The sequence below is a fragment of the Marmota monax genome, unplaced genomic scaffold (genome assembly GCF_021218885.2).
Source record: "Marmota monax isolate L192 unplaced genomic scaffold, Marmota_monax_Labrador192_F-V1.1 WCK01_AAM20220418_F8-fsc00125, whole genome shotgun sequence".
Lineage (NCBI taxonomy): Eukaryota > Metazoa > Chordata > Mammalia > Rodentia > Sciuridae > Marmota > Marmota monax.
In genome coordinates, this window is record NW_026695235.1 from 11,460,748 (window position 1) to 11,563,647 (window position 102,900).

Sequence of the window (102,900 nt, forward strand, 5' to 3'; positions counted from 1 at the left end):
AAATCCTAAGAATAAGAAATACATTTGGTTTAAAAGTTCAGTGTTTTGCATTTGGCTGAATTATGCAGACATCATAAACAACATATTAGGTTTAGCATGCGGCCCTTCTGTGTACTCCAGGAAGCCCTTGGTACAAAGCACCTTCGCCCTCAGTTAGGTCTTTCCGCCTGCACCAAGACCTGGGGTCAGTATGCCACCTTATACTATGACATACACATCCACAGAGCAGGCACCCCGGCACCGTGCTGAGAGGGACATGCTGGCCTGAAGGCCAACTGCCCACTAGAGTCTAAGCTAATGTTTCTGCCTCCTCCACAGAGTGGCTCCAACTGCTCCTCCCGCCAGGCCTCTTCCAGCTCTGAGGGACAAGCTCGGCCTGGCTGTCCCCTGGTGAGTGCTTGGTGTACAGTGATCAGAATCTGTCCTCTGGCCATCATTACCACTCTCTGTCTTGTTCTTTGAATGGACCCAAGAATTCTGCCATGTACAAACCAACAGTGGCTTTAATATAAGTTAGAGATTCTTCCAGCATGTTTGGAGAGGACCATTTTAAGGGTAGTAATGGCTTTAATTGCCACTTTCAGAAAATGCTCATAGAAAAATCATTGTAATGGAAGAGGAACTTTACAATAGGTTGCTGGTGTTAACTCCGTTTTCTTCTGTTGTCTAGCAGTCCGTCCAGAGATAAGCTGTGATCCTCTTCCTAGATTCTGCTGCCTCGTCTGTTAGTGGAGGCTGCCCTGTCAGTAGAGCTGGAGGAGGGCTCAGCTCGATTGTGCCCTGAAGCCAAGATAGGAGTGGCCCGCAGGAGGACCTGGGTACGGGCACTGTGCTGGGAGGCCAGAGAGGCGACTTAGGCTTAGGTCGAGCAGGTTCAGAGAAAGGGCTAGGGCAGAAGCCAGGTGCCATGGGTTCCCTGGGGAGTGACTGGAGCTAGTGGGAAATGATAGGGGAGGTCACCTCTGTTACCCAGGGCAAGGAGGACCTTCTTTAAGACCCCAGATGCACATGTGCCAGGACAAGCCTTGGTAGTTGGGGCCAAATCAGATCTAAGGATTGTTCTGTGCACTGAAGGACTCCATGGGTTGACAGGTGAGAATCAAAAAAGGCATCTTTCTCTTCCTTCCTTTTTTTTGTGCTTATTTTTTTTATTTGTTCTTTTTGGATCTCTTTCTTCCTTTTTTAATATGTAAATCTGGCAATTAGTTATGGGAGGATTCCCCCAAATCAGTAAGCAGAAGATTAGAAATGGGTAGTAAAACAGCGGGCTGTTACTAGACGGCACTGAAGGGAAAGCGGATGGCAGCGTGCAGAGTGCCGTCCCCACCAGCGCCCTGGACGCCCAGATGGGAACCGCAGCACACCACGGCCTCTGTCAGGCAGCTTCTGGCCCAGCGCACGGGTGGAGCTTCGCCAGGTGAGAACTGCAGCATGGGACAGCCAGAGGGGCTGCGTGCCGTGGTCCTAACCCTTGGCCGCCGTCATGCAGAGATCTGAGAGAGGCGCAGATGCGGCAGCCAGGCACCGTGCCCCATAGAGTGTAAGCAAAGTCGGTGCTGCTGCAGATGACCTTTGGCTTCTGGGTTGGGGCACCTGGGTGACAGGGCAGCTATTCTTGGGTCTAGTTCTGTTGGCGGCTCTATTCCTTGGTCGTGGGTCGACTTTTCTTTGTCACGTGCCTCATGCCTCTTGAGGGCTAGATATTTTTTTGTAGGATGGTGCAGAGACCAAGGTAAATGGTCCTCACGCCCAGCAGTGGTCACGCCCCTCTGGGCAGGCGCGAGTGGGCCTGTTTGCCGGTTGGTTGCTGGCTGTAGGTCTGGGTGTTGTTTTCCTCACTTGCAGCACCAGGTCCTCCAGTCCTCCAGCTGTGGCCACAACTGGCCTATGCTCAGTCTGGGGCCCCAGGGGATTTTTCCATGTTGCTGCCCTGCTCCAGAAGGGCATACACGTGCCACCATGTGGCATCTCTGTTCTTGGCCCCACCCCAGCAGAAGGGTGACACAGTTCTGGGTTCTCTTTGGCCTCAGTCATAGACAGGCTTCGTCTCCGTGGGGCGAAGCTCATGCCCACTCCTGCCTTTGCTCCCACAGCTTGCCTGACATCTGGGCAACACTAGAGCTGGGAAGTACCTGGGGCAGGACGGCCTGTGGGTCTGACGGGTGCTGTTCCTCCGGGGCGATGCACCCTGAGTGGGGTTCCTGGGCCCCCGCGAGCTCCCCGCCTCACCCACAGCCACCAGCACTCACTGTTGAGCACTTCTTGGTGTCTGCTGCCCTTCCTCCCTTGTTCTGCCCTGCGGCAGCTGAGTCCCCTCTCTCCTAGGAGGAGCTCGTTCTCTCTGGGATTTAGTCCATCAGTGGTCTTGCAGCTGTGACTGGCCATGTCTGTCCTTGCTAAGGGGAGGTGGTGTTCTGGTGACCTTGTGCGTTACGGTGGAAGCGGAGCTGCAACAGTGGTAATTAGGTTTGAGCAGAGCAAAAAGCCGCAGGGGCAGACAGCACCCTCCTGTGGAGCTGCCAAGGCTGGGCCAGCACAGGCTTCCTCCAGGATGCACAGAGCTGTGCAGGCTGGGGTCCCTGCAGGATGACTCTATAGTGGGGTGCAGCCTTGGCCTGGACCCCAGGGCGCACCTGGCTCTGTGCCTCATATCCAGGAACTGAGCCTCAGGAATGTGGAGGGCACAGGTGGGTTCAGAGGCCATTTTCCTCAGGAGGAGGGCAGTGCTCCCTGTCTCTGCCTGACGCCCAAGGCTGTGTGGTGAGTGCCTGCTGAGGTGGCATTCCCAGCGGTGGCCACAAACACAGCTCCAGCCCACACGCCCTTCAGGTGAGGCCCTGCTCTTGACCAGGGCCGTGGGCAGGACCAAGGAGCGTGTGCCCCTGTGGGACCGAGGGCTGAGGGATGCCCAAGCTCGGGCCCCAGCTGTCCAGCTGGCTTCCTTCTTGCTGGAAGGGAGCCCAGGCCAGGTAAGAGGCCGGGCCCCCCTGCCAGGCACACAGGAGTGAGCTTGCCGACCCTGGGTCTGCAGCTGGCGGGAGTCAGGGTGGGGGTGGGGGTAAGCCGTTCAGAGATGGATGTGCCCTTCAGTTCTGGAAGAAAAAGCCTGATTACTGCTGAATCACAGAGGCCAGGTGGAGTCCTGAGAGGACTAACTCTCAAAAGACCCCAGCAGACTGGTGCTCTCATCAACGACCTTGGGAGCCAATTACAGACCAGAGTTCCCAAGGCCCCAGGTCTCCAGGGGCCTGATTTCAAGAAGGGCCCGTTTGTGGTGGTGGCCTGTGTGCCCTGCCGGGCTGCGCTGACGCGTCTTCAAGGTCGAGGTGTCCGAGCAGGCTGTCACCACCTACTTCACTAGACCTGCGCTTGGCGGGCCTCTCATTTCTTTTTTAAACAAACAGCACAGATGCGGACCTTAGCTTGGCTCGTGCCATAACTGCTCATTCTGAACGTAGAGGAGTCGGTCTGGAGAAAGCAAACACAGTGCTCGACGGTGGCCCTGCAAAGCCCTGCCTTGTTTGACGTCACCCTTCCCTGGCTCCTGTCAACCCCAGGACCATTCCCAGGCTCAGAGGAGAGGCAGGGCCTCCCTGACATCTGAACTGGATAGTCCCCAGCTAGGGAGTGAGGCCTGGGTAATGGGGTGGGGTCCCACAGGACTGTGGGATCCTGCGCGATCCACAGCCCTCAGACCAAGGCAGGCAGGCAGGCAGTGCCCGGTGCCCCGCAGGCTGTCCTTGGTGTCTGTGGGCCTCTTGAGTTTCTGGTCCTGCAGCATTGGCCCTCTGGATTCCAGCTGGCCTCCCGTCCTCCCCAGCGTGGAGGTGGGCAGTGTGTTGCTCCCTTTCCTGCTACAGCTGCACGCCGTCCCTCTTTTATGCCTTCAGGTCAGGAACTACGGGTTCAGTAGAGCAGTGCTCCATCCTACCCACTAAGGCGGAAGACGCTGACCTGAGCCCAGTGCGGTGGCACACGCCTCAACGCCAGCTGCCGAAGCAGGAGGACCGCAGCTTAAGGCCAGCCTTGGCAACTTAGCCTCATCTTGTCTTGAAATAAAATGGTGGGCTGGGGACGCAGCTCCGGGGTAAAGTATCCTTGGGTTCCATCTCTAGTACTGCAACAAAACAAAGAAAAACTGACATGTGTTTCTCTTTACATATTGCAGGGATTTTTACTTAATTCTAAAATTAAAAAATTAAAGAACTTAAAATAATCTTGAGGAAATAGCCAGCACCCAGCCCTCCACCCACTGTCCACCCTCCTGCAGTATTGGTCTCTGTAGGAGCTGGCCAGGTCCTGGGATGCCAGATGGGCTTGTGCACTGCAGGGCCCTGTTTGGCTACCTCCCAGGGAGCCTGGGGGTCCAGCAGTTCAGATAGAGCCTCCAGTTTTGATCCCATTTGAGACCAAACCTCCACCAGAGCTGGCTGTGTGCAGCCCCACCCTGCCTCCCGTAAGCCCTTCCAGAGCCAGGTACAGGCCTGACTCCTCCACTCCCAGCCCCCCACTGTCCTGGTCCCTGCTCTTGGGCACTGTCACAGAGTTGCTGCCAGTGTGCCTTTCTTCTCGGGATTTCAAGACTTGGTGACCCCATTCTGAAGGACCCTTGAAGCTCAGGAGATGGGTGTCCCTTCCCTCTTGATCAAGAGCCTGCCAACTGGTCCAGACCCCACTGGGCTGGAGTCTCGTTGGGAGGTATCCAGACTGGGTCCCAAGCTAGCAGCGTGCTCCTGCAGGGGCGCACCTAACTGAATGAGCACCTGCCCCTGGAAGGGATCGTCACCAGCCACAAGGATACTTACAGTGGATAAAGTGAAATTTAACTAGAGATTGGTCCTGAGGCTTCCTTCCCATGAACAATTGTTACGTTTTCTAAACCATCTAGTTATTACTTAACAGGGATACAGGAAGAGAGTGGTTTATTCAGGCCCAGATTTAAGTAAAGTCTCTGTTAACATTGGTTTTATGTTGTATTCAATAGGCATCAGGAGGCTTGTAGCAGAAAATCCATAGAATGATTTAATCTCCCACAAATTGAGAATTTAAGTAAGTGACAGAAGTTTTATACTTTTGAATATACACCTGTGTAGCTTTTCTGCTTGGTTGCAAACAACAGCAAGGTGATTTCTGACTTGAAACATTGGACTTATTCCCTCATAGTTCATCAGCCCCAGTCTTTTCATGCAAAATAGCAAAGGGGGTGCTTCTAAAAAGTGGTATCAGTAAGAAATTTTCATTTCATTTTATTCATTCATTCATTGAGCCCAGGTTCTCAAGCATGAGAGTTAAATGCTCTACCACTGAGCTCCAGGCCCAGCCCTATATATCTGGAATATCACCATTGTGGGGTGCCGCGCTGAAAGACCCCGCCTTCCAGCCGTAAGCACAAGGCTCTGACCAGTTACTACATTTCGTAGTGACTTGGGGCATTGTCCCCACTCGGACGACAGCAAGGCATGTCTTCAGGTGTAGGCATCACTGCGGGGCGGGGGGGGGGGGGGGTTGCTGAGCTACACTTCTCTGTTCCTTTGTAACCCTACTTCTTTTCTCATTTGAATGACTTCTTCCCAGTAAAAGGGTTCAGCACGTGCACCTCTCTCTTTCCACAGACCCCTAAGGTCAGAGCAGCCGTTGTCACAGGACCCAAAGAAAAAGGTATTTCTCTGTCTCTGTGCCATTATTTTGTGCCAGCCCAGTTCACCTAGAGTGCCCTGAGTGTTTAGTCGTGGGACGCGACATACCGTGTTGCCCAGATTGGTCTCAAACTCTGGGGTACAAGTGATCTTCTTGCCTCAGTCTCCTGAGTAGCTAGACCTACCACCCAGCTCTAATTTTCATTTTCTTTTTCAGGGTGGTGCCAAAGGTCAATTATAGAGTTTTACAACCAGGTGGTGCAACGTAAGTAGTTGCAGAGGTTTGGGGAGGACACATGCAGTGACCACCCTCTCCAATCGGGAATCAGCTGCTGTGAGTGGGTGGACAGGTTGTGGACTGCGCGATTCGATTCCTCCATGCCCATCAGAGTCCACACCTGGATGGGCACATGGATCGCCCTGTGGGAACTTTCTCGGTTTCCCTTCACTTCAGTGTTCCCAGCTGACCAGGGCAAGCAGACCCTGCAGGCGGAGATCCTCCTCCCTGGGATCTGATGTTCCTGCTCCGCTCTGTACTCTTCACTTGACCCCTGGGACTCCTTCCACCTGCCCTCCTGCCGTACCCCGGCCTAGGGCCTTTGCACAGCTGTGCCTTCAGCCTGGAACACGGCTACCACTGGGCAGCTCCTGCTTCTGTCTGGTCTCTGCCCCAAGGTCGTTGTCTTGGTGAGCTCACCCTCACCTGCCTGAGGAAAAGGGCTGCTCCACCCCCAGCACACATCCCCCTTTTATCTTATCTTGGGGATCTAACCCAGGGGTGTTTGTTCTTTTTAACCACTGAGCTACATCTGCAGTCCTTCGTTACTTTGTTTTGTTTTTTGAGACAGGGTCTTACTAAGTTGCTGAGGCTGGCCTCAAACTTGCCGTCCTGCCGCCTCAGCTTCCCAAGTGGCTGGGATTACTGGCATGTGCCACTGCAGCCGGCAGCACTCAGCCATCTTCTAAGTGCACTGTTCAGCATTAAGTCATTCACACTGTTGTGTGGCTGTCACCTCCAGCCAGCTCCCCAGCTAAAGCTCTGTCCCTAAGCCCTGGCCCTCCAGCCCCTCCCCAGCCGAAGATGTGTCCCTAAGCCCTGGGCCTCCGGCCCCTCCCCAGCCCTGGCTCCCACCTTCTGCTTCTCGTCTCCATGCCTTGGCTCCTCCAGGGACCTGGCAGCCTCTGTCTGGCTCATTTCACTCTGTGACCCTCGAGGTCCTCCATGTCAGGATCCCCTTCCTCCCCAGGGCTGAGTGACCCCGCTGTGGTCCTGCCCAGCATCTTTTTCCTGATGCCCCTTTGCCTTGCCTGCCAGCAGGCCACTCCACTTCCTGTTTTGCTCCACCCGCCTTTGTGGGTCTGTTCATCAGAGTACCAGGCCTGTCCCCAACGTGGCCTCAATGACTCGAGTGAGGGAGGAGTGCTTTAGGCCCTTTGTATGGCCAGACTTCCTTCCCCAAGGTTGTGCCCACGTTCCTTTGCCAGGCTGAGGACAGCACTGGGGGATGCCTCCCAGGGCATGCATGGTGCTGGGGGGTCTCCTTCCTCCTCCTGGTCCTCATGCATGTGGTGGACAAGCAGCAGCTCGCTTTGGACTCGCGTGTCCTTGAGGACAGGTGTCAGGCAGCCTCCCAAGCAGTGAAGCTTTGCAAAGGCGCCTCAAGCCGCGGCGGCAGTCGGCAGCCTGGGAGAGCTGTGGAGCAGGAGTCTTTCCAGCGTTTCCCCAGCTGCTGGTTCCCCCTCCAGCAGACATGGCTCCTAGAAGACTGAGAACCTTCTGGAATCCCGGCTGCATTGGACTGTGACAGAGAATGGGGGAAGGGACTCAAAATGGTTGTCCAGACTATGTGGAGGAAGCGTGTCCACACTCCATCTGTGGCCCACTTTGCAATAATGGACCCTTGGGGAGGCCCTGGGGCAGACTGGATGGTCAGGGGACACCTAACCTGTGGTGGGGTCACCAGGAGGGGTGAAAGCCAGCTCTGCCATCAGCAGTGGACACAATAGTGCCACCTCTACGTGTGGTCCCTTCCTACAGAGACGTTGTCCATGTCGTCTTGGTGGCCAGGGTCTTTGGGGAGAGGGGAATGAGTGCCACCCAGACTGAGGTCGGGGTGACTCTCCCCCCAGGACGTGAACCAAGAGGTGAGGCACTCCCAACCTAGGGACAGTCCTCCCTACCGGGACCAGGGCCTACCCACCACCCCAGCTCAGAGGGAGGGCAACATCTGCCTGCTGTGTGGTCACCCCAGGCTGGACCTGAGGAGACCCCTGGCCTTCCCTGGGGATATTAGTCCTCAGCCACCTCCCTCGCTTGGGGTTGCATCAGGAAGGACGTCCGGGGCTGGTGGGCAGGCTGCCAGCAGAGCTTGGAACCAGCTCCTGAGTTAGGCTGGCTCCCAGCTTCTTGCAGCCGAGGGCATGTCCTGAGTTCAGGTGGAAGTGCTGGCGGCACCTGTGTCAAGTCTGGAAGTGGGTCCGGGAAGCGCAGGAAGCCAGACCTGAGCTCTGCTGGCCCCGCAGGTCCCTGACCCAGAGCTGCCCCTGGGGCCACCTGCAGGAGGGCAGCCGTGGCAAGCTGCACCAAGCCGGGGGCTCTCCTTCAGACTCATGGCAGAGACCCCGGGGGGCTGGCATCTGGGTCAGCCAGTGGGATCCTGAGTGACACCTGTGACTTCAGGAAGTGTCCACAGAGAAGGGGGCTCCTGTCCTTGATCCCGTCCTGTGTGGTGGAGGCCCTGCAGCTGGTCTCAACGCCCCCACCCCCCCATCACTGGTAGGATCGCTGTTGGAGGGAGAGATGGCCAGGTAGAGAGGTGTCAGGTTTCTGCTGTGGTGGAGCTGCCTGTCGGCCTTGTCCTGCAGGCCTCTGGACTGTGACCAGAGAAATGCACTTCTCTAACAAAGGAAGTCCTTGCCCTCGGGGCCTTCTGTCACTTGCAGAGGAACCAAACAGTGTCCAGGCCACGATGCTCTTGCACACTGAAGGCTCTGAGAGGTCCTGCAAATAGGAGCCAAGGATGTTTCACCCAACTGGCAGAAGGAGTCGGCTAGACGGCCCACTGCACCGCTCTTTACTGCCTAGGGGTCCCTTTGTTCAGAGGAGCAGTGTTGGGGGCAACAGCTTCACACAGAAGGAAATTGCTGCTCTTACCAATTATCACATCTCAAAGCACAATTTCTAAAGAACTTAGTTCATAATGGTTGGTTGGAGATTTTCTGGCTTCCTAAACATATTAAATTGTCAGAAATAGATACTGTGAAATCTCACACCCAGTAGCTTTTTAGACAATCTACCTCAAATAGGAATGCTCCCTGCAGAGGTAAACTCTAGTCCAGTCGCAGGATGACTGTCCATGTGGTGCGTGGAGCCTGAGATGCTCGAACCCATGAGGAGGGGCAAGCAGGCAGAAACAGACGGCATGGCGCTGCCAACTGAGGAACTGTCACAGGGCGCTCCTGCTGTCCCTGTGGACGTGGGAACTGGGGCAGCTTGCCTAAGAACCCCCGACTGTGGCCAAGGCAGGATTCAAATCCAGAGCAGACCGGGTCAGGAGTTGCAGCTTCTCTGGGCTATGCCCCAATGCTGGGGGTGGCACTGCTGAAGGAACTCAGATGCTGGGGTGGGCCTGGGGGTTGCTACTGGCTGAATTGTGCCCCTCAATTTGTACGTTGGATTACTAGCCCCGAGGACCTCAGAATGTGACTGACTCGGAGACAGGGTCTTGGGTGACTTGTGTTAACAGGCCGTCGAGAGTGGGTCCTGACAGTGAGCATCCTCACCCAGAGGAGTAACTGGTACATGGTGGGAGCAGAGGGAGGTCCCCAGGTAAGACCAAAGCCAAGGTGGAGGAATGCCGGAGGCGGCCGGCAAGCCACCTGCAGCCGGGACAGGGTCTCCTGGCAGCCACAGGAGCCTGCCCTGCTCACACCCGATGGTGGACTTCTTGGGATTCCTGTTGGCCGAGCCCCTCGGTTTGTGTGCGCTGCTGCTGCAGCAGCCCTAGCCAACTCGCGTGCAGAGACCCCGCAGCCTGCTGGGGCAAGTGGAGAGCCTCCCCAGCCAGGGTCCTGTCTCACACAGGCAAAGACCTTTCCAAGGTAACCACAGGAATGGGACATGAGGCCTGTGGGGCCATTATCTGCAACCCCCACTGTTCTAATTGAATGCCCCACACTCAGTCGAAGTGTCAAATAGCACCAACGAAACTGCACTTCTCAGGGGTCTTATACCCTTCTCCCCTCTCAGCAGGCCCTGGTTTGGGGTGAGGCCTGCTTTTTTCTGAGATCTGAAGAGCCTCTAGCCTTCAGGAGGCCAGGAACTGGGCAGGGACCTCTGAAACCCCCACAGCAGGTGGACACCAGGACCAGTGGGGCCTGCCCTGCCTGCAGGCCTCTGTTGAGACTGAGGGACAGCAGGGGCATGGCTGGTGCCAGGGAGTGGGAACCAAGTCATCAGGAAATGGCAGCGCTTCCTGGGTCTTGCTCTCGTGAAACAGATGAGACAGGAGGTGGGAGAGAAGCCCAGGAACACAGTAGAGGCACGTGGTGATCCCAGGACCTGCACCATGGTCTGCCTAGCCAGGGGGCCTGTGGAGAGCCCCACTGTGCGCTGCCACAGGCTGTGTCCTCAGAGGTGGCGCTGTATGAATGAGGGCTTCCCAGGTCTGCAGCCTGCATGGGCAGAGGGGCAGCCCGTCCCCAAGATGCTCCAGGGCCCCAGGAAGGCTTGTCCTCCCAGCCTTCGTGTGCAAAACCTGAGGTGGAGCCCAGGCTCGGAGGGCATGGAGAGTGACTCTGGGCTGCCCGGTGACTACACCATCACGGGGACAGTGATCTCCGAGGTGCCGAGGCTGGACCACAAAACTGTTAAGGATGTCAGATACCAGCATGACAGCCAGGCTGCTGGAGGTGCAGGACTGTGCGCTCCCAGATCAGAGTGCTGCCACCACAGGGTCCTGTCCAGCCCCTGTCCCGTTTCCTCCATTTGGCCAGTGGCTCACGGGAACCTAATATCAATCCCTGAGCTTTCAAAAAAGTGTCACCAAGTCATTTCTACCCCATTCTCCATAGACTGTTTTACTGGGTTTGTGTAAACTACTACTTTCTTAGCTGTCAATGGGCCTTTACTTGCTTACATGCTGAGAACTGAACCCAGTGCCTCGTACATGCTGGGCCAGCGCTCCATCACTGATGCAAACTATTTTTAAAGATGGTCACAACACCACCCTCTGCCCCCAACTCTTCCTCCCAAAGGCAGCTCAGTCCTTCCAGCTGGATCTTGGGGAGTCTGCCCATATCTCCAAACACTTGCTTATGGTGCTTGTTTGAGGCACAGATGCGAAGGGGGCACACCCTTCCATGGAAGTGCAGATTCGTCTCCCCCACATGTAGGAATCCACTTCTACTCTGACCGCTCCAGTGTAGTAGCTTAAGCCAATCCTACAAGCTTGGGAAGCGGAGGCAGGAGGATCGTGAGTTCAAAGCCAGCCTCGCCAACTTAGCAAGGCCCTTAGCAAGTCTAAATAAAATATAAAAAAGGATGTGGCTCAGCGGTTAAGTGCCCCTGGGTTTAATCCCCAGTACCAAAAAAAATATAATAATGTCCTGAGATAAATGGACCATCTTCAGAAGAATGATAACTCCCTCATTCTCTCATCTACAGAAGTAGATGGATCAGGGAGCTAAAGCCATAAAACTCTTGGTGAAAATTCACACCTGTTTTTTCTAAGAGTGACATCTTAGATGTCACAGTGTAACACCAAAAGTAAGAGCAACAGGAAGAAACACCTTGGCTTTGCCAAAATTAAAAATCGTGCCTCAAAGAACTTCAGGAACTGTTTCAGTATTCAGAGTGTGTAAAGAATCTACAACTCAACAAAAAAGAAAACCGAGGTGCTAGAGCGCTTGCCTAATGGGTAAGGGCTTCCCAGAGCTGCCGGCTGACCAGCAAATACTGGACAGACGTCCAACGCCAGCAGTCATCAAATGCAGACCCAAACCAGTGAGGGGCTGGGGACGGATAGCATGGCTGCGACTCAACTCGGCAGTGACAAGTGAAGACTACTGGCGCGGACCCTGCGCCCTGGGGGACCAGGAGCAGGGCGGCTCCTCCAGGTTAAGGCAAGGCTGCCCCACGACCCCACAGCTCTTCTCCTGGGCATGCACCCCAGAAAAGTGTGGGTGATGCTGGGACACGCGCACCTGTGTCACAGGCGGAAACAAGCGTCCACGCCGTGTGGAGACCCATGCACACTGCCGGGGACTCGAGACACACCAGGAAGACAGGAGGCCAGACTGCAGTTCCACTTTTATGAATCGTCCAGACCAGGGGGATCTGCTTAGCATCTGGAAAAGCAGAGGGAGGGTGGGAGCAAGGCGCGGACTCGCAGGATCATTTCCCGTCCTCCTCGTGAGCTGCCACGAAGTTCAGCAGGTCAATGGCCGTGACAACCCCAAACACCATCTGCCGCTCGCTGGACTCGCCATTGCTGTGGTCTGGGGAAGAAGACAGGGCCCCTGGTCAGGAGGCACCTGGCACAAAGCGGATCTGAGGCAGCACGCCACCCCAGGGCTGCTGCAGGCCGGCCAGCAAGGAGGCTGTGCTAGCCCTCCCCAGCCTCCTGTGCGTGGGCAGCACTGGGCAACCCAAACAGCCCAGGGCCACATTGTCTCCCTCCAACCGGAGCATGTGGGCAGAGCCAGACTGCAGGCTGACCTAATCCAGGCCCCCAGAAGGGACGGTCTGGGGGGCAGCACTGTCTCACCACCTCAGGACAAGCCTTGGTCCTCTCTACGCCAAGGCACCCTAGCAGGAGGCTCAGGCCATTGGTGCCCCGAGCGACACCTGCTCAGCCTCTGCCTGATTCTGTCAGCAGACGCAGTCCTTTCTCTGGGGCTCAGTCTTCAAATCAGTGCCAGCCCAGCCCCACACCACATAGCCAGCAGGCAGAGGGTGCTCCCGGTGGTTGGTGCTCATCGTCGGCTTGGCTGGGTCCTCCGGAATCTCGAGGTCTGCCCAGATAGTACTGGGATGTGTCTGTGAGTGTTTTGGATGAGCTCAGCATCTGAGTTAAGAACCCTGGAGGGCAGATGCCCTAGCCGGTGTGGTGGGCCTTGTCCAGTAAGTGGAGGGTCTGGACCAGCAAGGCCCCATCTCCCAGAGGAAGGGGTTTCCTGATTTTGGACTTAATTGACACATCACCTCTCCTGGGCTCCAGGCTGCTCTGGGGATCGAAACCTCCAAAACCACAGGCCAGTTCCTCACGACTCCTCTCTTTCTACAGATACATACCCTGTCAGCCCTGTTCTCTGGAGTCCCCTCATTCATTGGCAAGAGTCACCTCCAGGCACACAGAGGGCAGGCAGGGCAGAAGGGACGACTACCCAGACCCTGCTTCCTGCCTGAGCAGAGACCCTCGGGACTAGAGAGGCCCACAGTGGGCAGGGACCTTGGTGCCCCAGTAGGAGCCTCAGAAAAATAGAATCCAGAACAGAACCTGTGACCTGTGCTGCCTTTGCCCTATGGACCCCCTAAAACCTGTCTCCACGGAGGACCAGTGGTCAGTATTTGAGGTCTGCAGATCATGCAGTCTGTCACAGCCATTCAACTCTTCCAATGTCACATGATGGAGCCCAGAATGGGGACAAGCAGGACAAGTTCCAACAAAGCCTTCTCTGTGGGGCTGGGGTGCGCTCAGTGCGGAACACTGGCTCCCATGCCCAAGGCCCTGGGTTCCATCCCCAGCACCATAGGAAAAAATAAAAACACTTTGTGGACTCTGACGTTGGCACCCACTGTTTTCTGAGGTATTCAGATGTAAGTAAACGTGGGATCAGAGGAGAACCCCCACCCATGCTCAGGGTGGGACCCTGGATGCCTGCCTGTTGCCTCAGGAGGCTCTGGTTCTGAGTGGAGGGCTATTTTTTTGAGGGGTGGGATGGACGTACATACCTGCAGGCCCCCCCACCACTCCTGACCAGGCCTGGTCCCGTGCTGCAGAGCCAAGGACGGGAGAGGGTTAGATTGTGGTCGCCCCAGGCCCTCACTGACCAGCCTTGGCTGGGCCCCAGGGCCCTCTGCTTCCTAGGCACTTAAATCCTGGGCTCTTAGAAGGCGAGGAGGACCCTGCTGGCCTTCCGATGCCCAGGAAGCAGCTGTGTGAGCAGGGACCACAGTGCCCCAGAGCTGGCTGGAAGCAGACACCAAGGTACGGCCACAAACAGTCCCTCAGGGCCAGCGCCCAAGGGCAGGAGGCTGTCAAGTCAATGTGGCCTCTCCTGGGGACGCAGGACATTACCAGCAGCCAAGATTGCAACTGTTCCAGGTTTTCCTGGGATTGTCCCTTACAGTCCCAGAGACAGGCTAGGTGTGGTGGCAGACCCCTGTAATCCTCACTACTCACAAGGTAAACTTGAGCTGGGGATGTGGCTCAGTGGTAGGGTCCTAGCATGAGGCCCTGGGTTCAATGGCCAGTACAGCAAAAAAACAAGCATCCCTGTGACTGCCTGCCACCTAGGGCCAAGGGCCCACTGAGCCTGAGCCCCTGCACTGCAGCAGAGGAGCCCCTGCCCAGGTAACAGCGGGGTTTGCCAAGCACCGCCTACCCTGCACATCCCTGGAGACAAGGCTGGGATCACGGGCTCCCATGGCCGAGAGCCTGGGGTGGGGAATACACAAGTCAGTACCACCCACTCCCCGTCACCCGTGAAGGACGGGGTGTCTTCTGCACACAGCAGGACTGTGCACGTGGAGGCCCAGGCCAATCGGCACCCCACCCTGAGGACAGAGCGCTGTGTGGACCCACTTACACTGGATCTGCTCATGGACCACCAGGGCAAAGTGGTCAATCTCCAGGACGTGCGAGAGGGTGCCCAGCGTGTCCGTCAGGCGGATCTGGAAGGGAACCGTGGAGCACTCACTGGAGACAGAAGGCTGCTGCCTGCAGCATAGCCACCCACAGTCCCTCCACGGAAAGGATGTGGGGTGGGGGGAGGGCTGGCAGGGCACTGCCACGCCAGTCAGAGGGTGGCGCAGCACTCAAGAAACACACTCAGATGAGCTGCCAATCAGGGTAAGGGGGCCAGCAGATGCTGTTGGGAGGGGGTCAGCATGGCAGCCAGCTTTGTGAGCCCAGATCAGGGGTTGCGGGGCTGAGGAGGGAGGGATTGGTTATGGGATTCCTAGGGCCATACACACTGGGGTCTGTGACACTGTGATGACTCCCACTGGAGGCAAGCTCACACCTTGGAGGCATCTGTGGGACACAGGTGCCGGGCCAGGAAGCCCCCTGTCCTCAGAAGGGCCCACCCTACAGCCCTCACACCCTTCCCAGGGCCTGGTGGGGAATTCTCATCTTTTCCCAGTCCCACAACACACTGGGCGCAGCCACCTGACCCCACCTCCAGTGGGAAAATGGGCAGCAGCCCAAACAGAGATGCAAGCCAGCCCGGGCGGAGGGCTAGCAGCAGAAGTGGCCCCCCTGCAGGCTGGAGAGCGCTCCCACGCCTGGCACAGACGAGAACATGCACAGGAGGCCAAAGAGCAATGGACACACTCCCCATGAGGAAGGAGTCGGAGGTCAGCGCGTGGCTTCCATGAACAGCCACAGGCAGGTCCGTCTTGCTGGTGGGGAGGCGAGTGGGGCAGGAAGAAGCGCTGGGGCTGATGGACGTGGGTGGGTGAGGGTTTCCCGGGGGCATTTTACATCAAATCATGGAACTACATGCTCAGCACCCACTGTGTGCAACCACACCTCACTTAGGAACAGAAGAGGTGTGAAGGAAGGAAACTTCCAGAACTAGTCGGCAATGGGGAAGGCTGATCAGGAGGTCAAAGCCAGCCTCCGCAACTTAGTGAGGCCGTGAACAACTCAGTGAGACTTTGTCTCCAAGTAAAATACCCCAGAGGGGCTGTGAATGTGGCTCGGTGGTTGAGTGCCCCGGGGCTCAGTCCACAGTGTTAAAAGAACAAGACAGACCAAGGCTGGGACAAACACCCGCCCTCTGCAGAGGGGCCCGTGGTCAGGGAGGCCCAGGAGGCCATGTGAACAGCAGGAGAGCCAGGCTGGGAGGCCTCACCATGTGAGGGGACAGGGAGGGGCAGGGATTTCGGTTTTAACTCCAGGTGGGCTGGCTTTGTGGGGGTTAGAGGCCCAAGGGCCCTGTGAGGACCACAAAGGAGGCCGTGACAGGTGACGGGAAGGGGGAGGGCCGATCTGGCAGTGTCCGTGGGTATGCGAGACGCGGGAGAGGAGAGGTCAGGTCTGCAGCCTGCTCTGGGCGGAGCCCCTCAGCTCAGCAGCCTGCACAGCCAACACTCCCTGTTCCAGCTCATAGGGTCTGTGTGGAGAGCCAGGCTCTGCCCGGGGCCAGCAGAAGCAACGCCAGGCGCTGCCCTGGCAGCCACGACCTGGCCAGCACAGGGCCTGCTCTGGCCTGTCCCTGAAGAGCTGGGTTCTTACGAGGGGACCAGGTACACTAGGTGTTCTCCCACGGAAGCAGACACAACAAAGATGAAGGGTTGAGAGAAAGACCACCTGCGGAGGCCCTTGGGACTGCATTGGTGGTCCCCAGGCTGCTGCTGACCCCAGGCCCCACCACACAGCACCTGAGGGGAAGCGACCCTGGCCAGAGCTGCCCTTCTTGGCTCTGCACTTGAACCCTGGGCTTTGATGGGGTACAGGTGGCACCTGAGTGGGGTTACACCAGGGACCTGGTCCCCTTCCTCAGGAAGCACTTGTGCCCTGCTCTGAGGACAAACCAAGGCTGGAATAAATACCCGCCCTCTGCAGGTGCCCTGGAGAGAGGCAGAGGGTCCTGTGGGCAGGGGCTGCTCTACTCAGGGCGTACCAACCGGTTTGAACTGCTTGTAGAGGACTTTGCAGACTTGGTCTGACGGCTGCACCTTCCCAGCAAGCAGGGACGACAGCATGTTGCCAAGAGTCACCATCCCCAGGATGGCCCTGCAGGGGATAGAGAATGGGTGGGGGAAGGCAGGGGTCAGACTTGCCCACAGCTACACTGGGGGTCTCCGGCCTCCACCTGGCAGGAACACAGAGATCCCCCAGGACATGGTGAACTCAAGTCCTGGACTATTTCTGTTCTCACAGCTGTGGAGACTCCCAGGACTTTAAATGCTAGACGTGGGACAGCTGGTCACCTGGGCATGGCTGCCATGGACCTCTCCTGTGAGACACACCCCAAGGTACCTGCCACCTGCCACCTGCCTCCTGGGCAGAGGCCCAGGGCAAAAGTGTGTACGTGAGCAATGAGGCAGGAGCTCGGAGGCCCCGGCCGGAAGAACCCCCCATCGCACCTGCTGCCGCTCCAGGGGCTGACCAGCGGGTAGCCAAGGTTCTGAACACTATGCACAGTGACCACACCCTAGCAGCATGGGCCTCGGCTACCTCGTCTGGTGACACCACACATAGGGGCCAGGGGCTGCTTGTAGGGCCCAGAGGACGGAGCTCTGCACTGGGGTGGGGGTGGGGGGAAGCGGGGACTGACCCCGACTCCTCAACCACAGGCGCCTGGTCGAAGCCCTTCTCGCGGAGGATGGTGATGGTGTGCTCACAGGTGACGGTGGGCAGCACAGTCAGCGGGGCCGACAGGCTCAGCTCCTGAACTCGCAGGTGCCACCACCTAGGGAAAGGGAAGGCCGGGGACCGGTGCTTCACAGCAGGCCTCACCGCAGGGGCTACGGGGACCATGCACCCTGCCCAGGCGCTGTGTCCCTGCTCAGGCGTCCTTACCACGGCCTCTTCACCAAGAGGTCCTCCTCCTTCAAAAAGCCCTTCTGCAGCATCCACTTGTCACTCAGGAACTTGGACCTGCAGGGATTGTGGTGTCACCAAGGCCAAGGCCCCCACCACAGCCTCTGCACACGCCAGGTGCACACCCTGTGCACTCAGGGACGTGGTTCCTGGACCTTACTAGTCCAGGGGACAGTGAGAGCCTGGCAGAAGGTCCAGGGTTCAGGAGGACCTGGGCCAGGAACTGCAGGAGGAAGGGGCATCTGGTCAGCCAGGGCACCATGCTTGGGCTGATGGGCTCAGAGCCTTGGGTGAGGCTGTTTTCTGGGGCCTCTGTGCTCACAGCCCCTCAGGGGCCCCTAGGTAGCCCCCTCCTTGGCCTCCAGGTCTGCCCCAACAGAGGAAGTCCACCCTGCTCAAAGGACAGCAGAGGAAGCCACACAGCTGCTGCCACCTCCTAAGAGGCAGCCAAGTACCACCACACACGCACACTGACCCCTCACACTTCCTGCCCCACGCACACACCGTTACCACTCTCACAGACCAGGCTGCTCGCCAGCTCACACGTAGGCACAGCAGCCCACCCAAGTGCTCAGGGAGACGCGCTGCCGGGGCAGGCAGGAGCCCTGCTTAGGGCAACCTGGCAGTGGGCACCCAGGTATGAATCATCCCATGTCTGGGAACCCACCTGGGAGTGCCCACCCACTATGCCTGCCCAGCAAGGGCAGCAGGGTCATGCAGAGGCTCAGGCCAGGAGGAAGCCCTGTGTATAAGGGAGGGAATGGGGGATGGATGGCCTGTCCCAGCCTTGCTGCTCCACTGATCACAAGGCCTGCTGCAGGGCAGCTTCCCCCTGCTTCAGCGGGACCTGGGGTGAGGCACTACCCCATCGAAAGGAGCTGGAAGCCGAATGGCCACTCAGGGGGGCCAGGTCTGTCCTGCAAGTCGAAGGCCATGGCAAGCCACAGCAAGTTCTAAGGAACCCCGCCAGGACTGGTCCTGCCCAGGCTCTCTCAGGTTCAGGTCAGCAGGCGCCTGGATGGCAGGGGCAGCAGGCTCTCCCTTAAGGACACTGGTGCCACACACTGGCCCATGGAGCTGAGGCCTTGAGCCATGATAGGGGCAGAGACGGGGCCCCAGAGCTCCTGGGGCCCCGCCACCTCCAGATTCCTGCTGTCGGTTCCCTGGTGAGGCAGCGCAGGGCGGGGACAGCAGCCAGGCGGTGTCGAGGACAGGGGCAGGGCTGGAGGACAAGGGAGCAGGGCTCACATGTAGTTCCGCACGGAGTCGGGCAGGATGACCACACAGCGCTGACCCTCCTGCAGATCCTGGGCCGCCTTCACAGCCACAGCCATGGCGCTGCCGGAGCTGCCACCTGCCAAGGACCACGCAGCTGGCCATCTACACGCCTGGGTACATGCACACCCACACGCATGCCCAGGTACCCTCAGAGGCCCTGTGGGACGCTGGCACCGTGTGTGTGCTCCCTGCCCGTGAGTGCCTGTAGCACACCTGACCTACTCTGGGCAGAGCTGTGGGCAGAGGAGCAGGGCCTGCAAGGACCCACACATGCTTGACATTCCCGCTGAGGGCGAGTAAGAAGGCCCAGGAGGAGGTGAGACTTTCTGATCGGCCAGGGCAAGGCTGGTGACAGGGGATGCCCAAGGTGGGCTCTGGGTCCCACGCAAGCACCCCTGGTCCCGTTTGAGTGCCAGGGATAGCCTGCCGTCTCAGCGGCTGCTCACGGTCACCCCACGAGGAGGTGGGTGACACCAGGTCCTACCAACTGTGCCAGACCCTAGGAGCCTGAATCCAGGGGCTGCAGCTGCACCTCCAGCTGGGGCACATCTGGACTTGGCTCTAAGTGGCCACAAGAGCGTGGCCTGCAGGGAGACCCTCTTCTCCAGGGAGGCAGAGGGCCTGCTGCCTGCTCCCAGGGCCCAAGGCCAGGGAGCAAGTCGCCTTTCCCGCAGCGCTTGGCAGGTTCTTGTCATCAGCAGGGGCTTGGTCCCAGTCGTCAAGGTGGGACTGGGTGGCAGGGACTGGCTGCACGGAGGGCAGTTCCCACACATGGTGCTTCAAGTGGTAAACCCTGAGGTTTCACCAAACTGGCCCTGCTGTCCTGCATGGTATGGTCCCCAGTGCTGCTCTGTCCACCCTGAGCAGGCGGCCGAGGGCTCAGGTGAGGCTGGTGAGCCTAGTCCTGGACGGGCCTCTGGGCCACAGAGAAGGGAGCCACAAAGGTGGAGGGAGACCCAGCCCAGCCTCTCCAGGGCCCTGGGGGCACCCTGTCCTGGCTCTGGACCCCGCTGACGAGGAGCCCAACCATAGACAGGGCTGGTCTTGACTGAGTACCCCGAGAGCTCTGCCAAGAGCCCTGCCCCGCCCACCCTCACCTGCGCAGGTGAGCATGAGCTACAGCAAGAGCAAGCAACTGCTGCAGAGGAAGGCCAGGGCAGATGGCCCCCAAGCAGTGCACCGCTGCGGGCACACTGCCCCAGAGAGCCTAGGAGCTGGCAGAGGGCATGGCCCCCACTGCGCCTGCCCCACCACCCCAGGGGCGCCGCCGCTCACCACACAGCAGTCCTTCCTGTGCAATCAGCATGCGCGCAAAGGCGAAGGACTCCTCGTCGTTGCTCTTGAACCACTTGTCCACCACCTGTGGCCAGACGCCATGGAAGTCAGCTGGAGCAGGGACCACCTAAGACTTCTCTGGGTGGCTGTGGCCCCCAAAGAACCCAGCACCCCCGCCTGCAAACCTGGCGCTCTCTGCCCTTCCTGTTCCAACACGCTTCTCAACTACAGCCTCCGCCAGGACCGGGGGCTGCTGCAGGGCCTGGCATCTTACTTGGCCTGTGCCCTCACCACCCAGCCGCAGTGAGCCGTGGAGGCAGTGCCAGAGCGTGAACTTGGATCTGGTAGTGCCCCTTCCCAGGAGTTAACCCTGAGGACACCTGCTTTCATTTATTTTTTTGAGTCGAGGTCTTACTAAGTTGCTGAGGCTGGCCTAGAACCTGCGACCCTCCTGCCCCAGCCTGCCGTCACTGACCCCGATACCAGAAGCCCTCAAACTCCCTATGCTGGTGCTTATTCTTCCGTCCCACTCAGTGGAAAGCCAGTGCCCAGGCACCAGGCTGCAGCTGCCTGGCCGGGCAGTGCTCTGGCCCAACCTACCGCCCTGTCCAGCACCGTGGGGATGAAGTCGTAGCCAATCCCTTCCACCTCGTAGAAGGTCTGGTCTGTCTGGTTCAGCTCTTCGGGCTCCGCAAGGATGGACCCTTCCGGGTCCACCCCGATGATCTGCAGAGTGGGTGGTTTTAGTGTTCAAGCTGGGGACCAAACCTCATCTGGACTTACTGGAGGAGCCACCCCCACTGCTAACACGTGACTCTTAATGACCCATCCACAGGGCACACATGCTGTCTGGGGCTCAGAGGCAGGAAGAATGTCCAGAACCAGGCCCAGAGTAGGAGCTGTGACAACCCATCTGAAGCAGTGTCCTGAGTAGGACCCTCAGAGGTGACCTCCCACGGTTCCTCTGGAAAGGACCCCCCAGTACTGGGGCAGCCAGAGCCTTAAGGGACACAGGGAAGCTCTGGACATTGACCTCTTCCAGGTTGGTGGGCAATACCATCCAGAAAGAGTAGCCAGCCAGGTATTGCTGCAAGCCATCCTCAGACCAGCCCTGAACCCCAAATCCAGGGCCTGTCTCAACTCCACCCCCAGGCTGACCCTCATCTCCACTTAGCACAGCAGACCCTGGGTCATGGCAGGAGGAGACCCCACCCCTGAAGCACACTTGACAAACATCCCCCGGGGTGCAGATGGCAGTGCTCTGCGGCCCACGCCCAGGAACAGCTCGGGGCCCGGTGAGAAAGGCCAGTGGACCAGGCCACAGGCCCAGCAGTGCCAACCCGCCCCTGGCGCTACTCACTCTGCACCCAGGACACTTCTCCTTCAGCTTCCTGGCGATGCCTGTGATCGTGCCCCCCGTGCCCACAGTAGCCACCAGCATGTCCAGCTTCCCTGGTGGAGGGAGAAGGTCTCAGGCCAGTGTGGCCAGCCCCCACTCCTCGCCAATACCCAGAGCACGCAGCCCAGTGATCAAGTGCCCCAAGGAAAGTCCAGCCTCAAGTGCAAACGGAGCTCACGGCCTTCACGGGTCTGAGCAAGAAGACAGGGATGATGGCTTTTGCCCTGGCTCTGCTCAGAGACCCTCGGCCCTCAAAGCCCCCCATGGATGAGTCTGGAGCTGATGCCCACTGGGTGCAGGTGGCAGGACCGTGTCCCTTGTTGGTGATGGGAATAGTCCACTGAATTTTAAAAGGAAACGGGCAGACTGCTCAGGCTGGGCGCTGGCACGCCTGGGCCACCCCAGACCCTCCGGGCGAGTCTGAGCACAGGCAGGCCCAGGCGCCGGCCGCAACCCCCCGCCAGCCAGGCCTCTGTTGCCAAGTGAGAGGAGGCTGGCTCATAAAATGGGGCAAGCAAAGGCTTGGGCCAGCCTGTCACCTGGGCCAGTGCCAACGGGCGGCCGAGGCTCCCGCCTCCCAGCTCTTTCCCACAGGGATCTGCTGGCACAGCATCTCCCTGACCCCCAGGACTTGGCACTCGTGAGTGGACACGGTTCCAGGAGCCACATGCCTGTACGGACAATAAGCTAATTGTGGCCCTCAGCACCCAGCCTGGAGGTGGGGGAACAAGGCTGAGTTCACTGCCCGCTGCAGCTCGTCCCGCTGCCCTGGAGGCCATTTTAGAGAGGAACATTTCAGAGGGGTTCTGCAGGGTGAACAGGAGTTGGCCAGGAAGAGGACACGTGATCTGTACACTCCAGGCAACCAGGGACAAAGGAAACCGAGACCCACGGGGAGCACACACCATCACACTGCTGCAGGATCTCCTCCGCGGTGGCATCATAGTGGGCCAGGGGGTTGCTGGCATTGCGGTACTGTGCAGAGAGAGCCGAGGGCCAGGAGCGTGAAGGCCTCCGCCACACCAGCCACAGCCGGCTGGCCCCCAGCTCAGTGGAGGGCCAGGGAGGAGCCCAAGGCCCGGGACAGAGGGGCCGGTGGCGCAGGCAACCGCCGGCCCCCCAGAACACACAGCTCCTGTTCAGCCAGACACACGTCCAAGAGGAGTCGAGTCTGCCACCCGCAGAGCGCTCCGGGGCCTCGCTGAGCCACAGCTGGCAGCATGCAGGGCCGCAGGCCTGTGGCTCCATGGGCAGGAGCACGGCAGGCCCAGCGCCCACCACACTGCCCGAAGCCCGCAGAGCCCCGGGGATCTCTCGGATGGGCGCAGGACCAACCCCGGACGCCCGGGCTGCAGCACCTCACCTGGTCCAGGATGTGGGAATTGGGGATCTCGTTCTTCAGCCGCCACGCCACACCCACATGGGACTCGGGGGAGTCGAACCTGGCGTTGGTGGGCGTCCTCACGATCTCCGCCCCCAGGGCCCGCAGGACATCCACCTGCAGGTGGAGAGCCACACCTCGTCCTCCCGTCAGGCCTGAGCCGGGGCCCGCCGCGCCCCGCACCCAGCACCCAGCACCCACCTTCTCCATGCTCATCTTCTCAGGCATCACGATGATGCAGCGATAGCCCTTCACGGCCGCAGCCAGCGCCAGCCCGATCCCTGAGGGCAGCACGGAGGGTGTGAGGGGCCCGGGGGCTGGCCCTGCCCGTCCCTGTCAGGACACCAGGGACAAGCTCCAAGTCCAGCTGCCCTGCCAGGAAGGCCCTGGGCAGAGTACTGAGGACGTCCAAAACCCACCTCGGCACCTGCCACCCCCACGTGGGGCCAAGGGAACGCAGAGGCAGAACCACAGGCACCTCTGCTCACGAGGAAGAGCCCGGGGTCAGGATGGGATAGCAGCTGCAACAGCCAGTGCAGAGCCCAGCTGTGTTCACCCAAGAGATGCTGAGTGGGAAGGGTGGCCAGCACCGGCCACCCTCCTGCTGCTCCCTGCACCAACCTGTGTTCCCAGATGTCGGCTCAATGATCGTGTCCCCGGGTTTCAGGGTCCCATCGCGCTCGGCGTCCTCAATCATGCGCAGGCTGATGCGGTCCTTCACACTCCCGCCCGCGTTGAAGAACTCACACTTGGCCACTGGGAGCCAGAGATGGTTCAGGAGGGAGAAGACCCCGACCCCGATGGACTCCTGCTTACCCTCCGGTTACCAGACGCACCCCAGCGTGGCCCCAGGTTTGGGCTTATCCACTCTGGAAGTCGCCCCTCCACGCCCCTGCACCTGGGTGCTGGCGGATCAGGGCTTTCCCACTGCAGGCCACGCACACACCCCTACAGGGCACAGGGCGACTCTGCGAGAGTGAGGAAAAGACACCCAGGAGCCCCCACCAGGTGGACAGGCCACAATGTGTCCCTCTGAGGCAGGCAGTCCCACTGCAGCATGTAGGACTGCAGCAGGGCTGGCTGTGAGTCCCACACCTGAGGCCAGCTGAACTGGCAGGCCCTGCTGACCATCACCTTGATTGTCCTCCAGCCACGGCTGGGGTCACTCCCCTGCCCGAAGCCCCTCCCAACTGCGCTCTGAGGCCAGGGGCCTAGCCTGGGCTCTTCTTCCTTTAGGGAAGGCCTCTCTCCCCAGCTCTCAAAGTATTTAGTTTTCCAAGGGGGTGGGTATTAGTCTGCACCAATACGGTTTGAAGGAACCTGGACTGACCTGCAACACCCACAGCCACCCGCCTGACTCATCCGTGTTTCTGAAAACCACAACCAAACACTTCACCCCAGAACCAGGTGGAGGCGCTGTGGTTTGGGGTGGGGGTGGGGTGACGTGTGGCCGAGAGAGGCCTGCATCCCAGAGAGTCACTGGAGGATGCCTCTCACAGCTGGGGACGGCCCTGCTTGGGAATCCAGCTGCCGGGCCAGGCTGGCCCACCTTGGAGGCCACTACCAAGTGCAGACGTGGTCTGAGCAGCTTGGCTGGTGCCCTAGCCACCTCTGTACCGCCTGACAAAGGGACACAGCCCTGGTCTCCTGAAGGGGGCTGTTCTGGAGCAGTCTAGGTGCCTGGCAGTGCTCAGGGAGCAGGTCCGCATCTCTGGGGAACCCCACCCCTAGGGGGCGGGCAGGAGGCAGGCCCCCAGGCCCTCCACTCCCAGTGCCTCCAGCTGTCTCAGGACACCCCGTGGCAGGGACATCTCCTCTCCATGCAGCAGGGACCTTGGAGTCACAAGCTAGACACCTGGTCCCCAGCCTGTCCCCAGGCTCCTGGCCCTTCCGGCTGCCCTACTACTGGTTCCGAACCCAGACCCCGCTCCCTGGGGCTCAGGTGTGCAGGCCTCTCCCCCGGGAGGGTGCCCCTGCCCCTTCTGCTCTGGGAGCAGCTCCTTTACCCAGCAAAGGCTGAGGTAAGGTCCAGTGTTCGCTGCGGCTGCTGACCCTCCCAGGCCCCTTCTGCCTCGTCAGGGATTGGCTGAGCTCGGTCCCCACTACCGACACGGAAAATGAAAACCCCAAACACTGAGGCCTGGGAGAAAGAAATAGGAAGAGCCATACCACCTACCACCCAAGGTAAGTCCTTCCCACATGCCAGCCACAGGGGGAGACAGTGTCCCCTCCAACCCACAAGTGACACTCTCTAGGAAACCCTGATCTCTTCCAAGGCGACTGCTCCCAGGCACTGGCCACCGGCCCCCTGCTCGCGGCCCCACTTTCCGAGTGCACAAAGCGACGTGTTTAGCGGCTCATTTTCCACCAGGGAAGTGGGCCCATTCCCGTGGGGTCCCATTCCTGAATAAAGGCTGAAATGACCTGTGACGTGTGTCTGGCCGTCTCTCTGTTCTAACACTCACGAGCCAGCTGGACACAGAGATGGACCCCTCCTGTCCACTGATGGCCACACCCCTACCTAGGACTTGCCCACTTCCCCTGAAGTGGCCCCAGGGAAGCCCTGGGCACAATCTGCTCCGCTCTGCCTTGGGGTCTTCACCTCGCTCCTCACTCAAGGTCAGCTCCCCGCTGCCAGCAGCTCCGGGTGGCCCCCCTGCTCACCCTGACGAACCCCTATAGCACTTCCTTCTCGAACTTTACGGATATGACCTCCACCCGAGCCATCAGCAGGCTGCCTGCCCCACAGCCTGCGGCCCAGGGCTTCATCTGGGGTCCATCCCAGGGTCGGGGAGCGCGGGGCGGCACTCACAGAGCTCGCATTTGAGGCCAGCGCTCTTCCCGATCTTGTTGATCCTGACCATCGGGGTGTTCCCAATTTTCCTCAGAATATCTGGCAAGATTTTTGGAGAATTTGTCCTAAAACAAAGAGAGAGTCCACCATTACTCAGACGAACAAGACCAGACACCGACGGTACGGACAGTCCAGCTGCCCTCTTACAAAACGAACCAAGGACCTCGGGGCTGGCTGTGGGGAAGGGTCTGGACGGCCCACCAAGCCACAGGCGGGGAAAAATGACATCGCGACACACACACACACACACACACACACACGCCCTCCTAACACCTGCCAAGCCCAAACACGGTAATGCCCGTGGATTAGCCAAGGGCACTAGAATGTACCACATTTGTGTCCTGATCTGAACATGTCCTTTGGTCACCTAAGACCTTTATTATTTTTGCAACTTCTTGTGAGTTTTAAAATAATTTTCCAGTAAAAAAAAGTTAACAGCCAGGTGTGGTGGCACATGACTATAATCCCAGTGACCTGGGAGGCTGAGGCAGGAGGATGGCAAGTTTGAAGCCAGCCTCAGCAATTTAGAGAAACCCTGTCCCTCAAAATCAAAAGGGCTGAGGTGTAGTTCAGAGGAAGAGCACCTGCCCAGCGGGCACCAGGCTCTGGTTCCCACCCCATATCACAGGAGGGAAAATAGGTTAGAAACAACCTTGACTTTGAAACAACAAATCGGAGTCCCTGTTTCTAGGACACCTCTGCTGGGAATTCCAATCCCCCATCCCAGGGTCTGACTGCTAGGGTAGCTCTACTCCTCAGACCTCTGGCCAGCAAGGAGGACCGCAGGACCACAAGAAATGCCAGGCTTCTACCTGCTCTGGGCCCAGGACAATGCCAACAGTTCTACCTGACAAGATGGTGACAGGGACAGGGAGGCTGTGAGGCCAGCGGCTGTCCAGCAGCTCTGTGTGCACAAAGTGTGGCCCAGGCAGGTTCCCAAATGACCTTCCTGTGGCTCCCTCCACCCCAGGGAGGGGTGTGTCCCACCACCAGCCAAAACCTCCTGAGAAGACTCCGCAGAGGGCCTGAGGGGGCCAGCTCCCGTCAGCGTAAGAGGGCAAGGAGCGCAGCACCCCAGTGGTCGGGCACAGCTGCCTGCCCTGCAGGCCGGAACCCAGGACGGGGAGTGGGCAGCACCTGCGGGGCGGGGGAGGGGGTGTTGGGCTGGGCAGGATCAGGCTCGGCCCCCAGGGCAGGTGACAAGTTTGCTCACTCAGCAGGCCACAGTCTGCAGGTGACGGGGCTGAGAGGTCCTGATTCACCTTATCTGAAGGGCTTGTACTTTCAGCCAGGAGGCTGCGGGGCATCCCAGACCTTAGCTTAGACCCCAACCTGTCACAGGGCCACCTGTCTGCCCTCCCCTGAGGCTCCCACAGGCCCTCTTCATAAGCCCACACCATCTTGGAAACCTCTGCAACTGGCCCCAGGCACCTGACCCCACCTGCCTGCTCTGTCTCTGGCCCCATGGGTCTCCCTGCCATTACCCCAGGGACTGTGTCTCCCTCTAGCGGACCCGGGTCCAGTGGGGGCCTCTACCACAACTCCCTCCTGACTGTGGGGACTGGGGACAGGGCTATTTCGGGACAAGACTTCCCTGAGGCCAGTGTGCTCAAGCAGCAGCCAGGGACCTGCTCTCCCCCCCCCCAGGCCCTGCAGCCACACCCAGCCTCCCCCACCTGGCCCCGCTGCTCTGGGCTGTGTGGGCAGCAAGGACTCATCCCTCTGGCCAGCTGCCTGAGTGGCCTCCTGGGCTCCCAGCACGAGGCTCCTGCAGAACCTGCAGGTGAGTGAATTTCGCTCTTCCTGTGGCCGCTGAGACCCCCGCACACTCCTGCTGACTGTTCAATCTGTGACCACTGGTGCGGCACGCAGCAGGGGAGGACAGGCACTTTGGAAGCCCGCTCTCCATCGGGAGGACTGTGCACTAAGGTCACCTGCAGCCTCAAACAGCAAGCTTGGCGTGTCCTTGCCGGGACAGGGATCGCTGGTCTAGGCTGTCCTACCGCAGAGCATCGAGAACACCGCACCAGCGCAGGGCTGGAGAGCCCCCCACCAGGCCGGGCTCAGACGAGGCCGTCCTCCCAGCGGCTGCGGAGGCGAGGACCGAGAGGTCAAAGCCAGCCTCAGCAACTTAGCAAGGCGCTAAGCAACTCAGGGAGACCCTGTCTCTAAATAAAACACGAAATAGGGCTGGGTGTGGCTCAGCGGCCGAGTGCCCCTGGTTCAATCAACAGTACCAAAAAAAAAAAGGCCTCCACTGACCCTGGAACTCCATAAAAGGGGCCCACGACAGGAGCCTGGCAAGAGGCACAGACACCTGGCGGGGACACCTCTCCCAGCTACTCCCAGCACCGACCTGGGCAGGCTGACCTAGGTGTGCTGACACATTTGTCCAGCTCAGTGTGCCCAGCTCAGCTGGGCAGCGGCCTGCCCGAACTCAGTGCTCCCCCCCCCCCAGCCCAGCCCTTTGTCACCCACCGTGATCACGAAGGGCACCCCCACCCCAGGTCCTCCTGGATGTAGCTTCCAGGTAATAAGCGGCTCCAGCCAGGGTAAGGGAGCACCCATCTGGTTGTCAGACACTCACAGAGCCTCCAGGTGAGACGCGTGGTGGTGCGGGGAGTCCGTGCTGGGCCTGCCCAGCTGCCAGGTGCACCTGCTGGGGATGTCAGGCCGGGTCCACAGATGTTCCTTGGCCTCCTTGTCCCCTGGAGGCCCCCTCTCTGGGCTCCCTTTCCCCAGGTGGTGGGGGCACCCTGCAGACCCCTCTTTCACCTGGGGTGTCTCCGAAGGCATGCTGGGATCTGCAAGGGAAGGGAGAGACGTCAGTTCAGGTTCCAGTGCTGGGGCATTCCGGCAAATCGGGCGCCTCAGGGCCTTGGAGCCCACTCACATCAGTGCACCAAGAAGAGCGTAAAGCAAGCCTCCAGCTGCCACAGATGACACTCTGGCTCCTCAGAAAGTTAGACAGAACTACCATAGGACCAGCAATTCGATTCCCAGGCACCAATCCAGAAAATGGGAATAGGTGTTTGCACACCCGTGTGCACAGCAATGTTGTTTACAGGAGCTCCCAGGTGGGAGGAAGCTGCAAGAGTCCACCAACAGATGAACGGATAAAACACAATGGGGCCCATCCAGCAATGGAGTAGTATTCAGCCACAAAGAGGAAGGAATTCTGACCCCTGCTACGACATGGTGGACCCTGAAGATATCATGCGGAGTAAAAAGAAGCCAGATGAAGAGAAGACAGACACAGCTGATTCCACCGCGAGGTCCCCCCACAAAGGCAACCCAGAGGGCGGAAGAGGCCAGCAGAGCCATGGGAGGGAGGACTCATCACATGGTGAAGGAGGGGACACGTAGAAACGATCAGACAATAACCAGCCAGCCCTCGGGAAACCAACTGCAGAGTAAGAGCGCTCAGAGGACGGGGACGGGGAGTGGCTGGGGACAGAGCCTGTGCCTGGCACACTCCAGGCTGGCTCCACCTCCAGCACCAGAGAAAGGGGCAAATCAGGCAAAGCCGGGCGTGGGGGCACTTCCGGTCAGCACTGAAGAACACCCTGTGACAGCGACCTGCGGGACAGGTACGGGGCGTCACCGCCCACTGCAGATGACAGGCCACGGGAGGACGCAGGGCAGTGGGGGTCCGGGGAAGACGGAGGTGTGATGTGCGCCCCACCCGCCATTTACAGAAGGGTCAGCTCCCCAGGGCCCCTGCCCCTCCTGCGGAGGTGACTCTGGGTTCCCAGGGCCAGGTGGGCACTCGGGGGCACCCGAGCGGCCCAGGGGACCCCACAGCCCCTGCCGGTGCTCTGCCTTGCCCCTGGGGACACTTCAGCCAACCACAACAAGCACCTTCAAGTAAATGAACCCAAACAAGAAAACGGGGAGGAGCCGGCACCCCGGTGAAGCCCTGCCGCTGCTGGCCACCTCCCGCCTCGGCATCCCCAGAGGGACCAGCCTGGACACGCCTCTCCGCGGCCTCCTCCTCGACTGTCCCCAGGCCACAGCCAAGGCCAGCTCATGACTGCTCAAGTGACCACACTGAAGCTCTGAGCCCCTTCTCCTGGGACAGAGGCAGGGTGGGGGACCCTCAGCCCCGGGGGGGGTCACTGCCCGAGAAAGTAACTGGCCCCTTTTGTAACAGAGGCACCATGTTAATTTAAGATGTTGATAACTGGGAAACCGGGTGAGGGGAGGTAAGTGGGAACCTGTTCTGCTCAATTTTCCTCTCAATCTAAAGCTGTTTAAAAAAACTAAAAAGTCAGCCGTGGCGCCTGCCTATAACCAGCGGCTCAGGAGGTGAGCAGGAGGAGGGCAAGGTCAACCGCTCAGCAATGGCCAGGCGCTAAGCAGCTCAGTGAGACTCTGTTTCTAAATAAAATACAAAATAGGACTGGGGGTGGGGCTCAGTGGCCCAGTGCAACTGAGTTCAACCCCTGGTACCCCCCAATTGTATTATGGGTGCAAAACGTCCTTTAAGGAGCATGTGGCAGGGGCTGAGGCTCAGATGTCTCCCCCAGAACCCAGCCTGGCTCCTCCCCTGCTCCCCAGGCCATTTTGCCCTCAAGTCAGAACGGGGGAGGCCTCCTCACTCACTGTAATTGGAGGCTCCCCCCTTGCCCGCTGCCCTTCCTCCAGCGCCGCACAGGCTGCGGCTGAGTCTCTCAGGAAAGCTGTGCCTGGGTTCAGAGGTTGGGCTCTCCCTTCCACCCGGGCCACCCGCGCTGTGCCACATTCTTCCCAACATTGCAGAAAGACCCCACTCCGAACAGCATCGTCCCTTCAGGGGCCATCTGTGCCTACAGGCAGGTGATTCTCTCTCCTGGCCCAAGATCCCTGCTCTACACTGGTGTCCCCCACAGAGGCCAACAGCTGGCCTGGGGACCCCGGCTGTGGGACTAGCCACATGGCCCTGCAGACCAGGGCCCTGCCGAGGCACCATCCTGTGGGCAGAGTCCCCACAGAACCCAAAGCCACAGAAGTTGGCTCTGAGGAGCAGGTGGGACGCCCAGCTCCCACCTGCTTGGGTGTCACCTCCACGTGGCCAGATGCAGAAGCATCCTGGGGAGGAGGGCCATCCAGTTCCAGCCCCTGTGGACACCCTGCTGCAGCCCTGCTGGCACACACCAGCCAGTCCAGAGGGGCCCAGTTTGGGCCAAATGAGGGGACCACAGCAAAGCCCTCTTAATGTGGGAATTGTCAAGTGGGACCATGAGCCCTCAGGCCATGTGGCTTCCAGAAGGGGCCCTCAGGGGACAAGTTGTGGGAGTACTATACCCAGAAAATCCGAGGGACGTCCCGCTGCTTTCCCTTGGCATTGGGGGACTCAGCAATCCGCCTCGCCTGGGGTGAGGCCAAGGACAAGGCCCCACGCCCTCTAACAGGGTCTACTTCACGCTCTGACTTGGCCCTTGCTGCTCAGCCACTGCAACTGGTTTTTAAATGCACAGGTTTCTTTCTCTTCCTCTCCTCCTCCTCCCAAATCTCCAGGGAAAGAGGGTCACCTTTGTTCCCCACCCTAGGCAGAGTTATCTGAGCACACGCCCTCTGTGGGGAGGGCACCAGAAGACCTCAGAAAGGACAATCCCAAATTAACAGGTGAGTTACAGCCCCGGATGGAGAGCGCCCGGAAGGTAGCCTGAGTCACCTCTTTAACAGCCCCTGCTCCTGCTGAGGGGCAGAATCACAGCCTCTGGGACAGGATCCCCTGTGTTTCTCCTTTGCTAGAAAAGCAATAAAACTTCTTTTTCCTTTTTCTCAAACCTGTGTCCTTGTTATCGGATTGGCATCAGGGACAAGGACTAGCTTTTGGTAACAAATGTGGTACCCCAGTGGCCCCTCTCCAGCTTTCTGGAGCAGGCCTGGCTCTCCAGGAAGCCACTCCCATGCCCAGGATGCCAGGTGGCGGGCACACGGTTGACAGCCAGTTGCAGGCGAGTTAGGAGACAGGAGAGTTGCCTGGGGTTGAACCAGAGGAGCTGTTCCCATGAGTAAAAGGAGGGATTAAGGGACATCCTAGCAGTCCTAAAGCTCCTTTTGCTTTGGGGACTCCTGCCTTCTCCCCCTGAGTGGTACAGGTGGCTCCATCATGGTCCAGTTTGAGAAAGAGGAAACTGAACTCAGGAAAGTCGAGACAGCCTTGGCATCTAGTAGGTCCCCGGGTGCACACAGTGAGACCCTTGATTCACATCTAGTCCCTCTTTCTGGGGACATCTGTGGGGCCATCGGTGTAGGAGTCCTGGTTAAGCAGGACTCTAGAACCTAGGGATCTAGAACCTTCTGATCTGTTCTAGGTTCTCATCGGTTTGTTGGCCTTGTCTTGGGAATTCCCTCCGGTTGCTGGTCTGTTTGCCTCTGTTACTGCCCTTTTAGACATGGCCAGAATTGCATCGATCCTGTAGGGAGCCTCTTGGGGAAGACCTTGGCAGGTCAATATGAAGGTGCCCGTCCGTCAGCCGTGGTTTGGGGGCTCCTCTCTGGTTGTCTGTCTCTGTTTCTTTCTGTTCCATCGTCAAGTGAGCTGAAGAAAGGGTCAGCTCCAGTAGAAGCCTAAGGTTTTACTATAACGTCCGGCTTTTGGTTAGCTTTTGGGATCATTGTACCCTCTTGCATTGGGGTTGGTCTCTCAGAGGTAAAGTGAGTGGAAGAAGTGTGTGCGTGGGTATGCTGTCCGCAGGCGCAGGTCTGCTGTCCACAGGGGCAGGTCTGCTGTCCGCAGGCTCTCGCCTGCCCGTCTGCAGGCTCCCGCCTGCCAGCCCTGGTCTCAGTGGTCCTCTCTGTCCTGTTACTGGCCCTTTAATACACGGCTGCTGCCTCCATCTTTCTGGTAGTCTCTTGAGCACAGAGACCTTGGCTGCATGGGCCACCTTTAGGGATGAGCCTCTCTAAGAGAAAAAGGGTCCCTGTAACACAATCGGCCTGTCAAGGGTCTTTCTGGATTACTGAGGTTGGTCTTTCCGAGTAAAGTAGGAGAGAGACTCTGCACAGCCTTGATGGGGTGCAGGAGGGGTGGAGCCCGCAGGAAGGGAGCCCAAGTGCCACAAGGCACTGCTCTGTGTGCAAGGACAGCAGGACACCAGAAGAATGGGTTAAAGGGATCTCAGTCTTTCAAACCCAGTGCTGCACCCCCAGCACCACCGCTCAGCCTGGCCCCAGCAGCCAGCCAGAGGTCATCTCAGTGCGGTCAAGGTCACCAGCCCTAAACTGGGAAAAAACAAAAACAGAACAGAAAACAGCAGCCAGGGCTGTGGAGAGGGGGACAGAACCTGCCCTGGGGGTGGGGGCTACTGGCCGCAAGGGATGTGGCAGGAGGTTCCAGCTCTGTTAGCTTAGGACCTGGGGACAGAAGCTGGGTGTGGTGGGGCTCGCCTCTAATCCAGTGGCTCAGGAGGCTGAGGCAGGAGGATCTGAGTTCAAAGCCAGCCTCAGCAACAGTGAGGTGATAAGAAACTCAGTTGAGACCCTGTCTCTGAATGAAATGTAGAATAGGGCTGGGGATGGGGCTTGGTGGTTGAGTGCCCCTGAGTCCAATCCCTGGAACCCAACTCCCACCCCCAAAAACAGATCTGATAGGAGACCCTATTTGTTCATCACTGGGGCAAAGCAATTCTTGCTATGACAGTATCCCACCAAACTGAATGCCCGGGGAGACGGGCAGAATGAATAACTGCACCCAGAAAAGAAAAATAGAGAAACTAAGGCAGACCAATTTTGTTGGCAGCCTCTTCAAAGGGACCTTCAAGAAGCCTAAAGAAAAAGGGTGGAATGGCCTATCAATATGCTTAGTGTAAGGCCCCAAAGAAGCCTCGGGTACAACTGACAGCGGAGCTCACTTAGAGATGATGGCATGTGACAATAGGGAGACAGGTCAGACTCCAATACATGCTGTGCTCCAACCCTTTGACTGCAACCTGGGAGAAAAAAGATTAAGGCACAGTAGCAGACTGTCCAACCCTCTCCTGAGATGAAATATGTGGTGTGTAAATCAAATGCACAGATAAAACGCAAAAGGATTGTTTCAGAATGAGTTGAAGAAAGAATCCAAAACTAGAAAATATTTTTTTTTTAAAGTCATAGGCATGGAAATATATTTCAGTACAGAAAATTAGAAGATAAAAGGAATGTTTCTGGATGAGAAAATATTTTGTCTGGTAAAGTAATATTCTTGTGCTAAAGTCCAAGATGAAAGAGAACAAACTAAGGATACAAAGAAGTTGTGAATGTTTAGCAAGTTGTAGAAGGTAGATCTCAAAAAGTCTGTGTTTGTGATTACGTGGATATAATTAGTATTCATTCAAAATTATCTGAACTTTAAAGCACTGGTGTGGAGCAAAGCCTGAAACATTAATCTGCTTTTACCTATCAATATGATTTTCTTATATCCATTAGGTTTTAAGTCTTAAAGGAATTAGGGTTTGTACCTTTTAAAGTCTTTTTGGGTAGGGTAGTGGGAATTGAATCCGGGGAGCAATACTCCCAGCCCTTTTTAATATTTTATTTAGAGACAAGGTCTCGCTGAGTTTCTTAGGGCCTTGTTAAGTTCCTGAGGCTGGCTTTGAACTAAAAATCCTCCTGCCTCAGGCTCCCAAACTGCTGGGATTATAGGTGTGTGCCACAGCACCCAGCTTAAAGTCTTAAATGATTACTTTGTACCTGGCTAAACCAACAACTATCATTTTAAGTTATAACAATATAGTTGACACCCTAAATAGGTGACTAGATATATGTATGCCTCTGAGAACTCTACCTGAGCCTTGTCTAAGTGTTATGTAAATGTTTACAAAATGAAGTTTATCTAGGTTTTCTGGCAAGGTAACCAATAAGCACTCTCTTTTTTGAACCTGAAATAGAAGGGCCACACTGTTCTTTGAAGACCTGTCTTATACCTGTATGCTTTGAGTTAGTCAATTTGTGATCATTAATACTGTTTCCTAAATGGATGAGATTTAAGGCTATCTTTTGATTTTTGCTAGTACTGCTAACCCATTCAGATTATTGTTACCACACACTACAGATTCTAAGTTGTACTTTAAAAGTTAAGCTTAGGGGAGCACTTTACGAAGTTGGTGTTCTCTAACTATCTGTAATGCCAGGTATGGTGGCGCATGCCTGTAATCCCAGGGGCTCAGGAGCATAGACAGGAGGATCTGGGGTTCAAAGCCAGCCTCAGCAACAGAGGTGCTAAGCAACTCATTGGGACCCTGTCTCTGAATAAAATACAAAATAGGGCTGGGTATGTGGCTCAGTGGTCAAGTGGCCCTGAGTTCAACCCTGGTACCAAAATAAAAAGATTACTGTGATCTCAAAATTAACAAGATATAATGCACAAGGCTTAAAATTATTAAAATCGTTTTTTTGGGCTCATAGCTATTACACAAACTGAATGTTTTTGCTTTGTCAATTTCATTTTTTATTTTCCTTGTAAACTTTATAACTGTTGCTGGTTAGTGCTTTGCAGAGATACTGCTTCTAATCAAACAACCTGGGCTGGTATTCGATAATAAGTCACCACCTACAGAGCAGAGTATATAATGCTGACTTGCAGACCAATACTGATCCTAATTAAATGAAGAGGGTGTCTGTAAAATCATACTGAAGTTATATCCTGTTACTCCCTTTTTAAGACTGGTGGAATTGGCTTGCTGGGTGTTTAAAATCAAAAACCTGGGAGACCCAAGTCAAGGGAGTGAAAGGGCCAAGGAAAAGCAGCCAACACTTTGGCCCTTGCCCTCTAAGGTCAGCCAGGACCCGAGAACGATAGGACCCCTCTCTGGGCCCTGCAACTCTAGTGAGTCACCTGATCTGGGGATGGGGAGACCAAGAGGACCCAGAGAACAGGAAGCCAACCAGTGCACACTCGTAAAGAGGAGGGTTACTGGAGAGGGAAGTGTCCCTGATGCTTCCAAGAGAAGCCACTTGGGTCAACCAGACCTGGACCCATCCTGGCAAGTGGCACCACTTGGTAGAGGAAAGCTAAGGGAGCCAGGAGGCTTTATCACCAAGAGTGATCCCTGAGGCATCTCGGTGGACTCTTAAGAGTAGATAGGAACGGGGTCAGTTTTGGCAGGAGAGGCAGTATGGCCTAAAGCACAGTCCTACAGGGACTTTTAAAAGGAAAAACAATGTTTTGTTTTTAAATGTAACTTAAGATGGTGACAGCCCTACCCAAAGTAAGTAAAGGTGTTGGCTATATAGGAAGGGTTCTGTGTGACAGTGCCCAAAAGTGATGTTCTAAAGGACTCTAGGCTGCAGTCTGTCCTGAGTTAATTTGGGCCTGCTGTCCTAGATCTACAAATCTTCCTAACCTCATACATTGTAAACTGGATCTGTTTTTCACAGATCAGATTATGAGTTACTGTCTTCACGGTTTTCAGAGACTGGTTGAAATACTAACTGCTTCTGCGCTAATTGTGTACAAAAAAGGAAAGCTTTGCTGTCTCTATTGTTGTCTTCGGACGACCCCCGCCCTGTGGATGCCTTGACTGCTCTGATGCTGAATGCCCTTCACTGTCCATGCCCCACCTGATAGAGAACAAAAACTTCCGGTTATTTCCCCCAATTTGCCCTCTTTCAACAGGTAATTGCTTGGAGATGTTGTCACCGATTTTTCCATTGAAATGAAGTGTAAAACTGTCAGTGGGGAAATGTAACAGGGTCCACTTTAGGCTTTGACTTGGCCCTTGCTGCTCTGCCACTGCAACTGATTTTTAAAATGGACCTGTTTCTTTCTTTCTTTTTTTTTGGTGCTGGGGATTGAACCCATGGCCTTGTGCATGCAAGATAAGCACTCTACCAACAGAGCTACATCCCTTTCTCTTCCTCTCTCCCAGCTCCTCCCTAACCTCAGGGAAAAGAGGGTCACTTTTCCTCCCCACCCTAGGCAGAGGTGTCTGCGCACACACCCACCATGGGAATGAAGTGATCCTGACTTTGGGGAAGGAACAGAATATCTCAGAAATGATTATCCCCCAAATTAACAAGTGAATTGCAGCCCGGATGGAGAACACGTGGAAAGTAGCCTTTGAGTCTCGGCTTGAAAAGCCCTAGTCCCCTAATGGGCAGAATCTCAGCCTTTGGGACTGGAGTCTCCCGTGACAAAAGCAATAAACATTCCTTTTCCTTTTTCTCAAAACTGTCCTTGTTATTGGACTGGCATACGGGATAAGAACCCCCAGTAACACGCCGTACCCCGCCAGCACCACCTCACATGCCCACCCCCCTGTACCTGCGGTAAGAGCAATTTGAGAAAGTCTTTTCCCACCCAAATGCACCTTTAAGTCAACCATCTACACCAACACAGTCTCCCCGACATTCCCGCGGTCCGGCTCCACGCTCTGGCGCGCCGGGCCAGCACGGTTCGCTCCGCGGACCCAAGGATTGGGGTGGGGGCCGGGCCAACTGGACACCTATTTCTGAGCTTCAGGGCCCTCTGGACTCGAGGAAAGGGAGGGCTGCCGGGGGCAGAGGGAAGGGCGCTGGAGGCGGGAAGGGACCCACCGCTCAGACCCGGAGCACGGCCGGGCACGTGGGATGGCCTGGCTCCGCGTGTCCCCGTGCAGATGATGCAACTCGGCGCCCACGCGTAGGGGAGTGCGGGTGGGGCGATCGGACCCCTGCGAGGCCCTCGGTCCAAGGCGCCAAGGGTCTCTGCGAGCCGGAGCTCACCTGGATGCAGAAACGGGAAAGCGAGGCGGGCTGGGCGGTCCGGTCCGGTGCGCCTGGGTGAGCTGCAGCCCCGACGGCGGCGAGGAGGAGAAGACCCCGGGGGCTGGCGGGCCTCGGTGGACCCGGCGGCGGACAGTGGGCGGAGGCGATTGGCCCAGCGGCGGGGGCGGAGGGCCGGTGCCGGCCAATCCCTGGGCGCAGAGCGTCCGGCCCTCGCGCGCCGCTCGGCCCCGCCCCCTCCCACCGCCCTGCCCCCACCCCAGCCGGCCCGCCCTGGCCCGCCTCCCCCGACCCCCGCCCGCCCCCATCTTACTCCCCCACCCCCACCTCGGGGCCGTGGCCTCCCGCCCCGCTCCGCCGCCCGCCCGCCCCCTCCCCTGGCCCAGCTCCCTGGACCCCCTCCGTCGGCGGGACAGCGGGTGGCGCTGCCTGAGTCCCCGGGTCCGGGTCTCACCTGGTGAACTTGTCGCACCTGGAGTCTGAGAAGGATTTGCGGCTGAGTTCGGGAAGCGAGCGGTGTCGAGAGTGGGGGTCCTGCTACCCCTGAGGCTGGATCCCAGGTTTGTCGCCGAGTCCACGTCGGCGCCCGGGGCCTAGGACGGTGTCCCCGCGGCGGCTTCCTGTGCCAGCGAGCTGCCGGAGGCCCCTCTGCAGAACGCCCCCTTCCCAGGCTCCGCGGTTCCCGGGCTCGGTGACCGCTCCCGCTGGACGGGGCCACCTGACGCTCGGAAGGCGCTTGACCAAAAGTCACAGGAGCGGTGTGGGACGGAAATGTCCCCGTAGCCCTCCTGGTACCAGGCTCCAGCGATGGCCGGCCCGGAGGGGGCGCTGATCGCGGTGCCCGAACGCTGCGCTCCGGCTGGGGAAGAGGCCGATCTCGGTGCCCCGTCCCCGTTGGCTCAACAGGTGTCCCCGACGGTTGAGTTATCCCGGGACCTAAGATGAGTGACGGGTCTAGGGAGGTGCCTGCAGGCGTTGCCAGGGGCGCCTGCGCTGGCCACCGGCGCCGGCACTGGTTCACCGGGCGCAGGAGCTCAGTCTGGGGAAGGGCGCCTGGTATGACCAGGAGCCCTGGGTGGAGAGCAAGGCGCAGGAATGTGGGAGCTCCCGTTGGACCAGAGGCAGGAGACGTCTCACTGCACAGGTGACGTCTGAGCCCGGAACGGAGGAGCCACATCTTGTTCTGGAGAAGAATGTTCCCTGCTGAAAACTGCATGGGTAATGCCTGGGGCGGGTCGGAGGACATGCTGAAGTCACCGCCGCAGGCAGGGAGGGAAGGGCCGCGGCTTCTGGGGGCCCTGTAGGGCAGAGGCCAGGGTCTGGATTTCAGCAAAGGGTCGTCCCTTAGAGCGTTTCAAGCTAGGAGGTTTTGAACGTGTTCTGATTTTTTTTTTTTAATCTCAGCATTTCTTTTATCATAAAAGTGGCAAGAACAGCACAAAAATCCCGAAGCACCCCCTCCCAGTTTCCCCAATATTAGACTTCCTAACCCTGGGCCCTGTGAGCAAGGCCCTGGAAACAGCTCTGGGGTGGTGGAAGTGGAACCCGGGAACCCTTGTGGGGACTAAATCCCCTGTGACCCGAGTCTTGTGGAAAGAGAAGAATTTGGACACACACACACACACACACACACGCAGGAGAAGGCCATGTAAAAACGTGGAGCTACCCGAGAAGGTGGCTGTGGTGGGAGCTGCCCTCGGGCCTCCCTCGGGCCTCCCTCGGGCCTCCCTCCACTCCAGCCTTCTGGCACTGCCAGACCTCATTTGCGCTTGGAACTGGGAGATGACACATTTATGTTTGTTTTAAGCCAAGTTTCTGGTAATTTGTTGTGGCAGACCAATTTTTTTTTAAAGTCCATATGTATAGATATTTCTGACTGTCAGAAAAGTGGCAAGAACAATACAAAGAATTACCAGAGCCCTTTTGCAAAACTTTCCAAATGTTGATGTTCTTACTAGTCTGCTGGCTCCCCTCCTAGTCCCCTCCTCACACACACTGTCTGGCCACTTGGTAGTTGAGCGGAGTTGCAGACTGTGATGTCCCTGCTCCCCCTGGCTCTGGTGGCCCCCAGGCTTGCAGCAAGTGCCTGAGGGCAGTCTCTTCCACCTCTCCTTCTGTGGAGCAGTTTCTTGGTCACTCCTTGTGTCTCAGGAGGTGGCTTTTTCCTTTGTTGGCTCTGGGGATTGAGCCCAGGATGCTGGACTCCTGAGCCGCATCTCCAGCCCTTCCTGTTCTGGGAAGACTCCTGCCCAGCCAGGCCAGGAGCCTGCTGTCTTCCTGCCTGAGCCTCCGAGTTGCCAGGATCACAGGCTGGGCCTCGCCCAGGGAGGCAGGCAGAGTGTACAGAACAGACCTTTTGCAAGGTGTTTTGACTTGGATGTGCCTCATGTTTCGTTACAGACCCAGGGGACAGCCACCTGGCTGAAGGCCATGGGTGGGATGTACGTCCTGATCCAGACTGAGTGCCAGGTCCTGCTGCCTCCTGTGGTGCTGACAGGGACCTGGGTAAGGAGCCTCCACAGGCTTCTCCACTGCGAAGCTACGGCCTTATCTTGGTCACTAATAAGTGTCTCTCGAGGCATGTTTTATAACGATGTGAATGTTCTGTGAGACTCAGCCATTCCCTAGTTTTAACACTTATTAATGGATTTCGTCTGAATCAGTTCTTATTAAAATATTTGCCAAACCCTGAGTCTTCTAGACTGTGTGTTGTCACTGGGCATCACATGTGTTAAGAGAATCGCCTCCTGCCTAATTCTCTCTTTTATTTAGATTAGTGTGGATGCATAGGTTCGTTTTTTTCCACACAGACATTTAGCTGGGTGTGAGGCTGCGGGCCTGCAGTGCAGCTGCACAGGAGCTGAGGCAGGGGCTGGCAACACAGGGAGACCCCATCTCAAAAGAAAAATGGGAGAAGAAAGCGTGTTTTATTATTGAAAATGCACAATGGATTTTAAAATAAACACAAGTGTTTAGTAGTCAGAGTCGTGAAACTCACTACGATTTAATTTCAACATTTTTGTCACCCCCAAAAGAAATCTTGTACCCATTAACAGTCATCCCTGTTCCCCTTTCCCAATATTCCTTCCCTTACCTATACCTCCAGCTACAGGTAAGCCATCTCTTGCTAAAGAAAAAGAAAAGAAACTGCACGTAAGTGTATAATTTAAAAAATAGTTACAAAGGGGGCTGAATCTGGGTGCAGTAGTACACACCTATAATTCCAGCAACTCAGGAGGCTGAGACAGGAGGATTGCAAGTTAGAGGCCAGTATCAGCAACTTTGCAAGACTCTGTCTCAAAATAAAAAGGGGTAGGGTTGTAGCTCAGTGGAAGTGTGCCCCCAGCGGTTCAAACTCCAGGACCTGGGGATGTAACTTAATGGTGTAATGCTTGCCCAGCACAAAGCTGTGCGTTCCATCCCCAGCACTGACAAAAAAAAAAAAAAAAAAGAAAAATTCTTCCCAAAGATTCCTAAACTTCAGATGTTGTGCTTTGAAACCACAGCAAGATACACCTTCCATTGGGTGTGGGGGTGATTCTTCCTCCGCCACATGCTCTCCACCTTGGGACTTTTTTCTTTTTGTGGTGTGGGGATTGAACCCAGGGCCTTGTGCATATGAAGCAAGCCCTCTACCACCTGAGCCATACCCCAGCCCCGCCTTTGGACTTCTGACGTAACCAGTGGTTGTGCACAGTGGCACATGCCTATAATCCAGCAACTTGGGAGGCTGAGTCAGAAGCATTGCTAATTGGAGACCAACCTCAGCAACTTAGTGGGACCCTGTCTCTAAATAGAAAAATATAAAGGAGCAGCAGATCTGTGGCTTAGTGGTAGAGTGTCCCTGAGTTCAGTGCCCAGTACCATGAAAAAAGAGAAAGTGCTAATCTTTTAGAAATGAATGGAGCTGATGGAGGCAGGTTGTTTTTTTTTCTGTTTTGGTACTGGGGATTGACCCCATGGATGCTCTACAACCGAGCTGTACTCTTAGCCCTTCTTATTTTTTATTTTGAGGTAGGGAGGAGGATAGTAAGTTTGAGGCCAGTCTGACAACTTGGTGAGACCCTGTCTCAAAAATAAAGTTAAAACACAGGAAGGAGACAGACGTAGCTTCGTGGTAGAGCTCTTGCCTAGTACATGCGTGTGAGACCCTGGGTTCAATCCCCAGCAACCTGGCCTCTGCACTTAGTCTTGGCTGCCTAAGGGTGGGGGCAGCAGTCCTTCCTCTCAGTTGACCGTGGCAGTTAGAACCCAGATCAGGCCCCAGATGTGCTCATGGCTACTGGGTGGTCCTCTCTGGACCCTCTTAGTAAATACAGGGAGACCCCCACGTATACACACCGAACCAGTTACTACCCAGAACCAGCTGGAAAGATGGTTCTGGGGGGCTCACATGACTCCTTCAGGTCCAAACCTAGCCGAGGGTTCCTTCACCCTCTGTCTCCCAGGGGAGCCTGGACACACCCTGCACTTTCCCTAGTTTCCAGCTGACCAGCAGCTGAGCAAAGCTTCATCGATCCCACACTGGCTTTGCTCTAGATGTCACCATGATGTGTGGCTTATGATAATGGTGACCTTGGTGACTCTCCAGGGCCTTCGCTGTGTCTTCACATCTGTCTCCTCTGCTGTCTTGTCTCTAGGCAGGTCTCTGCTTGGCTCTGCATACAGCATATTAATCACTGACGGCATATTTTGTCCAGAACAACAATACTGGTTGTTTTGACCTGAACTTACCCAATCTCTCCCCCCACTTTAAGGGCTGAAGACACCCAGATAAGAGTCACCAGGACAACTTCCTGTCAGGCCACCGGGGCAGCAGCTGGAAGTCTCCAGCCGAGTTCTTCCCTGCCTGGTGCCCCTGCTCCTCTCCCGTCCAGCCTGTTGAGTGCCTCAGTGCACTAAGATGGCCTCGATGGCCGTAGCCCCATCCTCTGGGATTCTGGCTTTCCAAAGAAGTCTTCCTCCTAGGCCCGGCTTCTCCTGAGTCAGTAAGGGCACTTGGGTTTGGTAACTGCCACTTCCCCACTTCAGCTCATGCTGTCCGGCCCAACACCCGCTTGCTCAATCTCACAATGTGCGGGGTCAGTGTTGGACTGGAACTCGTGCCTCTGGGTAAAACATTACCATTGCTGAGAGTCAGCTTTGCGTCATTATCTGTGTCTTTAGCTGAAGGCACAAGGTCCAAGTGTTGCCATCAAAGGCCCCAGGAGCAGGGCACTCACCCCCTCAGCGGGGTTCGTTTGTGTTGGTGTTCGGCTTTGGGGTCCCTGCTCCTTCACCTCTTTTGTTTTTACAAGCGTGTGAATTGTTACCATCATTCCAAAAGCTAGACATGTGCGGGAAATGCTGTGCCGTGTGCCCCACCCATCTCCTCGACTCTGGCTCATCCTGCTGGGGCTTCGCACGCTCAGGAGCAGGCTTGTGTCTGTGAGAATTGGCTGTGTGGGGGAAAGGGCTGCCCCTGTCCACTGCTTTAGCAGGTGGCCTTGCTCCAGGCTGGTGAGCAGCATTTGGAAGGCAGAGGCCTGCAGTGTGAGGTCTGCCCAGAAAGGCCAGGAGATGGTGTGCAGGACTACACATGTGGAGTCCCAGCAGCTGGGCACCAAGGGGCAGAGGTGCCCAGTAGCCACCGGGTAAACTAGTCAGTCATTTGGAGAGGAGCCTGAATTTGGAAGGAGTCAGTTAACTGGTGCTACCTGAAGCCACGGGAGAGAAGATGCCACCTGTAGGTGGGGGTGGTAAAGTGAGAGGCCAGAAAACATTCACTTCCTGGAGTGTCGGGGGCCACTGTGGCCAGGCAGGCCGAGTGGATGGCATGCTCAGGGAAAAGGGCGCTCCAGCCGGCCAGGCCCTGCCAGGGCCCAGGAGGGAGGAGCGCTTGGCAGGACGCTGGATTCGATGGTGGGGGCAGCCCTGGCCAGTGTGGTTTCTGTGCCTCAATGGGGTAGAAATCTCAGAGAGGGTTGAGGAGCGGGCAGGTCAGAAGACGAGGACATGTGGCCCCCATGGCCCTAGCCACTTCCCTTTGTCACAAAAGGGGATGCAGAAATGAGACCAGGGCTAGAGGAAGGCAAGGCTCAAGGGACAGTGGGTGCAGGAGGGGGTACCACGTTCTCACCAGGGGAGCCTCCAGCGACAGGGAAGGCCAGAGGGGCAGAGTGCTCTGCAGGTGCAGGGACAGGGGCCTGGGGAGGTCCCTCTGTGGTGGCTCCCATGGAGCCACTGGCCCTCACAAGGACACTGGCATGCTGTTTAGACTTCCCAGCCACCAGGATTGTAACCAAACACATCTATTAATTAATTTGTTTTAAGATGGGGAGTATGTTGTCCAGGCTGGTCTCAAATCCTTGAGACAAGTGGTCCTCTTGCCTCAGCCTCCTAAGAAGCTGGGACTATGGGCACATGCCACCAAGTCTGGGTTAAACCTCTTATATAGTGCCTAGTCCCAGCTATTTTGTTACAGGAACACAAAAAACAGACTAAGCCACTGACCTTTTTCGACCTACAACAAAAGGACACTTCACAGGATCCCAGTTCCCTGAGCAGTGTCCACCAGCCAGTACAGGCAGCGCCTCCACGTTGAAGCTTGGCTGTTGAGGTTGGTATGTGCCCTTTCAGGGTGCTCCTGCCCGGGGAAGCGCACTGCAGACACGGCACTTCTGAGCCAGACTGCTGTCTGTCCCGAGACGAGGGTCCCCACTGGGGACGAGGGATGGGTCACCTTCTCCAGTGACCTCACCACTTAGAAACCACCCCCTTGGACAGGCCCACAGTCCTGCCATGCTCTGAATGCTGGACTCTCTTGAAAGGGCCACGTGGACTTGCAGAGGCTCTGGATTTTTTTGTCCTGCTGTCCTTGGTACAGGGAGGACTGCCACCTGGCTGGTCTCAGGACTATTTGATTGAGATATGGTGGGGGAAAAAAAATAGTTCAAAGACCTCAAACTTCCATATTTTTGAAGATTGAAGAGGGGAAAGGCAATTTCAGGTTTGGAGTCTGTTCTCTCTCAGGGACCCGACAGTGGGAAGGGCCGAATTTTCAATCTCAGGCAGTCTTAGAAGGCCGGCTCATTCTCATGGGGTCTCCTACAAAGCAGCTGGGATGGGAGCCTCATGGACAGCGGGGCCCACTACTACCTGAGCCAGTGGCTGGGGCGGGGAGTTCACTTTGGCTGTAGGTGGTCATTAGTTCACTGGGGCGTGGCTCAAAACCTTCTAGGAGAAGTCAACTGCTAATCCAGAGAACTAGGGGGATCACCGAGGAGTATTGGTGGGTACTAGGGATGTGGCTTTGTGGATGACGAGACTTTTCCTTAGCAGAGGCCTACCCTGAGTGACCACCTTCTTAGCCCAGTGGGCAGAGAGGACACTGAGGAATACTGGGTTACTGTGTTCCCAGGAGACGACATCCACAGTACTGCACCTGGCCTCTCAGCCCCATCTTTCCTAGGACGATTCTTTCCTGAATTGTCCGAATGTGTGGTGACAAGGCCCTGACTCTGCGTGTCACTTTTCTGGGCTGCAGGACACTACCTGTTTAAAAGGTTCACACCCTGGGGACCTAGTCTTTCATCCCTTTCCCAGCCTCGCAACAGGCAGCCGTCCTGGTGACAGCGCACACTCCGCAGACCCATGTCCTCCTTCAGGTGGGCTGTCCCAAGGCCAACACGTGCATGGGGGTGGTCTTACAAGTTTGTTGGCCTTAAAACCTGAATTATTTCTTTAATCAGTGCCATCAGTAATAAAAGTTGATGAAAGTGAAAAACAAATCTACGCAGGTGAAACTCCTTGGAGGCATCTCAGTCCTCTCGTCTTTGCCTGACTGACCATCAGTCCTGCTGGCCCACATCCTGTTTGTCCACAGCACACAGATAAAGGGAAGACCAAGAGAACCCAGAGTCTCCGTGGTCAGTGATTTAGCACACAGAGCCCTGTAGTTCAGTGAGGAAAGTGGCCACATGCAGTGACCCTGATGGAGCAGCTGACCTGAACGCAGGAAAAATCAATCTCACACAAACACAAGAAATGACTGGAGATAATTGGACTTGAACATGGAAAAAAAAAAAAAAAAAAAAAGCTCAGGGTAGAATATCAGCAGGAAGTTGGGAAGGTAAAAATCAATCCGAACACTGGGGCAAGTGTGTGCAGTGTACATCAACAAAGGACTCATCTCCACACTCTGAGGAGGGCCCGAGGAACGAGCCACAAACAGCCAACTCAGTCAACATTTTGTTTGAATAGACAAGACTTAAAGAAGAAGTCCTTCATAATGATATGCAAATGGCCAACAGCGTGAAAAGGTGCAGTGTCACTAGTCACCAGGGATATGCAAATTAAAACAGCACCCACCAGTGCACCCCATCAGAGTGCTAAGAACATGGAGAATCCCCCCCCCACCCTTGCCTGGTCAGGCTTCTCCACTCTTGCCCCTTCTCCGTGTATCACTCCAAACTGCAGCCGGACGCTGCCTCCAACATTCACACACACACTGCAGCGCAATCCCTCCTCCACCAGGCAGGACCCCAGCTAGGTCTTCCCATGGCCCACCAGAGCCATGAGTTCTGTCGCCCTTCAACCTCTCCTCATGTTTTCTGGTCATCTTTAGCACAGTGGAGCACACAGAGGAGCAAGCATACCTTGCTGTATGCATCATGCACTAATCAGACGAGGAAGAAATACAACATAAGCATAACTGGGTGTCTCCAAGAAGCCATGCCCAGGACAGATCAGCCTTGAAAAAGCCCATCCTTTTTTTTTAAATTTTTTATTGTTGGTTGTTCAAAACATTACATAGTTCTTGATATATCATATTTCACACTTTGATTCAAGTGGGTTATGAGCTCCCATTTTTACCCCATATACAGATTGCAGAATTACATCAGTTACACATCCATTGATTTACATATTGCCATACTAGTGTCTGTTGTGTTCTGCTGCCTTTCCTATCCTCTACTATCCCCCCTCCCCTCCCCTCCCCTCCCCTCTTCTCTCTCTGCCCCCTCTACTGACATTCATTTGTCCCCCTTGTATTATTTTTCCCTTTCCCCTCACTTCCTCTTGTATGTACTTTTGTATAACTCTGAGGGTCTCCTTCCATTTCCATGCAATTTCCCTTCTCTCTCCCTTTCCCTCCCACCTCTCATCCCTGTTTAATGTTAATCTTCTTCTCATGCTCTTTGACCCTACTCTGTTCTTAGTTACTCTCCTTATATCAAAGAAGACATTTGGCATTTGTTTTTTAGGGATTGGCTAGCTTGACTTAGCATAATCTGCTCTAATGCCATCCATTTCCCTGTAAATTCTATGATTTTGTCATTTTTTAATGCAGAGTAATACTCCATCGTGTATAAATGCCACATTTTTTTTATCCATTCATCTATTGAAGGGCATCTAGGTTGGTTCCACAGTCTTGCTATTGTGAATTGTGCTGCTATGAACATCGATGTAGCAGTGTCCCTGTAGCATGCTCCCCATCCTTGAATTACTGGAGTGAATCCCACTCTGTTGTGGCACATGTACTATGCTGTGCTGCTAGTCTGTGGTAACTTGTGCTTTTGTGCCACTTTTAGAGCTGGGGTCCCTGCATGTACCTCTGTGCCATGGGTTCTTTCAGTGCCACACTCACTCCATATAAAGGATTTCTGATTAAAAAGGCAGCAATGATTTGGGCAATGAGATGTGAAGCACTGGGTCCTGGCTCTTCCTTGTCAGTGGCCTCATCAGCCACCTTAGCATTCACCTGAGGCAGCTCCATCTCCAGGGGCAGGGCAGGGCAGGGCAGGGCAGGGCAGGCTGGCAGGCTGGAGTCTGAACACCAGCATTGCTGATCACAGACACTATGACAGAACAAGGCACCAGCCTGTCTCTGCTCCTGCAAAGTGAGATTCCGATTCTCAGAAAGGCAAGTGGGTTAATTGGGGTGAAGATCCATCTTCCCGCTTTGTCTTATGTCAACCTCAACTCCCCTTGCCTATGGAGATTTTGAGGGAAGGTAATTCAACACGCATTCCTCATGGCCCAGTTCCAGTTTTGCTATGTCCAAAACCTTTGGAATAATGCTGCCCCACAAAAGGCCTCTCCTAGACCCCTTCCCAAGTTGCTCAAGTGAACCACAGGCAAAAGCCTGTCGTGTAGTTCTGTTCACTATAATAAAACACCCAAGCCAGCTAACTTTAAAAAGAGGAAATATTAGTTCAGTTTTGGAGGTTCAAGGGCATGGTGCTAGCACTGCTCAGTTCTCAACGGCAGCACATCCTGGCAGAGGTATGTGTGGAAGAACTTAACTTACACTGCCAAACAGCAAGTCAGAAAAACTAGGGTCCCACAATCCCCTTAAAGAGCACACCCCAGTTATCCAAGGAACTCCCACTAGAGCCCATCCCCCAAGGGTTCTACCACTCCAGACAGTGCCACCCCAAGGACTAAGCCGTCAATCATAATGGGCACTTGACCATTATGACCACATGCAGACCATGGCAAGGCCCTTGCTATCCCCTGCACCATCAGCTGGAATATCCAAAGTGCTAACCAGGCATTCAGCAGGTCCTTCTCGCGCCATGTCTGGTGTGTACCTAGAATATCACCACACCCTGCTGTGCTAGTGAAGCCCATGAATGCCAAAAAGCCCTGGAGTTGAGGTCGTCAGCTCTCAGAGAGCAAGTTGAGCCTACTCAGGGGCTGTGCCTTCCTCATAGGTAGTGAGAAGTCCCTGTGCACAGAACACAAACCCATGAAGCCTCATTTCCAGAAAAAAAAGAAAAAAAAAAAATATATATATTCTTTTACAAAATTTAGGAGAAATTGATGAAAGGAAGTTAGAAAATCCCATTGGGCAATCTGAGAGTTGGAAACCCTCTGCTGAGCACCACACTTCTGGGGAATTTACACAAACTGTGCTTCCAGCTTGGGAACCAGTAGACTCGAGTGGAACTGAAGAGTAGCCATGGTAGAGTCCTACAAGACATGGCAGTATACAAGACCATCCCCAAGGACGAAGCATTGGAAACTGTAAAAGTATTGTTTCCTGTGTTTTGAATTGTGACTGTAAAATAAATCACTGGTTGTTTTGGCAAACAGGCAATCCTGAACTGAGAAGTATGGCTTCATTTGCCTCTGCACCAGCCTACACTGTTAGGCTGTACTTCACCAACTGGCCAGGCACACGACAGACAGCAGCAACAGTGTTCTGGCGTCTCGGGCCATCTCTTCCAGACAGCTCATCTTCAACAACAATGTCTGAAAACACTTCTAATGACATTTTCCATTTACATTTTAAATAGATGTTTAAAATGGAGGAAAAGCTAATAGCAGGTAGTTATTAGACACAAAGTACAACTTCTGCCACCTTGCCCCTCTCAGATCAGTTGAGGAAACAAGAATCTGCACAATTACATCCGAACGTTAGACCAACTGAAATTCCTGTTCTGACATCCGGGGTCAGGGGGAGTACAGGGATGGGAATGTGACCCCCTACTCACCAGGAGCTGTCACTGACCCCCCCCACACACCTCTGGCCATACCATGAACAGACAAAACTCATTTCCACACACACCAATGTGACAGTACACAACAGCACGTTTAACTGTCACTGTTTCAAACAAGTACTGTTGCTCTTCCAGCAAAACTGAACAAGAGGAAACGACAATGTCTGGGACCCCCTCACCGCAGAGCAGGCTCCTGTGCCCCAGAACATGTGCTGAAAGGGGGTGGCTCCTGACTGGCGAGGACAGACTCCACAGGCTTCGTGACCAGGCGGGAGGAGAAATTCTGGGCCACCTAATAGGCATGTACCTGGAGTTGACTTTCCTGCATGAACGTCTCACCTGGTGTGTTTTGCTTATTTAAGCAAAATATAAAACACTTTCATTTATACCCAAAGCAAGATGTGCACATAATCTTTACCTTGAAAATGAATCACTGGCATAAAGAAAATTTAAATTAAAAACTTTCCAAAAGAAAAAAGTTACACCAGGAATACTGTATCACTACAAATTTTATTCAGAAACCCATCTTTGTGTTTTTTTTTTGTTGTTTTTTAAAAAAAATTCCCATTATGAACTGGTTTGATCAATCAACTACAACACTTTCTAGCAGACATACGGTAAAAATGGCATGGCTCAGAATCGCCCAGATCTTTCACGATCTCTCGATCGCCTCCTGTCACGCTCGCGGCCCCCACCTCCTCCGCCGCCTCCACCGCCACGACCACGGTCTCTGGACCGAGAGCGCCGCTCCCTGGATCGGGACCTGGACCTGTGCCTGCAATCAAGGAAAGGAACATGCAATCAGCACCAACACTCCTGAAAATGCAACAGCCAACAGCCCTTTTGAAGGGAGAAGCGCTTCAGATAGTCTTGGGACAAAGATGTGCATCTTAACATCAATTAAGTATGACCCCGCCACCTTCTACGTCTTCCTCCAGTAACAACTCACATGACCACGGGAAAGCACCATAATACATGATCCTGACACACACCCTGCCCCCAACTCTGAGCAGGCCCTCCCCCCAGGGACACCCACTACTGAGCCCAGGAGGCCTATTTTGGGGCAGGAGAGCAGAGTTCTTTTTCTCCTCTGCTTCCTGTTGTTGGTAGCGACAGAGGATCCCCCACTACTCCATTTCCTGACACATGTTTAACAAGAGAGGGATGAGAACCCTTCTAAGATCAGAATTCAGCCTAACCAAAAGCGTGACTCTTCCTATTCACCCCTAATGCCTTGACTTTCTCTGCTGTGACTTAACTGCTGCACCCAATTTTGTCAGTAGTAGAAACAGAGAACTGACACCCATCAAGAGAAAATGAAGCAACTCCCCCCAAAATCAAAAGGAACCAACAGGCACATGGTATTTAAAGGAAGCTATAATACCTAACTGGAGAGTAAACTATCGCACACACTGAATTTCAGTGGTCTCCTTCTTAACATTTCTGGTGACTAAGGTTTGATTTCCACTTCAGAAATAAAATCGTGAACATCCTTCAAAAAGCATATTTCACATTAAAAAACAGAATACACACACATACACATAAATAATAGGTGCCTTTTGAAGAATGGAATGAAGTCTATTTAGTCTTGGGTGAAATTAAGTTCTACAGCACACATGCTGTTGAGTACTCACTTCTTGCGACGGCGCCCATACAGCTCCCGCCGCAGCTCTCTGGAAATGGGCTTGAGATGCATGAAGTTGCAGAAGCCTCCTCGTGTGCACTCTCTGTGGGTCAAAGCCAGAAGTGTGTCATGCACTGCTAGGGCTGGAGCATGCGCAGCCCACACGCGGCTTTGCTGTCTGCCCTGCACTCACCCCATCTCATACTGGCGGCAGCAGGCTTCCCTGAAGTCGGTCACAGGAGACAGCTCAGCATGGATTGGCTGTCCATTAAACCAGCGGTTATTCAGGTCAATCACAGCCTTTTCTGCATCTTCCTCACGGCGAAACTGGAAAGACAAAAACAAAACTGCTTGCCACTCACCTTAGTAACACATTTTCAGTCATCAATCCTGCTACATGTTACACACTGAGGTGAAATTTCTAGGGTGGTATAGTGGTGCAGAACAACTACTGAGAAGTCAGAAGTCAATGGCTCCTTTTTTTTTTTTAAACAATTAATTTCATTATAGCCCAAGACCATGCTAAATGTTGCATTCATTTTCAAATTCAACATGCTAAGAGCAAAGGTGATTGCATAGGCAATGCATTTTATTAAACAAAAAGGAAAAAGACACAAAACATAAAATTGCCCCTAGTCAAAACAGCTCTAACCCAGTTATGTCCCTTGCCATTGATGACAACCATGGTGCACTGTCCTTCCTCCCAATCCTGTTGACAGGGTGTAGGCTGGCGGCCTCCGATATCAAAGCCACGACTGGGAGTGCTGAGTTACCACATCAAAATTCCTAAGTTCCCACATTCATGATCTTAAGGCCAGCAGCTCAAAGGGCAACAACAGTCCTTGGTCACCAGGCTCAGCCAGCTAACCAGTGTCCTACCTTGACATAAACGTTCCCCACTAGGTGATCTCCTAGGTTGTCACAGACGTTCATTTCCTCGACTTCCCCGTACTTTTCCTCCATCTCTGTAAAAACCTCCTGAAGGGAGAACACAGTGGTTTAAGGACTGTGAAATAGCCAAGCCCGGTGTCACTAACTGCACTCATGTGTGTTCAGGGGGTGAGTGTTAATCCCTCCAAGCAGATACGGTGAGGAGGTGTGCAGTCCATGGTCTCACCTCAAAGAATTCATCATAATGCTCCTGCATCTCCACATCGCTCACGGCACCTACAAACAAGAGAGATCTTGCTGGTTAGAAGGCGGCCGCCCAGAACTCTCCTCTTTAAAGTTCAACTGCTACATTGACACACACGATTGTCTAGAGGAACAGCAGGCCAGCGCTGCACGCTACAGGAGCACCGGCTTGCCAGTGACTTAGAGCGTGCTGAGACTGTGAACGCCCGGCAGTCTCAATTTTGGCTACTAAAAATCACAACCAGTTTTAATCAGCATCAAAGGGCTGTATTTTCAGGAAATGCGAGGGAAGGGTGACTCTCAAATTAAGACTTGAAAATAAGTTTCCTTCCTTTAAGATTTAGAATAGAGGTCAAGTAAGCACACTACTTTTCCCCTTTATTAAAATAAAAGCTGAAATCAGGGCAAACGATTAAGAGCTTATGTGCCTAACTAGTTTTTTCTATACATTATCAGCCACAGAAGGCTAGAAAGTTCTTTCTGATGCGATTAAAACCCAAGCGATCAGAGACTCAGCAGGACCATTAACCAGTTACAACTTCAGTATTTTGGATGCCCCGAGTAAACGTAAAGTCATGATGCTTTACAGAAAAAAGCATTCTTCTTTTATGCCCCAGAACTATTTTTATCAAGTTCACCCTTCACAATTCACATGCACTAAGTGAAATCATACCCATTACATGGATAATTTTGCAAATTTACATTCTATTCCCATCATCATTTTTGCTATCAAATTTTACTATTCTAGAATTCTGGAGTTCTCGTGATCTAAATTTGAGAAATCGTAAAGCTGGCAGGTCAATGAAGTCATGTTCCAAACAGGTAGGTCAGGGCCAAAGGCCCAGCTGGCTTCAAGGCTGGGCTGGCTGGGTCTCCAATTGTTACCTTCCACGGCCACGCTCCTGGATGAGAGGTTAGCTGACAAACCTCGCTACCTCACTTGGCGCAGCCCACCAAGGGCATCTGTGACTGGGGTGTGTGACTACACAGACTGGGCTGCCTTTGAGCTCACTCAAAACCCTTTGTATTCATTCTCAAAGATAATAGCTAACTTATCTTCTATTCTGAGAATAAGTCCTCTTTTTAAATTAATGGAGGCTGTGTTTTAGTTATTTTTGAATTTCCAGAAACTCAGTTTGCCTTACAATCCAAGACTGAATGAATGTGCTAGGCAACACCTATGACTTCTGACAGCCAACCTGCCACTGGAACCACAAAAGGCCCAACTCAGCTGTCAGGAGCACCCGGTCCCTGAGTGGAACTCAAAACAGCAGAAAGCCAGAAGCCCATTCCAGGGGTGGATTTGAACATTATTTACAATCCATTTCCTTTTCCGTATCAGAAAGAATGTGAAAAGAAAAAGAACTTAAAGTTTTAGCAGCTTTGAGAAGTTTTTTGTGGTGGCTCTTTTGAACTACTGGCTACACTCATTTTGCTTAGAATTTTTTAGTGAAAATAACTTGAAAGGCAGAGATCGGTACATAGTAACCAAATGGAAACTACTTAAATGACTCAATATATTTTAAATAATACAAATTTTAATAACACAAATTTGAAAAACAACTAGTTTTCTTAGAAGAGTATCACTCAAAAACTGGGACTCATGTTTAACTTCAATTCCTGCACATGAAGCTAATTATCCTAGGTATGAAAGGGCAGAGCCAGTGATTTCATTTAGGAACTGATTTTCTTTCTAAAACCCAAAATTATAAGTCCATTTAATTTGTACAATCTGGATGGACCCCAGAATTGGAACATTTAATAACAGCTAAACTTTCAGTTTATAGCATATGCAAAATAAGAGTACTGTGAATTGCAAATAAAGACACAAAGAAACTAATGCAACACTATGGTCAATGAAGCATACGAAGTCCCCAAGTGAACAATCAGGGCAGAGATTTATTAATAACTGTTAATCATCTATTTCTCATGTATCTTCACCCCAGGGTTAACAAAAGTCCATACTTAAATGTTTATTTCCCTCCACTACTGGCACCTTATTTCTTTTAAAAAGCAAACAACCAAAAAACAAAACACCAGGTATTTTAAACCAAGGATTACCAAGTAAATCCTGCAACTACCAGATTCAGGGAGAGAAATCTCTATCAAGAGAGTATTAGCATACAAAAACATTTAGCATCTCAGCAGGAAGTTTACAAGAAAATCCCACCTCACATGGAAAGGTGCACCAAGGCACCCCTACTTGAGGGCCAGCTCCAGTGGGCAATGGCCCCCTGCCCCCAGGACCATTTACCCAAGGTAGGTTACCCTACAATGGAGAGGTTCAGGTTTAAGGGTGTGCTTGATTTAGGTCTGTGCTATCCAAGGACAGCTTTATTAATTTTTACTTTAAAATAAACCGGTGAGAGGTCTGACCCTTTGGTTTGGACTCCTTATTCTAATTAGAGTCCAGGAGTTCATTTCAAGTTACCCACAAATGACTAATTCCCAATGGTTCTATTGCTGGACACTTACAAACTTCCACTCTATAAATATTCACAACCTAAACAGAGTTCCCAATACAGGAAGAAACTGGTAATGTTTACTGAATGCCAGTTTAGATCTGTTTCCCCACTAAGTGCCTTTTATTTCCCCAAAGCAGCACTTAACTCCGGCAGTTGGAGATTTTATCTAGGCAAAGCAGGCGGCCCCAAACAGTGTCTTGCGCCTATCTGAATGGAGTACACCACACGGTGTGGTAGGAAAACTGAGAGGTCTACACAAGCTACAGACCTTCACTGGGTAATACAGAACAAGCTCTTGCAATTAAAAGCAAGACCTCCAAAAAGGAGTTTTAGTGAAAAGGCTAATGAGAAAAAAAACCTAAAAAAAATTCAAATCAATTTGTTTTTGAGAGTTCAGAAAGTGAGAAACGTTCAGATACTGCTGCTCTTAAGAGGGAAGAGCAGAACTTGAACTCAATCCCAGGATGACAGTCCAAGTGAGAAAGAAAGAGCAGCAGGTCCGAACTGTTTCAAAGGGTGCCCTTTCCAGTCACTGTTGCTCTGGCACAAAGGGCCGGAGTTCAGATCTCCAACAGAGGCTTCCACGGGATCAGTGGGACACACTCCTGCCACCTCTAGTGAACGTGGTCCTCGACACTAGCACAGCCGACCAGATGGAGTGGGCACTGAGCTCTGACACGCAAGCCCAGGGAACCAGGGAAGGAACTTGTATGAACTTACAGCGCAAACCGTCAGCAGACTGGGAAGAGTTTTGAGGGTTACGGTAAATGTTCAAGAGGGCAATGGTCTGAAATACAAAACGCAACAACTTTATATTACGGAAAATTAAATGTAAACACTTAACCGGTTGCCTTTGGCGATCGCTTCAGGTGAGAGTCAGTGCTGAAAAAAGAGGAGGTTATTTTCTTCAGAAGCAGAGATGTTCCCTTAGTTGGTGGCTGTCTTGATCTACCCTAACACTGCAGTGCAACAGAGATCTCATGAGATGCCAATACTGTACTTCTGTTTACAGAATGTAAAAACGCTCCACTTTAAAATTCCAATCCAAGTAAGAATGCAAATAGCTTGCCAGGTGACTACCAGTGTCCTCAGGTGTGACAGAAAGCTTAACAACTGAGAAAGAAAAGCACCTCTATAAACGGGTGAAAAAATTGCTAATAATTCGAGAAATACAATAATTACATGTCATGAAATCTCCACTTCCTAGAGGAAAAATTATAATGGTGAAATAGAACCCACACTTATTGGGCAACTTACCTTGTTGATTTCCTCAATATTCCTAGCATTTTAAATTTTACAGAAAGAACTTAATAAAGGCCAGGGGTTCAGTCACTGTAAAGACCAATGACCGGCTATTAACATTAAAACCCGTTTCACGTGGACGGACGCTCTCCAGACAGATGTCAGTCAATGGAAGAGGCCGCCAGTGACCCTTCCTAGGAGAGCCTCCTGAACATGGCCCATATCAAGTTCTGGCTGTGTGCGCCACGCTGTTCCAGCACCTTGTCCTGTTTGCAACAGCTCTATGTCAGCAGCTCAGAGCCAACATTATGTCTCAATTAAGAGTGGGCTCTTGAACACCATCGTTTTAAAAAAATTTCTCCAACTGTGGGACTTACAGTGTGAGCCGTCAGCCGTCTGTGCACTGTTTTGGGGATTACGATAGATGTTTTGAATCAAGATGGTCTGCGGGGAAAAAAAAATAAAAAGGGGAATTCTACTGGCTGCTGTGCATATATTAGACAATTGCAAAGAGACAATTTGTTTGCAAATGGCTAAACGTTTGTTGTTCTTTTCCCGCAAGTCAGACACTTTGTCTTGTGCAGAGTACACCAAAACCATCATATTATGAAAACAGAGTTTGAGCAGTGACTTGGGTCAAGTCAGCCAGCAACCAAGAAGAAACTGTAACTGTTGTTTTGTGGTCCCCGTTATCAATAGTAAAGTGCTTTAATACAAGATAAATAATAGAACGCTAACATTTTCTTGTACTTCAAGCCAGCAGACACGAAGATGTCAAAAAACTCACATTATAATCATATTCCCCACACAAAATTATTTTTCTCAACCAAATGCATAACTCAACTGTATGCAGTACATCAAGTTCTCTGGTCTTAGCAAAACAGGCACACCAAGTTGTCATGGATACCTGACTCTTATTTACACTTTCTTGGTGGGATCTCTGTTTACATAATACAATAGTTAAAACATTTGCTCTTTTCCGATCCTTCTTTTAAGGAAAAAAATCCTTTTAGCCCTTGTGCTTTAAAACTGGATCAGGCAGACTTGAAACCTTACACTGTACCGTTCTTCTTAAAATCAAGTTGTCTGAAAAAACAAACCATGTTTGAGTTAGTAAGCTAATATATTACATGAATCTTGTCCACATCACTGTAAGAAGCTTACAAAGAAACCCACCCTGAATTATGCTAGAGATTTACAAGCTGAACCAACACACTGCATGATTTAGAAAAATAAATATTCATTCTTAATAACAGGGGTGTCAAGAAAGCATTTTCCAAGTATTTTAGTCACCCAGTCAGTTCTACTCTGAGCTATCTTTAAAGAGGCATGGTACCAAGGGACGTTCCTGCAGGCCTGAGCTGGAACCCACCTGGAGGAAGGGCTGAACTCAGAACGCACACCCTGAACCATGAGAATAAAACAGCCAACTTCACTCAGGGCCCAGCACCCTCCCTACCCATCAGGGGCTACCCTGAGTCAACTCATCTTGGGCCTTGGAGGTTTCCAAAAAATTGATTCTACACAGCTTCCTCAGGGATCGTGGGTGTGAGCACTGACTACAAGCTAAACAGAGCCTGGATACTCAATGATAAAACTCACTACAGGGCTCCCTCCAGGCAGTGGCTGTTTGCTGCACGAAACTTCAAATAAAGGGGTGAAGTGGTTCCATTAAAATTGGGGGCAACTAGGATTACCTCCAACTAACGAACCAAACCAACACAAGATACTGACCTCATACTGCTGATCCCATCAAATTTTAATGGAAGCACCTCCATGTTCTAATCCACAGTATTCAAATCAACTTCACATTTAACCTCCTGAAGAGATCAATGATTCAGAAAGAAGAAAAATCAAGTGTTCTGGCTCAGTTAAAGGGCATTCTTAAGGAGAAAACAGCCAGATACCTGATGTGTACTTTCCCCAGAATAAAAAACTGGGGTAGATTTCAAAGACTTAGTTACTGCACAATCTATAGCCACTAGTTTAGTTGGGGAGACTTAGCTAATAATTCAAATTAAAACACAATTATAATAGAAAACTTAAAGCAAGTTCTCTGATATTTTGAAATTCACAAAAACAAACAGGGACATGTTTGGTTATTAAAGAGGAGATTTTTGTTACACTAACCATGTAATCATGAGGAATGTTGAGAGGAAAAAGGCATTATGTGCTTCTTTTTTAAAAAACATTATGTGGTAGGGTTTTCCCAGAGACTTAAAACATCAATGTCTCTCTTCCAACTCACTTCTACCGGTTGATTGTCTTATTAAAGAATACATCCAGTCTGTGAGAAGGATAAAACATCAACAGAAAGGTGTGTATTCAAGGCTGAGTCCAGCAGCTTCTGAGAGTTATGCACTGTAGCCACCAAAGGGTCGAAGTGCACCTTGTGTACGGGGTGATGAGAAAGGGGCTCCTCAGTCTCAGTCCAGACAGACTTAATGACACTTTCTGCTACTATTAGAAGTATTTTGTCCTTTCAATCCATCAGTAAGCCCTTGTAGGGCACAGATCCTTGCCTTTTCTTCAATCTGCCAAAAACAAAACAATCACCAACGCCCCCCCCCCCCGCCCCAGATTGAACTCAGCTCAAGATAACAGGCATCTCTCAATTAATTGAACAGGCCTGCTATGGACAAGGTATGCTTATCTTCTACTATTAAGTTTCATCTTAATGGTTCCAACATGGTGCAACTTGCTGCTTGCTCAACTTGGGGTGTAAAAGTGGGAACTTCTCTGGGGTATCAGAGGAACTCAGTAGCACAGTGTGTCGGCCTACTGACAGACAACCACGCCAACATCCCTAGTCCAGTGGCTGAATCACTCTCTAGAGAGAGCAAAGAGCAGAAAGCCCACTCTGCATCCACCACAGCTTGGACAAGAGGTGCAGTCAAAGCTGGCATTTTCCTCACCAAACCATATATATCAGGGGAGGGACGGCAGGGCAGTGAACATCAGTCACAGCCAACACAGATACATTTAACTTATTTTTAAAAAGTTTCTCTAGTAAGAAGAATAAGGGACCTCCCACTATGGGTGGTTCACCTGCTTCATTCTCACTTAAACAAAAGGACACATGAACACAAATACAAAATAAAACTAGAGGAAAAAAGACAACATATGGAAACCATTAAGTGCCTCTGAAAAATACAAAATTTTGGTAAATTTACATGAAAACAGAAAAGAAAAAACAAACAAACCTGGCTAAAGGTCGGTTTATTGTGCAACCGAGAGCATCTGTCTCCATGACGACATGCTCCAATTTTGAAATAAAATGAGCAGTTGACTCTGCAAGGGAAAACAAGAGCTGATTATTTTACTGTGACAATATCAAAAGGGAATATGCCATTAACGTGATATATATACCATCCAACTACTTTCCTTTTACTTCACAAAAGCGCAGGCAGTTTTTCTGGGTGGCACCTTCCTCTTCCTTGCAATATCTTAGGATTACTCCTTTTCACTTTTACTCTTCTGGTTTTTCTTAATTAAATCAAGTATTTAGTATAGGTTAAACCTAAGCCCTATCCTCTATTTTGTCCATGATAAAATTCTGGAGGACACCAGCAGGGTATAGGGAGAAGAGAAACCCCAACTCTACCAGCTGCCTGGCTTGGACAAGTTCGCCACTTCTGCAGGTCACAGATGCTGTCTGTAAAATGAGAAGGAGCCAACCTGATACTGTTCTGAGAATCAGATACAACATGTATGTGCTTCATACACAGGACTCATTTAGTACTACCACCAAGGAAAACAGAAAACAAATTTCAGGTTCTCCTACAACCCATAAGACCAAGAGAAAATTTACAAATAAGTCTGAAGTAAACAGGAAATCAAGGGATCAAGCATGTCTTAGAAACTATCTCAGATTATCTGTCTTTATACATTGATCAACCAGAACAAGTTGCAATCAGCACCTGCACAACGGTAATGCCAAGTAATGTGGCGAATCTGTGAGGAATTATGAAATTGTACTAGATGGACTTCATTCAAGTTTCACCTTGCAGAGTGAAAGTGCTACTCTATAGATGCAATTTTTTAGCGGGACATGTTCAGGAAGTCAACCCCGAATTATGACTAATGGCCTCAACTTTCAAAAAAACATGACTGATTAGCCATGAAGATTGTTAGCTATTACCAGACAGCAATCAAGATGGGAAGGTTTGTGAATTTATCAAGAAAGGAAAATAATCACTATGTATAATTCTCAAACTTAGAAGTAACTCTGACTTTAGAACTTGATCAGATAATAACATATTAACAAACTCAAGTGAAAATAAATACCTTATTTAACAAATATCTCAGAATGAGCAAAATCATTGCTTGAACAATTAATATTCAATTATCCCATAGAGATAAAATAACCCTTGTTCCTGTACTTCCAGTGATGGGCTTTCATTTCAACCAATTCGCTATTTAGAGCTTAGTAAATTAATCAAAACTTTTTTTTTGGGGGGGGTAACTTTAGTGATTTTCTTAGTATAACTCCGAAACGAAATGCCATAAGAAAAAAGGTTTACTACCACAAACAAACCACTAAAAAGGCTGATTTATATTTGAAGCTAGAAAATGGCCATAACTTAATGTGCATAGTTACATATATATTTTTTAAAATTGGTAGAGTAGTCCCACATCTATCTTCTAACTTTAATTAAAAAAGGAAAAAAAAAAGTTAATAGAAACCATAGCTTTCATTTTTTAGGAGCTGATCTTGTTTCCTGAAGTTAAGCCCATGAAACTCCCTGAAATGAGAACATAAGTGACCTAGATAATAAACTTTCTGAATTGAAACCATGACATGTGTGATTCTGCCTTAAGAGGCAGAAATATGCCTAAAGCAGGAATGTAAAAATGTTACTGGAGTAACAAGCCACCCAGGACAGCTTCTCACAACACCCAGTGACAGCACACAGAAATACACATGAAAAGGTGAACTGATGTCCCTGGTTCTGCATGCCTAAGTCCTGCAGCTTCCATGTCCAAGGACATATTAGGCCTGTTTACCAAGCCACCTCCTATACCTCAGAGCATTTAAGGTACACACTCTTCCACAGCATTTCAAATATTTTAAGGTATTTTACTTTAATTAATCTTGACACTCCCTCCCACTACAATCCCTAAAGACAAGACCCAAATTTTATGAATCTCTTGAGTTCCCAGCATGTCCCATAGCTGATATCCAATGTATGTTTCTCCAGTGACTATGACTGCTGATTCTGGCGTGAGATTTCTAGAACGAAATACATCCCCTCTCCCAAACAAGACAGGGGATTCTATCCTGTGTAAAGAAGACATTTGACAGGGCAGCCTCCAGCCTGGAAAACAGAAACATTTCAATAGTATTTGAAAAAGTGGCATCAAATAATATCATCTACGACAAATTTAGGGGCTTACCAGAAAAACCAGATGTTTGCGTAAGCTTTGCATGGCGCTCAAGAATGCCAAGACGGTTACCACTTACTGGGAGTAGATTATGCCAGACGCTTAGGCTTTGGGTTTTCAAAGTAGGAATTATCCTTCAAAGCGTCTGGAGACTTCTCTTTACCCTAAACTTCAGCCAACACACTGAGATTAACACGTGCCAACACGGCAACCAAACACAAGCGAAATTTGATTCTTCACTTTTAACCTAACAGCTGATGAGGGAAGACATGCAGCCTTTACAGGGAGGGAAAAAACCGAACCCCCAAAGAACCCCAAAGCCCCCTCTGCTCGCATCGGAAGCGCGACTCCCGAGCGCTCCGGGAGCAGGGCCTCCGTGGCGGCGGCGCGGCTAATCCGGCGTCTGGCTGCGCTTTCCCACTTCAGGGTCACGCCGCCGGCCCGCCATGGCTGGGGCGGGCAGCAGGCGGGCTCCGCGGACCTGCCCCGACCACCACGACCCCGTGCTGCCGGCGACCGGACGCTGGCGAGGCTGGGGCTGGGGCCGGCGTGCCGCAGGCTGAAAGTTGGAGAAAACGAGTCAGCGCCGGCCGGGCCCGGACCCTCGGCGGCCACGGCGGGCGGGAGTCCGGCGTCCAGGCCGCGGCGCGCCCCACCCGCCCGCTGCGTGGCCCACGAGGCGGCGGCCCAGGCGCGCGAGGCCGGAAGGCCGCGCTCCCGCCCGCCGCGCTCTGCCCGCCGCTCGGCCCCGCGCCCTGCCCGCGCCCAGCCCGAGCGCCGCAGGACGGCCCTCACTCACTTGTCTTTCTCGGTGCCGAAGATGGAGGCCAGGTACTCCGCCATTTCCCACCCGCCGCCGCCGACACGGCTGCCGACGCCGCCAACCCTGCCGACGCCCGCGGGAGACGTCACCGGACGCGACGACGCTCCCGCCCGACGTGGCGGCGCTACCCAATCCGAGAAGGCACCGCCCACGTGTGGGCAGGACTCGGCGCATGCGCACACTTGATCCTTCGCCCCGGGCGCTCGTGCGCCCCCTGCCGGCGCCCTGCGCCCCTCGCGCCCGCGCTCTACCTGGGCCGGGCCTGTGCGCCACGCCGCTTAACCCGCGCTGAGCGGTTTCCGCCAAAGTCGTCTCGGGCTCCGCGCACGGCGCTAAGCTTGCCTTCCGTCTCCGGTCCCCTGCCGCCCGGGGCGACTCCTCCTTTTCGCCCCATACCCTACACTCCTGCTGGCAGGACCCCCAGCCCTCACCCCACTCCCCTCACTCCTGGGGCAGGACCCCCCAGCCCTTGCCCCACTCCCCCCAATCCTGGGGCAGGACCCCCAGTACCTCCCCACTATCCCCGACTCCTGCGGCAGGACCCCCAGTATCTCCCCACTATCCCCGACTCCTGCGGCAGGACCCGCAGCCCTCCCCCACTCCCCCCCACTTCAGCCGCAGGACCCCCACACCTTGCCCCACTTCCCCCAATCCTGGGGCAGGACCCCCCCATCCCTCCCCCACTCTCCCCACTCCTGCGGGCTGGACCCCCCCACTCCCCCCACTCCTGCGACAGGACCCCTAGCCCTCCCCCCACTCCTACCGGCTGGACCCCCAGCCCTCTGCCCAGCCCTTTACTCTTGCCAGATGGGAAACCCGATCCCCCACTCTTGCTGTGGCCTGCCCAAGGCCATCTAGAGGTGTGGCTGGAAGAGCAGTGACCTGCCTCTGGGACACCCTTTCAGACACTCCCCCCACCCCCACCTCTGCCCAGGTTGGAACCTTTAGTTGGAGGGACTCTGTTCCTCCTTTCTTTATTTTATTTTTTAATATTTATTCATTTATTTGTTTGTTTTTAGTTGTAGTTGGACACAAGACCTTTATTTCACTTACTTATTTTTATGTGGTGCTGAGGATCAAACCCAGGGTCACACACATGCGAGGCCAGTGCTCTACTGCTGAGCCACAACCCCAGCCACCTAATTTCCAGGCCTGCTGCCTTCTGTCACTGAGTGGCAAGAGAACCTGGCTGTAGCTAATAGGGGTTCACTGGATGCTTCTACTATGTCCCTGTGGCTCTGAAACTTTACTTCCTTTTTTTTCTTTTTTTTTTTTTTCTGATCTTCTTTTTCCTAAACTTCTCCTCCCTGATCTTTTTCTCTCTTTTTTTTTTTTAATACTTATTTATTTTAGTTTTTGGCGGACACAACATCTTTGTTTGTATGTGGTGCTGAGGATCGAACCCGGGCCACAGGCACACCAGGCGAGCACGCTACCACTTGAGCCACATCCCCAGCCCCCTCCTCCCTGATCTTCTTTTCCCCATTCTCCTCCTTCCTGGTCTCTCCTCCCTGATTTCATTTTCTGTGAATCACCTCTATAAAAGCCCCCAATTCCTGTGGATAGGCTTTGGGACAAGAGTCCATTGTGTTTCTTCTTTGCTAGCAAAGCAATAAATCTTTTTCATTTTTCTCAAAACCGTGTCCTCGTTATGTTATTGGATTGGCATCAGGGACAAGGACCAAGCTTTTAGCAACAGTGGGCAGGACGTGGACCATCTGGGTTTATTGATCTTGCCTGTTAGGGCAGAGTGTAGCAGAGGCACCCCCAACCTAGCGAAGGGCTACATCAGCACAGTGATACGTCTCAGAAGAGCAGGGGCTCAGAGGTGAGACCAGAGAAGTGAAAAGACAGATGCCAGTCCAAGAGGCAGTGCTGTGTCCAGTGTGGGCAGCAGCAGGACACCATGCAGGAAGCGGGTCTCCTGGGGAGCTGGACCTGACAATGGGTCTCTGGTGGAGTCCCTGGAAGAAGGCAGGGTCAGTTCTGTGCATGGGAGCTGAATTGAAATAGAAAGCTCCCACAAGGAGGTAATCACTAGAACCAGGGTAGATGACCAGACCAGGGACACCAGCACCATCTACCCATTTGTCTGTCCTTCCCTCTCTGCATCTGTCCATCTGTCTAGTCCCTCTCACTCACTTATCTGTCCACCCATCCATTTGTCTTTCAGCCACCTGTCTGGCTTTGAATCTGTCCATATGACATTTGAAGTCTGTTATGACAGATTCAGTGGCAGGTTGGCCAGACACCGTGGGAAGACAGATCTACACTTAGAAGTCTAATGGACACCTCGAACTCAACTTGTCTCCTCCTCCCGCTGCCAGACTTCTGCTCTAACATCTAACCCTTCAGCTCGCCAGGGCCATCCTTGGCTATCCAACTCTCTCAGCCATCTCTGCCCACTCTGTCCTCTTGGCTATTTCTCAATACACCTGGGGCACAACAGCAGTGTCTACACTGTTTCTCCCCTTTCCAGGTGACAGTTTGTCCAGCTGATGGAAGATTGGGGAGAATACAGATCGGACACCATACTTCCTTCTGGGGGGCCCTTGTTGTTCCCAAGTCCCTGAGAAGGCAGGCCCCTGTCCACCTGTCTGTCTGTGCTGCTCACCTGCACAGTCTTGTTTATGCTGACCACAGTGCCTCCCTCCTTTCAACAAGACACTTTGGCCTGAGGTCTCCCCAGGAACCTCTCAGGTGAGTGGCTCATTTTGGGTTCTCACAGCCTTCCCTGCTTACTTGTGGGGGTGAAGCTTGCTTTGGCCTATCTCCTGGGACCTTGGCTGTGATCTTCTCTGTTGGGGGGTCGCGTCAGCTGCACCTGCCTTGAAGAGTGTTCTGAGCTGAGCACCCAAGAGGTGCTCCTGCAATTCCAGCTCTCTGTCATAGGTCAACAGTGCTCTGCTGCACATGGTCATCTCTCTCTTGCTGGATTCTAGGTACCTGAAGATCTTCGTTCTTTTTATTCTGATTTCTGATAGAACAGGTTTATGGCCCCTTCTCTGTGATTCCAAAATGCAGAAAGCTCTGGAAGCAGAAAGATTTTGTCCACCTGTAAATTTGATTCCAAAATTCAATTTGCTGCAAAAACTGACCCGCCCTAAGGTGTTGGTAGCATCCCTGTCTGGTCAGGTGCCGCTGCTGTTTTAGTATGACATGCGTGTTTTAATTTAAAAAGCTGACTTGTCCTTTGGCAATTCTAATTGCACTTTGAATACATAGAAGAGTTAAATGCACCCCATTGCTCACTGTGAGAAGGGCACATAGAAGCACTGTCCTTATAATGGGGCAGAAAGTCGCATTGAAGTTGGGAAGCCCCGCCCCGGTCTTAGGAAATCAGAAGACAAGTCGTTGAGGGTTACAGCAACATGATGACCAAGAACCATGGAAACAGAGAACCCAGTGTACACGGGGACTTTGCCAGGAGTGGATGGAGGAGCTGGCGATGGAGGTGCACAGTGTGGGGGGGTGAAACCAGCTGGACTGCGCGGAGGAGCTGCGCTTTAAAGGTGAGCATGAATATTCAACAAGTGCCAAGGTGTGAAACCGTCTGCAGAGCTGAGTCTCCCACAAGCTTCTCTTCAAGGAACAGCCGAAAATCACACGGATGGACTTTTCTGAAATCAGGTCCCATGAAAACTGTGGTCTGAACTAGTGCCTGGAGCTGAGGCGGCAGCTTGGCTGTGCTGGTTTCCAGGAAGGCGGGGCCATGCTGGTGAGGGAGCAGCCGCAGGTGTGCGTGGGCAGGTGTGCGTGGGCAGGTGTGCGTGGGCAGGCACCCCTTTCCCTGTTATGCAGAGGAACACCTGAGAACTACTCTCTGCCTACTTGGCAATCCCTGGCGTCAGTGCCCTGGATTCAGTGCAGATAAGCTGGCCCAGGAGAGAGGAAGCAGTTTGTCATTCGGCCCAGCCCTTCACACTTCTCTTCCTGATTGTCTTTCAGATGGTCCTGAATCTGGCATTTACTTCTCATTTGGAAAGGAGTCTTACACTCCATGAAGATCAAACATAAATGCTTTTTTCGGGGTAGGGGTCATACCATTAACAGTGACCAGGGCTTCCCACACATGTTCTGTGGCTGGGGTGTATCTCAGGGGAGGAGTGCTCCCTTGGCACCCCCAGCACCAGGGATGAGGGGTAGAGATAAAAATGCTCCAAGACTTGGTGGTGAAACAAGACATTCCAGAGCACAGAGCTCTGCTAGTGTGCTCAGCCTGTGACCTCAAACAGTTCTTGAAACTGAACGGTCCAGTGGCAGAAGGAGGCAACAGCAGACCTCATTGTTGACCCCAAAGTCATAAAACAGGAGGAAACATCCCACATGGTGATGAAGCCCTCTGCCTTCTTCCCTTGATGGAGAAATTTCTAGAATGGGGGAGACATTGCAGATGCTGGGGATCCTGCAGACTGTATGGTCATCACATGTTACCTGCTCTTTGCTAGTTTCAGGGACACTTCTCAGCGATCTGGATCAGTAGGTAAAGGAGAAGGCTCCGTCATGGGCCTGGCAACTGGGGTCTCTGTACTGAGGTCAGGACTTGGGGCTCCACCACAGCTGGTTCAATGCTACCTCTAAATCTGACCACAGCATATGACACTGCCAGTCCTTCCCAAGACCCCAGACCAGACATGGCCCTCCGCATGCTCACACACAGGCATGCAGCTTCACTGGAACCTATGTAGAGTTGAAGTTTCCTGGACCACCTTTTCCTTGGGAATGAGAAGTAGTAGAACGTTTACAGTGTGTATTATCTGGTATTTATCAATCACTTTTTTACCTATATAAATCAGAAACATGCTGTAGTACTATTTATGAGGTATTTATCCCACTTAGCAGTGATGAATTTGGTTGTAGAAATATTAATGTATTTAATTTGGGGGTCCTGATCTAGACCCCAGTTGAGGGTTGTGCAATGTGTATTTTCTCCTTTTATTTTTTTCCCCAGTACTGAGGGCTGAACCCGGGGCCTCATGTGTGATAGGTCAAGGGCCTGCCATTGAGCCACAATGTTTGCTCCTATGTGTTAACTGGGCTCTGGATGGTGTATTTGGATATTTTGTTTGCAAAGTGGCTTTAATTGCACTCCTACTGTTTCCTTGCTCCTTAGGAATGTGACTGTGCAGCTCTCCTGATGGTGGTGGTAGTGTCCTCTTTGGGCTGGGCAATGTCCAATGTAGTGGAGTGTGGTGAACATGACTGGTCCAGTTATGAGCCTGGGCTGCCAAAGTGTTGTGGTCTTTCTCTCTCAGAACTTCCAGCTGCTGTGTAAGGGGCCTGGGCCCAGGTGTTTGCCCATGAGGGCCTCCTGCACTGAGGCTGCCCATGGCCACAGGCCCACCTGCTGCTGACTGCAGATGCGTGAGGGTGCCCAGCCGCCAGTGGGCCAGCCACCCAGCTAGGACTGAAGACTAGCTCCGTCACTGTAATGGTGGCAGGCTCCAGTTGACTGGTACCTGCAATTGCTGTGTGTGTCAGCTGGGCCAGAGGGAAGTGGCTCAGGTGCTAAAAGTTCCTGAAGCTGACATCCAGAGCCAGCTGGATGCTACTGTCAGCCATGGATTCCCTCACCTGGGTAGGGATGACCTCTTGGAGGCAGAGAGGCTGCTTGGTCCCTGCAGTGTTTATTCTGGCCAGAGATGTTTTCTGCTGCAAAGCCAGCTTAGTGTGTCTACTCTCTCATTTCATGTGCAAAGGAGAAGAGAAGAAAAGGTGTGTGCACGTGCTGGTGGCACACGTCCTACAGCACAAAGTCTCACAGAGCAAGAAGGGAGGGCTTGCCTTCCTCTGTGGAGGGAAGGTGTGCCTGACAACGTGGGAGAAAGGGCAGAAGTCAGGATCAGCCCGTTAATGGACCAAGCAAAACCCCACAGGCGTGTGCGGGGCAGGTGGTGAATGAGCTGTGGTGCTCTAGGAAGGGAAGCTGCTGGGTGTGGGTCCTGGGAGATTCCAGTCCTCCAGTCTTTGCCTCTTCATCACACGCTTAGGAGCATCTCCTGGGAGTCACATGCCACTCAAGGCCCTGGTAAGGCCAGGTCCCTGCCTGCAGGGAGCCCATGTCCAAGAGAGGAGCAAAGACAAGCAGGAATTGGAATGAGCTGAGCTCAGGCTACACTGAGAGCTGTGCAGAGGACCTGGGCACTCAGAGGACCTCAGCAGCCAAGGTGGTCTGGTGGCGGTTCCTTGTTAGGTTTGGGGGCTGGTGTAAGCTAGTTGCTGGGATTTTTTTCTTTTTTGGTACAGAGGTACTTAACTACTGAGCCACATCCTTAGCTGTCAACACTCAGGGTCACTCCAGGGGAACTGGGCTGCACGAAATAACCACACAAAAGACAGAGATACCTTTTTTTGGGGTTCCTGTGATGGCTCCTCTGACCTTAAGGGTCCACAGAAAAAGAGAGAGCGAGTGTGTGCTGACCCTTTTTATTGAGAAGAAGCCATTAAATGAGGCCAGGGGTCAGGTTTCAGGGGGCTGAGTCTAGCTTCATGATGTCTGCTGTCAGCAGGTTGACTGACATCTAGGAAGGCCACACCCAAAGGCAGAGCAAGAGAAGGGGACACACAAAGGGAGTTTCCGTGGAATATTCTATCCCAAACAGGGCAAGGGGGTAAAATATCACAAAGGAACAGGTGAGTATAGCTCAATCCATGGGGCAACATGCCTACATCTGAAGATGCATCCTCAATCTCCAGGACCAGGGCAATGTCCAGGTCACTATGTAGTGGTGGTCAGAGCCTCTCTGGCTCAGGGAAAGAGAATGTGAATCATTCAGACTGGCTCCCTACACTTAACCCTTTAAAAAATGTTTTTGTTTTGATCAGGGTCTCACTAAATTGCTTAGGGCTTCGCCTAATTGTTAAGGCTGGCTTTGAACTTGCGATCCTCCTGCCTCAGTCTCCCAAGTCACAGGGATTATAGGTGTGCACCACTGCACTTGGTTAGTTGCTGTAGTCTTAATGTACAAAGTCCCATGCATTAAAGCAGAGTCCCCAGTGCAGTGTGTTGGAGGAGAGGCCCTTCAGAGTTGAGTAGATCACTAGGACACTGCCTTGTAAATGGATGAACACTGTTATCCTGGGAGTGGGCTAGTTGTCATGGGATAAATTCCCTGATGGAAGCAAGATTGGCCCTCTCTTGCTTTCTGTCTCACTCTCACCCTCTCTTGCCCATCTGCCTTCCACCATGGGATGAGGCAGCACCAAGGCCCTCATCAGATACTACCACTGTTCTCTTATACTTCCAACCTTAAGAATGAATGGTGGGCCAAACAAATCTGTGTTCTTTATAAATCACCCAATCTCTGAAATTCTGTTATAGCTGCAGAAAATGGGCTAAGACACTGATGGACATCCATGTGAAGAATGGGATTGATCAGTGGCTCTATTCCAGCAGGCAGCGTGGTCAGCACACACAGGTGACCCACATTACAGCTTTCTATAAAGGTGGTTATGCTTTGTGTGTGTGTGTGTGTGTGTGTGTTCTTATGCTTTGTGTTTTTATTTTAATGTCTTATTTTACATGTGGTTAGTACATACTCATGGGTTGAAATTCAAAATGGAGAAATCCCCTGCCAGCTCTGTATCCAGCCTCCTGCAGTCCCCAGGAAGAGTGGCCAGTACTGCCAGTTTCATGGGGGACCCAGAGTCATTTTATGTAGTTATAAACAGTTGATTGTAGGTTTTATGTTTGGTCATGTTAGCATACCATACACATTATTCTCTACATTAGTTTTATGTAATGTATATCACAATGTGAAGAATGTCCTCACTTTTTATTGTGGAAAAAAATATATATATAACCTAAAATTTGCAAAACTCACAACTTTTGGGGGTGGGATACTGAAGATTGAACCCAGGGGTGCATAGTCACTGACCGACATCCCCAGTCCTTTTTATTTTTGAGACAAGGTCTCACTAAAGTTGCTGGGGCTAGCCTTGAACTTGCTTCCCTAGTGGGTGGGGTCATGTGTGTGTATCACCAGCTCAGCATAGTACTAGCACTTTCCAGATGCACAGTTCAGAGGTAGCAAGCACATTCACACTGTTGTGCAGCCATCACCACCTTCATCTCTGGGACTTATTTCATTTTGCAAAACTGAAACTCTGTCCCCAATAAACACTAACTCACAGTTTCCCCCAGCCCCTGGCAATCACCATTTTAATTTTTGTCTCTATTGATTTGAATTCTTTTAAATTCCTCATATAAGGGGAGTTTTACAGTGTGTGTCTATTTGTGTCTGGCTGATTTCACTAAGGAAAATGTCCTTAAGCTTCATTCATGTTGTACCCGTGTCATGATTTCCTTGTTTTCAAGGTTAAATAGTATTCCACTGTTTGCGTAGACCACATTTGGTTTATACCATTGATTGACATTTGGATAATTTCAATCTTTTGGTTCCTGTGAATAATGATGTTTTGAACATGAATTTGTGGACTTTGTCTTTAAGTGGTTGAAGAATATTCCATGCAGCAGAATCTAGTGCCCTGATCTTTACCTAGTGTTGTGGTTGGGATATGAGCTGTCCTCCCCAACTGCAGGAGGTAAAATGATCAGATTATGAGAGCTGTAACCTAACCAGTGGATTGATTCACTTGATGGATTAATCACCTGAATGGATTACTGGGGGTAACTATATAGGCAGGTGAGATGTGGCCCAGGAAGTGGGTCACTGGGGGCATGCCTTGGGGACTATGTTTTTTGCCTGGCTCCTCCCACTCTCTGTCTGCTTCCTGGCCACCAAGAACTGACCAGCTCTGCCACACCCTTCTGCCATGAGGGACCGCCTCACCTCAGGCCCAGAATTGACTGACCATGAACTGAGACCTCTGAAACCATGAATCAAAATCAATTTTTTTCTCCTCAAAGTTGTTCTTGTTCGGTATTTTAGTCACAGAAACAAAAAAACTGACTAACAGAAGTTGATACCAGAAGTGAGACCATTGCTATGACTACCCAACTATGTGATTCAGAAGCCTTTGGAACTGGTCTGTGGGAGGAAATTGGAAAGTTTGGAGGTATGGGCTAGATAAGTCTTAGAATGTTGTAAGCAGAGCTTATTGGCAATTCTGGCAGAAGTTTAGAAGACAAGAATGTGGAATGTGGGGAATGTGGACAGTAAAGACTGTGCTCATGAGGTCTCAGAGGGAACAACTTGGAATTGGGCTAGAGGGCATAAGTATTACATTCTGGCAAAGTGCTTGTCTACATTCTCCCCATGTGCTGAGAATGGTGTGAGGCCAAATTTAAAGGTGACGGACTTATTCTGGCAGAGGAAATCCCAAGGCTACGCAGCATTCAGATGGTGGCATGGGTATGACTGCCAGCTCTTAGCCAGGTTTACTGTTAGAATCAGGAGCAGAAAGCAGAAAGAAAGGATTGAAAAAGTGTGTGGTTTGGCCAGAGAAGCATATGTAAAATCAGGGCCAAGGAAGTTATAGCTTTTGAAGTTTACTACCACTGAAGAGAAGCTAGGTAGTTTTCACAGAGGCAATAGAAAAGATGTCGTGAGGCAGCTCAAGAATTTGAAAGTTGATATCCATTGCAGGCTCTAGTGTGTAAAATGAAAATTCCTCTAACAAACCATGGTGGCACCCTGCTTGCACAAGGGTGCTAGGAAGCCGCTTCCCCAGGATTTGTCTCACCATGCTCAGCTGCTGGGGCATTCAGAGGCTGCTGCAGCCATGGTCCAAGGGGGCCTGGCTACTGCTCGAGCTGGTGACAGAACTTAGCATCATTCACGTAATGCTAGTTCTGCAGAAATGCAGGATGCTGGATTTAGGGGGTCATGGAATCTTCCACCAATGTTTCAAAGGAAGGCCTGGGAGTCCAGACAAAGTATAATGCGGTTGGAATCCCTATGGGCTGCCCCTGCGAGGGCAATGTGTGAGGCTGTGGGAAGGAAGCCAAAGCTCTAGTGGAGACCCCCAGGATAAGGAGATGCCATATCATGGACTGCCTGCCCACGTCAGCTGCCAGGCTGAGAGAGAGGCCACGTGGGCTGCAACTAGCAAGGGCAAAGGGTCAGGACTGCCCAGGCCCTTTGGAGATTATACCTGGGTGCCATGAACCCCAGATGCCAAATGCGGAGGTATAGGACTTGTTTGCGTGGCTGGGTTTCAGTCTTGCTTTGGTCCCATCCCCTCTCTAGGCCCCTTTCCTTCTCTCTGGATTGCGAATGTGTACTCTGTGTCATTGCATTTTGGATACATGGAATTCTAAAATTTTTACAGGGTCTCACAAGTAAGAGCTTGCCTTGAGTCTTTGCCTTTGGACTTGGACTTTTGGGCAATGCTGGGACTGTTAAGACCATGGATACTCGTGGAGATGGACTAAATGCATTTGGTATCGTGAGATGGGCATGAGCTCTTATGGGCCACAGGTGGAATGTTATGCTTCGGATGTGAAAAAGCCCAAAGCCCCCAACACTTTATGTTAGTCAGCTTTTTGTTGCTATGATCAAAAGACCTGCCCAGGACAACTTAGCAGAGGAAGTTTATTTGGGGTTCGTATTTTCAGAGGTTCGGTTCATGGTTGGCTGACCCCCTTACTCTGGGCCCAAGATGAGGCTGACCAAGACATGGCAGAAGAATGCTGCTCAGGATATGACAGTTGGGAAACAGAGAAGGGGAAGGGGTTGCAGGGAGTGACCCCCTCCTCCAGCCATGCCCCTACAATTACCACCCAGTCAGTCTATTCAAACTCGGATGAACTAACAGTTCACAGTCTCATAATCTAACATTCCACCTGACCATGCTGGCATTAACATGGGGACTCTGGGGACACCTCATATCCAAAGCACCCACGTATCCTGATAGTGTCTGCTGTCTGCGAACACCAACACAGCTCCTGTAAGCAGCCTTCTGCCGTTACCTGCACCATGTACTTGCGAGATACATTACCAGAAGCGGAGCTGCTGCCTCAAGTGGGCTGTGCTGTTGTAGTCTGGTAACCCTGTGTCCTGACATCACTTTAGTTCCATGGCTGTTGAAACCTGGTTTCAGATATGCCAACTCTTAGGAGCAGTGCGAGTATTTGTGAAACAATAGTTGTGGATAGAATTTGCAAATTTCAGACTTTTACCGTCTCTGGGGTTACATTTTTGAAAGAACTGTCTTTCATCCTGGAACCAGAAGCCCCCACTTGCTGTGGCAGTGGACACTAGGGGGCGTGAAGCTCCTGTTTTGAGGTGGCAAGATGACAGGCCAGTCCCTCCCTCCTGCAGCCGGGAGGTAATTATTCAGCACTTCTCCCAGGGTGAGCCCAGGCTTCCCAAGAGGTCAAGAGAACTAGAATGGAAGTCAGACGTAGCGGACCTGCAGATTCCAAGTCCTGATGTCCCAGTCAGGCTGACACCTCTCACTCAAGCCTGACATCGTAGGTGCCACAGAACCAGGATCACGGTCTGCTACTGGCAGTTTCTTTAAAACATACATGAAGCAGTGGCATATCTATTTTGTTGTCTAATCCAGTGGGCCTGGAGGGACACAGAGGCCCACGCACTGACATTCAGGAAACGGAGAGGGATGTAAAAGAGGCTGTTTGTAAATGTCTTGTATGGAGCAGCCTCATCTTTGGAGACCAAAACCCAATTCCATGAGGAGCAGATAGCACAGTGATGCCCTGTCCAGCCACCATGCACATTCAGTGGTCCTCAAAAGACCTGTATTCACAGCAGCTATCCTGTTACCTTACTGCCCCCCGAAGCAGTTTAAACTCTGGACACCATGCCATTCCACTCCAACCTGCCTCAGATATTCGTCTAGAAAGTAAATTTTCTTACAGGATCATCTATACAACTCTGCCATCACCATAGCTGACAAAACCAGCGGTAACTTACAAAGAAAAAGTGTGTGTCTGTGTGTGTGTGTGTGTGTGTCTGTGTCCAGATTTTTCCAGTTGTTTAAGAAAAACCTTTTCCCAGTGAGGAGGCCCACAGCTGGCATTGGTAGTAGGTCTTGAAGCCTTTGCAGGAGCCTTCTCCTTTCTCTCCCCACACCCAGAACTCATTGGATTTGGGTCGGTTTTCCCACTGGCCCTTTCTGAGCATGGTGCTCAACTGACCCCAGGATTAGGATCTCCTGAGGGCTTTTTGGACACAGAATCTCAGCCTGACCCGGAGCCCCTGACTCAAGGGCTGCATTTTAAGGGGATCCCCTGGGATTCTGAGGCACCGACAGAGGCCGGCTGCCATTCTGGCTGTCTCTGCTGGCTCCCTGGGCCCCTCGATCCTCTCCCTGCTGCAGCATTTACTGTGGAGTCTAGCTGGAGTTTTGTATACCTTTGGGTTCAGCCTTTTGCCAAGAACCATCATGGATTCTCGGGGTCCTCCCATTGCAGCAATCAGGAGCCCTGGGGGCAAGGACATGGCCGGCCAGAGCTGGAGCCAAAATGCCAGGTGGGCACAGCAGACCTTAGCCCAGCCCTCCTTCAGGCAGCTTCCCAGCGGGTGCTAGCAGCAAAAGCTGGGCCAGCAGCTTGAGAAGTGTGCCAAGGCAAGCCAGCGCTTCCTCACCCTGGGAGCTGTCCATCCAGCCTTGACAGCAAGCCAGCTGTTGAGTCCGGGGAACTTTGCACACCTGTCCCTGGGTGTGTTTCCTCTGTCACCAACACCTGGCATCGGCGTGCATACATGGTCCACTGCCAGGCTTGGCCCTTAGCCTGGGGACCAATGCTTCCAGGCTGCTATAACCAAGGTGGCTCTCTGCGATGCCTGAGGAGAAGCCAGAGGTGGGCGGGCCAGGGCCTGCAGATCTCACTCGCGGGACTGGCAGCAGGCAGTTTTTGCAGGAAGGCACGCTGAGACCTTGGGCAGGACGTCAGGTGCTGGGATGGGCCCCTGTGCTCCACCTGTGGTTCCAGGAATGTCCTGCCATTGCTCCTGTGGAGCCTTAGCTGCTGCCCCTACATACTGGCCCCTAGCTGACCTGACTGGGGAGCTTTGTGGGGAGAAGCAGGTCCATTCCTGGAACAGCAGCAACCTTGGGGACATGTGTTGTCAGGCATGTCCCCAGTGCACACTCCAGGTAGGAGACTACCTGAACTAGGGGTGCCTGCTTCACTTGGTATGCAGTTTTCTGAAGGTCCTCAAACTCCTTTACATCATTTCCTCAGGAATTGTTGGTGCCTTTGAAAGTCGAAGAAGCCCAGGCCCTGAGCACTGCAACCTCTTGGGTGGGGACAAACATGACGAACCTTCAGTCAGCCTCGCTCCATGCTGTCAGCTGAAGTGTTGACCGGGCAGAGTCGCAGCCCCTGTGTGGGGCCACTGCTCAGCTCTGCACAACATGCCGGAGCTCAGGGGCGAACTCCTGAGCACCCAGAACCCGCTGCGCCCACTGTCCACCAAACACCCACCGGCCCAGCAGAGCCTCAGCCTCAGGCTGACCTGTCTGATCCAGAGGGTTCTGGACCCCAGGGGAGAATCAGAAAGCTGGGGAGGTCATTGCTCCGTGGCTGTGACCCAGGTCTGGCTGTGGGAGGAAGTGGCAGCCAGCAGTGCTCTGGAGTGGCAGGCAGCGCGCGGCACCACTGAGTCCTTGCACCCTCAGCCTCCTCAGTTAACTCTACCCTCGGGTCAGCTGCCAACCTCCCAGTGAAGGGCAACACCTGAGCCTTGGTCCAGGCTCAGTTTGGGGACAGCCTAGACTAAGACAACCATTAAGCTGGGCTGGTTGCCTTGATGCAAGATCTGTCTCCCGTGAGAGAATCAATTCGTGCCCTGTGCTCCATCTGCGGGTGGAAGGAACCACGGGCAGCCTTTCAGTAATGCAGAGAAGCCTGAGGGGGGGTCTGCGGAGCAGTGATAGCCGTGAACGAAGTTTTTTGTGGGGGGTCATGATTCTAAAAATTGAAAAAGGATGCATTTGAAATGAGGAGGGAGATTTAGGTAGTGTCTAGTGTTGAGAGGGTGTCAAGTTCTCATAGATCTTGCCAACTGGGAAGTGGAATTTGTGCCTGTTGTTCAGAGAAGAACCTCAAATCTGTGGGGGGCAAGGGCTTTGTCTGCACTTTGCTTTAAAACACTTCAATCCTGGGTGGAGACCAGCAATGGGGGCCGAATTATCCTGATGATTGAACCTGTAGATGCCTCCAGAGCGCCTCCTGTACTGTTGTTTCTTTCTACTTTGGAGACTGTGTGAGCACTTTTGTAATGAAAATAAGCCTGACAAGACAGCTCTTCACTTCCGTGGCCAAACTGTCCACGACGCTAGGTGTAGGCAAGCAGGAGGGAGGGCTGGAAGCGGCGTGTTTTTTGTGACCTCGTGTGTTGGCAGGGATGGGCTTTGTCTCTGAATCCCAAAGAGGGCCACATCACCTGGTGCCACCTTCAGAGCTCTGTGGGGTCTCCCCTTGCACCCAGCCCAGAGGCCGCATTCCTGAGGGGCTGAAGTGAATGGGCCTCTTGCTCCTTTCTGGGGTGTGGTGGGGTCTGCAGCATCCCAGGTCCTGTCTGACCCGCTGACTGGGAGGAGCTGGGGCCAGGGCTTAGCTGGGCGCATTCCTGCTGATCACAACAATGCCCCTCACCCTGGGCGGGGGCGGGGATTTGAGCGTGAGCCGGGGGCCCTGGAGTGCTGGGGCTTTGTGGCCGCGCGGCAGACTGCTGGCTCTGGGAATCCTCTGCCTAAGTCAGTGTGGCCTTTGTGTGGGGGGGAGGCTGGCGCCGAGCGGGCGCAGGAAGTGTGAATGCTGAGGACAGGAGAAAACCGTGGGGACAATGCAGGGACCACAGCAGCACTCAGCGCCCGCCTGCCTGGGCAGGGCCACAGGTCTCTGGATAGCAGAGAAAAGACCCCGAGGTCACGGCTGTCCTCCATCAGACACCGTCACACACAACCACACACACAAAACACACACATGACATGCACACAATATACACACCACATGCACACAGTCACACACCCAGTACGTGCGACACACACAATCACACACACATCAGACACACACATCACAGACACACACACTATACACATGCGCCACGTATGCCACGTGCACAGATATGCACACACTACCGCATACAACACAGACACATGACACCACACACACCCCATACACACACCACACATGCCACACACAGATGCACAAAGCATGCACACGCCATAGACACACACCACCCACCCACATCAGTGGGGTCCTTCCCTGACAGCGACACCCCCTGCCTGGTCCCTGGGCCTTTGGCCCCTCCTCCACCCTGGGTCAGGAGGGAGCAGATGGAGCAGGCGAGAGGTTTCCTCATGCTGCCCAGAACAGTGTGCATTTTTCACTCATGAATTGCTTATTTCTGGAATTTTTCATTTAATATTTTTGGACCATGACTGACTGCAAGCAGTTGAAATGACAGAAAGCCCAACCTCAGATGAGGGGCCCAGGGTGCTACAGAGCGGTCGGCTTAAGCAGAACTTTATTTTTTATTGTTCTGAAGGCTAAAAGTCCAAGGTGAAGACGTGAGAGGGCAGGTTCCTCGTGAGGCCGCTCCGCATGGCTGGCAGGGCGTCTTGTTGCTGAGTCCCCACGTGGTCTTTCCCTGCGTTCCTGTATTCCTGGTGTCTCTCTTGTGTCCAGACTTCCACTGTGAGGACACAGATTGGAGTCAGCTCCACCACATGACCTCGTCTTACCTCAGTTCAAAGTCCCGTCTCCAAATAAGTCACCTTCAGAGGCCCTGGGGCGAGGACGTAGCGTGAGAATTTGGGGATCCAGTTCAGTCCACGGTGCCTGCTTGCTCTCACAATCACACACACTTGCTCAAGTGTACCTGCCCTCCAAGATCGGTGCCGAGTGGCCGAGTCTCCCCCCAGGACGCGTGTTCCCAGCTGAGGCTGACAAGTCAGCTTGTGTCCTTTTGAGGTGTCTTTAGTGCTGTGTGTTTTGCATTTTTGTGTTTGTTTGTTTGGTTTTGGTGATTTTGCTGTTTCAGTGCCCTAAGTACAGTGCTGAAGTGCTATCCTTGTCCTGCACACGAGGAAGCTGTGACGTTTCTTATGGAGAAAACGCATGCGTAAAGAAGTCTCAGTCAGGCTGCCTCATGGTGCTGTCAGAGCAGTCAATATTCATGGATCAGCGACACATAAGAAATCAGGTGTCATCAGAGACGCACGAAGCTAGGCTCTGTCTTGGTGGATCAGGGCCTCGCAGGAGCGTGACCTCGGCTTTCCCCTGTGGCAGGGGCTGAGTCTCTGCTGTGTTTGCTCAGTCGGTGTTCACAGCACCCCAGAGGGTGTGCTCCAATCGTGAGGGTCGCCTGCTGTGTGTGTGATGTGTACAACTTAGGCCCCCGACGGCGAGGGCTGGTCTGTGTGGTTTAGATGGGCAGGACGTGGAGTAATGAGAAGAACCTGACCTTCAGTTCCCAGACACGGCACCTTTGTGGCTGGACCTGCCGCTATACTTGATGGCTTTGAAGTAGTGTTTGTTAGGTGGCTTTCTGTCACTAGAGCAACAAGCGTCAGGCAGGTAACTTGGGAAAGGTTTATTTGGGCCCGTGGTTCTGGAGGGTCCAGTCCAGGACAGGTGGCCTCATAGCTTTGGGTCTCTGGCGGGGGGCAGCACACCATGGCGGGTGCATGGTGGAGCCCACCTCATGATCCAGGAAGCAGGAGAGAGAGGAAGGGACACGGTTCCACAGTCCTCTTCAGGGGCACTGTCAGTGACCTAAAGACCCCCCGCCACGGCTCCACCGCCTCGCAGGAGGGCCTCCCTGAAGACACAGGGGCCTTGGGGGACATTTGACACCCCAACTGTAGTGGGCATCTTCACCCTGATTTCTAGAAGGAACCCAGGCCCACAGCCAGGGGCCTGGCCCAGACCCAGGGTGGGTGGGGACACTGCAAGCGTGTCTGCTGGAAGAGCCCCAGGGTCTCCCCCCTGGTCCTGCTCTGTCCCTGCTGAGCTCTGGATGCCACCTGCTTCTTTGTCTCACCCTCTAGACCGTCGGCTCCACAGAGCAGGCTTTGCCTGACAGTGTATAGTGTGGACAGGGCTCAGCTAGAGTCTGTGCAGGAATGAAGGTGCTCTCAAGCAGCAGACCGAGGCCTGCAGGACCCAGGCCAGTGGGCTGGAGAAGAAACAGGAGCCCCTGATGATAGCCAACTGAGGTTCAGGTTGAGTACAGTCAGAGGCTCCGTGTTGACCCTCACCACTGGCCTTTCTGTGGGCCTGGGTCCTCTTGGTTAGTGGTATAGTAGCCCACCAGTCTGTGCTCCAGGGACACAGGACCAGGGCAGCCCTGGGCCACACCTCACGCTCTTCCCTTGCTAGCAGGAGAAACAAGGCCTCGCTGCCCCAGTTCCCAGAGCTAGTCTATTGCTTACCTGGCAGAGGGAAGAAGGCTGGTTTCCCTGGATTGCTGGCCTAAGGGAGATGATCCTGCCTCATCCAGGGTCAGGGGCAGGAGAGCGACAGCCAGAGGGGTGATGGGAGACCGGACCACCCACGCCTCCCTTGAAGGTGGGAGAAGAGCCGCCAGTCAGAGGAAGCTGGAGGGCGGCTTCACTGAAGCCCCCACCTGTTCTTCTAAGTCCAGCACAGGCACCACCGGGCTCTCCTTGGCTTTAGCTCAGCGAGACACAGTGCAGACTTCTGGCCTCCAGAACCTCAAGATGATGCATTAGTGTGTTTTAAGCTTCCAAGTCTGTGACGCCTCCTAGGGCAGCTGCAGCACACTCACACAGGGCCCCGAACGCAGGTGTGACGTGGCCCTGAGGGCCCTGGCGCTGTAGCTCCCCCGTCTCAATCTTCCTGGTTCAGTTGTGCAGACCCAGGCCTGGCTCACCCTGAAGACTTTGTCTGGCCCTCCATGCCCCAGGGCCCCCAGGACTCTCGGCCCACAGGGGTGGGGGTACGGGAGTGTGAGCACCTGAGACCAGAGGACCTGGCCTTACCCTCGGCAGCTGAGCCATGTGGCCCTTGGGACGAGGCTCAGGCCAGCATCAGGGGGCACTTGTCTCCATCCCTGCTGAGGGCCCCAGCTGTTCACCGCCCACAGGCAGAGCCAGCGCAGGCAGGCAGAGCAACATGCTTCTCTCTGTGCCCAGTGCCAGGGAGGTGCCAAGCACCGTAGCTGCCGATGTGAGTCCTATCTAAAGGCAACGTGAAAAAAATCAAAACGAGCACAGAACATCTGTGTTGAGCAGAGTTTAAGTGGAGACAGAAAGAACGCTTCTGTCCTTGCCTGGGACTACAGGACGGCTCCGCCCAGCCATGACCTGGGGCCTGGCCCCACTGGCCACTCCCCGGAGGACTCACTAGGTTTCCATCTGCCCCCCACACCCCACCCTCTGCACCAGGAACAGGCAGCTGGCACCCCACCCTGTCCATACCCCTGCCACCGCTCAGGTGTGACCCCAGCCCAACAGGCCACCTGAGGCCCCCTTCACTGAAGCCCCCACCTGTTCACACTGCATGGCAAAGGCCCTGGGTCCCCACTTGCAACACCAATTTTGTCCTGGATGTACCATCCTGATGGCCGGGTGTCTATTATCTGATGACCTTCTGAATCCGTGGGCCAGAGAGTTTGCAAAGATCCTGAGAGCCCTGGGGCTAGAGTTTGTTCCACAAACATGGACTGGACGCTGATTAGAAGCTGGGCCAGGAAGCAGGAGGCACAAAGGGGAACCGGCAGCTTCTCACGGTCTGGGTCACGCGTGCCAAAAGCTAGCCCGGGTTGTGGGAGCAGGCTTTGTCCTCTGCTGTAGGGGTGTAGGAAGCAGAAGTATAATGCTGCCCAAGGTCAAGAAACTTCTAGAAGCATTTAAAGTGGGAGTCACTGGAGAGGGCCACGGGCAGGAGCAGAGTACTCACCAGGCCTTGCCAACAGCAGGACCCTGTGGCCAGTGACCCTGGTGATGGGTGGTCAGTTTACAACCACAGTGTGGTCATGCTGAGGCTCCAGGCTTTGCAGGGGGCCATGTCCATGGAGGGTGAGCCGCGCGAAGGGCCTGGAACGCAGGTCCCCTCTCCACACGCTCAATCAGGCCCCTGCAGGAAGCCCACGGTCTTTGGAGTGAGCCTGAAGTTGAACAGGGCTCCTGCCGGCACCCCAAAGCTTGGCTGGCTTGTTCTATTTCCTGTCTTCCTGAGCTTTATGTGAGGAGGCCTCATCTTTGTGACCAGTAAGAAGCAACAGAGGTAATTCTGCTTTGGAGAGACGTGCTGTCACCTGGGAGCTGAGATTTGGGGACAGCTTGTCTAACCTCTGTGCCTCAGTTTCCTTGTCTGTGAAGCAGAGCGATGAGCTTCCCCTCCAAGGGCCGCCGTGAGGAACAGTCAGGACAGAGGTGTGCCAAGAATCAGTGCTGCCCCTGACCCATACAGATGACCTTTCCACAGTCTCCCCGTGGTGAACATGGGGGCACCTGTCCTCCTGGTGGCCCCAAGGTGCCCAGACAGCTCAGGCCTGGGCTCTGGGGCTGGGGCAGCGTGTGCCTCTGGGGTTGGGGTAGCAGGCGTGGGGCCCCCGCGGGGCTCTGCTGACTCTGCAACCTTCCTCCTGAGCTCAGGCATTTCCAGAGAAATCCTTTAATGCCTCCATTCTGTCCAGGCGTATATAGGGAGGGCTGGCCACCCAGCTCCCCACTGCGCTGCCCAGAGGCCTCTGCCCTGCCCTGTCGCCAGCCTCCAGTCCCCGCAGTGCCGAAGCAGAACATGGACGTCACCATCCAGCACCCCTGGTTCAAGCGTGCGCTGGGACCCTTCTACCCCAGCCGGCTGTTCGACCAGTTCTTCGGTGAGGGCCTCTTCGAGTATGACCTGTTGCCCTTCCTGTCTTCCACCATCAGCCCCTACTACCGCCAGTCCCTCTTCCGCACAGTGCTGGACTCTGGCATCTCTGAGGTAAGGTCCTGGGGCCTCTGGCTTCTCCTGGCTGGTCAGAGGAGGGCCCGGCCTGGGCAGAGGACAGCTAGGGATTCCTCAGGGGCCACCTGCTGCCCCTGGTGCACTCATCTTGTTCCCCGGAGCAGGTGGTGGCTGTAGGCCACCGTCCTGCCTCCCCCAGGCTCGTCACCTTCAGAGGCGCCCTGGGGAGGGTTGGAGTAGGAAGCCAACCCAGGCCCAACTGCTGTCTTTTCCTCCCATCAGCTCTTGACCCATATGTGGTTTGTAATGCACCAACCACATGCTGGAAACCCCAAGAACAACCCCGCCAAGGCAAGTCGGAGGGTGGTGTGAGCTTCCCGGGTCGGGCTGTCTTCCCGCTGGCCCTGCAGGTGCGGGAGGGTGTGCTGCCTGAGGCCCAGAGAGAGGGTTACTTCAGCAGAGCAGCTGCCTTTTGCTGCTGGCAAAGCTCAGAGACTGGGCTCTCAGCCCTCTGACCGGTGCGCAGCCATGCCCAGGAAAGGCCTGAGGCCACTTCCCTCTCCCTGCTGAGCTGGGGCAGGTCCAGGCCCAGAGGCCTCCTAAAGGAGGAGGCTCCCAGAGGCCAGGCACTACCAACCACGCCCGGGAGCAGAGTGGCCAGAGGGAGCCGAGGAGCCAGGCCAGGGAGGGGAGAGCAAGGGACAGAGGGCTTTGTGAGCCGGACAGCGTGCCGCGCAGGCTGCAGCAGCAGGTGGACCTGCAAGATGGGCCCGGTGGCTGCTTACGGAGCCCAGATGAAGCTGGGGCAGCCACCTTATTCCAAATGCCGACTCGTGAGCAACCAGCGTTCCAACCCTAAAGAGCCCCCGACCCTCACCAAACAACCATTCAGCCCGTGACCAGCCACCCTGACCATCAGCAGCCAGCAGACTTGTGTACCAGCCAGCCAGCCATGCCAATTAGCCACAGCCAGTTAGCTCACCTGGACCCACACCCCCCGGCGACGCCCCAGGGACCGGCCAGCCCACCTATCGCCCAGCACTGGTCAAACACTCCTACCCCTAAGGTCTGGGGTCAGTGGCGCAGCTGCCCTTGGCCCGGGTGCCGCAGTCCGGCTCCTGTGCACTCCGTTCTGCTGGCCTGTGAGGAGGAGGCCAGCACAGTGTCTGCTCCGGTGGCCGGTGCCAGAGCTGCCAATCGCTCTGGGTGGTGTGTCCGCTCCATCCTGGAGCTGGTGGCCCTCTGGGGAGCTCCACATGCGGGTCTGGGTTTCAGGTCCGATCCGACCGGGACAAGTTTGTCATCCTCCTGGATGTGAAGCACTTCTCTCCCGAGGACCTGACGGTGAAGGTGCTGGAGGACTTCGTGGAGATCCACGGCAAGCACAACGAGCGGCAGGTGAGCTCCGCGCCCGGGACAGCACCTCCACCTGCCCACAGCAGGCCTGCGGGACCCTGGGCACTGTCCCCCTGAGCCCAGCAGGCGGGGCAGCGGTGTGAATGTGGCCTGCGGCTCCATCTTGAGTCCTTGCCTTGGGTGCTGCTCCCGGCTGTCGGGGCTGCTCTGGGTCTTCACGACAGGATGGGATTGGAAAGGACCCGGGCAAGGGCAGTGCCTGTGGTGGGCACCTCTGAGCCAACACGGGTTTTCACAACCTCTCTTTGGAGGGCGAGCCCGTGAGGACGGTACAGCTGGCCTTTAGGGACGTTCACTGAGTCACCTCTCCGGGGCCCTTTTCAACATTGTACTTAGTATCTCAGGGTAACCAGGGTAGGGCCAGAGCCTGAGGAGGTCCCCTGCCTGCCGGATCCCATGGCTAGTACTGGGGGCAGTGGGGGCTTCTCCCCTGCAGTCACCACCCTGCGCCCACTCCTGGTCATATGGAGACCCCGGGGGCTCCCTGTCTGCTGCCCCCCCTGCCCTGGCTAGGGGAGGCCCCCTCCCTGTCCAGTCCCTCTTCGTCCAGTTCCCAGCTCTCAGGTCTTTGCACCTGGAGGAGGAAGCAGGGCCCAGGAGCTGAATCTGGGGTCAGGGCATCCAGAAGCAAAGGCCTTCTGCCTCGCGGCTCCCGACCCGGTCAGGTGGGAGTGAGAGACCCGGCCTGAGCAGTCCTCCTGGGTCACCCTCAGGGGAAAAGCCGATGGAGAGGCCGGGCCAGTGGCATGAGGCATCCCGTTGGGGGCCAACGCCAGGCCAGAGAGGGCCCTGGGCAGTCCCAGCTGCTGTGCTCTGCTCTCGTCAAAGGCCTCTCTCGGAGGTCAGGGGGCCAACAGGCTGGGCCGAGATTCCAGGGCTGGAGAGAGTCTGGACATGAGTCCATACATCTCTGGAGGTCTGGACAGCGGCACTCCAGTTCTTCAGCTCAGCCCCTGCCTCAGGGGGTCTGGGAGGGCCCTTCTCAGCGTGGGGGATGGCAGCTGCCCTGCTGCTTCTGACCGCCCCTCCCCGGCCTCTTCCCAGGATGACCATGGCTACATTTCCCGGGAGTTCCACCGCCGCTACCGCCTGCCCTCCAACGTGGACCAGTCGGCCCTGTCCTGCTCCCTGTCTGCAGACGGCATGCTGACGTTCTCAGGCCCCAAGGTCCAGTCTGGCCTGGATGCTGGCCACAGCGAGAGAGCCATTCCCGTGTCGCGGGAGGAGAAGCCCAGCTCGGCACCCTCGTCCTAAGCAGGCCTCGGCCTCGGCTGCCCCCCTCGGCCCCTGACCCCTCCAGCTGGGGGGACCACAGAACAGGCCTCTGCCTTCCCTTCCTTTCCTTTCCTTCATCCCCCGTCTTCTCAGAGGAATGAGGGTTTGAGAGAGTGGCCGGGAGCTTGGAGCCGTGACCTCAGGGTGTCCCAGGCCCAACACCTGCCCGCCAGGGGAGTGATTGCATCACACACTTCTCTAGATGGGACCTTGTTCTCCAGAGGGACATCAGCTCTGCTCAGAGGGCAGGGGGGGGTGACCAGCCCCAAGGGTGCCCTTGCCCAGCCCTCTGGATGGATCCGGACACCGGTGGCCTCCTCGGCGGCCCCCTCGGCAGCCCAGCCCACTTCCCTGTGGTGCCGTGGGTGCTGCGGGCCCCTGGCTCTGCAGCCTGCTCCTCTCAGACCGTCTTCCTGCACCCTTCCTCTGTGTAGTTCCTCTCCTGGGGACTCCGGTCACCCACGAGAATGCAGCCCATGGCAGCCAATAAAGAGCAGGTGGCACAGCAATTTGCCGTCTGGTGGTCATGCTGTCTGCATTGGGCAACCCTGAGGGCCGGGGAGTCAGCACCCAGAGGGAGGAATGGGTGGCCTCTGCTCCTGCTGGCTCTGCCAAGGGCCTCCAGTGTCCCTTCCTCTCTCCTGTGTCCAGGGCCTCTCTTCAGCGGGCTCTGCGGGAGCAGGAGTGGGAGATGGCCCCTCTCCAGCCTGCCTCCCGGGCTTCTCCCGTCACCTCATCACCTTGTGGGGTGCACAGCCCACTTCCAGTGGGCAGCAGGCCCTGGTCCTGCATTAGAGGCGTGGCTTGCTCAGCCTCCCCATCCCCAGGGCATTCACCAGCCCTCAGGGGTCCTGGGGACCAGCAGTGTCCGGCAGCACCTCCACCCTCCACCCAGAGCAGCTTGGCCCTGATCTCTGCCCTGACCCCAAGGTGGGGAGGGGACTCTCTGGAGAGCCTCAAACTCCACGGGGAGTGGCATAGGTCAGGGGCTTCTAGGGGGCTGCCGACAGTGAGGCCAGAGGTCAGGTGGAGTCCTCGAGAAGCTGTGCCAGGGCCACCAGGGCCTGAGCACTCCAGTCATGCGGGGGGGGGGGGGGGCGGAGGCCACAGGGCTCTGGGACCATGATGGCGCCCAGCAGGCTGGCCATGTGATGGTGCCAGCACCTTCCTCCTGGGAGGAGAGGGGTGTGTATGAGTGACCACTGCTCCCCAGGCAGACAGGACAGCTCACTGCCTCTGCAAAGTAGTGACAAACACACCCCACAGGCAGGCACCAGACACCACACCCACACACAGAGCCCGGTGTGCACTGCACACACCCACACACATGCACACATGCCCCACAAATAGTAGCAAGCACAGCATATTCTCACACACACACCACACACTCACAGGCACCAGAAGTCTCAGATGCCAACATCACACCCCTCACACCACACACACACACACACACACACACATCTACCTAACACACATCACACACGCACTTCACACACAAACACAATACACACATCCCACATCTCACACACAGGCCCCCCACACCACAGGCATATACACACAAGCACACCACACCACACACACACCCCTCACCTCCTGGACATGTGTGTCCTGTGCTCTGGCCTGGCCTCATGTACAGAATGGCTCCCCTGGAAGAGATGCCCAAGACCCTCCTTCCTGCCCTTCCCAAGCACCCCGGCTGTTCTGCCGGTTAGCCCACCTCTGCATGAAGCGGGTGCCCTGTGGTAGGTGCAAAATGGCTACCACACTTTGGGACTTGGGCTAGAAAATCTAAGCTCTGGAACTCCTGCTCCCCTGGTTAAGCCTATGAACTTGAGCCCCCAAGTGCACCCTTGTAGGACACTAGTTCCTCCTGAGCTCTGGCAGGTAATAGCCTGCTGGGTCTGGCTGCACCCCTGCGGGTCTTGCTTGGACCTTGCTATCGGTGACACTGTGACCCTCCACACTTGGTGCTGAAGTCCTAACCCCCAGCCCCTCAGAATGTCACTGCACAGAGACAGGCTCTGCAGCATGAGGTCACCAGGGTGGCCCTGATCTGGCATGGCTGTGTCCTCACCAGAAGATCAGGACACAGACGCACAGAGGGTGACCTGTAGGACCTGGGGGGAAGACAGCACCTGCAAGCCAAGGAGGGAGGCCCCAGGAGGCTCTGGCCCCGAGACACCTTGGGCTAGGTCTTCAGGCAGAGAGCGAGGCCGGGAGCCGGCAGACCTCAGGCAGGTGCAGGCTCCCCCGAGCCCTCGCTCCCACAGGTGCTCTTTCAGCCCCAGAGGCTCAGGCAGGGTACCAGCCCCCTCTCAGGCCTCCCGAGATGTGGCTGTGTGACTGGCCCTCCCCACCGGGCCTCCGATGCTCCCTGTTTCTTAAACTTGGGGACACAAAAGCTGTTTTAGCGATGTCTGGGATTCTGGAGCCGGGTAGGCCCACCGGGACCCTTCAGAGAGGCCTTGGGGGTCCCCTCCTCGGCCAAGGAGCACCAGCCCTGAGACTCTGGATGTCCCTTCCCGTCTAGGCTGGTTGCAGCCCATTCTCCTCCTCACCGAGGGCTTGCGTATCAACAGTCTTCCTACCCTGGGCCCTGGTGGCCTCACTGCCACCACGGCTACTGTGGGGCCAAGGTCACAAGACTCCCACAGACACCAGGCTGACACTGTCTTAAAGAAGGCTTGGAGGGCAGTGTTGTCACCCACTGTCCACACAAGACACAGGCTCATCAGAGATGCAGCAAGGCCCTGGTACATCAAGTGGCAAAGCCTTGAAACCTCTGGCCCTGTATCTTCTCAATGGGCCTAGACTCAGCTCCCCGTCACCACCATCACCGCCAGCAGCACCATCACATGACCACCATCACATGACCACCACCACCACCATCACCACCACTGTCATCACCATCATCACCATCACCACTGTCACCATCATCATCATCATCATCATCACCATCGAATGACAACCATCGCCATCATCACCACCACTGTCATCGTCATCATCATCATCACCACTGTCACCATTACCACCATCATCATCATCACCACCATCACCATCATCACCATTACATGACCACCACCACCATCATCACCATCACCACCATCATCACTGTCACCACCATCATTATCACCACCACCATCATCACCATCACCACTGTCACTGTTACCATCACCACTGTCACCATCACCATCATTACCACCACAGTCACCATCACCATCACCACTGTCATCATCAACAGCAGCAACTGTGGCAAAAGCATTAAAGTGCCTACAGTGTCAGGCATAATGCCAGCCACATGGGTGACTGAGAGTCTTTATGTCACCCGCACAGCATCCTGTAACCCGAGTTCCATTAGATGGAGGAATCTGGCTTGGAGTCCCTTGTCTGAGGCCCCCAGCAGGTGAGGGCTTTGGCTGGAGGCCACACCTGTCTGTTTGACCTCAAAACCAGGACTCAATCCTAGGTGTAAGAGTATTACAGTGTCACGTGTACCCTGAAAGCTGGGAGGCTCTGATGAAGAGAGATGCGAAGCCTGTTCTCCTGGTATCTTCTGTGTGACCATGGGCAGATTTATCAGCCTCTCTGAGCATTAGTTTGCATCCTTACCTGTTAAGGGAAGGTGGTGGACCAAATAAATATCAGATTCTTTCCATTGACCACAGCACATCTCAGAATTTCCACCAGGTGGCAGCAGAGGTCTTGCCTGGGCGCCAAGACCTTGGTGGGCAGGAGACTGGCAGAGCATCAGCCTTAGAGGTCACCTTCACCGGTCTAGACAACAGGGAAGCAGCCGCAACAAACATCTGCAGGGGCCTGGCTCTGGGAGCCTCTGGGCTGTGTGACGTGGGGCTGTAGGAGACCCACCCTGACCCTGGGGAGCCCAACCAGGGACACAGGAAAGCCGTGAGAAACCAGTGGTGTTTCTCGACAGTAAGCATTTTTCAGTTTCATTTGCTTGTTTGCCAAATCATTTGGGAAAGGCTGCAGGTCAGTGCTGAGCTAGGCCAGGCCCTGGTGGGGCTCCTCCCAGACACAGTGATGTCAGTCCGGTAGGGTCCCAGGGGGTCAGGCTCTTCCTAGGAAGACTGGCAGCCACTTAGTGCAGCGTCTTCCTGCCTGCCAGTCACGGAGGCCTGGGGGGAGCAGGGAGGGGCCCTGGCAGGCAGGTGCCATGGGGACTTGTGCTCCCTTGTCAGAGGGCCCCAGTTTGAAAAAAAAAAAAGGGGCAGCCATGGAGCCATGGAGGTTGGGGACAGGACATGCTCCGAGGGCAGACAGCCTTCTCTGCAGGGTAGCACCCATCCCCCAGAACGCTCCTTGCCTTCAGGGTGGGAGTGGGCACTGGGAAAGGGGAGTCCCCCTCAGGCTGGTGGTGCAGGGAAGGGGTGGTTTGGCCAGAGGCCGCAGCGGCCCTGAAGCCTTCCTCGGTGTTAGCGTTGCGGCTGACAGCAGGGATCCCCGCGACTGGGATTTCCTCAAAGACCCCTGGCCAAGGACTGAGCTCGCACAAGAGGCAGGCAGGCCCCAACCAGCGTGCAGCTGCTGTCATTAGCAGAGCAGAACAAAAGATGGATGTACCCGTGCACACAGCACACACAACCCAGCGTACGTGCACAGCATGTGAGCACGGGCACACACACGCACCCAAACAACACACAGGAGCCTGTGCACATGCCCACGCACACCCCCACAGTGGGCCCAGCCCAGCTCGGGTGGTCCCTGCCCTGCACTGCGCTGGCTGCCCTGTCTTGAAAGACACAGCCACACACACTCTGGCCTCCTGCTTCTCCACCTTGAGGAAAAATCTCTGGCCTCACATGCAAGGGCACTCCAAGGGCACCAGGAAGCAGGGCGGTGAGGAGCAGGGTGGCTCCCTGTTCTCTGCCTGAGCCTAGGAGCACCTTGCCTGGCCGCCCCCAGGAGCGGGCAACTGGTTTAAAAGTGTCTGCCTCTGAGCGCAACTTTGCAAAAAACTTGAGTCAGTGGCTTCTGCCTGTGGCCTCTGCCTGCAGCTTCCACAGCATTTCAGACTGAAGGGGTGGGGAGCACCCTCGAGGGAGGGGAAGTCAGACCAGGCGGGAGACCAGATGTCCCAAACTCCATCTGCAGTCTACAGGCAGCCAGGGGTGCCATGGTGGCCCCGCGATCTTCCAGATGGTGGTGAGAGGAATGGCCATTCTTGGAGGCACTCCAGGGTGGCTTATGTCTGTCACCAGCAAGAGTGGCCAAATTTGGGGGGTGTTAGTGTTCAGGGCTGTGCCTATGCTCGGGGGCACAGAGGAGACCCTCCCAGGCGCTGCTGTTCTCTCCTGTTCCCCATTGAAGTGTGAGACCTGAGGACACAGGGCCTTTGCAGGTGCAGGGGAAGAACCCCAGCCGTCTCCTCCGAGACCCCCTACTCCCTCTCTCCACCTGCCCTGCCCTCGCTGCTGTGAGATGTGTGTCTGTGATGGGCCAGCCTGGGTCCTGCAGTGCCACCAGTGTCCTGGGGCTGCCATGACAAGCGCCCACAAGCTGGGTGGCTTAAAACAACAGAAATTCACCAAGAGACCAGAATTCCAAAATCAAGTTGCCTGCAGGGCTCTGTTCCCTCCAGAAGGGCCAGGGTGTCTTCCTGCTTCTCCCAGGTCCCGGCGGCCCGGGGCAGGCCTGGGTTTGTGGAAGCAGGGCTCCAAGCTTGGCTCCATATGCTTGCCTTCCTCGGGGGTCTCCTGCTCACAAGCCTTTCTCCCTGGCTGCAGAGTTCTCTCTTATTAGGACTCAGTCACTGGATGAAGGGCTTGCCCTAATCCAAGGTGATCTCACCCCCTCATTAATTATGTCAGCAACAACTCTTTTTCCAGATGCAGTTACCTTCCAGGTTCTGAAGTTTAGAACTAGATGTGTCTTGGGGACCCTGGACCACCCACAGCGAGTACTGAGGACATCCCCAGTTATCCTGACCCTGCCTTAGGGACGGCTCATGTACATCACTGTGCACCTTCGGCCCAAGAAGCCCCTGAGGTGGGGAAGATGGAGAAACTGAGGCCCAGAAATGTGTAGAGCCAGAGGCAGGAGGCCTGGGGACAGCCCTGGCTCAGACACCAGCTGACCAAGAGGGCAGGCACCAAGACCCTTGACTGGAAGGGCAAGTTTCCTAAGGTCCTTCAGGAGAAAGTCTATGATTAATTGATTTTCGATAAATTAAAATGAAAGGCTTGTAAAACATTGGATGAAAACCAAACCTACAAAGCAACCAACAGAAAGCACCGCAGCCTGCCCTCCCCCACTCCCTTTGAGAGCTGGGTGTGGACACAGCCATTGGAGGCTGTCATGGAAGGGCCACCCACTTCTGACTCCTGAGTGCTGAGCCTGCATTCTAATGTTTGAAAGTCTGTGTTTTTGTTCTAGATGTTTCTATGGCAATCTATGGTGCCTGCCCACAGATGACCCCTGCTAGTGTCCATCAATGAGTCACCCATTAACAGGCTCTGGGGGCAGTCGCTGACCCAGGCCAGGGTGCTACCACTCTCAGGGCCCCAAACACTTGTGCTTGGAACCGGGAAACAACGCGGGAGCCTCCTGGGGGACAGAGCCACTGCGTCATGGGTCAGGTCCGGCTCTGCCAGGAAGACATCAGGACCTCAAACCTCACACAGGGCCTCTGCCCCAAAACCATGTGCAGAGGAGCCTTGGGAGGACCCTGGGTACAGGGGGAGGGTGAGTTTGAGAGAAGGACCTGGGGCTGGAGGGGAGAAGGGGGAGGGAGGTGTGCTGGGGAGCCCACGAGGTGTCTGGTTCCTGCTGAGTCTGTGTGACACATGTGGAGTCCATGGAGTCCGCAGTTAGGGGGAAATGGGAGGAGCTGCCCAAATGCTCCACCCCTGTTGTGAGGCCCCAGGCACTGAAGTCAGGGGGCGAGGGGCGCGGCCATCCACTGATGGGGTGACAGACCCCTCAGGGAACAGAACACGCTGCAGCAGAAAAAACCGGGCTCAGGGCCACAGCAGCCCAGCTGCTCCGAGGGCCAGCTGTGAGTCAGCAGGCCTGGTGCTGCCAGCAGAGGGGGGAGACCCGGAGTGAGGCTCACGGCCTCCTCTTGGTGGGAGATTAGGACCACCCTCCCTCCTTCCCCCAGGGTCCTTTCCCTTCCTGTCCTCCTGCCCCTCGCTGTGCGCTGCAGCACCCTGAGCCACTACATGGTCTGGCCTGGGTCCCATCCCAAGATCAGGACTGACTGGCCTGGGGGTAGCTGTGTGGGGTGGGGAGTGGGGGGTCTGAGAAGGGCCCCAGAGGGTCTCTGTGCTGATGTGAGGACTTTGCTGGGGCATGGGGTGCCTGATCACAGCCTGTCCACACCCCAGGGCCCACATCACTGGGCAGAGGGGTCTCTTTCCTCAAGGTTGCCCAGGGCCCTTCTTGCTAAGCTCCAGCCCCAACCCCTCCCCCCATCCAAAGGACACCTGCTGGAACACCTCTCCCACTCAAGAAGAGTGGCAATGCAGGGCCAGCCACGTGGTCCCTGGAGTCGGAGGCTCTCACAGGAGGATGTCCAGCTTATTCCACAAGAGTGCACACCCTTACCCAGAGCCATGCCTCCTCCACAGGGTGCCCTGCAGGCAGGCAGCCAATGGGGAAAGTGAGGGCACGGAGCCAGGTTCCCTGCGGCTGGGCGGGGGGCAGCTGAACAGGGGCCCACGCGGCGCATGAGTGAAGGACTCCTGAGCCTTCCACCCGAGGCTCTGCCAGCCTCGACCCCACAGGTGGCACAGGGACACAGGCTCCTACTTCTAGCATAGGGACAGGTGTCCTTGAGTTTTGCAGGTGACAGGGATGGAAAAAATACAGCCAGAGCCCCTGTGGTGTCCTGGGTGGGAGATGCACAGAGCTGGCACAAAGGCAGTGTTGAGAGCAACGCCAGCCTGAGCCCCAGCAGCACCCACCAGTGCCATCTCCTCCCCCGGACAGCTGTGCCAGCCTGGGGAAGGCCCAGGCACCGATGGCGGGCAGTGCCATGGCTACCACATCCACACCTCCCCTATGGCTGTCCCCACTGCACCAGGCTGGGTTTGAGCCTGGGAAGGGACCTGCCTCTCCGAGTGGCCAGAGGGGCCTGGACGTAGCCACCAAGTCCAGGCCGTCTCTGCTGTTCCTGTCTCTTCTCTTCCTCGTCCACACGCCTGGACCTGCCCTCCGTGTGCGTCACGGGGGGTCTTCCCTGACTCTGGGTTTGGACCCAGTTGGCAGGGGAGTGGCAGGTGACCCTGTTTCCAGCCAGCTCCTGGGGACACACCGCCATGGGTGACACAGAGGCAGCTAGGAGAGTGTTCTGCTGGGCTGACTGGCAGCCCTCAGGCCTGTGGAGGGACAGGCAGACCTGGTCTCCCCTGCCAGTCTCTAGCCCTAGTTGCCCTGGGCCCATTTCTGCACCTGTGCTGAAGACCATGAGGTTCCTGCCACCTTCCTGCCCTGGGCCCACCCTACCGTGTGGGTCTTATCCTCTTTTTTTTTCCAACAATTTTAGTTTTATTTATAGGTGGACACGACACCTTTACTTATTTATTCATTTTACGTGGTGCTGAGACTTGACCTCAGTATCTCCCGTGCTAGGAGAGTGCTCTACCACAGAGCCACAACCCCAGCCAGATCGTGCCCTCTTTGAACAGGGTGCTGCTAGATGGCCTCGGCTGGCCTTGGAGAGAGATCTCTTGAGGCCCCTCCCCGTGTTGGTGGCAGGCCAGGCTTGCCCTGCATACGGGAGCTACTTGCCCACAGTGAGGGAATGGCCTGAGTCCTCCCAGGGCTGCCAGCTAGGAAAAGTCCAAGGACACACTGGAGCTGGAGTGACTGGCCAGGGCTGGGGGCTCTGCTTCCTCCGACCTCTGGCATCTTCCTCCCCAGTGCCTGTCCCACGAGGGAAGCTGCCAGAAAGGGTGGTGTCCGTAATCTCCTTGACCTGGGGGAGGACCGTCACACAGCAGCCAGCGCACTTCCTGTGGCGGGCAGCCACACTCTCCAGACTCCCCTTCTCCCCCTGACCTCATGTCCATGCAACTGAACTTTGTGACCTATGGGTGGCAATGGGGGACCCTGAGCCAGCAGCTTTGTGTGGGCTCCTCATCTGCCCCTGAACGGGTCAGGGTGGTTGGTGGCTGGGTCAGTCTTTGCCCTTCAGAAGGAGAGGTGGGGTCTGGAGGCAGGACTGGGGCTCCACAGTGAGGACACAGAGAAGCAGGAGAGCCAGGGTCCCTGCTGGGAAGTGTGGTGGCCTTCAGGGGCCTGGGTAGAGTTCCAGGTTGGAGATTTGGGGGTGTAACTTGTTTCCACATCTGTAAAATGGGGGCTGACCACTGACCTTGAAGAGCATCCTTCACCCAGTGGTGGACGGGTCCTCAGGAGCTAGCAAAGTGCCACTTTGGAAACCAGGGGTGAAGCCCCTGGAACCCATCATGCCTAGAAGACCCCAACCCAGGTCGGGGTGCAGGAGAGCTCTTGGAATCTGCAGATGCTGTGCAAGTCTATTAAAGGAATCACTGAGTCCTGCCCAGCCTGAGCGGGGTCGCCCCTTCTGGCCCCTCGGAGGCAGAGGAGAAAGCCTTCCAGCCAGTGAGGTCTGCTCCATCTCCTCCCTGTCGGCAGCAGAGGGCTGCCGGGTCCTCAGTCATTAAGGTCCTCCAACTGAGGACTGGATGCCAGGCCAGGACAAGACAGAGCTGGAATGGAGTCCTCAGGGTGCAGATGCAGGATCACTGTGATGGATGCTGAGCTGGGTCCCCTGGTCCAGGACAGAAGGCTCCGTGCCCATATGGCAGGAGCAATGTGAGGTGTGGGGGAGGGAATGTGCTCATCCTGGTGAGCCCCAGCTTCAACCCAGGTGTGCCCCGCCACTGACCCACATCCCCAGGACTTTTTTTTAATTTTGAAACAGGGCCTCCTTAAGTTGCTAAGACTGGCCTGGACTTTGAGACCGGCCTGCCTTGGCCTCTCCAGTGGCTGCAATTTCAGGTGTGCACCCATTGTGGGCCTAAGCAGCCTCAGACAGCTCGGAGAGGCAGAGTAGAGTGGACATCTTACCATTTTACAGCCCAGCGGACAGGCTCAGATGGGAACCCAGCAGCGCGGGCCCAGGGAAGGCAGCGATGGGGGCCTGCAAAGGGGCGCGGGCGGGGCGGGGCGGCCTTCATTTCTCCCGGGCCTCAGGCCCACCTCTCCCCAGCCGCGTCCAGAGGTGGGGCGGGGGCGCGCACGGCGCTGGTTCGGTTAGTCCAGCGCTCCCTGCTGCGCCACGGCGGCCGCTGCCCGTGTTGCACCGCGGCCTACTTCGCGCCGCCGAGAGGGGGCGCCTTCTACCCTCCTGCCCCGTTCCCCCCGGGAGCCAGGCGGGCTCCCCGACTCCCCCCTCCCCGCCGGGAGCGCGGGCGGCGGCGGGCGTCAGCCGGGCTGGGGCTTACGCACGAAGGTGGGCCGCGGCTGGGGAGGCGCCAGGTGCCCACGACCGACCCATCCCGCAGCCTGGGAGGGGAGGGGAGGAGAGAGGAAGGTAGCAGGGCGCGACCATCTGTCAGTTCTCGCGATGGTGGCACCACCCTCCGGAACCCAGTCCAGTGCGATTCCCGGCGCCCCGTATCTAGAGCCTCTCCACCTCTTCCCCTTCCCTGGGATCTCTGCGACCACCAGGAGGAAAACAGCCCCTTCCCCGTTTGGCCTGGTCCCCCTCCTGGGTAAGGTCACGACCCCACCCTGGAGAAGGGGCCCTCCCGACCGCACCCGCAGCTCTTCAGTGCCCACGCTGTGACTCAAACGTGAGCGGTGGAATGTCATGTGACACCGACATGAATAACTCCGGTTCAAGGATAGGTGACTTCATTTCCCCTCCCCCTCCCCTTGCCAGGCCAAGTTGCCTAGGTGCTCGGGTTTCTTGTCTATCAGGAGTTACAGAACCCAACTGTAGGACTGTTGGGGACCAGATGGGACTCAACCGGCTGCTAGTGATCAACTAAGAAGGGCGGTGGGTATTCCCATGTCCTCCCAGAAGAGGAAAGGGGAGGAGTGCAGACAGACAAGGGGACATTTAGAGGAGTGGATGTGGCATAACTCGTGTGGCCTTTCCTGCTTTGTCCTGCACATGTCCTAGGACACCCTGTCCCTGCCACTCCCTGTCCCCCCAAAAGTGTAGATGCATACAATTCAAGGCCCAAGAGAGAGTGCGCAGTCAGGACCCATTCCCACAGGTGCAAACTCCGTCTCTCCACCTGTGCCCTGTCCTCCCCCTTCTGCCAGCACAACCAGATGAGGAGCGTGCCACGCTCACTGCGTGTGGAGGATGTAAAGGAGGGCCATCCCGCTGGCCTGAGCCCCAGGTTCCAAGTCTTTGCTGAGGGTAGCTCTGCAGAGTCCTCACAGGTCTGCCTTTGGCTCAACAAAGCGGGGGGTGAGAGGCACCCACAGCCACGGACACATGCACCTGCTGGCTACTGCGTGCAGTCCCTGGTGATGGGGATCCTGAGCGTGTGCGTGTACATGTGTGTCACGCTCAACGCATACACATTCATGCACGAGTGTGCATGCGCTGTGTGCATCTCTGCAGCTGTGATCCCACACGTGTGTGCACAGCCCATGGGCAGCAATGCAGAACGTGGGAGCTGTGCCGAGAGTGGCTTAGCTGGATTTTCGTGTGGAGCACCACAGCTCCTGGGTCCCCTGCAGCCGCTCTGGCATTTCTAGGAGTGAAGAAAGGAGGACACGGAGCTGCCAAGCCCTGTTCCTGTCTAATGTGGTGCAGGGTCCTGGGCTGTGTTGCCTTGTGTCCCCAGAGCCCTGGGAGGAGAGTGTCACTGTGACTTTCAGTGAGGGGTCTTGAGCTCAGGGATGTGCTTGAAGATTGGCGGTATGAGCTGGTCAGTTTTGAGAGGGAGATTTGACCTGAGGGCCTCACTGGGTGCTGCTGAGGTTTCCCAGAGGTCTCAGTGGGGAGCTGTGGGCCAGCTGCAGCCTCCTCTGAGGGCAGACCCTCATCAGTGTGGGATGGAGTTCTGTCTTGGCACAGGGCCTACCTGTCTCAGGATGGCTCCTGGACAGCATCAGGCCTGTGGCCGGCAGCCTGTCCTCCCTGGACTGGGCCTCCCTGAAAAGCCCCTTCCTCCGCGCAGGGCCAACTTCCTGAGACCCTGCACAGAAGAGCTGGGGACGAATAGACACGTGGGGCCGGAGGTCCTGGGCTAGTGAGTGGGGAGCCTCTGGCCACAAGGCTACCTACCCTCTGGGGCAGGACAGAAGGGTTGAGCACCTTGCCTGGAGAGGTCCACCAAGATTGGCCCCACCAAGCTGTTACTGAACCCCCAAGCCCGGCTCCTCCTCTGTGAATGGGGACTGCTGAGGGGCACCACCCAGGGCCCAGCACTCAAGGAGGCGCTCCATCTGCTTCAAGGCAAGGGATGGCGTAGGGAAGCACAGGCTTACTTACACAGGAGTGCTACTGCAGAGTCCTCGCTGCAGTCTGCTCCTCGGGTATGCGCCCCTCCCCCTCCCCTCCCCCTCCTCCTTCCCTCCCCTTCCCTTCCCTCCCCCTCCCTTCCCTCCCCCTCCCCTTCCCTTCCCCCTCCCTCCCTTCCCCCTCCCTCCCCTCCTCTCCTCCTCCTCTCCCTCCCCTCCCCTCCCCCTCCCCTCTCTCCCCGCTCCTGTCCCTCTCAGGTAGGGTACTGGGGAGAGGGACCTTATGCTGCCCAAGCCCACAGCCCTACCCTGCCCACGTGCTCACTCATATGCGCACACACACACTCACATGCATAACACACGTGCACTGACACTCATACACCTGGATGCAGGCTCTGGCTCCTGCACACACTCCCACGCCTAGAAGCAGGCCCTTGTCTTCACTCCCATGCACACAGGCTCTCACCAGGCCCCCTGTCCCACACCGTGCCCTGGGCGTGAGCGTCTGGAACCTCCCTCAGGGCTGTGAGGTGGAATGCTCCCATTGCCAGCCCACAGGTTCCCAGCCCTGCCCACCTTTCTAGTGCTCTTGACCTTGGTGCCCAAGGAGGATGGCCTTAGGGAAGGGTGGCTTGGAGAAGCATTGGGGAGGGGTGTGGCTTGGGGCCTCCATCAGGTGTGGCCACTGGACAATGCCACCTAGGTTAGATACAGGGCAGGTGGGAGTGAGGGGCTTCAAGGGGCTCACTGAACTTCCAGCTCGCCCCCGTCTCCTTCAGGGCTGGCTGCTGGGGGCTCCAGGGCCCTGGTCAGCCAGCACATAGGGCCCATAGCTTAGTGGCCAGCAGTAGCATCCGGGTGCCTGGACCTGAGCACATAGAGGGCAGAGGGCATCCCTTGGCACCTTTGTAGCTTCTTGGGGGTCACTGGCCACTGAATTGGAGGTGGCACTGGGGACAGCCATGCAGTGTATGTTCTGGCTCCTCATGTGTGAGCTGGGTTTGCGGTGCCTTCATGCCAACCCCAGGCTGGCAGGGGCCCTTTAAGTGGGCTCCTGCGCAGCCCGCTGGGCCTGGCTGATTGCTTAAGTCGCCTGCTGGAGCTGCACCTGCTCTCAATTGTGATCAGGCTAAATTACATGGAAAACATGCAAATACAGTTGGAGCTTTCTGCAAATTAGCACGCACAGGGTGGAGGGGAGGTCCTCGGAGGGAGCTCTCGCTTGACTCATGAGCCAGGCAGTCCGCTCTCTGGTGGGCTCTCCGCAGTGCGTTTCTAAAGGGGGAATCATTTCAGCTCCAGTTTCTGAGCCTGCCTGAGCAGGCCAGGAGAGGGCGTCCCTGCTGGTTTCCCACCACTGGGTGGGCACAGAGTCGACGGCTCGTCCATCTAAGGCTGTGGATGTACCTGGGCAGCCTCCACTGACCTAGGACAGTTATAGAACCCTAAGTGGGCAGGGGTGGGTCAGTTTGGCTGAGCTTGCCATGAAGCCACGAAGGCCCCTGAATCTGTGTCACCGTCACCGTCTTGTGGGTCCTCGAGTTCTGTTTGTGTGGCGCTGCTTGGCGATGTCTGACAGCTGAGAGTTGTGCTGGATGGTGGTTTGGTGTCAGTGCCAGTGACAGACCACATGGCGGGGGAGGGGGGATGGGGGAGGGGGGTGAACCAGGAAAGAAGCAAGGAGACATGAGGCCAGGCCTGTGGCCTCGTGTACAAGGAGCTGGGCTGCAGGCAGCAGGCCTCCATCTCCTTGCCCAGAGGTTATGACCTACTGTGCAGTCAAGGTCAAAGGCAGGCCTGGGGGGTCAGGTGAGGAGCTGCCCCGTGCTGCCTGCCCTCTGGGCCCTTGCCTCCTCAGCACCAAGGGTGCCCTTTCCCCGTGGGTCCTCGTGAATTTTTCTCGATTCCTCTGCCAGATGAAGGATTGTGGTCTGGGTCCTTCTCCCACTTTCTCTTAAGGCTGCCAGCTGTGAGCTGTGCCATCGGGAGGAGCCTTCAGCTGTGCTCTCTGAATGGCTGAGCAGCAGGAAGGTGTCCTGGTGTCTGGAGGCCTCGTTGGGCAGTGGCCAGTCTGCATGCGGTGGCATCACTATCTGCCTCTGATTTCAGAACTGAGCTAGCATCTGTGACTCACACTTGTGACTCATGGCCATCAGGTGGTGACCCTGTGGGCCTCGGCCTGCACCTGTGTGCCTGTCACAAGCCGGGCCACGGGGATGGGCGAGGTCAACCATCTTGCTGGTGGAGGGTTGGACTGAATTCAAGAAATCTGAGTTTGCTGGGGTGGAACCGAAAGGTGGAAACTTACATAAACTCAGTGCAGCTAGTTAAGACGCACACGGGACCACCTCATTGTCCTGTGTGTCTAGCAGCTCATGAGAAGAGGTGGAAGGAACGGCAACACCAGTCACAAAGGACACCTCCCTGCTGAGGTGCACGTCCTGCCTTCAAGAGCCTGGCGCTTGTAGTTGTCCTCCGAGGCCCTGCTGGGGTGGAGAGGTCACGTTCTCTGTACAGCCAAGAGACAGCTTGGGAGCTGGAAGCCTGGGGAGACTGGACCCCAAGTCCTGGACGAGGAGAAAGAAGCCAGCACACTGATGCCATCTTCTGCTCCTTCAGAGACCAGCCTTGCACGTGCACCTGAGCCCCATGGCCACTGGCTCTGGGCTCCTGAGGCCCTGCGTACGTGGGGCCAAGTGCCACGTCTCTGACCTGGGCAGGGTCGGGTGTTGCTGGAAGCTCCCTGAGGTGTCAAGGAGGAACACACCTTAGCAACTCTGTGTCTCATGGGTCTTGCTTTCTTTACATCAAATGCTGTTTGCATTTTCTGGGTGATGAACTGTTCTCTTCAAGCATTGGCTAAGGAGAGGGAAGCTTCACTGGGGCCTGGAGGTAACTGGTGGTTCCATTTCAGGTTTAATGAACTTGACCAGGCACTTTGTTTCCCCCCAATATTTTTGTCTGCTGATTATAAACTCCAGACAAAAGAGAAACAGTTATTTAAAGGCACTGATTGAAAAGTGACATAAAACATGAAACTCCCCCACCACCACCAAAAAGAAAACAAAAACGAAACGAAACTTTGGGTCATGAGCCATGAGATAAGGGAGCCACCCACCTGACTTTCTTCCCAGGGCCCTCCTGAGACAGCCCAAGGGGGCTGCAGCCAAGCAACACAACAGTCTTGTGTGCAGAGGTCAGAGGTCAGGGCTACCAGAATATCTGGAAATTTAGGGAGAAAGTCTGGAAAAGAGGGAGACATAGCTAGGGGGAACCCTGGATCTAGCAAAACTCCCCGGAATTCTTGGCTTGTCCCTAAAATATGCATGTGCCGGACAAGACTCCAGAAACTCTGGGGAGAGCCACTGCTGGAGGCTGCAGAGCTGAGCAGACATTCTGGCATTGGCCAGTGCCAAGGAGAGTAAGTTCACAGCTCAGTCCTAGGAGTTAGGGGAACCCGGGTGGGGTGCTGGGGCTTTTTATTAAAAAGGAAACCTATGTCCTGAAATAGTCGTCGTTAGTTATACAGGCAGAAGACAGAAACATACTATGTTCAACTGTGGAGAGAAAAAGCCTTGAACCTAAATACCCAGCTAAACTGTCAACTGAGAGTGCTAACAAAATAAAGACATTTAAGATACACAAAACCAAGAGTCTACCAGACTCTCCCTAAGGACTTATTTTTTATACTGAGGATTGAACCCAGGGACAGTTAAGCACTGAACCACATCCCCAGTCCACCCAGCCTCTTAATATTTTATTTAGAGACAGCGTCTCACTGAGTTGCTAAGTGCCTCGCCAAGTTGCTGAGGCTGGCTTTGAAGTCATGATCCTCCTGCCTTAGCCTCCCAAGCTGCTGGAATTATAGGCTCATGCCACGGTGCCCGGCTCCTAAGGACTTCTTTAGATGGTTCTTAAAAAATGTGGCTTTACAATATGGGCCAGGTGGGATTTCAAGTGGACCAGGTACTTGTGTTATTCTGGAGTAGGAGAAAATATTCAGACTTTAAATTAGTGGTGTATGCTGAAATTAAAAAAAAAATGTATATATATATATGCAACTTCCAAAATAGATGTAATAAAGGAATTTTGTAAAGGCTTTAATCAATGCAAAGAGAATGAAGACATAGAAAAAGAGGACAAATTAATCACCCAGACCTGGGAGATGCTCAAATGTGGAACTCTTATAGGAGCCGTAGAGGAGAGCCACCCGACCGTGAGTGGGAACGGTTCTCAGATGCCCACCAGTGTTAGCCCAGCCAGTCATCCTCAGAAGAAGTGAACCTTGGGCAGAGAGTGAGGATTTGAGTGGCAGGTGTTGCCTACAGTGAGGGGCACGCTTGTGGCTTCTGCAAGGTGACATCCTGGGACAGGAAGATGCCTCAGCTCCCGTGAGGTGTGGAAGCAGCTGGTCAGACGGGTGTCCAGCTGCGTCTCGTGGTGGATGTGGCTGTGTGCTGGGATGCCTGTACCATAAGGTCGATACAGACAGGTCAGCCCAGCCATGCAGCTGGGGACTTCTCCTGGCTCTGGAGCCCGCTGCTGTCATTCTGGGATCCTACTGTATCACTCGCCAGTGGCCTGTGTGGAGGAGGGGCAGAGGGTCAAGGGGTTACAACTCTTGACTGAGCTTGGCGAGGGGTGGTGCCATCTGGGGCGGGTGTCATTGGCACCATCCCATCCACAGCACATGGGCTTCTGTTTTGAGATCTGGAACCAGAGGGCTGCTGGGACTGGGCTGACCCTGAGCTCTGCCCCCTGCTGGGCACTGGTCAGCTTCCCCGGCAACCTGACACCCAGGGATCAGGTCGCCAGCACTGCTTTCTGTGAGGCGTGCTGAAACATGGACATGCTTTTGAGCCGTCTCCAAGCCTGGGTCCTTGTGCCTGAGGACCCTCAGGTGGCAGCCTGGCTCTGGGCAAGCCCTCGAACTCCCTGGCCTTGTCCTGAGCGTCACGGTTCTGTAGCTCCATTATCCACAGCCCCCTGGGGGCGCTCTGCATCCTGCTGTCGGGTCTTCTATGGTGGCACAGTTGCTGGCTGAGCAATGACCACAACAAACCCGGTTGGGCCTCGGGCAAGGCTCCTCTGTGCTTTCAGGATGGCCAGGACCTGGCGTGTGAGGCAGTGCCCAGTCCTGGGGCCCGTAGCAGTGCTCAAGAGTCAGAGCCTGGGGACCTGTCCTGCCAGGCAGTGTGTACACAAGGGCAGGTTTCTAGGGGAGACCAAACAGGCCCCTCCCGTGCTGGGTCACGAGGCGGCCACTGCAGTTCCTGCACACATTGGCAGGGACGCTGGCTTCCTGAGCCACAGGGCTGCGCCCTCCACCGGGCCGGACTTGGGAGGTGGGCCCTCTGCCTCAGTTCAGACCTCGGTTTCTTATCTGTGATGTGAAGGTCTGGGGTGGGGTCAGAGGGTCAAGGATGCCTCTGAAACGTGATCTGAAGACGTGGACTCATTTCCAGGAAAAGCCAGCGCAGTGCGTGTGCACACGTGTGTGACTGTGAACACGCCGTGCCATGAACGTGTGCACACAGTGTGCAGAGCTGTGCACACGCTGTGGGCTCGGGGGAGTGCGTCCATGGACACCAGGAGCAAAGCAGTCCAAGCCTTTACGTTGGGGGCTTCTTGAGCCGTGGGCGCACCCCACCAGCAGCGGGTGGACTCCACCAGCACCTTTTCAAAGAGGAAGGAAGGGAGTGGAGGGAGCAGACTTCTGGAGTAGGCTAACGAGAGGAATGACAAAGGGACAAGCAAGGACGGTGCCTTAACAGGAAAGGAAAGGACTTTCCTGTTCATTTGTTTCCTGCCCCGGCCGTGGGCGAGCCTCCCCAGCCAGCTCTGGTGACAAGGGCAGCGTCTGTGGCCAACAGGCTGCCTTCTCGGGGCCTCCGGGAGGAGTCCGACAGGCAGCCTGGCTCTGTGTGTCACCGACTCTGCGACCATGACCCTGGTGAGCTCCCGGGACACCGAGGTCCACTGTGCGTCCTGCAGCTGCGTGTGTGGTGCTGAGGTGCCCAGCCTGGACAGTCCCTCTCTCACGCGCTCCTGCTTCCAGAGCAGCAGGGTTAGCGGGGGCGCCCCACCTCTTTGGTAATTGTGCTAATTAGCGCACTGCTCTGTGCCCCTGTGGGAGGCTTGGCTTGCCAGGGACTCTGCAGGGCAAGGCTCCCGGCCACTGCCGGGTCAGAGGACTTGGCGCCGAGTGGAGGGGGTGTGTGTGCCAGCCGGCCTTGGCACGCCGTGGCGTCTCTCCATACTTGCCAAGAAGTGGAGAACCGTCCAGATCAGTTGCTTGGGCTCTTTTGGGATTCAGAAAAGGAAAAATAATGGTTCTCTCTCTCTCCCCTGAGCTGACTGTATGCAATATTTTCTTCTGACTTATTTGTCTATTTTTGCTCTAAAATCACAATGTTTTAGTGATTCTACATCTATGGTATGTTCTCACAAGTTCTCCCCTCACTATTGTCTTCTAGAACAATCATACTTTCTCACTGTGAACTATATAGTAGATGCAGACCAGCGTAACAACACCTGTGTCCCTGAGCTATGTCTGGCCTCTGTGGGCCAG

At 54.7% G+C, this 102,900-nt stretch overlaps 3 protein-coding genes and 3 long non-coding RNA genes across 17 annotated transcripts; 2 read left to right on the forward strand and 4 right to left on the reverse strand.

Moving 5' to 3' along the window:
- Positions 1-11,934: 11,934 nt before the first annotated feature.
- On the reverse strand, positions 11,935-38,531 carry Cbs (cystathionine beta-synthase). Of its 8 annotated transcripts, none has more exons than XM_046438874.2 (18): positions 37,725-38,531; positions 28,373-28,401; positions 28,185-28,256; positions 25,556-25,662; positions 23,365-23,499; positions 22,945-23,024; positions 22,726-22,860; positions 22,268-22,337; positions 21,324-21,415; positions 20,564-20,689; positions 19,964-20,048; positions 18,659-18,764; positions 17,390-17,467; positions 17,145-17,279; positions 16,492-16,600; positions 14,448-14,532; positions 13,591-13,632; positions 11,935-12,134 (listed from the first exon to the last, which is right to left on the reverse strand). In XM_046438874.2, the coding sequence occupies exons 1-18, from the start codon at positions 38,514-38,516 to the stop codon at positions 12,031-12,033; spliced, it is 2,382 nt and encodes a 793-aa protein (XP_046294830.1). In that variant the 5' UTR covers positions 38,517-38,531; the 3' UTR covers positions 11,935-12,030. The 8 variants fall into 8 exon arrangements, with proteins under 8 accessions (XP_046294830.1, XP_046294837.1, XP_046294835.1 ...); XM_046438881.2 differs by adding an exon at positions 37,103-37,270 and having other exon boundaries at positions 28,185-28,401; positions 37,725-37,853; XM_046438879.2 differs by lacking the exon at positions 37,725-38,531 and adding an exon at positions 28,491-28,592.
- On the forward strand, positions 38,348-39,962 carry LOC124089019 (uncharacterized). Its single transcript, XR_006850576.2, has 2 exons — positions 38,348-38,488; positions 39,671-39,962. It is a non-coding gene; the product is annotated as an uncharacterized LOC124089019 (long non-coding RNA).
- Positions 39,963-49,244: 9,282 nt separating this feature from the next.
- On the reverse strand, positions 49,245-61,553 carry U2af1 (U2 small nuclear RNA auxiliary factor 1). 3 transcript variants are annotated; one of them, XM_046439036.2, is made up of 8 exons: positions 61,403-61,553; positions 58,422-58,509; positions 54,697-54,763; positions 51,495-51,544; positions 51,257-51,355; positions 50,571-50,704; positions 50,388-50,480; positions 49,245-49,528 (listed from the first exon to the last, which is right to left on the reverse strand). In XM_046439036.2, the coding sequence occupies exons 1-8, from the start codon at positions 61,444-61,446 to the stop codon at positions 49,387-49,389; spliced, it is 717 nt and encodes a 238-aa protein (XP_046294992.1). In that variant the 5' UTR covers positions 61,447-61,553; the 3' UTR covers positions 49,245-49,386. The 3 variants fall into 3 exon arrangements, with proteins under 3 accessions (XP_046294992.1, XP_046294993.1, XP_046294994.1); XM_046439037.2 differs by lacking the exon at positions 54,697-54,763 and adding an exon at positions 55,596-55,662; XM_046439038.2 differs by lacking the exon at positions 61,403-61,553 and adding an exon at positions 55,596-55,662 and having other exon boundaries at positions 58,422-58,471.
- Positions 60,278-61,249, reverse strand: LOC124089105 (uncharacterized). The gene is made up of 2 exons (XR_006850612.2): positions 60,616-61,249; positions 60,278-60,536 (listed from the first exon to the last, which is right to left on the reverse strand). It is a non-coding gene; the product is annotated as an uncharacterized LOC124089105 (long non-coding RNA).
- Positions 61,554-64,839: 3,286 nt separating the features above from the next.
- On the forward strand, positions 64,840-84,424 carry Cryaa (crystallin alpha A). Of its 3 annotated transcripts, none has more exons than XM_046439243.1 (4): positions 64,840-64,938; positions 80,968-81,260; positions 82,500-82,622; positions 83,685-84,424. In XM_046439243.1, exons 2-4 carry the CDS (start codon positions 81,072-81,074, stop codon positions 83,892-83,894), a joined length of 522 nt encoding a protein of 173 aa, XP_046295199.1. In that variant the 5' UTR covers positions 64,840-64,938; positions 80,968-81,071; the 3' UTR covers positions 83,895-84,424. The 3 variants fall into 3 exon arrangements, with proteins under 3 accessions (XP_046295199.1, XP_046295200.1, XP_046295198.1); XM_046439244.2 differs by lacking the exon at positions 64,840-64,938 and adding an exon at positions 81,507-81,587 and having other exon boundaries at positions 80,699-81,260; XM_046439242.2 differs by lacking the exon at positions 64,840-64,938 and having other exon boundaries at positions 80,713-81,260.
- LOC124089246 (uncharacterized) lies at positions 76,814-79,677 on the reverse strand. Its single transcript, XR_006850675.1, has 2 exons — positions 78,740-79,677; positions 76,814-76,998 (listed from the first exon to the last, which is right to left on the reverse strand). It is a non-coding gene; the product is annotated as an uncharacterized LOC124089246 (long non-coding RNA).
- Positions 84,425-102,900: the final 18,476 nt, after the last annotated feature.

Coding starts and splice junctions, on each gene's coding strand:
- Cbs (XM_046438874.2), bottom strand. CDS start 38,516: ATGTCCTCCGACCCGCCCCAGGCATTACCCATGCAGTTTTCAGCAGGG. Junction 28,257..28,372: donor TGCCTTCGGAGACACCCCAG/GTGAAAGAGGGG, acceptor TGACATCCCCAG/CAGGTGCACCTGGCAGCTGG. Junction 13,633..14,447: donor GGTCCATGAGCAGATCCAGT/GTAAGTGGGTCC, acceptor TTGGCTCTGCAG/CACGGGACCAGGCCTGGTCA.
- U2af1 (XM_046439036.2), bottom strand. CDS start 61,446: ATGGCGGAGTACCTGGCCTCCATCTTCGGCACCGAGAAAGACAA. Junction 58,510..61,402: donor TTCGGCACCGAGAAAGACAA/GTGAGTGAGGGC, acceptor TTTCCCTTGCAG/AGTCAACTGCTCATTTTATT. Junction 50,481..50,570: donor TGCCGCCAGTATGAGATGGG/GTGAGTGCAGGG, acceptor TTTGACCCACAG/AGAGTGCACACGAGGAGGCT.
- Cryaa (XM_046439244.2), top strand. CDS start 80,949: ATGCCTCCATTCTGTCCAGGCGTATATAGGGAGGGCTGGCCACCCAGC. Junction 81,588..82,499: donor CCGCCAAGGCAAGTCGGAGG/GTGGTGTGAGCT, acceptor TCTGGGTTTCAG/GTCCGATCCGACCGGGACAA. Junction 82,623..83,684: donor GCAAGCACAACGAGCGGCAG/GTGAGCTCCGCG, acceptor GCCTCTTCCCAG/GATGACCATGGCTACATTTC.